At 46.3% G+C, this 113201-nt stretch overlaps 1 protein-coding gene across 5 annotated transcripts; it reads right to left on the bottom strand.

Annotated features, from left to right (window-relative positions):
• Positions 1–10325: 10325 nt before the first annotated feature.
• Positions 10326–112775, bottom strand: C2CD2 (C2 calcium dependent domain containing 2). 5 transcript variants are annotated; one of them, XM_075593691.1, is made up of 16 exons: positions 99127–99263; positions 94593–95527; positions 77708–77806; positions 60898–61017; positions 56427–56534; positions 54809–54925; positions 54115–54238; positions 52361–52469; positions 42631–42695; positions 41798–41919; positions 30611–30782; positions 26684–26785; positions 24980–25107; positions 23397–23715; positions 18165–18201; positions 14631–14755 (listed from the first exon to the last, which is right to left on the bottom strand). In XM_075593691.1, exons 2-15 carry the CDS (start codon positions 94842–94844, stop codon positions 18176–18178), a joined length of 1863 nt encoding a protein of 620 aa, XP_075449806.1. In that variant the 5' UTR covers positions 94845–95527; positions 99127–99263; the 3' UTR covers positions 14631–14755; positions 18165–18175. The 5 variants fall into 5 exon arrangements, with proteins under 5 accessions (XP_075449802.1, XP_075449801.1, XP_075449804.1 ...); XM_075593687.1 differs by lacking the exons at positions 18165–18201; positions 99127–99263 and adding an exon at positions 112679–112775 and having other exon boundaries at positions 10326–14755; XM_075593686.1 differs by lacking the exon at positions 18165–18201 and having other exon boundaries at positions 10326–14755.
• Positions 112776–113201: the final 426 nt, after the last annotated feature.

Here is a 113201-nt window from a genome sequence, read left to right as displayed (position 1 = left end):
CCATTAGAAAACTAGCTTTTAATTTGAGGAGAATCGATATCATAGAAAGGATCAAGCCACGTACAGTATAATCTCTAAACTATCATTCAGAAAGTTTTGTTTGTCCGGCTATACAAATCCCACACGCTTATTCCTAGATCCACCAAATTTGGCATGCTATCTAATAGGATCAAAAGGAAGAGCGTAGGTGGGCTTGTGGAAAACCGCCGCCCCTAGGCATTAACGTGTGGCAACCGCACACGTCACATGGCGTCTCGTTGCCATGCTAACGCTACGTCATGACATCACGCAACGAGACGCCGTGCACGTCACGTTGGTGACGAATGATGCCCCGATTCGGAAGGAGGAGGGTGCAGTAAGGAGGCAGCCGCCACTTGTAAGTGCCTTCCCATCAAGCCAGAAAGCGCAGCAAATGTATATGGGGGCGGACATTTTTGCCGCCCTCAAATTGTGCCGCCTAAGCCCCGGGCCTAATGGGAAATCCACCTCTGGTTGTGGTATGTTTGGCCCACAGCTTCGCATATTATTTCTACAGTGGTGGATTTAAAAATTCACCACCCATAGGCACTTACATTGGGTCCGCCCCCTCCTTCGTGCCGCCCTCCTTCAGCGTAGTGGCTTTAAATGACGTTGTGATGCTGTGTTTTCGATGACAACGTGACGCCACGTTGCTATTTGACACCGCGGCATGAAGGAGTTAATAACTTTACAGAGGCCCCTAAGCTCTGTATATGGTCTTGGACGTTTGGCCACAACCAAAATGCCACCAGGATGTTCCGCCCCAGGTGTCTGCCCTGCGCGCGACATTTAAACATGCACTTATCAGACCTGGCTTGTCGTAGCAGTCGAGCGCGGAAGACCTGGCTTGTCGTAGCAGTCGGGCACGGAAGACCTGGCTTGTCGTAGCAGTCGGGCGTGGAAGACCTGGCTTGTCGTAGCAGTCGGGCGCGGAGGACCTGGCTTGTCGTAGCAGTCGGGCGCGGAAGACCTGGCTTGTCGTAGCAGTCGGGCGCGGAAGACCTGGCTTGTCCATTGGAATGGGAAAAAAAAGAAAAGGCACCGGGCGCTTCTATATAATAAAGTGAAACAATGTGAATATAAATAATGATTTAACACCTAATAATAGTGAAATAATAAATAATCTTCATATAAGTGATGAGATATATAATAAAAAAAACCTTCACCCAATAGTTGTGTAAAAAGTGCTAATATTAAAATGAAGAAAAAGCTGCTCAACACCCTTAAAATGAACTGTTCGAAGGTCCAAAGTTGTAGAATTTCTTTCTCCTGTAAAGGGGAGGAGCGTTGGTTGCTCACATGGAGTGGTATATGTGAAAAGAAAATATATATATATAATAGTATAGCCAATTTAAATAAAGGCCCTATCTGTTATATAGCGATGGTCTCACTCGCAGACTAGATGAAGTATAAAGCGTGAATCAGAGATTCTTCTCTCTCTGATAGGAGCCCTTTATGAATCCTCCCACGTGGCGTTCTGCATGTAGGTCAGTGTTCTTATATCCCTCAGGTGGTGATCCCCCGGAAATAAAAGGCAGAGAGAACCCCAATAGTATAATATTGGTACAATAGCAGATGTATTTAGAAGATATATAAATATAGCACTCACATTTGTAAAGAAATAGGGTACATGTGAGAGAACCAACTAGGAGATGCTGCTCGTGTATCGGGTCACAGCGCCGCTTCACTTCCTCATACGTCACTACCGGTGACGTCTCGGGCGGAAGTGTCCTCCGTGGTTACTGCGGTGCCCTCAGTTCCCAGCTCTTTGCGTCTCACGTCTTGTGTCTCGCATCTCAATCTCCAGTCTCCCTGGTCCCCCCAGAAACCCAACGGATCCGATTCAACGCGTTTCACACTTGCTTCATCAGGAGTCGTCCATTGGCAAGCTGCCCTGCAGTGCCGTGTCTGTTGGCGGCCAAACATTCTCTGTATATAGTGATAAAAAAAAATATTAAAAAGGGAAATTGTGGCGCGCCAAAGATGTTTGCAACTCATTATGATGTCACCAGTATGATGTGACCTGCCAGATATATAGCCTACTAGGTACAACTCAGTGCCTGACTTGCTTAAAGAAATTGTTGATGGTGGATTGGAGGCGGCAGAGGAGACGGGCGTCCCAAAATAGCAAGGAAGGAGAGGGTGGTTGTTATAGGGGTGGGGGGTGGGGGAGGCCAAGAGAAGGGTCCAGACAGGTTGGGGGAAGGGGGTAGGTATATAGTGGTCAGGCAGTTGTGTTGCCAGAACTTCAAGAATTACCTTGAACTCTCCCTTGTTTGGACAACGCCAGGTAATTCCGGTAGTGTATTTAATATGGATTTTGTAACGATGGACATAGTGAGTGACAGACTGCGCCACCCAAGAATAAATGCAAATGTGTAACGGTACAAGGAGGACAAAAAGGGATCCCTGTAAATCCCGAAGAACTATAATGTGTATAAATCTGTAGTTCCCTGCACTCAAATCATAAAAAATGGTAGCGACAAAAAGCGTATAAAAAAATAATGGATTTATATTACTGAGGTGTGCTATAATATACATGGATGCCCAGATACAAGGTGTCAAAGTGAGGGCTCTCTCATAATGTCCATAAATACTTCCCAAAAGCCTCATCAAGATGGGGTTCTGGAAAATCAAGCCAAATAAGTCCCCAGAGATGTAAATATGTACAATGTTAGATGGGTAACCGGGGAAAAAATAAAAAAATGACATGGCCTGGTATCCGGGTACCAGGCCGGGTAGGTTTGGGTGGCGGAGGAAGAGGACGACAGCAGCCAGCGGTGGAGGAAGAGAAGGAGGACGTCAGTCGGCAGAGGACGACCGCCGGCGGTGGAGGGAGAGAAGGACAGACAGAATGGTTATTTGCAGTGTTCGACAAACCCAGGCGCCCGCAGGCCCCGGGCGAGTGGATTTGACCTCGTGGCAACCTCCTCATGGCCGCCCAAGCAGCGCACGCGTTTTTTTTTTAAATTTTCCCTGCTCGTGCTGAAAAATGTTTTGTTTTTTTTAAATCCAGCAGTCTGATTGGCTGACAGGACTTGGCGGGCTGTCAAGATTTTTTTTTCCATCCAGGCTCAGGCCACGCAGGCGCATCCTCTTCCTTCTGCTTGGAGAGGTTAGTACTCCATTGCATCCCCCCCTCCCGGTCCCCGCTTTCCCTCCCTGTTCACGTGTCTGCCCGTGGGGTGGGTGATGGTAGCGGGGTGTTCCCCCCTACCCCCCTCCAGTCCTCGCTTCCCCCCCTGCCCCCAAGTCCTCGCTTTCCCCCCCCGCCCCCAAGTCCTCGCTTCCCCCCCCCTCCCCCCCAGTCCCCGCTTCCCCCCCTGGTCCCCGTGGCTGCCCATGCGGGGCGGGAGATGGGCGCGGGGGGGGGGGAGCATGGTGCTGGTCGCTGCCTTTCCTCCCTTTCTACCCCCCCCCCCTCGAATCCCAGGGATTCCACTGGCCGGCCGCTCTCACTGGTGCCCCTGGCTCTCCCCCCTCTGCTCTCCTCCCTCCTAGGAGCGCGCGTTCAGTCCTCGCTGCCTCCTGCCTGTGAGCTGAGAGGGGGGTCATCTGTGGTGTCGGCTTCTTCTGTAAACTTTCTTGTGAGCTACGGGAGGTGTGTGGGGGGAGATGCTGGTTCTTCTGCTCAACGTTGTGCGTGTGTGTGTGCGAGTGTGTGTGACAGACAGTGTGTGTGTGTGTCAGACAGTGTGTGTGATAGACAGTGTGTGTGTGTGTGTGGGACACCAGAGGTACCCCCCGATCAGTCACCCCCTCCCCATCCAGTAACCCAGTCAATCACCTCCCCACCCAGTCACCCCCCAAGTCAGTCAGTCACCACCCCAGTCAGTCATCCCCCCCAGTCTCTCTGTCACCCCATCTCTCTCTGTCTCCCCATCTCTCTCTGTCTCCCCTCCCTCCTCTCTCTCTCTGTCTCCCCTCCCTCCTCTCTCTGTCTGTCTCCCCTCCCTCCTCTCTCTGTCGTCTCCCCTCCCTCCTCTCTGTCTGTCTCCCCTCCCTCCTCTCTCTGTCGTCTCCCCTCCCTCCTCTCTGTCTGTCTCCCCTCCCTCCTCTGTCTGTCTGCCCTCCTTCCTCTCTCTGTCTGTCTCCCCTCTCTCTCCCCTCCCTCCTCTCTGTCTGTCTCTCCCCTCTCTGTATCTGGATATCTTATTTACCCTGTATTTCTTAACTGCCCTATACCTACACCGAAAAAACCTATACTGCTTTCTTCCAGATCTGACTCGAGCTTCACACGGGAGACATCGGAATCCCCCCTAACCCAGAAGACAGGTAGTGAACACCTCCCCTCCAACTTATAACATTGCGGGAATGAGGTACCTGGACATTGAGGGACTGCGGATCAGGTAAGATCCCAGGTGGGATTGCTGCTTTAAGATATTGTGAAGCAGGGCATCCAGACATTGGATAAAGGGTGCAGGAAACTATTCATTCACATCTGGCTTCTTTTTTTTGTAAATCCGACATTTACACACATACACGTAACCAGGACTAATTGTAGTATAATGTAATACAATAAATAAACTTATGTCAAAAATGAATGTTGTTCTTACAAGGAATTTATTACATTTATTTTCTTATTTTTTTAAAGCGGAGCTGGAGGCGAGGCTGGGGGCGGGACTAGGTGGCGAGTAGATTTTTTTTGTTCGGCGAGTAGATTTTTGGGTGATTTGTCGACCACTGGTTATTTGCCTTAAATCGATATTTTGGACGTGAGGCGTACAATTACTTAAAAGGGAAGTACTGTGTTTTTTATGCTACATTACGTGGGAATGGGTCAGAAAGGTCCTTACCCCGACTTTTTGTCTATTGATTTTTCACCTGCTTTTACTTTTCTTTTTTTGGCTCTTTCCTTGACTCATTTTGCTTATTTTTAACTTTGATGTCTTTTATCTGGTTCGTTTTGTCCATATTTCTTTCATATTCCTCACTTGTTACCCATCTAACAGTGTAGATATTTACGTATCTGTGGACTTATTTGGCTTGATTTTCCAGAACACCATCTTGATCGACTTTTTGTAGAGCAAATTAGTGATTCATGCGCTCCAGCGCTGGATTCTTATCCTTCGTGCAATTGACATAATAATATAGACACAAACACTGAACACTGGGGCTAGTGAGGTGTAACAGCATTAATCTTGATAGAAGTGGAGTCAGTAGAAGGACATGTTGATCCCAGAAGGTCAAGGCTGGGGGTAATGAACCCAGTCAAGAACCTCATTGGGATAGTCCTAGGCTCACAACTTAAGATAAGTAGAATTAGATAGTTGTACTCGTATTGATGTACCCCAGTCCAGTGTGTCTTGGTGGGCGTGCAACCAGAAGTAGTAGTGGATGTCCAAAATAGAAATGATTCAGCACACAGCCAATGGAGTGGGTCCCAAACAAAATGAGTAAAAAAATAATGATCTTTATTGGTCCATATTTAAAAAACGGAGGTAGGTACCCTCCTACGCGTTTCGTACCTAAATGGCACTTTATAAGGAGTCTTTGATCAAGGAGTCTCCTTGATAAAGTGCCATTTAAGTACGAAACGCGTAGGAGGGTACCTACCTCCATTTTTTAAACATGGACCAATAAAGATCATTATTTTTTTACTCATTTTGTTTGGGACCCACTCCATTGGCTGTGCGCTGAATCATTTCTATTTTGATAGACTTTTTGCAAGTATTATGCACACTGTGAGAGAGCCCTCACTTTGACACTGTGTTTCTGGGCATCCCTGTATATTATAGCACACTTGAATGTGAGGTTTATCACTACCCCTGTTTGTATGGGGTTTTTCACCTAAGTAATATAAATCCATTATTTTTCATATTCCTTTTGTTGCTTCCCTTTTTTTTTATGATTTGAGTGCAGGGAACTACAGATTTATATGTATTCACAGTCCAGGGGGAGCATAAAGGGAAACAAGACAAAAACACAACAATAAGATTAAAGGGTATAACGGGCAACAAAAGACAGCTTGGATTGCAGAAAATCTTCTGTCTTTGAAGTGGTGTTATTCTCCAATCGCAGCCAGATGAGGAGGTATGGATAAGAGATAGATCCATAGTGCAGATTAATGGTAAAACATAATCTTTATATTGGTACCCAAAAATGCACACTTACAATAAAAAACCGTTAAAAAACGCATATATCACCAATGTGATCAAGGAGAGTTGATGTATGCCGTGGCTCACCCCCCGCCTCCGTTCAGCTTGGTGGTAAGACGCTTCCACGGTCAGCTCTCTGCTTCCCGGTGACTTTCTGGGGATTACTTCCGTCTCTACCTCCAGAGCGTCGCGTCACTTCCGGTTTGGGCTTCTGGGTGAACAGTCAATGGCAACTCGTCTCTCCTCCTCTGGGCGGCTTCCACTCAACGCGTTTCGCCAATCAGATGTGTGGCTTCGTCTGATTGGCGAAATGCGTTGAGTTATTTATTATCACTGTATTAAGAGTGGTCACTTTTAGTTTTAGCGCCTGTTTGTCACTGTCACTTAGCAACTACAGATTTATATACATTATTCTGTAAACTAGTACGATAAAGGACAGATTGAGAAAGGCAACATGGCTCTAATATAAGTTCCTGTCAAGTAAATGATATACAGTAAGGCCCCGCTTCTTCTCGGCGCCCCGCTTTTCGGTGATCCGCCGATATGGCGGTACCGAGAAGGGGGCCGCCATGTCGGCGCATTACGGGCCAGTCCGGGGTTGCGCATGCGCAGAACGGGCCGGTCCGGGGTCGCGCATGCGCCGAATGTTTTTTTTGCAGATGTTGCACATGCGTAGAACGGCACATTGCCGGTCTGCGTGCGCACATAACGAAAATCGCCGGTTCCGCTTCGCGGCGGGTCCTTAGAACGGAACCCGCCCCATGACTAGGGCCCTCCTGTATCTGAATTTGCAAAGTCTCATCCTTCTAGTTAAGTGTAAATAACTCCCCCTCATCCCCATCTATTTCCTAGCTAGGAGTCGGTTATTAATGGCGATATTGGAACGTGTTGGTGAAAGACAGATGAGGATAAAATACAGTTATGCCTCTTTTAACATTAACGTAACATAAAACTGATACCTGAAGCCCTTTGCTGCCAAATGTCACAAGCCCTTTGGGGAATGAAGGGGGCAAAACAAGCCCATTGCCCAAAATGTGGTGCTGTCCACTTCCAACCGTAACAGGCTTATAGCAGTTGTACCAATTCTCTGCAACGTCCAATACTACAGACTAATCATTACGTTTTGCTATTTAATGCAGTGTCTTGTTTACATACTGTAGTGCCGATGGTTATTCTAAAACAAACCAGTGGCAATCACCAACAAGACCCAGGTACATGCTGGGTACATGCTGAAACATTTCAGTGACATTTCTGCAGAGACTAATGGCCCTTCGGATTAACAGCAGGGGTCCCTGGCAATCCCATTCAAATTTAATGGGACTGCCAGGGACCCCTGCTGTGTTAATCCGATGGGCCATTAGCCTCTGCAGAAATGTCACCGAAATGTTTCAGCATGTACCTGGCTAGTTTAAGGCAAGTTTTAGAATACTCGTTGTCTCGTCTGTAGGTTTTCCTTTACTGTAATAAACTAAATGACAACAATAAAAAGCTTGTATAGTGAAGGTGAGACAAAGCAACAGGTTAATAAAACTTTTATTAAAATCTTACATTTCATTAAAAACAAAGTCAATGATACATCTTTTTCAGAGCATTGCACAGAACACATCTCTTAGAGTGTAAGCTCTGCAGTCAGGCGTTGCTAACGTGAGCTATATATTTGGTGCACTTCTCGTATTACAATTCCCTGTATTTTAGTGTCAGTTCTGTGAAGCGCTGCTCACATCGCTGGCACCGTATCAATATGTACAATACACAATCGGAAAGGAGTGTGGCGATAAATGCAGTCGATTTGTAATGGGTGAAAATACAGTCAAATTCATCCAAGTTATTTTCAACAAAAAGGATATGAAAACAGCCAGCTGCAGTATTAAGCAGCACGGACACATTCTTGACAGTGTAGAGACCTGCAGATGTTAATTGTCAATAATTTAAATCGCTTGTCTTGCTGTCACATTTTACTATCAGAAAAGACCTGTGATGCAATGCTGTGGTGTAGTGGTTGTGTGTTCATTTTGGATACAAAAAGTCATACATGGATATCCTGCTTTGACCACCACACTTTGATAGCGTACAGTTACCCCCCTGTATATTATTACTGGCATGCATGGGAATCCTATTCAAGTAAAGGAACACACGTGGAATCTGTTCTATGCGTTTAGCCTGATAAACTGTGTATTTTGGGGGGTTTAATTCTAGAACTGATCAGTGATCTGTGTGTTTTTTTTTAATGAATACATTTGATGTGATCTATGGTTTTAGGAGTTGCTTTTTATATCACTTAATAAAGACAATGAACCCATAAGCTCATCTGCCACAGGTCTGACCAGTGACTTGCAGCGGTTAAACTAAATTCTGACAGGTTTAAAATTAATGGGAAGCTAAAAAGTATGTGTCAATTTACAAGCCATTACCCAGAATCCTCGTCTGCAGTTTAACTACTGAATGACGTGACAATGGGATAAATTGATCTGGTTTGGTGGCCTAAACCATACAGTTGCATTCATGGGTTCTTTTGTCTTTGCTGTACAGTACCTATTATACAAAGGGTTTAATCACTTTGCCCAACATAAACGTATTTTGTCTGGTTTATTTTTATTCAGACTAGCTGTGATCTTGATGTATGAGGTTTTCATAACCATTTTTTAGAAGTGACCTGTAATTTGAGGTTTTTCCTGACAAACTCACTCTGTTTTAACAGCTTACAATGGACAGTTTTTAACGATCAACTTTGTCAAGTTTTTTATTTTGTCCTTCAAACTTGACCCGCTAAGATTTTGCTCTGAACCTGCCCATCTCCTTTCAGAGAGTTTAGCATTAGCAAGCGTCCAAAAACCAAAGTGAGCTGCTGAGCGTGGCTCAGCTCTCCCCAATAACCTTTTTTTTCCCCCCTTTTACTAGTAATTTGTTTGAAAAATAGCTGAAATGTATTGATCACTAGGAAGCATTTAAATCTGCATTCAATGTACACACAGATGTATTAACATGCCTCAATCCAGAACAGTGACAATGATCCATGATGTTTGATATAATAAAGTAAGATCTGAAGAACTAAGTCGTGAACAGACCAGCAAATGGGAATTTAAACCCGGGGCGGCATCAGTCTAACACTGTGGACCCGGAGTAATTAGGCCGTCGGAAAGGCTAAATTCCAGAATTGCGTTTGAACAATATAAGCTGAACTTAAATAACACCCCCTAGTGTAACTAGAATTTTTCTTCACATTTAATATGACTTAATGATCCACCAGTTGCCATATTCACAGCATCTTATGACTAAGGCAGGGGATGGCCAACTCCAGTCCTCAAGGGCCACCAACAGGTCAGGTTTTCGGGATATCCCTGCTTCAGCATAGGCGGCTCAATCAGTGGCTCAGTTGAAGACTGAGCCACCTGTGCTGAAGCTGAAGCCGCAGTCACTGATTGAGCCGCCTATGCTGAAGCAGGGATATCCTGAAAGCCTGACCTGTTGGTAGCTCTTGAGGACTGGAGTTGGCCAGCCCCCGGTGTACACACACACATGCGAATGATGCATCGGTTCGGGAGGATACCCGGATGTCCTCCCAATTAGTGTTACGAATGCCGTACACAGATCTCTATGGATTGTATACGGCAAGAACCGGGTGTGCAACGTATGTGTATATAGATATGGCCAGGGCTGATACTCGCTGCGCTTATAGTGCCGGCGACAGCGAAGCGATGTCGCGTCGAGACAAATGCATTGCCGCCGTCGCGTGCGCTTATAGTAAGCGCGACGGAGCGATGGCTGGAAGTCACCCCAATTTGATTTTTCCAGCGACCGCAGCCTGCCGTCGCCGGCACTATAATCGCAGCCTTACAGGGGTGGGAACAGCTGGCATCACTTTCAAGGTGGCTTTTGAAGAACAGAGTTGCTCTTATTCTCATTTTGAAGGGAGGCTGGTTTAAAAAAAAAAGAAATACAATAAAGTTAACACCACTGCTAGTGCCAGGCGGGATTTGTCTCCAACCACCAAATATTGAGGCTCGGAGTAACACGTCCCCCAAGACCACGTGCTGCTCCTACTGCCCGGCACCATTACCAGAGATAGTATAAAGAGCAGGTGTCTCAAACTCAGTCCTCAAGGGAACCAACAGGCCAGGTTTTATGGATATCCCTGCTTCAGCACAGGTGGCTGAATCAGTGGCTCAGTCGAAGACTGAGCCACTGATTCAGCCACCTGTGCTGAAGCAGGGATATCCATAAAACCTGGCCTGCTGGTGGCCCTTGAGGACTGTTTGAGACCCCTGATATAGAGCACATGTTGTTTGTATCCATATTCAGTGACTGTGGTGTGAAATCTGGTAATGATATCCAGTGTATTATACCATGAACCTGCCAGCGCACACAGAGGCTCGTACTGAATATGCTGTAACACAGCCCCCGTGCTGAAGAAGAGATGGGCTCTATTCAAATGAATGGGAATACAATAGTCCCCAGCGTCGAGGGAAGTTGCTTCACAGGATGCCGAGTAAAGGCCATTACCGGTTAACCTTTACAGTGCCGCCGCCCATCCGGCACGTACGCGTCACCGCTCCTGGAGCGATCACACGACGCGCTCAGGTCTGGGATGGCGGAGACGGTGGACGCCCCCAATTCGGTTTGCAGTGGGGGTTGTTGGAAAGGTCACCAGATCTGCCGTTAGAATCACGGCAAGTACTCGTAACGGGACTAAAACCCCCGGGGCGGCCAACTCCAGTCCTCAAGAGCTACCAACAGGTCAGGTTTTCAGGATATCCCTGCTTCTGCACAGGGGACTCAATCAGTGGCTCCGTTTTCGACCAGCTTCAGCACAGGTGGTCAGTCTTTGACTGAGCCACTGATTGTGCCACCTTTGCCGAAGCAGGGGTATCCTTAAAACCTGACCTGTGGGTGGCCCTTGAAGACTCAAGTTGGCCACCCCTGGGTTAAGGCAAATAAGGAATAGCTTGTATTTCATCACCGTGACGGTCACATTTTTGGTTCTCAAAGGGGCCCTTTATCATTTGGAGACTGAAACACGACTCATTACTAAGGCTGAGTCCCAGCTGGCGCTGAGCGCGCTCATGCTTAGAGCATGAGCGCCGGGTGTCCTGCAACTTGCACGAGCGCGCGGGGGGGGTGGGGGGATGGGGCGCGCATTGCGGGCTATCGAGCAAGCGCGAAAGTATAAAAAATGTATTTACTAAAGCGCCGAGTGTGTGCAACATGTATATATATATATATGTATATATATATATATATATACATGTAACCGCGCCAAGCTCAGCGGGGACGCAGCCTAAGGGATAAGATGAGCTGCGGGTTTTTGTTTTTTTTAACCCTTTGTGCTGTCATTTACCAGAAAGCGTGCGAGTAGATGACACTGCAACCTCAGCACAGACTGTGAGTCTACAATTCCAAATGATCTTTATAAACCAAAACAAAAACTAAGGATAATGCATTTTTTTTTTTTTTTTTACAGTTGCACCTTTAGCATAAGAATTAGTCTGGGAAACCGCATGTAATTATCGCCTTTGCCAGCAGTTCAAATGTAAACTTGAGAAGAAAAAAATAAAATTAATATTCCTATTCACCTTATATTTATACTGCATTAAATAGTATATAAAGTACATCATTTGCATAATTAATCATTTCTTATGGCTATTAATGCTACTTCCGCAACAAATTTATACAGCAGGATACTTAAGCCCCGCCGGGCCGGCAATGCTTTGCAATACACGGCAGGCCCATCAGGTAGCTCAAGGGTTAATCAGTGTTGAGTGCCTGTTACCAGAAGACAAATGATACCTGCTTTTCGGAACACGTAACGCGCCCCCATTTACACTCTTCTCACACTACATTCAATACTAATTCCGAGCAGCAGCCCATCCGAAACTCGCGCCCGCGTTCTAGACACTCGTTGCCGAAAATAATTATTTAAAAAAAAAAAAAAATACTTAAAAACAAAACCGCACGAATCTTCACTCAACGCGGCCGATAAGCTCTCCCCGCGATGTAAAGCAAAGTGCCGCAGAGCGCGGGCCGGGTAGGTTTCGCGTTGCCGCCCTTCTGGCGGAGAAAGTGTTCGGCAATCAAGGATCGGTTTCATTTTTGGAGCATTTGGAAATATTTTCATCTAGGGCAGGGGCGGGCAACTCCAGTCCTCAAGGGCCAACCCCGCAGGTCACGTTTTCAGGATTTTCCTGCTTCAGCACAGGGGGTTCAATCAGTGGCTCAGATTGAGCCACCTGTGCTGAAGCAGGGAGACTTGTTGGTGGCCCTTGATGCCTGGAGTTGCCCACTACTGCCCATGGGGCTATATAGAACTTTTTTATTTTGCATTTAAAATTCCCCAGAGCCCAGGGTAGTGTAAAGGTGCATAGAGATTAAAAGCAGGATACGCTCAGAGGGAAAACATACAAACACTACTCGTTACTCTTATAGGCTTCGGGGTGGATTTCTGCTTTTAAAAAGTGACGGTGCTGCTTGGCTCTTCGCTTGCAAGTTTTACATTGTAGGTGCAATTAGTGGTGAGGCTTAAGATTGTGGATTTGTTAGATAGCAAAGGCACAGCCCTAGCTAACCACCTCTAAGCCAGAATATGCCGCCATGCAGGCTATCCGTGTCGGATATGTTAAAAAGCGGGTCACCCGCCGGCCTGAAAGCCCACGCCTGAAGAGTAACATACAACAAGTGACATGTCACCGAACACAGAGCACGTGGTTCATTAGACGGCAGTGAGGAGTGACGTTACAAAGCTATACTGAGCCCATTCTCGCCACGGATCAGCTTCAGTGGAAAGATGACTGGACATGGTTTTGCTTTGCAGAGCTTTGTCAGCGGGTCATGTAGATGCCGAACACGTATATTTAGTGCATATATATATATAGTGCATATATAGTGTACGCTTTTATTCCTGACGTTTGGGAGATTTGCTGCACAGTATGTAAGATATGTGAATTAATTTCCTGATGATCAGTGTATATTACATGCCAGAGGGGAGCAAAGTCTGCTAGCAAACATGTTAAAGGTTGACTGCATGTACTAATCATACATACAACAAATATGTTATCAAATGGATGCATATGCTACATGTCATCAATACACAGCTTGTTTTACAAAGCTTAAGGCTCTAAGCTTTAACTAACAGCTTTCTTATCTAATGGCTCTGCGTTGTGTATCACAGTGAGAGGTATATGTGCATACACAGATGTGTTTATTATAGGTGTGTGTATCTATACAGGCATTACCCCGCATTAACGTACGCAATGTGTCCAGAGCAGGTATGTAAAGCGAAAATGTACTTAAAGTGAAGCTCTACCTTTTCCCCACTTATCGATGCATGTACCTTACTGCAATCATCATATACGTGCATAACTGATGTAAATAACACATGTGTAACAGGCTCTATAGTCTCCCCGCTTGCGCACAGCTTCGGTACAGGTAGGGAGCCGGTATTGCTGTTCAGGACGTGCTGACAGGCGCATGCGCGAGCTGCCGTTTTCCTATTGGGCGATATGTCCTTACTCGTGAGTGCACTTAAACCGGGGTATGCTTGTGTGTGTGTGTGTGTGTGTATATATATATATATATATATATATATATATATATATATATATATATATATATATACACACATACTGTATATATTTTAAAGGGGACTTGTGTTGGGTACAACTATACATGTGCGTGTCTCTATGCATGTATATATATAAAATATATATATACATACATATATTTATTTATACATATACATACACAGAGATATAACTATTTTTCTTGTACTAGCCTGGTATTTCTATGCTTCCAGTAAAAGCAGAGTATACAGAGTAACCTTGCATGGACATTACAGGTAGAGACAGACGCAAAGCTCACTTCTTTTCTTTGATCCTGCCTTTGCTGGCTTTATGCCTCCAGTGTTTATAGGATTTAGGATGGACTGCTGCTTTATATACGGCACTCATTCCATGCATAGGGAAACTTGCATAAGTGACACTGCACTCTGTTACCTGGTGATAGCTTCACTTCTCCAGAGGCCCGGGCGTGACGGGCACTTCTAGCACGGAAGCGTTAACACACGATTACTGCCAAGAAGCATATTGCTACTAAAGCCCTAAGCCTAGTCTAATGAACGAGACAGTCTACCTTCCGGCAGCTTGCAGAGTTACAGGCAAGACTTCAGAAGTCTTTAAACACCTTCGCTGCTAAGAGGTAAACAGCTGTCTTATGGTTTTATGGGTTTCTACAACCTCACAGTGTTCAGCTAAAAGGAAGAAAGAAAAAAAAACATTTTCCTAAGTTCACTTAATTCACAGGAGATGACAGATACACCTTCACATGGTCTGCTGAGATATCCTGACGTAAGTCTGAGTGCAGAGCCTTTCCACGCACAGATCCTGATCCTGATATGCGTCTGGCACCGTGCCGGGCGTAGGTTTAATGCTCTGTCTCCGTGGGATAGTTCGGCGCTCTGCTCTTGCTTTTATTCTTTGGGAGTAGCTTCCGGGTTAGGATTCGGGACAGCGTTGCGCCTTTCTTGCGGTGCTCCTCGGATCCCGGCTGTTGCAGGTAAACCAGGTCGTTGTGGGACTGGCTCATGCCGGGGTCTTTCTGCTGGTGCCTCCGGCGGAAAAAAAGCTTGGCCCCTTTCTGGAAAAATCCACCTGCAGGAAAACGGAAATTAATATCCGGGAACCGTGGAATTCGTGCCACTATGGCAGCTGGAAGAATAGGTTCTACGGCCTGTTACCTGCAGCTTTTCAACCGCTAGACTTGGTTTCAAATAAAACATTTGCTGTAACATTCTTCAGATATATACAAATATATTTGAGGAATTGGGATTTTTATGTGGATGCTTTTAAAAATGGCCACCTTTTGTGATTCTGCGTAAACTACGGTGTATGTAACTTAGCTCTGCACCCTCTGCAGCGGATTGGAGCCCCCCGTCTAACCCTTAGCAGACGGTATTTTATATTTGGTGATATTTGTTATTTTGCTTTCCTACTTGTGGTCCCCAATTCTTTGAGAGTTACGTTCAATGATGAAATAGTGGCTACATTTCGGAATTCTCTGAATCTATTACGACTAAAACATGTGTTTCTAGTGAGAGGGCTGCATATTAAAATGCACACGGGCTTAATATAGAAAATGGTACATTTACACCTCAATCTGTTTTATACCACAGAGCTTCTCGTTTAAATTCTGACTAGATTTTTAAAAATAAAAACGTATACCATTTATTAAAAAAAAGAAAAATCACACAAATTCTCAGCGTGAATTTTTTATCAGATCCGATCGTTACTTTGGGAAGTAAAACTTTACAAATTGGCCGGTGACTACAGATAAAATGAAAACGAGACATTGACTACTTCTGGTTTGGAACCGAAAGGATATTCTCCGTCGGTGTAATTATTGGTCAAACGAGAAGTGTCCTCATTTGTATTTAACAACGGCCAAGTTGGTTTAAACTATTTTTACAACTTAGGGAACACCATGTATAAAGAAGACCACATTTTAGCCCATATTCAATGCTGTGAAGACATTTTCCCCATGCTGGATGGAACAAAAATGGTCTCCAACACAGAAGACAGCTGTACAGTATATTAATTAGGGGCCTTTCATGTAGGGCAGGGGAGGCCAACTGCAGTCATCAAGGGCCACCAACAGGTCAGGTTTTCAGGATATCCCTGCTTCAGTACAGATTGCTCAATCAGTACCTCAGTCGTTGACTGTGCTGAAGCAGGTATATCCTTACAACCTGACCTGTTGGTGGCCTGTGAGGACTGGCATTGGTCACCCCTGGTTTAGGGTGTTTCCCATTAAATCGTAATATGAAGATGGGGGGGGGGGGGGGAAGGGTGAGGGGGGAGGAAATGAAAAGGAAGAAAAAAGGGAAAAATAAGAAAAGGAAGAAAACACGCTATAGACAAGATTACACCTTTAAAGATATATTACTGAAAAAGTTCCAAGTAAAGTTAACCTTTGTACTGCAAGTCTCATGATCAATTCCAAATCTAAATGGTACCAAGGATAACTGAATCCACTTAAGTATTTTGACCCTGTGTCTAGATCGCCCTGTAAATACTGACTTATAAAGGCAGTCAGCAGAGTTAGCATAAGCCAAGGGGTTCCATAACCCTTCCATCCTACTACAGTATGAAAGCAGTGCTTGTCACTCTGGGGTCTCTGTACCATTGATGGGCATCAAAGACCTTCGTTGTGTCTTCTGAAGACTAAGATTCACCTCAGGCAGCTCTCTCTGGTGCAGTCTGAATTTCCCATCTCTGCTAGAAGCCCGTTTTAGATACATGGGATATGGAAGAGGAAATCCGCCCTAAGTCTTATGTCGTTGTAAACTAATAGTAAAAACATGTTGGTTTAAAGAGAATGTGAGTGCCATGTAATGTTTAGCAATAAACATTAAAAAAATAGATGTGAAAGATTATGTATAAGTGGAAAAAAAAGGGGCGAAAACAGAGTTATACAAAAATGACCATGATGAAAATCCAAAAAAGGTAATAAAATAACCAATATAGTGTCCGATGGATATGTGATAATAAAGTATATAAGATGGAATCACAAAGAGTTTGAAACACATCCAGTATGTCCAGGTGTAGAATGGGGCAAAGTCGGGTTGTAGCAGGACAGGAAGCACAGTGCAGACAGTATGTTTCCATGGCTGCACAAGAGAGAGTTTGGGATCTTTTTGTGTGTAAGAGAGTCACAATGTTCCGTACTGATCACGGATACGCTCATGGCAGCGGGCTACGCTGTGTACCAAGATTACAAGAGGCTGGTGCGTGTGCGTGTACAATACGCGGAGTGATGAACTAACCCAGGGGTTCTCAGCTCCAGTCCTCAAGACCCCCCCCAACAGCTCATGTTTGAAGGACAGCCCTGCATCGGCACCGGCGGCTCAATCAGTCCCTGCTTCAGCACAGGTCGCTCAGTCTTCATCCTGTGCTGAAGCACGGATATCCCGAAAACCTGACCTGTTAGGGTGTCTTAGGACTGCAGGTGAGAACCCCTGGTGTAACGCAATGCAGAGTAACAGAGTATACTGTGTGGTGATCCATCAGAGAATTACATGGGAAACTGAAAGACTGTGTGGTGTGCGGTTGTACAAAATAATCATGGCCTGGCACATTTTGCACTTGCACACGCTTTTTCCCGGCTATGACGGAGAGCTTGTGATATTGGGACCTTTTGACATTGATGCTGCTTCTCATCTCGACCGCTGCCTGCAGGAGAGAAATGTGCTTATACTTCCTAGAAGCCAACTGCACCATTCTCCCCGATGACCTGTATTTGCACACGCAATGACTAATCTCACAATGTGCATCTCCTTTCTGTTTGCACGGCGGAGGAGTTAAAATCGGCCTCGAACAAGGAAATAGGACAATCAAAATGTCAGAATTATTAGATAAGAACAAGAAGTATATAAAAAGGTACAGGGAGTCCTCGTTATCCAACGTTTCACTTTACAACGAATGGCATATCCAACCCTTTACAATGCAACCCTAAGGGCCGTTTTTCGACTCCGGAATGCGTTATCCGACGCTCCCCGCCACCGATTAACATGGGACTCGCTTTACAACGGTGTCACTATCCAACGCTGCTTCCAGAACGGATTCCGTTGGATAACCGAGGTCTACCTGTATCTGCACTTGTATATACTGAGCTTCTGTAAATGGTATGGAAAAGTATGAGAGCCCATGCAATAGAGCTTGATAAGTGCCGAGTGCATTACTAACCTGGCACAGACACTGCAACAACCTTTGCAGACATTAAGGCCTGTATCTTCTAAGCAGTGCTATTCCATAAGAAGCCAGAAACCTTCAGGTACCATAAGACACAATATACAGTCCATTCAAGCAAATGGGCCAATCTATGTCTTCTTGCACTGAAAGGTTCTTATAGAATAGCACTGCTTAATAAATATGGGCCGTGATCGTCACTGGGAACCTCACCCACAAGGTTCCTCAAGGACATCGGCTTTAAAAGACACTCGGTCTAAATATTTTAAAAATAAATTGGGGAAAAAAATAAAGAAATAAAAAGAAATCAACTTACTGTGTAAGCAATTAATTCGTGTTGGTAAAAAGGTCCTCTTAAGTGTACAGAAGGAATGGTAAGACAGATGAAAGTCATGAAAAACGAGAGATAAAAGGAAAAAAAAACTGAAATGGTGAATAAGGAAAGAATGACAATGTGCGTTTCGCAGTACGGACAAAATGAAACATTACACCACTCGCGTTTTGCTTTTTCTCCCCAACGCTGCTTTTTCATTTATAAAAATCCAACCTCGACTTTTTGCTTTCTTTATAGGTGTTACCACAAGTCTTTGATCTAAGTAATTGGATTAGTCTTTGGGGGAGGGGGGTTGTACTTGTTTAAAGGGGAAAAACAAACAATAAACATGCAGTTTTCAATCCTATTTTTTCCTCCAGCATTTCCCGCAGCATCCTGCAGTCAGAAAAAGAAATATAGAGAGATACTATTGCCGGCATGTTCTTTGTCCCCCAAAAGCCATTTGCCCGTTGACTGAACATAAATTATTTGTATACATCGATGTAAATGTGTTATTTTTAAAAGGTGAATTGACGCCTACAAACATGATAAATATTAATGCTATAATTCACTTTCCTGGAATCACCCAAATTTCTGTGTGTTTAACCCTTAAAGCAGCAATCTGTTCTGCTCCATTTTTGGGGGGGGTATTTTCAGGGACCTTAACAGCCAAATTAACCTCAAAATCTCCCAGACAAGAATATTTGTCCGGGAGGACAATATGGCTGCCAGGTCAGCCGAGGCAAATAAAATACAAAACTGACACTGGATCACCAACAGAACCCGAGTTGTCGGAGGTCTTTCTGCTGATGATCCTGGCAATTATACTTATAGGTTTTTTGTAGGAAGCTAAATGTTACCATCAACTGGGGTGTCCCTAGTGCTGGGAGCATCACGGTTGAGATTCGTGGGTTCTACCGAATCGTTTAAAGTAAAAAAATAAATATACATTGGGGGGGGGGGGGGGGGGGTAGCTGCACTGAAGCTGCCGGCTGTCCTTAATTGAGCATGACTGTCACCAATTACTACATAATCTCCCATCTCAAGATGGTTCGGATGGCAAAATAAGTTACAAATTCAGGCTGCCTTTGGAGATTCAACCGAGTAAAAAAACAACAAAATCAAATGCAGCCCGAGATGCGCAAAAGGAAGGAATGAGGGGAAGGAATGAGGAGAGAAAGGAAGGAATGAGGAGAGAAAGGAAGGCGTGAGGAGAGAAAGGAAGGAAAGAGGAGAGAAAAGGAGAGGAGAGAAAGGATGGAATGAGGAGAGAAAGGAAGGAATGAGGAGAGAAAGGAAGGAAAGAGGAGAGAAAGGAAGGAAAGAGGAGAGAAAGGAAGGAAAGAGGAGAGAAAGGAAGGAAAGAGGAGAGACGGGAAGGACAGAGGAGGGAAGGGAAGGAATGAGGAGGGAAAGGAAGGAATGAGGAGAGAAAGGAAGGAATGAGGAGAGGAAAGAGGAGAGACGGGAAGGAATGAGGAGGGAAAGGAAGGAATGAGGAGAGAAAGGAAGGAATGAGGAGAGAGGAAAGAATGAGGAAAGGAAGGAAGAAAAGAGGAGAGAAAGTAAGGAATGAGGAGAGAAAGGAAGGAGTGAGGAGAGAAAGGAAGGAGTGAGGAGAGAAAAGGAGAGGAGAGAAAGGATGGAATGAGGAGAGAAAGGAAGGAATGAGGAGAGAAAGGAAGGAATGAGGAGAGAAAGGAAGGAAAGAGGAGAGAAAGGAAGGAAAGAGGAGAGAAAGGAAGGAAAGAGGAGAGAAAGGAAGGAAAGAGGAGAGAAAGGAAGGAATGAGGAGAGAAAGGAAGGAAAGAGGAGAGAAAGGAAGGAAAGAGGAGAGAAAGGAAGGAAAGAGGAGAGAAAGGAAGGAAAGAGGAGAGACGGGAAGGACAGAGGAGGGAAGGGAAGGAATGAGGAGGGAAAGGAAGGAATGAGGAGGGAAAGGAAGGAATGAGGAGAGAAAGGAAGGAATGAGGAGAGGAAAGAGGAGAGACGGGAAGGAATGAGGAGGGAAAGGAAGGAATGAGGAGAGAAAGGAAGGAATGAGGAGAGAGGAAAGAATGAGGAAAGGAAGGAAGAAAAGAGGAGAGAAAGTAAGGAATGAGGAGAGAAAGGAAGACAAGATTTCTGGTCTCTATTCTATTAAGAGATTGTAGTGATGGCAGGAAAATGGTGCCCTAACCATTTACTACAGCAGGGGAGGGCAACTCCACTCGACAAAGGCCACCAACAGGTCAGGTTTTGAGGACATCCCTGCTTCAGCACAGGTGGCTCAATAAGTAGCTTAGTTGTTGACTGGCCAACTTCAGTCGTCAATGGCCACTGACAGATCAGTTATTAGCGATATCCCTGCTTCAGCACAGTTGGCTCAATCAGTGGTTCAGTCTTTGTAGCAGGAATATCCTGAAAACCTGACCTGTTGGTGGCCCTCGAGGACTGGAGTTGCCCGCCCTTGTACTACGGCCAAAGGCTGCTGTTCTTCTATGGACATCCTCTCGGTGTCCGTACTTATGTAAAACACTGGTAGCCCGAGGCTGTAAGCCTGTTTAAAAGTTAGCCACGACAGGTTTAAATATGCATATTAAAAGTGCTGCACACAATGAAGTTTTTATTAACATGATAAGAGACGTTGTGGATTTTTCCCTCTCTGGAAGCGTTTAACTCTCTAACCCGGCATAGCTCCTTCTTCTTAGAGAGAATACAAAGAAGAAAGCCAACACTGGCACACCACCCCTCTGTGTGAAAGGTGCTCGTGTAAGCGTTACGAAGCCTCTTGGTTTGATGCACAAAACTGGAAACGTACACAAGATGTGGCAAACACACGAGCATAGATCTGTATTAAAGATTCTCAGTGGGACCCAGTAGGGCAAACCAGAGACATTACGTCCAGATGGCAGAGATCAGGTGTTGGGTTATTATCCCTACAGTACATAGTCATCCTTTGTGGTGTCTCAGCTACTACTTCCATCCTGTGATATTTTGACCATGTTACCACCTTACCTCTCACGGCTTCTCTTTACCTCTCTGTCAGTGAGTAACACCAGTAACACCAGTAACATTCTGCTTCCTACTTTGCAATTGTGGCACCAGAATTCTATTCCAGACATGACTGGCGTTTGGCCTCAATCCTATATCGGAGTCAGTCCCGGGGGAGCCGTTTGATAGTTTTGTTGTCTTAACACATTGTTTTATTGGGCTTAACATTAAAACAACTGGTAGAAGTCAGAGGCCACATTATACTGATATCACAATCTATACAGAATCCACAGCATCAGATTCCACGTAAAGACCAATGACAGGTTTGATGCACGTTGCAAATAAATGATGTTCAGCCTTGACAAGAAACAATGTTTCGCTATGCGAATACCGGGCTTAAGTCATTCGTTAGCATATCAGCCTAGCCAAGCCACGCCAGGCCAGGCCAAGCTATGCCAAGCCAAGCCAAGCCATGCCAAGCTGATGACCACAGAGTGCTATAGCATGCAGCGCTGGTTCACAAATTAAAGGATCAGTCCCACTTTGCTCACAAACTAAACTGTAACTAGATTAACAATGGAATTGGCTTCCTCAATCTGATCATGCAATGGTTCACATTCGCGGTGATCTTGTTTTTGAATTGAGCAAAGTTGTTCTTTCCGGCAGCTGTGCTGAACCCGTAATACGTATCTTTTCTGTGTTTGGTATCAGCGCGGAAGTATTGACCCACTAAAAATGTACTGCGCGGTTGGCTCATTTTGGTGCTAGAAGGGACTTCACCTTTAAGCCACGTTACTACAGCAAACACAAGCAGATCAAACCGCCGCCCCCCCCCCCCCCCCCGTGACATGGCAGACAGGACGCGGGGTGCAAAGCTGGGACTTTGAATAACTGACAGCCTAGCTCAGGTGGTGGACAACTCCAGTCCTCAAGGGCCACCAACAGGTCAGGTCTTCAGGATATCCCTGCTTCAGCGCAGGTGGCTCAATCAGTCCCTGCACACGTGGCTCAGTCTTTGACTGAAGCAGGAATTTCCAGAAAACCGGACCTGTTGGCCGTTGAGGACTGGAGTTGCCCACCACCCGAGTTAACCCCTTCACACCTAATTCAGAAAGCTGGCTACCATGTCCTTCGGACGCCATAGATTTTACGCGCCGAAGTCTCCCAGCTGCAAACGCTGGTGTGTGAAATAACCGCATTTATCACCGCCGCCGTGGTTACCGCGAAGATTTTGCCGTTGGTCACCTGGTGGCGGGGTTTATTTGCCTCACTTTGCGATGCAAGGTTATGAAGCGGTTGGATTTTGATACAGAAGCCTTGAAATCGTTCAGAGAGGTGTTACACAAACTGCTCACTAAAGGAGTTAACTTATCCCACGAGTAGCTTTTTTGGGGGGTATGCTACTTTTAACCCAGACTTTTATGCTTTCTACAGTGATCTGCACCTTTCCTGTTCACCACCCGCAGTACAAAAGAGATCTACTTCAATATGATTTTATCATTATTCATCTGAGAGGTTTACCGTCTATTGGAGCAATTCATTACACAGCGATAGTGCCGATCAGGACACTGTCACACGGAAACGCTCCGTGACATAAATGGAACTCCCCGTGCGATAACGCCCAGAGCGGCACTATCAGTTTAAGAAATAACGCTTAACGTATAATACTTTTTATATGATTTCTAATCAGAATAGGAAGAGACTGAATATTTTTTTATTTTTTTTCTGCTTTGTATTAGCGGGATTTTTTTTTAACCCCGGTCTTTTTTGGAAGGGTTTACTGTCCGCAAATAACAAAAACACTCTTATTACAATTTGAAATCGCCCCATTTTAAAAATGCCCTTTCATCAATAAGCCAAACGGAAGGTAAGGACCCAAATAAGCAGCATGAAACAGCTTGGGAAAAGGCCATAAACTATGAATGGTGCTCCTAAACTGGCAAGGAATGAGTTAAAACAACTACAGTCCTCAACCCTCCCCCTCCTTAACAGGACAGGTGTTCAGGATATTCCAGCTCCAGCAGAGGTGGTTCAATCAGTACCTGCTACAGCACAGGTGGCTCAATTAGTCCCTGCTTCAGCACAGTTGACTCAGTCTTGGACAAAGCCACTGATTGACCCACCTGTGCTGAAGCTGGGATATCCTGAAAACCTGACCTGTTGGGGGGAGGGGGAATCTTGAGGAGTTTAGTTGAGCCCCCCGCAGGGCAGTACCACGTCCCGGATCAGCGCCACGCAGGAGACGCAGTAACAAGCACAGACCTTTGGATTTCTTCACGCTTCCCGTCTCGGAGACGCTCGTGTTGCTCACGGACATCTCTTCACAGTCTTGGTCCTCCTCCAGGCCGTTGCTGGGCCACTCCTCCGGCTGGCTGCCCTGTTCCCAGGCATCGTGAAGCTCCTCCTCCGAGCTGAGAGCCGGCAGCGCCGGCGCCGACCCCTCGGGGAAGAGGTGTAGGTCCGCGGCGGCCCCAGCGGTGGCGCGGTCACCGGTGGGATGCAGATGGTTCCTAGTGGTGTTGTCCATGGCTGCCGCATAGTCGAACATCAGAGTCGCCTCATCATCCTGACACAGTGCGGTCTGGGGCAACATGACAACAGTTATTAACAAGGACTTTCAACACCTACTTTTCTCAATGAAATACTATTCCGATGAATACGCCGTTTTGTTCTACGACAGTCTGTTCTCAGCTACGTGCTGCCCGTTCATGGCGTGTGTTTGTTTATCACTCGGCGTGTCTTTGCATCAAACATGTTAACCCAGGCTGTGCTGAAAAGCTGTGTAATGCGGCAGGCATTCGCTTATAGGGGCCCATGTTAAAATGGATAAGAAGTAAAGAGTGACTCACTGTGGGCACATTTGCATGTCATTACCCAGAATCCCTGGCTGCAATGGAAGCATTGTATGCCAGCAGATAATGGGGAAAGACAGGGTTGCAGACCTGTCTGAAACATGCAAAAGCACCACAAGTGATATTTTTATTTACTGTACAAACAAACAATAACTTATGGTCTTCTTTGATTTCTTTCTCCATATAGCTAATGTAGTTTATTTGCAGTTGGTACCTTTCATGGGCTCACTAAGAAAAGGAGTCCTACAGATGTGGGACTCAGGAGAAAGGGAAACGGAGGAGCAGTCCTGCCGGATGAAGGGAGACTGCCATGGGTGCTAGCCAGCACTGACAAAGTCCGGCTGAAAGTCCAGGTAAGGAGATGCAACACTCACACGGTCTCCCAACTCAAGTGTTTATTCACAGATCGACGTTTCGTTCCTCAAAGATGGACCTCTCTCTCTCTCGAGACACCGTGCGAGTGCTGCATCTTCTCTTATCTGGTTTTACGATGAGCACTGAACGATCTGCAGATGTCACTTATTACTTCAAGTTGTATAGGAATTTTCAGGAGCGCACACAGCTTTCTCTTACAGAGCCATTCCCAGACATTGTAGACGAGAACATCCTGTTACATTTGACACGTCTGGAACTTTGTACACCAGGGTTAGCCAACTCCAGTCCTTAAGGGCCACCAACAGGTCAGGATTTAAGGATATCCCTGCTTCAGCACAGATGGCTCAATCAGTGACTCAGTTTTCAACTTCAGCACAGGTGGCTCTTAGCTACTTGTGCTGAAGCAGGAATATCCTTAAAACCTGACCTGTTGGTGGCCCTTGAGGACTGGCTTTGCCCACCCTTGCTGTCCAGTATGATGTAAACTCCTGGAACCCTACACTGCAAATAGACACGTATTCAACTTATCCATGTTCTGACCATACATGGTACACGTGTCTCATACAAGTACAATAAAGAGGACACCAACATCACACCAACAGTGGCCTGCGCGCCTACCTTGGAAACCCCCGATATAATAATGGTGCTCTTCTTTCGTGGTGACTTCAGCGATTGTCTCGAAGACTCCCGGAGCTGTCGGATAGCAACTTCTGCCACAGGGTCCGAGCCGTTCAGCATCAAGAGCTCTGATTCCATGAAAAAAAAACAACATATACCTCAAGATCAGCGGCAGCCGGTATAATACGCGGCGGATGCAGAGGACGTAGCAGCCGGACCGGGGGAAAGAAAAACACGCCAACAAAGCAATCTTCCAAATCTCATCTCTTTATTGGACTTCACCATAGTGTCGGAAACATAGGGAACACAATATTTTGGGGGGCCACGTCTCCCTTCGTCAGGTGTCCCCCAAAACACTATATTTCCCATATTTTCCAGTTGCGGCTGCTCTACTGTTCTCTGCATGAACTACATGATTTTTATACATGACGGCCACATCTACAGCATCTATAAGTATGAGTCCATCCTGCTACTGTGCCAAGCATAAGGTCATGTCTATCTCCGAGTCATACCTTATATAACTGCCCCAGGCACCCACTCTGCCTTTATCCGCATTTACATTGTAAGGGAGAGGGAGTGGCTCAGTGAGTAAAGACACTGACTGGCACTGAGAGTTTGAAGCAGGGGAACCTGGTTCAATTCCCGGTGTCGACTTCTTGTGACCTTGGGCAAGTCACTTTATCTCAGGAACCAAAAACATAGATTGTAAGCTCCATGGGGCAGGGACCTGTGCCTGCAAAATGTCTCTGTAAAGCGCTATGTAAAACTAGCAGCGCTATACAAGAACATGCTATTATTATTATTATTAATGTAACATATTATAAAAGGACCGTGCTTCAGACTGTTATAAGCATTTACAACTTCTGCACCATATGCCGTATCTCCATCGATTCTAAGACGCACGTTTTTTCACATTTGAACGTTTCTGAAATCGGGATGCGTCTTAAGAAACTTGCCAGCTGCCAGGCAGAGGAGTAAGTTGTGACGGAGTTGTCATTGCCTGCGCATGCGCGAACTTAGCCATGCGTAGAAGGTATCTGTTCAAGAAAGTACCCCGAAACAACAGTAAAGCACTCGTTTAAGAAATGCTGCCCCACAAATGCACGTGATGGCTCAGAGGATGACATTTTGTGGGAAAACACTGACCTCAACGACTCTAAAAGCGATTCAGAAGCGTCTTTAGACTCTGAATGTGAAGAATGCTTCGACTCAAACTTTGATTGTGATACTGAAGGAGAAAGTGGTATGTAATTGTATGAATAAATGTATGCTATTGTCGGTTAGTAAAAGAAAATTGTGTACATTTAATGTAGGGTGTCTTTTTCCCGAAATCTGTCATTAAATCGATGGTGCGTCTTACAATCGATGGCGCCTTGGAATCGAGGAAATACGGTATTTGTTTTACAGTGAGATTGAGTGACAAAATTGCACTTAGATGCCTGATCAACGGCAATAACATCAGCAGGGGCACAGTTAAAAGGTCACTCCAAGGTCACTCCAAGGTCATTCAGGGGCTGCAAGTTAAAGAGCCCAGTCACATAAAGGCTTAAATGCTGATCATTAGGGGAGTTTTACGTTTTAAGCTCCTTCCTACGGAATGAAGATCCCATCAGCGAAGGTTTCCAAATGAACACAATTGTTAGGAGAGCTAACAACAAAAGAAATAAAGTAAAAGAAAGACTACACATAATTGCTGCCGTTTACCTGTATCGGAGGATGAGAGGGCTTTGCTGACCACAGCAGCTTGGGAAGGAATTGCTTGCACAGAAAAGTCCCGCTCTAGAACCCTCACCTTAGCAGGAGAATCTGTGGGGTAAATGCATAGAGAACAGGAGTCGGACACACAGCACTAAATCCTTCCTGCTAAAGTGGAGCCATACGATCGATTTCAAAGTATCTCCGACAGCAGAAAATGCAACTATTGTGTTGGTCACTCCTGTGGGGCGTCCCCAGCAGTGACCGTCCCCACACAGTGACCGTCCCCCCACAGTGCTGGCAAGGTTCTGTGTGTTAGATGCACCGAAGTGACCGGTGATCATCACTGCATCAATATGAACAGGAGCATGAACGTAAGGCAAAGGCACACGCTGTGTACTCATCCCTGGCTTTTACCTGCATGTATTTAATAACATAAGAAGAGGGCGCTGAGCCCATATTTGTTATTGTTTCCCTTTTAAATAAAGCATCAGGGATCACACGTGTATAACAGCCGCCTACCCGGCCTCCAACATCGTGCTGGTTCATGGAAAGCTGCCCTGGTTGAGCCTTCCAAAAATGTGGTATCTGTTTGTCACATTCCCCCAATCCCAATAATAAATAATGACAATGATCATTTGAACAAGCTATCGTCACGATAGGCTAATTTCCTGCTCCTGGTATGTGTGTGTGTGTGTGGGGGGGGAGTGTATGTATGTGTGTGTGGGTGTGTGCCAGGTACAGGTGTAGCAGATAGAACTGCAGTCATTGATGCAGGGGTGGACAACTCCAGTCCTCAAGGGCCACCAACAGGTCAGGTTTTCAGGATCCTGAAAACCTGACCTGTTGGTGGCCCTTGAGGACTGGAGTTGCCCACCCCTGACTTAGTCACAGAATCAGTGGCTCAATCCTCTGTATTGCTGCAAAGCTAATCTTCAGGCTTCCGTTCACATCTGTCCAGAGTAGCTACACACAGAGAAAGGGGAGCCCCCGCACAGCTAACGGTATAGGGGTGAGGTGCTCTCTAGGTAAGGTACATTCACAATAAACCAAAAGAGAAAGAAAACCTAGTGAGTGAGCACTCAGTCACAGAAAACGTAATATGGTTGTATTAAAATTATTTTATTGTCATCAATGAATATAAAATATAGGGGTTTAAAATAGAATAGCATTAAACGTAACTGTAGTCAGAATAACATGGCTATAAAAGCTATGTTGATATTACATATGGGAGATCAGTGACAGATAGTCAAAATCTCATGCTGTAAATGACAGCCTAATTATAATTAGAGTGAAGGGGCTAATATTAATCACCGCTGTATAATAACTGCCCTGATGGCCAGTGGTATAGGTAGCTGGAGGCTAGAATATCAGAAACCAGCCTACTCATACCCTGACTGAAAGTGAGTGCAGGTATACCTCAAAATATGTGAAGAGGAAACCGGCAGAACAAACCTTGCAGAAGAAATCCTTTAATGGGGGTATGTAGCCACTATTCCATCATTAGGGATTAGGCAGTGTGAACCGCTGCAGGGGATAAGTATCAAAAGGGCAGTTAATGTATATATCACATAGGGATCCATTGAGAGCCTACAATGCTAAGGCTGCTCGCAGGATCGTGGTGGTGATGTAATGAACGCTGGGACTCCGCAAATGAATTGAGCATCACTGTATTTTGCGGTCACAATGATAGCGTCCCGCGTGTGTGGGGTTGTGGCCACAGTATGTTGCAGTCACAATGATAGCGTCCCGCGTGTGTGGGGGAGTGTAGCCACTGTATGTTGCGGTCACAATGATAGCGTCCCGCGTGTGTGGGGGAGTGTAGCCACTGTATGTTGCGGTCACAATGATAGCGTCCCGCGTGTGTGGGGGAGTGTAGCCACTGTATGTTGCGGTCACAATGATAGCGTCCTGCGTGTGTGGGGGAGTGTAGCCACTGTATGTTGCGGTCACAATGATAGCGTCCTGCGTGTGTGGGGGAGTGTGGCCACTGTATGTTGCAGTCACAATGATGGCGTCCCGCGTGTGTGGGGGTGTGGCCACTGTATGTTGCGGTCACAATGATAGCGTCCTGCGTGTGTGGGGGAGTGTGGCCACAGTATGTTGCAGTCACAATGATAGCGTCCCGCGTGTGTGGGGTTGTGGCCACTGTATGTTGCGGTCACAATGATAGCGTCCTGCGTGTGTGGGGGAGTGTAGCCACTGTATGTTGCGGTCACAATGATAGCGTCCCGCGTGTGTGGGGGAGTGTAGCCACTGTATGTTGCGGTCACAATGATAGCGTCCTGCGTGTGGGGGGGAGTGTAGCCACTGTATGTTGCAGTCACAATGATGGCGTCCCGCGTGTGTGGGGGAGTGTAGCCACTGTATGTTGCAGTCACAATGATGGCGTCCCGCGTGTGTGGGGGTGTGGCCACTGTATGTTGCGGTCACAATGATGGCGTCCCGCGTGTGTGGGGGAGTGTGGCCACATACAGTGATACTCAATTCAGTTGCGGAGTCCCAGCGTTCATTACATCACCACCACGATCCTGCGAGCAGCCTTAGCATTGCAGGCTCTCTCCTATAAACAAGGGTCTCTATTTTTCATTGCTGTTTAGAATTAGGCATGTCCTCGAGCACATCAGCATTGATATCCAATGATCAGGGCTGATGTAGGGGACAATGCATGCTTAAGGCCCGGGCCATAGAGGGGTGGGGAGAGCGGAAAAACAGCTTGGCGCTCGGCTGAAACCTCCAACTCCTCAGCACGCCTGCGGACGCTCGCGTGAGCCCCCTCTCAAGGCATCCTCATTGAGGATGCAGGGGCTCAGCACGAATCGTCCACACGGCTCAGCGCGGCCAGTCCTTCTATGGACACAGCCTAAGTCAGTGTCCTTTGTTGGCTCCGGTTGCGCACGATACACAGTTACTATTTTGTTACTGTGTGTATTGTCTGTGTCACTCTCCCGAGCGGTCTCTGCAGGAAGCTGCTGAGTCATCCTACTCACGGCAGTATTTGCTTGCTGTGGATCCGCAGTCAGCTGTGATCGATCGGGCGATCGGACTATACCCACCTTACAACACAGCAGTCTACCTACAGCGGGTTACTGTGCTTCGGTAACAGGTCGGGTGATTGACAAACAATCACCGTTATACAGTAGAGCACAGCAGCCTATGTACATCAGGCTGCTGTATTTCCTGTGATCGGTGAGGTGACGGGATTCAAATCCCCCTTCATAACACAGGCGCGCACACCGGCTCCCGTGCCTTTGGAGCTGACACTTCACATAATTCCTACCTAGGGACACTACTTTATGCAAGACATCCTTTGCTCTCTTCACTGGTGATCTCGACGGATCCCTATGTGATATATACATTAACTGCCCTTTTGACACTTATCCCCTGCAGCGGTTCACACTGCCTAATCCCTGATGATGGAATAGTGGCTACATACCCCCATCAAGGGATTTCTTCTGCAAGGTTTGTTCTGCCGGTTTCCTCTTCACATATTTTGAGGTATACCTGCACTCACTTTCAGTCAGGGTATGAGTAGGCTGGTTTCTGATATTCTAGCCTCCAGCTACCTATACCACTGGCCATCAGGGCAGTTATTATACAGCGGTGATTAATATTAGCCCCTTCACTCTAATTATAATTAGGCTGTCATTTACAGCATGAGATTTTGACTGTCACTGATCTCCCATATGTAATATCAACATAGCTTTTATAGCCATGTTATTCTGACTACAGTTGTGTTTAATGCTGTTCTATTTTAAACCCCTATATTTTATATTCATTGATGACAATAAAATAATTTTAATACAACCGTATTACGTTTTCTGTGACTGAGTGCTCACTCACTAGGTTTTCTCTCTCTTTTGGTTTATTATCACATCTGTCCAGAGACTGCTTTAGAAGTTAAATGTGGCCCCATGGCAGGTTTGTTTTCCTCACCATAGCTCAGAACAGGTGTTTTCCCTTCCACGCGAGGTTTGGAGATCACGGAAGTAACGGTGGTGACCACAGTCCCGCAAGGCATCACCGTCCGGTCCTTCTCCACCTTCTTCGCAGGGACTGGGGCCGGGATCGGCCAGCATTTTAACTCGCTCGGTTCCACGAATAAGAACTTTAAAAAGAAAAAATCAAATGAGACCGAAACGTCCCTCCTATTTTACCGCACAAAGCATCGTAGGAATAGATTACTACCGAAACCGTAAAGAATAAGAGAAGCGCAATCCCTTGGCTGCCAGAGAGGGCCAGTGACGCGTGACGTCAGTGATGGAAGTACCACTCGGTAGGGACACTTTGGTTACCTGTCAGGTGCTGATTTTGGTATGGGGATCCATGATAAAATGGACACGACACAAAAGGTGACTGTGTGTTCATTTGCATGTCATTACCCAGAATCCCTAGCTGCAGTGGAAGCGCTGTATGCCAAGAGATAATAGTGAAAAGCGGCAGACCTGTCTGAGACATGGGAATGTGCTCACAAGCGGTATTTTTATTTGCTGTAAACAAAAATGGAATATTCTTTTTCCCCCCCAAAAAGTGTCTTTTGTTTTGCTCTAAAGAATATAATATATGAAAATTGGCGCAAACTGACAACATCACTAGGATATGTGCGCTTTAGTGATTTTTTTAAAATCAATTCAAATGTAACTTTTGCACTTTTTTCCCCTAAAAAACTGTTTTTTTATTTTTTTACAAATGTTTGCTTTGCTCTAAACAAGTGTTGCAGATGGTGCCATGTTGAAAGGAGTAAAACCCTTACCGCATCAATCCTGTCGCCATACACTATAACACACGTGAAAGGTTTCATGTTTCCTCAAAGAATAATACAGCAAGTCACAATATCACTTGTGAGCACTTTCACGCCTCAAGACAGGTCTGCAACCCAGCGTTTCCCCATTATTTCCTAGGATACGGCCCTTACACTGCAACAAGGGATTCTGGGAAACCTGCTCACAGACAGCCGTTTTGACCTTTTGGGTCTCGACAGTGTGAGGCTGGTTATACTGGCTTTGCAATGTGAAGCTGTGATAGGTTTCTACCACACCTTAAATAAGTTATGGTGGGTAAAAAAAAATGACAAAAACCCTCCACTGTTTGGCAACCAGCAAATGAAAATATCACTTGTGAGCACATTCACGTCTCTGACAGGCCTGCCACCCTGCCTTCCCACATTATCTCTTAGCGTACAATGCTTACACTGCAGCCAGGGATTCTGGGAAAAGATGTGCAAATGAGCACAGTGTGTCATGGAAGAGTGTGCTACCATCTCTATGGGAATTTGTGGACTTGTCCTAGGACCAATAGGTATTTATTTAGCACTGCGGACGAGATCTGCGCAGGGGCTTACTCTGCACTGCCCAGCTTGTGCTCATCATTAAACCACAATCTGCTACCATTATGTTATATTCAGATAGTTTATTTGTAGCTAGTGACGATTCGTGACTATTACATGCGAATGACCATTTACAATTATTGTTATAACTTTGTGAATAAACCCCAAACGTTTTAAAACATACAGATGTCCATTATCCCAAGGCTCAGAAAGAGGCGCTTTTAATGTGCTGATGAACACAAGAGGGATTATGGATCCCTGGCTCAAAACTCTGCATTGCGGAATATTTGTCCCATTTTCATTGAGGCCAATAAAAACCAGCTTACAATACATGTCATCTTAGTTGGAAATATATAGAGAGTGCGGAGTATTGGCGGCAAGGATCAGGTGTGGGTGTCTCTGAACACTAATGAACGGTTTGTGAGCACAGGAGCCACAACCCAAAACCTTCCGCCTTCATCCCACCAAAAATAGCATCCCACTGTAACTCACGGAACCTCAACAAGAAGTATGGAATGTCACATAGTGAGCGTCAGCCACTATTCCCACAGATTGCATTGTAAATTACATGATAAACTACGGTTATGATAGAGAATAGGAGAACGAAGGCTGCACAGTAGTACCTAGTGACCCTTTAGTGCCTTGTAAATGAATTTTTTTTTTTTTTAGAGACATGAAAAGGAAAAACAACTAGAAGAAGAATACAAGATGAAGAATATTCGACATTGGTTATGCAGTATTCAGAATTTAAGCCCCGACATGGGACCACATTCTCATGGAATACTGAGCAGTGATTCATTGCGATGTTTACGCGTACTGCTGATGAGTGACTATATTGTCTGAGGGGGAAAAAAAACTCGGACAAATGTAAAGTCTGATTAACATAACTTGGACATCAATCAAAGCGATCATAGTGTAGGTCTCGCTTGGTAAAAGAAAATAATAAGTTTGTTCTTTAAAAAAAATGTTGACAGTAATTAATATAAAACTGTTACATAGTTCTTAAAAGGGAAGAAATAAGCAAGAACTTTACCTTGAGGTGGGATATTGTGAGAGCTCATCTGGTTCTCAGAATGTACTATATATTTTGGAAAGGTGTTATGTTCGCTAGGCCTTTGGACAAATCTCAAGATATTGTAACCAAATGTTGCATGATGGTTCCTGAGATCAAGGAACAGGCTTGTGTCTATGTTTGGAAACAAGTCACTGATAACATCACCAAAGACGTCTCAAATGACCTGATCCCATCACACAACCCTCAAGCTTCCGCCTAATCTTGGTCACTCTGAAAATCCAATTGGCAACATTAGCAAAAATACCGGAGCAGCCAAAGTTCTTCAAGAGTGTGAGATCATTGTTTGGGACGAGAGCACAATGTCCTACAAACGCACATTAGAGGCTCTCGATCGAACACTTCAGGACCTCAGAGGCAATAAAACTATTATGGGTTATACCCATTTAAAATTCTCCGTGTTGGGGACTTCCGGTGACGTCACCCGGTATGGACGGCTGCTAGAGGAGCTCCTGAAACCCGCGGGTTATACAACGACAAAACCCCCACTTAAACTTCAAATTTATGGACGAAAATAGTCCTATCAGATAGACAAACAGAAGGGGAATGTCAAAAACAAAAAAAACGAATAACCAGGCTGTTACCAAATTTTTCTCACCGTCTCAGCGAGGGAAAGCAAGCGCTATGAATCCCCAAGATGGCGGCGGACCGCATGGCGCTACCTCCCAACCGGGGAAAAAGACCCAGCCGAGAGAGAGCCCCCCTACAAGCCCAGAACAGGCAATAACCAGGGCATATTTGGAAGATCTGATGGCGGGAATGGCTGCCACCCTCAAAACCTCCTTCCAAACGGAATTGCGGTCTGCGGTGAGCGACATAAGGAAGGAAATCTCAGGGCTAACGGAAAAGACCACTACCCTAGAGAACAAGCTCTCCGAATCCCTACAAAGACAGGGAGAAGCGGAAGAAGAGATCAGCCGCCTGGGTGAAGAGATCTCCCTCCTCAAAGAAGGCATGGAAGAACAAGAAAACCGTGACCGAAGACAAAACATCCGTGTGAGAAATGTTCCAGAGTCAATCACACAAGAACAGATTAGGCCTTACCTTCTGGAGTTCTTCAATCTGGTCTGCGGGGAGATGGAGGAAAAGGAGATGGAAATGGACAGAGCCCATCGTGCGCTAGGACCCAAGTCTGACGATCCAAAACGCAGAAGGGACATCATAATAAAAATGCATAAATATACCTCAAAAGAAAGAATTATTTCAGCATGCCGGGACATGGGAGAAATAACTTTTCAAAATGAGACACTACAAGTGTTCAACGACTTGTCAAAAGCAAGAAGAGACCGCAGACGGGAGCTAAAGCCACTGACTAACCTGCTCCGGGAGAAGGGAATACAGTACAGATGGGGCTTTCCGTTCAAAATCTCGGTGAACAGAAACGGAAAGTTCCTGTCCCTGAAATACCCCGCGGACATGGCCCCATTCGCAAAGGCCTTGGGCCTAACCCCCCCTCAGGCATGGCTATCGGGCAACCTACCATCTGAAGACACCGCAGGAGACCCGCCCCGGACATCGGAGAGGATCGCGGCCCAGCACTCCAAAGACAAGTAAGTAACAGCCGCCACCGCACCCAAACAACACCCCCCTTCACGATCCCGAGAGAGAGAGGAGACCCACAACTACACTGAGGGATATCCCATCGGGCCGGAGCTGTACCTGGAGAGAAGCCGCTGACCTCCCGATCAAGACGACACTGAAGACCGCTGCCCACGTTGGAACACGTGTCATCTGTTCCCGCGATGGCACCGAGGCGAATCCCGCCAGCCGAGTCGAAATCCTGGTCCACACTCAACTCGACCGGATGGAGCGGGATCGTGGTTTCCCTGTTGCCGGTTCGCAATGAGGGTCTAGTTCCAGACCTTGTTCTGCCATGCCCCGATCCCCAGTCTTTCAGACGAGGCTGCAGGGGTGTTCGTTCCACCCCCCTCTTCAGCCGGTGGTCCCGATCCCACGGGATGTTTTTTTTTTGGCCCATGGGGGGGGAGGGGGGTGCGACCCATCAGCGGGCAATCAGCGGAACCTGAACCAGCGGAAACGCATTGGCGCAAGAGACGGAGGACAACTGCGACCCTGAGGACCCAGCTCAGCCGACTTGTTTCAAAGGACACACAAACACAAGTTAAGGTTTTGCGCCCTGGAGGCCGTGAGTAGCATAATAAAAGGTTATACCATAGAAAGTACCCCGCGGCACCCCCCTCCACCCGTAGCAACCCCAACCCAAGCACATAGCCCCCCGCCCTTCCCCCCCCCCCACCCTCCCCCCTCCACTCCACCACACGTCCCCCCCTTCCCCCCGCATCCCCCCTCTCACCCCCCCCCCACCCTGGTTTCCTTTCCCACTCCCCCCCCCCCCCAGCCCCCACCCTCCCCCCCACTCCCAAAACCCAGGTCCACAGTACATGAGAATGATACACATAAACCCACGACCCACAACCGAAAAGTATATATAATGTGTGGAATGCCCCTATGCCTCTCCTTATACTTCCCCCTCTCTAGAACGACATTCAGAGGAAGTAAAAGTACATAGAAAAGCTATGAATACCCTCGCTGATCTCTAAACAGCACATAGCATACTGATGGGACAGAGTGATACAATAGATGTAACACACAAAAATGTGAAATGCCTGTACTGCATGAAATGTTCCGTCAACCTCCCCCCCTCCCTCCCCCCTCCCTTCCCTCCCCCCCTCCCCCCTCCCTTCCCCCCCCCCCCTCGACGCTAGATAAAGTTGAAAAATATACATAATGTGTGATGTGCACCTGTGCCTCCCCTAATAGACCTGAGCTGACTCTCAGACAGTGTACAAGATTCCCATTACATAGAGTGGTATGAGAGTTACAACATATAAAAATGTGAAATGCCTGTACTGCCTGAAATGTTCCATTAACCTCCCCCCCCTCCCCTCCCTATCCCCTTCCCTTCCCTACCCCCTTCCCCTCACTACCCCCTCCTCCCCCCATTTTCCCCCTCTCTTCCCCCCCCCCTCTCTTCCCCCCCCCATTCCCCCCTCTCCTTTCCCCCCCCTCCCTCCCCTCCCATTCCCCCACCTCCTTTCCCCCCCCCCTCTCTCCCCCCCTCCCTTCCCCCCCTCCCCTCTCCCCCCCCCCCTCCCCTCTCCCCCCCCCCTCCCCTCCCCCCCACTCCCCCCCCTCCCCCCTCCCCACGGGTGCTATACAAAAGTTGGAAAATATATGCAAGAAGAGATATGTACCTATGACCTTCCTTGGAACAGAACCTAGAGGAAGCAAAGGTCCATAGGAAAACTGAATGTGCCTAGGCTGACTGCCAGATAGTGTATAGCATACTTATTGTACAGAGCGATACAACTGACGCAGCATATAAAAATGTGAAATGCCCACACTGTTGGAAAGGAACCGCAAACCCTCCCCCCACCCCCACATCCACCCTCCCACCCCTCCCGCCCCTCCCCTCACCCCTCCTGCCCCCCCCCCTAGCCCCCCACCCGCCCCCCTCCCCCCTAGCCCCTCCCCCACCCACCCCCTCCCCCCCGGTAATATATAAAAGTTGTGAATTAAACGCAATGTGGTTTATGCACCTATGCCTTTCTTTGGAATAGAACCCAGGGGACGCAAGGATTTATAAGAAAACAAAAGGTGCCTTGACTGATTCCCAGATAATATAATGCATACTAATAGCAAAAAGTGGTATAAAGGATGCAACATACAAAAATGTGAAAAGCCTATATTGTTGGAAAGGTTCTGTCAACCCCCCCCCCCCCATCCCAACCCACCCCCCCACTATCCCACCTCCCCCCCCCACCACCCCCCACCCCCCCCCCACCCGCCCACCCCATCCACTACCCCACCACCCACCACCCCCCCCCCCACCAACCGCCCCAACCCCCACCCCCCCCACCACCCCTCCACCCTCCACCCCCCCAACCCCTCCCTCACCCCCTACCCCATCCCCCCCCCCCCACCCCCTTCCCACTCAGACGAAGCAAACTGACAAAAGAAAGTTGAAACTGCTTGGGTGGAAAATCAAAATGTGCAAAGTGAGGCTGTGGTGTAATACTAAGCAACAGATGTTGTATAAAAATGCAAAATGTTTAAACTGCCTGAATCACACCCTCACCTCCCCTATCTTCCCTCACCCGTGGATTGAGAATTTACATAAAAAAAGGGGTTAAGTAATTTCTATAGAGGGTTTGGACCCCTCAGACGTCCAACGGTGGACTGACCCGGAACCACCCCAGAAGGGCTCTTATAGCCCAAATGCCGGCTGTTCTTAAAGCTGGCAAAAGTTTGTTGAGACCTTTTCAAGGCCTCGTTACAACCTATTTCTATCAGCTGACCCTGTCCCAGCTGATCTTCGCCCTACCCCCGTTGACCCTCCCCCACGCCGCCCCCCCTCAGCTTAAAATAGCTATCTTAGCCAAAAAAAACTCACAACTCCCACACCTACAGAGATATAAACTAGACTCAGACTTACTGAATCAGGGCCCCTCAGATGGGAAAGATGAGGCCTTACGACACCCTCTAAAAAAGAACCCAAATGGCTAGCCAAACCACAATTAAATTCACCTCTCTCAATGTGAAGGGCCTCCAGAATAACCGTAAAAGGAGGCTAGCACTCCAAGATATGAAAAGATCAGGGGGGGACATCATATTTCTACAGGAGACCCACTTCACATCACAAGACCCCCCAAATTTATTCAAAAAAGTGTTCCCAATGTGTTTTTTCGCATCATTTACTAGCAAAAAAAGGGGCGTAGCTGTCCTGATCAGACAGGGCACCCCATTCAATCACATCAAAACAACTGCGGACCCAGAGGGTAGATTCCTAGTGGTATATGGCTCCTTAGCGGGCTCAGCGATCGCTCTTATCAATGTATATGCCCCAAACGAGAACCAGACCGAATTCCTAAAGAACGTACTCGAGGGCATAGACCCGGGATATCTATCATCGATGATAGTGGGAGGGGACCTAAACATGGTCCTCAACCCTACCGAGGACAGATCGACCACAATGGGTCCCCCCCGCACAACCCCCTCCCAGATCACAGGGAAAAGGTTTAGGGGAATCTTGAGCGAGTTTTCACTGGTGGACATCTGGAGAACCCAACACCAGGGCCAGAGAGACTATACTTTCTACTCAGCACCTCACCAGACCTACTCTCGAATAGACCACTTTCTGGCCACAAAAAATGTGGTGGCGGCAACAACTGACTCCGACATAGGACCGATCATGTCCCAATTACCATAACCTTGACAACACCCTTTGAAAAGACAATAAATTACTCATGGAGGCTAAATGACTCACTACTCAACCATCCTGAGATAGAAAGAGAGATTAGATCTGCCATTCGAGACTACTTTTTTTTTAACTCAGGATCCGTCTCCTCTCCAGCAATCCTGTGGGAAGCCCATAAGGCAACCATTAGAGGGAAATTCATCTCCATCGCATCCCACAGGAAAAAAGCCCGCCAAAAACTAATAAAGGAGCTCACGGATGATATCAAAATAATAGAACAAACTCATAAAGCTAACCCCTCAAAAAAAATATATAAAACATTGACAACAGCTAGAGCAAAACTTAGACAAATCCAGCTGGAGGATGTTGAGAAAGCCCTTAAATGGACCAACCAACAATATTATGATAAAGGGACCAAGGCAGACAGACTCCTAGCGACTAAATTAAGAGGGGTGCATAAACGGTCCCAAATCACGGCGATCAAGAGTAGGTCTGGTGAGATACAACAGTGACAAAAAAATAGCAGCCGAATTTACAAAATTTTACACCGAACTTTATAACCTAAGATCCAAAAAGAGCCGCCCTAAATCAGCAGCATCTGAATTAATAGCACAATACTTAGATAAGTGTCAACTCCCCACACTAACGGAGGAGGAAAACACAGTCCTCAATGCTGAGATTTCAAAAGAGGAACTGGAAGAGGCGGTCAAATCATTAAAAATCACTAAGTCTCCTGGCCCAGATGGCTTCACTAATGTTTACTATAAGAGATTCTTGCCAGTATTATCCACGCATCTCCTAAGAATATTTAACGATTTTATGGAAGGAAATCAAATCCCTACGTCAATGTCCCTGGCCACCCTGGCCATAATACACAAAGAAGGCAGGGACCCGATGCAATGTGGAAGCTACCGTCCAATCTCCCTGCTTAACTGTGATCTCAAACTATATAGCAAAATACTCGCAAATAGATTGAATCCCATTTTACCAAGATTAATAGATAAAGACCAAGTGGGATTCGTAGCAGGCAGACAGGCCTCGGACAATACCCGAAAGATAATTGACATTATTGAACATGTCCATCTCACAGGGACCAAAGCATTACTCCTTAGCTTGGACGCAGAGAAGGCGTTTGATAGAATAGACTGGCTATTCATGGACCATGTTATGCGCAAATTCGGCTTCAAAGACGCATATCTAGAAGGAGTCCGTAGATTATATCAAAATCCATCTGCAACAGTAAAACTACCAGGGGGCAGTAACCAGAGATTTGAGATTACTAATGGAACTCGACAGGGATGCCCCCTATCTCCTCTCCTCTTTGCATTAACCATAGAACCCCTAGCAGCGGCAATAAGAACAAATAGAGACATCAAAGGAATAGAAATTGGACACAGGCAGCACAAAATATCACTATTCGCAGATGATGTCATTTTAACCCTGACGCAACCCCAAACATCCCTACCTAACCTCCAAAAAGAACTCCGAGATTTTGGAGATATATCAGGCTATAAAATCAATAACGATAAATCGGAAGCATTAAATCTAAGCCTGCCAGAGCCAGAGGTGAAACTCCTCAAATTAAACTTTAACTATCATTGGAGCTCCTCGAGTATCAAATATCTGGGAGTAAAGATAGCGAGGAACTACCAATCCCTATATCAACAAAATTACCCGACCTTATTCCAGAAAATTAAACAAGACCTAGCGAAATGGGGAGGATATCAAATATCATGGATCGGGAGAATGATCTCGGTTAAAATGAACATACTCCCCAGATTATTATATTATTTCCAGACGCTCCCGGTCCACATCCCTGGCTCAGAATTAAAGAATATACAAAAACTAATCTTCCACTTCATTTGGCAGGGTAAGAAACCCAGAACCGCTAGGACAGTTCTCATGGCATCAAGGGGAAGAGGAGGACTTGGGGTCCCAGACATCACAAAATACTACCTAGCCGCACAATTGCGACAGGTGGTAGTCTGGAATGCCAACCCAAACCAATACTGTTGGCTAGACATAGAATCATACTACGCCGGAACGCCTTCACTACCAGCTTGCCTTTGGTCCCTGAGCAGGGAAGACATGCAGAATAGTAAACTCAAATTAGGTCCAATGAGACACACATGGGAGATCTGGACGAGATGCAAATATAAATTTAAGCTCACTTCGCCCCAATCCCAACTCATACCAATTCACAAAAATCCGAAATTTCCTCCTGGTTGTGAGCCCAGACAGCTGGATCAATTCAAAGTAAAAAATATTAGAACGATCGCTGACCTCGTGAGCATTGGAGAATTCCTGAGCTATCAAAATCTACAAACCAAATATGAAATAGCAAGGTTGGACGTATTTAAGTATCTACAAATTCAGCACTTTGTTCGAACCTTATCCCCAACGTTGAAATTTCCCCCTCTCACAGTTTTTGAGCGGCTTTGTCGAGAAACAGGCCACCAGAAAGGTCTTATAACACAAATTTACGCAGTATTAGAAAGGGCTATAGAAGCCCCCACCCATGACTATATGCTGCATTGGGCAGCAGAATTGGGCATAGTTATAGACCGAGAGGACTGGGAAAGAATTTGGGAGAATGCCTCAGGAACTTCCATATGTACCACAATCAAAGAAAATATATATAAAATACTGTTCCGCTGGTATCTTACCCCAGTTAGAATAAACCAAATCTACCCCCAGGCGTCCGATCTATGCTGGAGAGGTTGCGGTCAAAAGGGGGACATGGCACACATTTGGTGGACATGTCCGGAAATTCAAAAATACTGGGGAACCACTCAAAAATTAATAGAAGAGGTCACCGGCCTCAAAATCCCTGTCGACCCGCTGACCTACCTGTTGGCCAGGCCCCTAGAAAATGTGGACCGACCAACAGGTAAATTAATCTCCTTCATCCTAACAGCGGCTAGATGTGCAGTGGCTGCCGCCTGGAAGAAAGTGTCTCCCCCCTCAAAACAAACGATAAAAAATAGGATACAAGAGTTAATGAACATGGAGAAACTATCGGCTTTTCTGAAAAGATCCACGGACTCCTTTAATAAAACATGGGACCCGTGGCTAACCCATATGGCACCCCCACGTCCCTAACCCAAAGATGAAAAGTAAAAAGAACGAGTCTAGAAACTCCAGTAGAAATACTCTGAGGACGTAATAAGCAACAAGTATCCCCCCCCCTCCCCCCTCCCCACCTTCCCTTCCCCCCCTTTTCATACTCTTACTCTCTGTTTCCATACTCGCGCCCCCCTCACAACCCCAGGAGGGCCAGGAGGGCGATGAGCTTTCCTCTTTCTCTCTGGTTTCTTTAACCAAAAAATGGAGAAAACTTGTATTAGGCTGTATTAACATATATGACATGTACATTGTGAAATAAGTATTTGCCTAATAAAAAATTTTGGGAAAAAAAAAAATTCTCCGTGTTGTTTGGTTACGTTGAATTCCCGAGCAGCGCCAGGTACTTCCAGCTAGTGAAGAATAAAAAGCGGATCTACTCACCTGTGCAGCGATCGATCCGGACCCAGCAGCACCAGACTCGCAGCTAAGTGCATAACTCTGCCGCCCCGACGGCTGTTTTCTGAAAAGGTCCAAGGGCACCGCTGCCCAAGCCCGCGGAGGACCTGCAATGTCAACAACTCATCTGTTATTCCACTTCCTACGAGAGACCTTCCATCTACTTCTGCTGGAATGGACATATGAAGACGTGGTGTGCAGTGGCGGATTTCCCATTAGGTTCGGGTCCAAGACAGCAACATTTGTGGGCGGCATGCGCGGTTGGAGCATGCGTGATCGATGCATGCCGGCCGCGCATGCTCAGTCACCGATTTCCACCCGTGCATGCGTGAGCGGCACTTGCCGGTCGCATGTGCGGGTGCGCTCCCACAGCCAGCAACGTGACGTCACATGGCGTTGTGTTGCCATGCCAACGGGACGTGCGGCGTCAAAGGGCGCTGGAGGAGGAGGACGGCACCAGGTAAGTGCCTAAGGGCGGCATATTGTTATATCCGCTACTGGTGGTGTGCAGACAACCACTGCGGCACAGTCTCGGCAAATCCCACATCTTATAAGAGGGGTCGTGGTAAAGTATATTAAATTATAAGCATATTAAAAAGAAAGCAAAAACAACTTAAGTAAAAAAAAAAAGCTATAAAGACAAACTGAATTTACCTTTTAACACACAGACGGGGGTTACAGGAATCAAAATTGTTCAAAATGACCTGGTTTTACGAGGGGCCAGCAATGCTTTGATCTGTAAAGTCCCTTATGTTGCTCTGTACCAGGTGCAAAGTATACTGAAATGACATACAATTATATACGATGGTTACACTTACTGCCTGAGGATTTCCCAGCTTCTCCAACCTGTAGCAGAAGCTCCTTGGACTTTGCATTCAGCTCACTGCCGAAGATAAAAGAAAACCCAGCTGAGGAAAAGCATTTCTGCAGACGTGGAAACCCGATTGCTCCTCAATCCCAACAAGGGCCACAGCCTGACCCTATACCCAAAATTAGGAATCATACAACGGTGCAGCCTGTCTAATATCACTGTGGCCGAGCACGGTTACCTGTGTATCTTGTTTGCAGCCTAATCGCCCCAATTCAATGTTACCCAGCCACTTTCCAGAGCCCGAGAAGAGTCGTCTCCATTCAAATGAATGGAACTTAAAACTTCTCCAGTATGGGGTTTGAGGCTGCACAACGTTTACAATAAGGCCCATACACAATTGGGATGAATGAAAGCACAAATAAGTAAAACCAGTTACTTGAACCCTTTGAGTGCCCTGTGACGTACCCTGCACGTCATAGGTGCCAAAACTCTAGGTGCGCTGTCCCGTACAGGGTATATCATGTGACGTTATGCAGTAGACCAGGGGTGGGCAACTTCAGCCCTCAAGGGTCACCAACAGGTCAGGTTTGAAGGATATCCCTGCTTCAGCACAGGTGGCTTAATCAGTGGCTCAGTCTTCGACTGCACCACCTGTGCTGGAGCAGGGATATCTTTCAAACCTGACCTGCTGGTGACCCTCGATGACAGGAGTTGCCCACCCCTGCATTAGATACTCATTTTCTAGGGGGAGATCACGTTCACCAATTCAATGGGGCCCTGCCCCGGGCGCCAGTCTTTATTGATCAAAGTCTCCCGTATGCAAAACTGGGCCAAAAAAAACTGCACCAAATTAAAAAAACATTCCTATTTAAAAATCAGTTGGACTTTTCTTCTTTGGTAAAAATCGGCGGCAATAGTTTTGCAGCCAAAAAAACTTTGACAGATGACCCACCCACATAACCGTGTAATTATGTTCCTTCATTTACCGATCCTTAGACATTTTTTCTTTTTGCAGATGAATAAAAACTTTCCATTTTTTTGTAGGAGCACCAAATAGAAAAACGCACGTCGGTTACACCCTTACTCCACCCCCAGCTCCCGGTCAGAAGAAGCGAGAAAACAAAAAGCACTTTCCTGTGGAGCCCATTTAAGCTGATGTATCGCCGGTCACACAGCTTTTAAGCACAGCATGGGACTAGCAAAGCAAGTACAGACCACTCACAGACATGTTTCAACCTTGATGGGTATCATCAGTGCGAGGTTGGTCTATACTCGCTTTGAAATATTTCTAGGCTGGACCAGTGCTTTGCGTGACAGTCACGCGCCCTCCCTGCCCAGCACCTGAGCGGGCTCCATGTGTGCGCAATCTCCGCACTGCCCATCCCATGCGCTGCCAAACCTGCCTCTGGTACCTTGCAGCCGCCTCCGTGCCCTCCACAGCGCGAGCCAACCCTTGCACAGACCGTCCTGCCTCTGCTGCCTCCCAGCAGGTGTAATAGCCGAGAGGGTTATGGGGGCAGATGGGTGCATCATAAGCGGGTTATGGGGTTGCAGAGGTGAAGCAACATGTGGGGGGGTGGGGGGGGACTGGGTAATGGGGGCAGATGGGTGCATCATAAGCGAGTTATGGGGTTGCAGAGGTGAAGCAACATGTGGGGGGGTGGGGGGGGACTGGGTAATGGGGGCAGATGGGTGCATCATAAGCGAGTTATGGGGTTGCAGAGGTGAAGCAACATGTGGGGGGGTGGGGGGGGACTGGGTAATGGGGGCAGATGGGTGCATCATAAGCGAGTTATGGGGTTGCAGAGGTGAAGCAGCATGTGGGGGGGGGGAGCGGACAATGGGGGCAGATAGGTGCAGCATGGGTAGGGTTGTAGGATTGGGGAGGTGCCGCATATGTTGAGGACGTTATGAGGCGCAGCAGCATTCCATGGATTTGGGTGCAGTTTGGGGGATTACAAAGAACTGGTATTTACTGGGAAAGGTGAGTTGTGTGTGTAGTAGAGTGCACCAACTGTTTCCGAAGTCCTCTTTCCTCCCTTCCTGCAGCATGCGGTGCCGCTCCCCTCCCTGTTATAGGGGTCCATGGAACAAATATTTTCTAGCAGGGGGTTCCCAATTTAAAAAAAAAAAAAAGTCGGGGACCCCTGCTCTATAACTTTATGTTCAAGCACAAAGAAGGAATAGCCGACTTTAAAATATACATTTTATGTTGCTATCCCCATTCATCATCATTTCTAACGCTTTCTATGTCAGATCTTTGTCTGCGGCTTCCTTTGTCTCTGCGAGTATCTGTTTCCCAGGGGGGCGGGCAGTGCATGCCAATCGCCATTTGCTCCTGTAGCAAATAAATATTTGCCGTTTACTGATTAAATGCTCTTTGCAGGAGAAATGAAAAGAAATAAAACCAGATCGTTCAATAGGCATAACAGTACAATCCAATGGTCCCTGTGAAACATTTTGCACTGATTGCCTCAGTAAGACTCCCTGAGTTTATCAGCAATTCCTCATAAAAGCAGTGTCACTCTTTTACCACAATGCAACACTGGTCCCCTCTGGCAGCAAAAGTATTACTATGAACAAGTACCACTGACAAATGGGAATCAGATGAGGAGCAAAAGTGGACATTTTACTGTTAATTTCTTTTTTTTCTAGTCCATATAAATGAAGGGGAATTAAGCCCCACTCATTTGGGGGAGGACAAAAGGCTCAATGACTCGAGCAACATCTGACCCAACAAGGCTCCCTGCCCTCACAGCAGGTATCCGTCTAGGCGAGCAACAGAAAGAGCAGCACGAATAAGCACTGGGGAGGGAAGGTTGGACTGGCATGGAGGGACGTGAAGAAAAGGAATTAACGGCAAGAATAATTCCACTTTCCTCTCGTTGTCTCTCCTATGCTAGTACAGGTGAATAGGGACATACTGTATCAGAGCAGCCCCTTACTGAGGGTGGGAAAAAAGACCACCAATCATAGTAACAAAAGTCCCTCAACAGAAAAACCCGCCTCAGAGCAGACAGAAGAACGTATTCTCAGATGTACACAAAAGGCAAAAAAAAAAGGCAATTTAATTCCGCAGACTGTTTCCTTTATTGCAGGTCTTATAAACCCAAGTGATTCAGAACGGCGCTAGACATCAAAAATAATCAATAAATATGTAGTGAACAAATACATTTCACTGCTTCATCACATCTTTGTGATTTTACTGCACCGTCATTGTTTATTTTTCTTTTGGGGTGTTCCTGTATCATCGCTCCCTTCATACCCTGGATGTCTATTTCCTTATATTGCAGGTGACAACGTGTTGGGGGGGGTCAGGTGAAGAGTGACTTCTGATGACCATTTCATGAAGCACGTGTCAAGACCCAGACCCACAAGACATCCACCTTCACCACAAGACATATACTGTGCTACCCAAGGCCCGTAATATAGTGCATGCGCTTGCTCCGCCGTGCGCGCGCGGCCCTTCTAATTGGCCGTGTTAAAGACCTGGCTTTATATACTTCGGCCGTGCACGCGCGCACGGGAGTGAGCGCTGAGCCGGCAGATCGGAGGAAAGACTCTGAATAGAGTCTTTCTGCGCTGCTGCCGCTTGACATCACATTCTATTGCCCAAATCAGAGCGAGGCTGCAATTTCATTACAAGTCCGGCTCCTCCTCCGGGTAAATGCCATGGTTTTCTGGGACTGTACCAGCTGGCGCATTTAAGAGCTTGTGACCAGCTTGAAAACGGCTGTCATTGCTACTCACACAAGTAACTAAATGCCCTAACGACCCTAATTACTGCAACTTTGGAATCGCTGTCGCATCCTTTTCCCCCCGCCCCCGAGCCCCTAATTACCCCTAATGAAAATCAGCACGTGTTGTATTTTTACTTTTCTTCGTGCTACTTGTAGTTATGGTCTCCACAAAGGGTGTTCACTTGTGTGGCTGAGCGCCCCCCCCCCCCCCTTTGCGACACACATCATGGCCACGCCTAACACTTTGCGTCATGGACACGCCCATCTGTCGCTCACAGCACCGGACTCTATACACACTAAACGTGTGTTTCACGTGCACGAGCTGTAGCACACGCGTGCATGCACACGCGGCTACTATAAAACAAGCCTAATAAGTGTCAGGTTTCCAGGGATGAAGATGCAGGTTTCTCTGTCTTTTTGGTCTAGTTTTTACCAGCTGGAAGTAGAAGACCTTGTGTCAACAATCCAGGGGTTGCATCCCCACTACCTGTGAATTGAGAGTCCCAACATGCCTTCTCTTAGGCTCTGTCGATCTAATTGGCCCAGTGTTTTCCAAAATAGTCCTGTGCTCTTTGCAGACGGGGATCTTTCCCGAACCGCTGAAGGAAGCGGTCATCAGACCTCTTATAAAAAAAGTGTTCATTACACCCATATTGCATGGCGAATTACAGGCATGTATCGAACCTTCCTTTCCTAGGGAAGGTTATTGAGAAAATGGTTGCAACCCAACTGGAAAACAGTCTATCAAGCCATGAAATATATGACCCATTCCAGGCATGATTCAGAAGATGGCATAGTACTAAAACAGCTCTGGTTCGTATGCTAAATGATCTCCTGATGGCGAGAGACAGAGGTGACTGTTCGATCTTAGTACTCTTTGACCTCTCTGCAGCATTTGATACCATGGTCCATGGGATCTTAATGGAGCTCCTGAAGGATTTCTGTCTGTAGACTGGGTGGCACAGTTCTCAGCTCATTCAGATCTTTTCTCACTGGCAGGTCACAGAGAGCGTTTTCAGGAGTGTAATCCTCGGCACCAATGCCCCTGGAATGTGGAGTGCCACAGGGTTCTATGCTATCTCCTATGTTATTCGCAATGTACACGCTGCCACTAGGTGACATAATCAGATGGCATTGCCTGGGTTATCACTGCTATGCAGATGACGCTCAACTCTACTTGTACTTTGCACCAGGCACTAAGGACGCATTACCAGTCTTCAATAGATGTTTATCTGAGCTCCTAGAGTGGATGAGTGCCAGTTGGTTGAGGTTGAATCCTGATAAGACAGAAGTGCTCGTGGTGGATGCTCCCCGTCGAAAGACAACAAGACTGGAGGTCAACACACTGGCCTCATGTGTGGGGTCTCCAAGCTGCTAAACTCTGTCCATGTGCAGAATCTTGGTTTTGCCCTTGACTGTAATTTGACCCTTAAACATAAGGTGTCAGCCATGGTCAAATCTTCATTCTTCCACCTAAGGAACATAGCCAGAATTAAGCACTTGATCCCCCCCAGAGGATCTTACTATGCTTGTCCAGGCCTTTGTATCCTCAAGCATGGGCTACTGCAATGAGTCTACCTGGGTGTTCCGAAAAAAGAGCTGCGCCTCCTAAAACTGGTGCAGAATGCTGCGGCCAGGTTGTTAACTAACCAGATCCGTTCATGCCACGACACTTGTTCTCCGTTTCTGTACTGGCTGCCTGTAAAATGGTGAATTTATTTCAAGATTGGCTAGTTGACATTCAAAGCATTACATGACCAGGATCCCAGCGATCTGAGACAGCTTCTAGTGCCCTACACTCCCATTCACTCACTTCCATCTACAGATGAAGGACTCCCAACAGTTCCCAGAATCTCCTTGACTACCTTCGGCGTCCAAGCTTTCAGCCACGCTGCTCCCACTCTCTGGAACATTCTGCCTTGTACAATTCAAGAGAACCCCTCCCTGGCAATCTATAAAAACAGGCTCAAGACCTAAATGTTTACCCAGGCATTTAAGTAACGAATCACAACCTGACCGGCATTTAAGAACTACAGCACCATCCTATGCTGTTTTGTATCTTTTCTTGTGTTTGGTCTCGCATATAAATCTTAAATATTTTCTTCTTTTTCTGTAACTGTGAAGTGTTTTGAGTCCCATTGGAAGAAAAGTGCAATATAAATAAAGTTATTATTATACCTTCAAAACAAGACATAGCACTTCACCGCAAGACTAGCAAGTTGGTGTTTATGACTAGATCTTTATACTAATCTTTATTACAGCTGTCTATTTCAGATACCTGAATTTTCTTGCATTTTTGTTCAATCTTATTAAAACTCAAATAGATTGAAAAAATAGTAAAACATACTGAACCTCCTTCCTAATTGAAGCTCACCCCCTCCCACATTTAAATGGTTAGGGGCTCACTCCATAGCATCTTCCACTCAGGGGAACTTGCCTGCTTGCAGTTTGGCTGTGACATCTCTAATACAGAGTGCTTTTCCTGGTAATGTACAGGTTAATAAAAGCTTCAGTCAGACTTAGAACTTTGCAACTAATATTGACAGATTTACTATAAATCATTCTTCCTGTTATTACACAGGTTATTAAGAATTTATATTAGCGTTAGGGACCCCTGATATGTGGTCTGCCGTGCCGTTGGCTCAGGGGCTTACAACAATTTTGGCCAAAAATGTCAAACTAAAAGACCATTTTACTTATTAGATATTTATACATATATATTTAGGCACTGTACCATGTATGAGTATCACTGGATGTGATAAAACTGAGCTTTGTCTGTGTTTTATGTTCTGTCTCTGATTTTAAAGATTGAAAAAATAGACTGAAAAAAATATTATGTTGACCATCTATTTAACCATATTAAATTCTTAATGCAGAACAAATACAATTAAGATAACACATCACTGCATACAAAATGAAATTACTCACAAACAGCGTGACATGTAGGACGCATTGTAGACATCTCAATCATATGACTAGGGGAGGGTTGTTCTACGTATGCTAAAGAAACACAAGGGTCCCTATTTATCAGGACAGTGAAGCCCTCTCTCCTGTCCTGGAGAAGCTTAAAGTTTCATTCTATTTAATGGAGCTAAACGCTTCTTGAACACCGAGTAGACATCTTTACGGCATATTGAACAGGAGCCAGACTGCAGGTCCTTTTAATGACGACTGGGTAACAGTACAAGTTACTCAGAATTTCTTTTAAAGAGTTAGAACAGACACATTTGCTGGGTCTAAATCCATGTCATGATATCATCACGTCGGAAAACAAGCAATCTTTCTTCCCCTGAATGCAAAGTAGCTGCAGTGACTGGGCTGTAATCCTCTCCCTGTTTAACACCCTCTATAATCCCAATGTTATGCTTTCTGTTCCCATGACAGTTTTGGGGGGTTGTCTTGCTCCCTGGATCGAATGCAGTCATACACACATTATTATGAATAGGGGCTTGTGTGCCTTTTAAAATCCCGTGTACTTCACTTATGAATAATATATCAATATTGATATAGAAACCAGTGTTCCCCGGGGGGGGGGGGCACACAGATGCTACAATTCCATAGCACACACGCGCACACGCACACGCACACACACACACACACACACGGAGGTTGAGAGATAAAACTAACAGAGAAGAGCATGAATCCGTTCAGATAATATAATAAGTGCCAGTTTAATTTACTTGGCTAAACTTTCCTTCTTGCATCCTACTGTAACTGCATCGTTTATATTAAAAATCCTCGGATAGTTCCCAGAATTCTTAATATTTTTGTTTGCGGAGACTAATTAAGTAATGATCTCGAATACAGGGCGTTTCCTGCCCGTTAATGCCCAGGGCGATGGGGTTGAAATCACAATTGTAAGCGGGATATTAATGGCCAGGTAATGCCCCTTGGGGAGCCCCTTAGAGGTTTGAATTTGATGACCTTTAAGAAAATTAGCAAGTTGGGCATTTCTGATTTAAATTTCACTTTACTCTGTGGATGAAGCGACAATGAAAGTATCATAATACTATCAGTGTCATTAATATTTACTACAGCCGGGGAGAAGAATATTATCCTTTACATAATACATGTAACACCATATCAACGCTGCACTCGAAAAGTTATTAAACAGTTCTAAAAGATTTTGTTAGGTGGTAGTTGAAATCCACATAAATTTCTTCACCCACTGAAACATTTGCAAAATTTGGGGGGCCCCTACAGTTGCCCGGTTTGCCCTTACACAAGGCCACGATTGGGCCCACGGACTGCTCCTGTGCCCCTCCCCACTCCCCTGCAGGTCACCTCGGGTCTCACAGGCGGGACATGGCGTGCGGGGCTGGGCCGCTGGTTCTCAGCATGGCGTATGAATGAAGGCAGCCTGAGGCCCTGATTTCCTCCAGCCCTTGCCTGATTTAGGACATGGAGGCCAGTGGTATATTACATTGTGAAGCTCCGTTGTGGGTGGGGTGACCTGGCGGGTGTGTAGACGTCGGGTGAAGTCCACCTGCAGCAGCTGGACAAGTTTGTCCTGAAGGGGCCGGGTCACAGCGCGAAGGGCTGAGCCAACATTTTAACCTTTTTAGCCTATCATTTAAAGTAACTAAATTATATTTTTTCTAAGAACGTTTTTTTATTGGTTTTATAATTTTTTTTATCTGTCACTGTATTATTTAACCAATTGTATTTATTTACAAACATTCCTAGAAAAAGTATTATAGATGGTGTATTCTGTAGTATTCGAGATATTGCTATTCCGTGTATGGCTTTGTGGTGTGTAATTGAAAGCTTTTAAACATATCTCCAGTTAGCAAACAAATGTTAAACACAGTAGACCAAATTCCACGCTAAGGCCCCCTAACGCTAACACCCCAACCCTTAATGAGCAGCTGTGCGGCTGGACCAATCTCCATCCTGAGACATACGCTGTCCCACTATGAGCAGCCACTTTACCTTTTGTTTCAACATTGCCCCTTATTCCCTAGAGTGTGAGCTCTTGGGATCAGGACCCTCATTACCTTCTGTATCTGTTTGCACTCGTTTGTCATTCTGTTAATGCAATTGTCACTCTACTCACCCCCACTGTACATAGCTGCGGATATGTTGGCTCTCTACAAACAGACGATAATAAAAAAAAAGTTGTCTGTGCTGAGCACGCGCATTGTAAGTGAAACGTCTTTGTCACTGTTTTGTCAGAGAAATTGTATTTGTGATGGTGATGTTTTTAATTCAATGACAGATTTGAGAGTATAATTTATTTTATTTTTGTGTTGAAATTTCCATACTAATAACTTGGAATACATGATATAATTGACTTATGATAACTAAAGTAAGATACATATATTTTAGACTGTAAAGTATCTAAATGCCGTTGCTCTCAAAAGCCTTTCTAATGTAAATCATAAAAATCAAAACACAATTTCAGTGACAAAACCAAAAGAAGTTTGACTTAGAACGCGCGAGCTGGGCACACACCCCGAGGTACATTTTTAAAAATGTTGCTATTTGCACTTCTATATTTATACTCACTGGGAATTCCTCTAATAACAGTGGTGTGTGGCCGTGTGTGTGGTGTGGCCGCGTCTGTGCATGCGCAGCACCCGGCAGCCGCCTCTGTGCATGCGCGGAACCTAGCAGCCGCCTCTGCGCATGCGCGGAACCTAGCAGCCGCCTCTGCGCATGCGTGGAACCTAGCAGCCGGTTCTGCGCATGCGCGGAACCTAGCAGCCGCCTCCGTGCATGCGCGGAACCTAGCAGCTGCCTCTGCGCATGCGCACCCATCAGTTGCCCATGACGTAACTTCCGTTACACATTTTCGTTACCAGCAAAGAGATTTTTCCCATCAAAACTCTATAAGTGCCCCCCACAGAGGTTTCACTTCAGTAATATGCAAACTATTTTGGAGGGTGCATTCATTGCTTGCAGCTCCAATAAACCTTGCAACGTAAAACAGATTCTGAGGCTCCCATAGAACAGGTAAGGAACATTGTGCCAACAACCATCGTACGCTGAACTTACAAAGTGAACTCTTCCTCCCAAGAGGGGGCAGTAGTGTTTTTTACGACCGCAGTAGTGAATTTCTGTGCAGGGTCGTCTAGTTGTGCTGTACACACGGCACTGGAGATCCCTGGGAGAAGATACAGCAAATATGCAACTGAGAAACCAAGTTGTATGATCAACATCCCTTAAAAACAATGGAACTGGATTACAAAACCATTCATCTCCGTTATTCTATTCCACCAGTTAGGTATATGGGCCCATTTTAGAAGGGCACTAATAAGTAGAAAAAAAATAATATAACCGCATTTATTTCCTAAGCCCTCCAGTTGCCCTGCAGAGCTCGGTCCAATGGCACCAAACATGAATGTTTATTTATACCATCATCATCATGTGTTTTCAGCAAATAGTTGGTCAAATTTTATTATGGAGCCTAATAGCCCGTAAACTATTCTGCCACCCTCCAGCTTTAGAGCATGACCTCTTGTTTGAACACTTCTTTCCCTTATGCTTTTCTGTTAAAACACATAATATATTTTACAATTTTTTTTAACACTATCCCCTCTCCCCCTTCTCTGGTTATTTATGGTGAGTCTTTCCTGAGAAGTTTTATGATGAAGTATGCACAATGGCGGGAGTACTGTCTGTTCAGCCGCACCAGAGCCCACGAGTGTTAGCGGTCCATCTTCCCACACGCCGGAACATCGTACTGCCACTTATTTTAGTAGCGCTGAACAGTGTTCCCAGCCATTCTGCCTCCCCTCCTTAGGCTCTATCTGGGGAACATTGTCCGTCCGTGTAGGTAGCCATCCCCAGCGCTCCTAACAAAATTTAGGCCGCAACGGTAATCGGGGGCCAACTTCAGCAAACGGCTGCCTGTATGGGGCCTCTCCATCGCCGGGTAAGGCCCCGCTCAACAGGTAGGGGCTGGGGGAGAAGGGGCCCTACTTCATATATCTGCACTGCAGCCCACACTTCACTTGTTCCGCCATGGAGTACGCACAACCTCCATTTTATGTACTGAATATGGTACTCTAGGTGAAGCCTTACCAATGGTCTATATAGTGGCAACACTACCTCTCTCTCGCTTTCTGCTATAACCTGCATCCTGCTGGGTTTCTCCATTACATCCCTGAAAGAATGACTTTTAAGCTCCTTTTCTCTGGTGGCTGACATTATATAGTGCCTATTATCCTGTACTCTACCTTTTCATTTCTGTGGCCTGAAAAGCATGAATTTGCACTTCTTGACATTAAATTCATTCCTTTAATCTCAACATATATAATTAATCCCCTTCTGGAGTGTCAACCCTGTTCTGCCTCTAAAATGGAATATCTGACTCACTAACTCTTTCAAATTGTGTTCCTAGTCAGCAGGTTAAAACGATGCCAACTGGAAATGTTCTTGTTAAAGTCATCTTCATCGTGTCCCTGTGTAACTATGGAAATCACTGGTGAGAGTAGCCGTTGGGTCTCATTTGATAAAGTTGGACACAAACGTTCAAGACCTCCCAAGTCTCTTGTATTATAAGTGAGGGGTCACTTCGTTAAACCCTTTGGCCAAAGCATTTGTAAGATTGCAGAGTTAGGACTTGCAGAAAGAGGACACACCTTAACAAAGGAAATGAATGGATCCAAAACACTTTTCACATCATAGCCTGACTTTGTGGTCACCTGAAAACTAGTGGAAATATTTTTTTCCCGGACATCAACATGTGTTGCACTTTTGCCATCAGCAACAAAAGAGACAGATTGCCTTAAATCATCGTATTGTACCTGAAGGATCAGCAGCTCCTGAAAATGTTGCTCTGATGTTCCTCACTTGGAGCTTTAGCTCATGAGCTCTTGGAGGCTTGGGTGGGCAGATTACCTGAGAATTAGCCCCCACACCACGTACATTCTGAAAGGGCAAAGAGCACGCTCTATTGCAAAACACACGGCAAAACAGTAACTAAATATGGCAGATAACAGGCAATAACCTCTTTGAAATATCAAGCAAAGGGGTGTAAGGAATGCTCCGGAGATACTTTGTGACATTACTGTGAAAGATGGTCAAGAAGATATCAAAGCCATTACTTTTTAACTAGCACCGTCCCATTATACACAGAGCCCAGGTTATACACATTCTACTTATCGCTACTCTCCTAACACACACTTTTGATTTAAGGTTGGACTGCAGGTCCTAAATCTAAACCCCCAATACTTGGCTGTACCTACTGATGCTCTTCTAGAGAGACCACATAGCCCCATAACCAGACTATGGAAGCCCCTTCACTGCCAAAAAGACATCTCTGGCAGCAGAGAAGTCATCAATTAATCCCAAAGGGAAGTGGTTCTGTAGAACTGGATTGGAAATGGCATCAGAATGCGTGTTTATCTAGTTATGTGCATGTGAAAATGGCTGGTTTCCAACTGAAAGTTCGGAACATACTGAAGACCAGTGGCAGACACAGAACATGTCCACACTTACCTGGAATTCCTTTGCATCTGTAGGTCTGGTGTTTAAAGCTACAGATGGTCGGACACAGCTCATGAGGTTTTTCAATATATCTTCAAGCGTTTCCGTTATTGCGCTTGTCACTGGAGTCTGCCCACAATACAAGGAAGAGATGCCTGATAAATGACATTTCTAACCAGCAATGCATGCTGCTCGGGTGTCAGACATTGTGGGAGACTTCTATTGTTTGATTACTGCAGTCTCCAGTGAACTGAACTATCACTGGCTTTATACGCAAAAGGTTACACACTCTGCCTTAGGGGCCAACACATTTTTGTAAGAAAATCAATTTCATGGTGATGTTATGTACAAATATTTTTTTTTCTGGGCTAAGCGGCGGTTCCCCATAACGCTCATAATAAAAATACCTGAAAAGACACAACAGACAGTGTCTCCGGGCAGCAGAACTGGGTCACACCTGCACCATGTTTATCAAAGCAGAAAAAAGGAATAATTGTATCCTACGACAGGGATCTCAACTCCAGTCCTCAAGAGTCCCCAACAGGTCAGGTTTTCAGGATGTCCTAGCTTCGGCACAGGTTGCTCAATCAGCGGCTCACACTGAGCCTCTGATTGAGCAACCTGTGCTGAAGCAGGGACTAATTGAGCCACCTGTGCTGAAGCAGGGACTGATTGAGCCACCTGTGCTGAAGCAGGGATTTCCTGAAAACCTGACCTATTGGTAGCCCTGTCCTATGATAAATCTGGCACATCGCTGTAGTTCTGCGCCAGTACGGCAGCGGGAAGGGGAATACACAAACCCCACAACTTACTCTAAAGATATATTCGTTACATAGAATTTTCTTCCTTTTTTATCAATTAAAACACAAACTGTCATTAACCAATAGTCCTACGCTGATGTAAAACGTTACGATCTGGGACTCTGACTGAATGAAGAAGTTGGAAATGTATAAAAATCCCTTAATGGGAGAGTTGTAAACACAAACATTTGAGGTGCATCCGCATGTCTCAGACCAGTGGCGTAGCCAAAACATGGGGGGCCACCGGGGAAATTTTTGCGCATGCGCAAATTGGCATGCCGGCTGCTAATGCGCATGCGTGACAGGCATTTGCAGAGCGGGCCCCCAATGATTTCTGACGAACTGAAGCTTCAAGACATGAAATAGGAGCCATCATCCCCGTCGATAACTAATCAATCCAGTTATTTAAAGGGGCAATTAAGGTTACTCGCTTTTAAACACATCTGTTTTAGCATATAAGAGAAGAATTGTACAAAATCTACAAAGTGATATTCTCTCTTTCAGAGTTTGTAGGGATGACATTACCCAGAATTCCTGGCTGCAGTGGAAGCGATGTATGCTGAGCGATTATGGGGAAAAGGCGCGTAGTAAACCTGTCTGTGCTCACAAGTGTATTTTTATATTTGCTGTAGGAATGACAGGATATTACAGCTGGCTGTTTTCCAAGCAGAAGAATGTTTTTTTTTATTGCACTCCGCTTGTACCGCTGCTCAGCAACAACTCTGACCCCCAAGCCCTCTCCCAAGAACCAAAACGGCGTGTATTTAGATGCTTAAATCAAATAAACAAGACAACAATAAGAGTACAAGCAACACAACTTACTCACTAACCTCCTGCTTTGTTTTTGCTTGAACTTGAAGATTCAGATCTGCTAAATTCCCCATGGACCACACCACCTGGATATTTCCATCTTCTCCCTCTTTCATGTGAAGTTCCAGCTGTGGACATGCAGAAATAAGTCGCAAGTACGTCTGGTCACATTTAGCTTGAATGTGGGGGCGTGGGTATTTTTAGAAGCTGCTGCCCTACTTTCTCATAATTAAACCATCTATTTTGCATACAAGAAGATATTTTGGACGATTGACGTAAGCGGTTCACAATTAGTAGGTGGGCTCCACTTACCATAATGCTTGCAAAGTTTCTGTAGACGTGGCCGGTCTCACTCACTCAGAGTAAGATGCACTCACTGGCGAAACGTTCGCAGTTACCGTCATCATGGCCTTTAAGCCTACGCTAGTTATATTTAGCGCACTTATAATCTAGATCAGTTGTGCTCAACTTCAGTCCTCGGACCTCCAACAGGCCAGGTTGAGGATATCCCAGCTCAGTCTCTGGCTGAGCCACTGAATGAGCCACCTGTGCTGAATCTGGGATATCCTTAAAACCTGACCTGTTCTGTTAGGGGGTCTTGAGGACTGAAGATGAGAACCCCTGATCTAGATCAGCGGTTTTCAACCTTAGTATGGCGATTCTGCGAAAACCCAACTAATTTCTCCTGTGTATTTAATAATACTAATCGCTGTGGTAGGGCTTCTAATTAGTAAATAAGTCCGACAGCTTTTTATATTATATATAATTTATATGACAATGTTTGATAAAAGTTTTGAATTACGAAATAAAAAAATGAAAGTAAAAATAAATAAATAGAAGATTGTTTTTAAAGTAGCAATCCTGTAAAAAAAACTTGTGTGAAACAATTTGAATTGATCGGTCCTCCAGGATATCACTATTTCTCCGGGACCCCCGGTTACAGAAGAGACACTTACTGATTTAGTCGCCGGTGTAATTTCCTGGACCCAAACAGTTATCCAATAGGAATCTGCAACATCATCCCCTTGATGACATTGTGGCTTACTACTGGCCCGCTGGATCCGCAGATTTGACGCCCATTTTAATTTCCCAAACAGAGGGGGGGGAGGAACCACAGGCAACTATGCCAGTAATTAGATTTGGTCTCTCGGGACTCCTGGTAACGAAACTGGCACTAACACTTTCTCTAACATTTTTGAATGGTTGTTACATTTAAAGCAGCATCCTGCCTGTGAACTTCTTTTTTTAAATGTATTAATTTTTTTAACGTACTGCACCGGTGGTCCCCTGGCATCCCGAGACCCCCAGTTTCCTAGATATTGGGGGGGTTTTGTGCTGGTTTTGATACAAAGGAACTACAAATATGGCGCCCGACTGCAAACATGGCCACAGGATCACCAACAGAAACTCGCTACATAATCTCCCCGATGACTTTGGCATTTTCAATTGGCCGTGGGAGAGAGCCCTGTCCCGGCAGCCATTTTGTCTCTTCCAGTTTGCTCGGTGTACTCCAGGTTTGCCACATCGGTTAAGGCCCTATAGCTGATTGATGATGCTCTGACACCTGGGGATCCCTCAGTTCAGGCAAGATTTAAAAATTAAAAAAAATTGTCGGTGGTATTGCTTGTTTAAGAAATGTTTAATAACTTTGCAAATGTTGGACCCAAAGTCTAAGGGGGATATGTAGCAAGGCAATTTTGGAGACTGTGTGTTTTGATGCGCTGAGCAATGGTTTCCCCAGTGGCATCAAATGTAAGAAACCGTTTTATACATCTGGTGCAGGTTGATAGGATGCAGAAAATTATCCCAAAGGGAAAAAGACCCTCCAAATGTATGCACTCTATGATTGTTTAGGGCTGTTAAGGTAAATATTTAGACATTACAGTAGCTCCCATGGAGATATCAGGGTCTTAATAAAAACAAAAATAATAACATTTTATTACATCAATATATGTGACAATGTGAGTTAATCTATTAAAAAACAATGTTTAAAAATCCCCGTAGAGGAGTGGTAATATTGCTTTTCTTTAATGCCCAAAATTTCTAGGCAGTTATTTATTTTGTTTATTTTACCTCAACGGTAAATGTCAATATTACTGCGACATCAGCAGCGTTTCCAGAAAGATCATAAATAATTTCTGGCACTGTATATATATTGCATCCAAGTGATTTCAACGTAGCACATGAGTTCATCAACTTTGTTTTCTCTTGGCAAATCACCATGTTGCAAGTTATATAGGAATTATATCGCCCAATATTAACACATGAATTACTTATGCATTGATTATATCATATATACTCCTTATTTCCACATTGGATATGGCATATAAATAGTTCTATTTTGACACATAATGTTACTTGCATGTAGGTATATTTTGTCCTTTAATGGCATTATTGCCAGTTTTGCATATGGAATGTATACAAGTGTGTCTGAACTATAAGTGACTATAGGTGGTTTCTACCTTCACCAAAATTTCCTATCTAATCCAAATCCAATAGTAAAGATAGATTAGGAGCCTGCTATAAGTAATGATATATACATCCTTCCCTATATTATATGCAAATCCACAGGATAACTTAGCCTCTATTGTCTATGTGGCTAAAGCTTCTAAGGCCTCGGCCATGCTCCCTGCTGGCGTGCTGAGGCGTGCTGAGGCGCAGGGAAAGCGGGTGCTTTCCCTGGCCTTGCGGTTGCTTACCGCACGCGCTGTCAGTAGCCATCAGGGGGCGGGCCGGGGGCGGGCGTGTCACTGGCCGGGGGCGGGCCAGTGACGTCACGGAGCTGGTTCGCCCTCATTGGGCGAACCGCTCACGTGACCGGCCTGTCGCGCCAGCAAGCGGGGGAATTTTAAATTCCCCTAAGACCTGCGCTTCCGCAAGCGTGCGGAAGCGCAGGTTAGCCCCTACTAAAGCCGCTCTAATTGCGGCTGTAGGGGCTCAGTGGCAAGCATCAGCAAGCGAGAGCACGCTTAAGCAAGCAAGCACTAACCATAGCCTGGGCCTAAAACACAAAATAACCTGTATTAGCAGATAACACTATCAATCTCTTTGGGGGTAGCTGAGATAATAAACCGTCAGTTGGTAAGTGTCTGCAAAGGGTGTGTTGAAGCTAGTTAGAAGAGACAGCTGGTTTGCATAGGGGAACAGTGTATGTATCATGTGTATAAGTACAACCACTCTGCCACGGTGGGCCAGAGGTGGAGGGAGCGCAAATACAGGCCGTGTTCTGGTAGCTGTGTCGGACTCCGATGACGTCACCAAACGTGACGCTCTACTTCATGACGCGCGTTTCGCGAGGCAACTCGCTTCTTCTTCAGATGGGGAGGAGTCTAAAGGAGAGCCCTATGCGTGTAATATTTATACTACAAATGAGGCATGACCTGGGTCTTCTACACCTATCACAGTGAACAACGTCAGAGCCAATCGGCTGCTCTGAAAAACGGACCATATTCAAAGTAAACAAACTGCAAATCAGCTTCAGTGCAAGCACTCCGCTTTTAATAGGATATTATACTTGTTGCTTACTTATTTTCTTTATATTCTGTTATCAAGGCTGGATTAGGGATATAAAGGTATGGATCATAATAGATCCCCCAAATCGTTTAGCAGGTTGATAGGAGCCAAAAAGTTACGCCAACGTAATATTAATACGTTTCCTGGCGCCAAATTGAAGGGAGAAAAAGGGGGCGCACAGGAGACACGGAGGCGCACAGTTTCATACGCCATTACAATATGGGCGGCATGCAACAACTCCCCAACTCCTCCTTCTGTCACTCCCCTAATCACCAGCTCACCCATATGGGACAGAAAGGAAATCCCTTCCCAGAAGAGCTCACAATCTAAGTGGAATGTTGGGAGACTTACAGAGACAGCAGGTGAGGAAATAAATGCAGTGGATGGCAATGCTTGGCCACAATGGGTGGTAGGAGTGACTGTGGGTGTGGGACAATAGCCATGAGTGCAGGCTGTTGGGATGCTTGATTTGTGAGGCGAGATTTGAAGTCAGTATTAACACAACAAGCAGGGGAAGAGTGGCAGGGAGGCGTGGGTGAGAGCAGGTGTGTATATGGCTGGGTGCAGGTCAAGAACTAAAAAGGGAAAGCAAAGGACATTTGTACAAAATGTTATTGGGACTTGGCCTTCAAAAGCAGGTGTTCTGCAGGTTCCAATGATGCTACGCCTATCCTGCAGCCTAACCGTGGACAAGTAGGCCACTCAGAAGAAGGCGACCAAGCACACTTCAACACTGGGGAACTCCCCCAAGGTATATTTATACTAAAACAGAAGGTTGTTTGATGGTGGATTAGAATGATAATTACTGCCATCATTTATTTATAAGGCTACAACATAGTCTGCAGTGCAATGGAGGGGCGAAGATAATAACATGACAACATTCACATACACTGCTCCAATGGGCTTCCAATATAAGGAGGAGAGAGTGCAGCCAAAGTATATTGGGAGATAAGAGGTTGGTGCGCTGATAAGACTTACGTTCAGATGAAGCGGAGCGACTCTGACACTGTACATCTGGCATCCAGAGTTGGCAGGGGGTGTGCGGGTCACACGGACAGCAAACTGAATGGAATCCCCCATCACACTGCATGATACAACCTGGCAGCACAGGAGAACTAGGTTACGGTCACACCTCCGCTGTCAACTAGCAGCAACGTTTGTCATATTTGTAAGAAAAGAGGAAAGTCCCCCCCCCCCCGTGCTATGAAAATCCAAACCAGGATTAATAGCAACAGAAGGTAAATACAGGAAAAGAGCACACTGGGAAACATTAATGGCAATTCATTCAAACAGAACAGTGATCAAAGCGTGAGAGCAAAGTGTTCGAGGACTACCTACACCATGAATCATTTGGATGGATAGAATAAAATAGAATGCAAAGGCTTGCTCTCTTTCTATCCTCAGAGTGCTATAAATATAGACTAAATGAACACACACGCGCGCGCACACACACACACACACACACACACAACCTATCCATCGCTTTTATATCTAGGATCTGAAAGAGACACACGCAGGCACTCACACCTATCCATCTCTTATATTTAGTATCTGAAAGAGAGACACACGCAGGCACGCACGTGCACACACACACACACACACACACACCCTACCATTTCTATCTAATGGCCATTGGACAAAAAAAAAGTGAGCTCTTGGTAGACAAAGATAAGGCAGAGGGGAAGAGGCTGGGTTTTGCCCGTGTAAACTCTTAATTAACAGACTGTGACATAAGCCGGGTGGGAGTAGCCAGAGGGAAGCAAACTCCTCCCAAGTCTCCGCTCACCATATTAACATACAAACGTAAAATATATATATATATATTTAAAAAGACATAGCTGGCAGACTTTATTAAATAAATCCATCACCCGTTTCTAACCCGTTACACTTGGCCCTGCCATTAGTACGCCACGGTCTTAGGAAGGTCTGCCCCTTTAACTCCCCTGAACATCATTGAGCAGCAAGACATCATCATCATGGAACTTTTACTTCCAGCAAACACACGCACCAGCATTATTTTACTCAACTCTGCGTCCCTATGTAAACACCCTTCTTGTGTTTAAAAGGGCAGCCCCTCCTAGCACCGAAGAGACCCGTCTGCAGGGACCTGCCTAGCAGGTTCAGTCTTGGTTACAGATATATCCCCTTACAGATAACTATAAGCATTCAAATCTAATCAATGTTAGCCTGTACACGTGGCAACCTGAAACCCTGCAGGGGTTAAACAGAGATCGTTCCCAGCGACAGGGACCTGCATATTTACAATGATCTCATCTTCGGGGAAGGGGCCAAAATAACCAAAGTAGCAGGAAGCAGCTGACGGCAAAGTGTTCGACATTCCAGGGATCTTGTTGCCAAGAAAAAAAAACGTACCAATATTTAAGAGAAACTAAAATAGTGACTTGACGAGAAAGATCACATTTGTTTATGTCAATTCCATTAGAACATTGTTTTAAACCGGTTTTTCTTCTGCGTCCATTTAAATTGGCACATCAGTAAAGATTTAAATTGGCACATCAGTGTGTTCACAACATGATGCGTGTGCAGGAGAATCACATAATTATCAGGGTGCAGCATCGAGGAAGAAATGAAATGAACGCCATCTTTAATAAGCCCGCAAAATAAACCTTGGACATGGATTTTTCACCAAAACCCATAAATATAACATTAAAATCAATGGGATTAAAAAAAGTTCATAAAACACAGATTGTTTTTGCAACTAACTTGATTTATGGACCAAGCAGTCAGGCCGAATGGTGATTCTTTGCAGACCACTACGGACCCTAAAAACCATTATCCACTCAAAGGGGTCACATTTTTCAGCAAACGGTGGGTAATTAGCGGGGTGAGAAAAAACCCTTCTGGAAAATTGGGAATGGTGGGCACTCAGCTACTAAGGAACAAGACGATGTAAAGTCCGTGCCCACGCGGGTTGGAGGGTAATTGTGGGCCTGTCCCAATATACTAAGGAAAAAAGCAACCTGCAGCACTCAAAAAGAAAAAATGAGAAACTGCTTACTGGTCAATAAAACAAAGATTTCTTATGCAGAGGGATGTTAACAGAAAACAGAAGCACAAGGTTTCGAGGTTAGCGACGGCCGGATCACGTGAGCGGTTCGCTCAAAGAGGGCAAATCGGCTCAGTGACGCCCCTATACACGCCCCCCCCCACGGCACGTCTAGCATGGCCAAAAACCGCTCCCGCTAAACGCGGGTGACATCACGCGAGCGCACGCCTCTCGCGGTCTTCGGCAGCATGGACGCAGCCTTACAGGGTGGAAACATTGCAAGTGACTCTGCCAGCAGCGGCAGCTAATTCATCAGTTTAACACAAAGAGCCAACGAGCGTCCCACCTCTAGGTTACCGGTCTCCAAAACAGGACCTGTTAAACTCACTGAGATCTATCATCTGCTATCAGCGAGGTATAGACGTGGACAAAGAGTAACGGGCTAAGCAGTTCCTAAGAAACACACACAATCCCAGCAAGCTTAAGAAACCCCAAAAACCACCACACACACACACACACACACACACACACACACACACACACACACACACACACACACACAGTGGCCATATGTATATAACAAAAGACAGAAAAGCCCAATGCTACATCCAATGTGACAAAAATACACAGTGAAATACTTATATATTCTCTTGAAAAAGGATCATTTAGTTAAACCCTTTTGCCAAAGCATTGTAAGCCACAGCATTAAGCATTATAAGCCTGCGAGCCACATCAAGGCATGACGAGCGAGCAGTTCCTAGCAGCGTAAATACGTGGTTGTCAAGCCCACGCCGAATGTCGATATTAACCCCCAGTCTCGTCCACTAAACAGGGCTGCCTCAACCGCTCCCGGTTGAATGTCTCTCCATTCGTCGGAGTGAAGTAGTGGAAACCAAATGCGATGATACCTGGGGTCCCCTGCATCAGGCAATATTAGAGCCTCTCTCTACCATAGTAATAATATACAGGGGCACTGAACATATCATGTCAGTAACAGCTAAAATCATTCATCATACGGATCAAAGGAGAACCAACTGATAAATAAGCAAATCAGACTGAATACAGAACGCTAGTGAGGTTTTGTTATGTTGATTTAAGAGTACCCAGAGAGATGAGGGAAAATATATGCCCTGCGGGGCATTAGAGCTTACATGTCCGTTTCTGAAACTTGTGTGTGTGGGGGGGAGTGGGGACAGCAAAAATCCTCTATGGAAGACACTTAGATATGGGCAAGGTCCAGCCTGCGGGCTTCCCTTAAAGCAGGGGCCCAATACAACCAATAAAATTGACCGGGTGGCACTGCGATATGGAACAATCAGAGGGAGACCCTCACCCTGATGGTTTCCCTAGTAAAAAGGGACCTACAGCTGCCAATCAGTAGCTTGGGTTAAAGGGTGAACTCCCATAGTGGTTTAAGGGCGACATACTTGTCTCCCATACTTGGTGCCAACACTTAAAAGCACATACCAGCTGGATCAGTTGGTCAGGCCCACAGTTACATGTTCCTACTACAGAAAGGAGTGCAAATTGTTCTCATTCAGGCCCTTGGGATGTAAGGTGTCAAGCATCTAAATCCAGAATGATTATCTTCCCAAAAGCGCTCTTATCCTATCCCCACCGCTGGATGATCTTATTACATGTTCCATAATAAAGAACTTCAATTGTGAAATGCGATTCAATTCATTGAAATGACGCGCTACTGGAGATTCCACTTTTCCTGCCCGAATGTCACTTTTGTGGTCATTGAGATGCACTTTCATGGGGCGTGAAGTCTGGCCAATGTGTACTTTGCCACATGGGCACTTGCGATGTGTCGCAGGTAATGAAGTCACGTAATGTAATCACTCTCCCTGTTAATGGATGGTTGAGGCCGTCACCCTTTTATTACACTGCTACAGTGGCCGCAGTGTACACAAGGGAAAGAGCCCGCTTTAAGCCGAGATAAAATACCTATTGATTTTGGTGAATTAACCTTTGTTTTAACCAATTTGTCACATAGATTTTCTGCACATTTGTATGAAAATAAAGACCGTTCCTTAAACAAAACCCTGATGTGGTGTCTTTTTGTATTATGTTCCAATGTTCATTTACAATGTGCTGAATCTCTCTTGACTTAGTATGGTACGTGGAAACAAAAGGAGATGCGTGTAAGTTTCTTTTTTTATAGGAGCTTATATCAATAAAGAATATCTGGGTATTTGTTTAGCTGCAACCAATTTATTGGTTGAATAGCCCCCATGTCTGAAATCTGAAACCATACTCGCTGCATTTTTTTTCATATAAGGCTTCAGTATTCTAAATCCTTGTCCCGGTAAAGATGCAGAAGATATCATCGATGTATCCTCCATAGCTCTTAATGTAAGTGTTCTATTCTTTATTGTCCAGTAAGAAGCATTTTTCTATTTCGAACATAAAAAAATATTAATATAGGAGAGTATATACCCATTGCTGTACCCTGCTTTTGCCATGTAAAACTTAATAACGCTGCTGCCAGAATCACTCTACTCTTTCCTAAATCTGTCTCCGCGTCTCCCCTCCTGAAATCCCTCTCCTGGCTTCTGATCAAATCCCGTATCACACACTCAATTCTCCTCCTCACTTTTAAAGCTACCCACCGTCTTTAGGGAGAGAGGGAGATTGCGACGGGAGGGGGCGTGGGAGGGGTTTTGTGGGGGCGTGGTCATGACCTCATGCGGCTGGTTCGCCCTCATTGGGTGAACTGCCGGCGGGGGCGTGGCCACGCCTCCATCGCCAGTTCTGAACTCAATTCCATTGAGTTAAAACAAACTGCGAGTACAGCGCGGCTGCACCTTCAGCGGGAAGGTGAGTACTGGGCCCAGCCCCATTGAGGGGCGGTGCTTACACGCACAGCACACGCCGAGGTGTGCGCTGTAGCAGTGACTGGGACCGCAGCCTTAGGCCTGGGACATAGTGCCTTTAACCAGTGTAGAGGCGTGCTGAGGCTCAGCGAAAGCAGTGCTTTCCCTGGCCTTACACAGCGCGCCATCAGGGGGAGGGCCGGGGGTGGGCCAGTGACGTCACGGTGCTGGTTCGCCTTCATTGGGCGAACCGCTCACGTGACCGGCCCTGCGCTCCGGCAAGCGGGGAAATTTCAAAACGCCGTCAGACACACGCTTCCCCAAGCGTGCTGACGCGTGCGCGAGCCCCTGCTAAAGCCGCTCTCATTGCGGCTGCACGGGCTCTGTGCCGAGCAGCAGCACGGCTCAGCGCATAAGCGCTGACCATGTCCCAGGCCTTACACTCTACTGCTCCTCCTTACATCTCAGCCCTATTTCTCGTTATGCACCATCCCGACTCTTGCGTTCCTCTCAAGGATGTCTTCTTTCTACCCCCTTTGTATCTAAAGCCCTCTCCCGCCTTAAACCTTTCTCACTTACTGCCCACACCTCTGGAATGCCCTTTCCCTCAATACCCGACTAGCACCCTCTCTATCCACCTTTAAGACCCACCTTAAGACACACTTGCTTAAAGAAGCATATGAATAGCACTGTGGATTATACTGGACACATGATACATAAAGCTTGGCCCCCTGCAGACGCACTTACCAAAATTCCCTCTTACTGTCTCTGTACGTTCTCCCTACCTACCAATTAGACTGTAAGCTCCTCGGAGCAGGGACTCCTTTTCCTTAATGTTACTTTTATGTCTGATGCACTTATTCCCATGACCTGTTTATATTATCTGTTATTTATATGATTACCACATGTATTACTACTGTGAAGCGCTATGTACATTAAAGGCGCTATATAAATAAAGACATACAATACAATAACCCAGGTGGGTTATTAAAGGCTTTATGGATTTTTGGGGGCAGGTACAGAACAGGTGTACAGGGGGCTTTTTCTTATCAGAATGTCAAGTATTTATTTATCAAATAGTCCTGTGATGTTAACAAGGTTGGATTATGTCCATTATGTCTTATGTCGGGTATCTATCCAAGAGGTCATATTATTTTCTCCAGTTGTCTATTCACTTTGTTAACATACTTTGTTTAATCCCAGATGACCACTGCCCCACCTTCATCTGCACCCTTGATAACAATTTCCTTTTTCTTTTGTAACCTTGTTGTAGCCCTAGTTATTTTTTTGAGGTTATTCCTTGTTTTGTCACCCCATTTATGTCTACATATATCGTGTTGTACAAGGCTCATGAAGGTCTTCAGTGAATAGTAAAGAATAGGAGGCTTGAAAGTACTCAGACTCCTACGAGATATAACAAATGTTCCCCTATCATCTCTTCTAGTGTCCCCAAAGGTTTTATCATAACACATCATCATTTTTACATTAATAGTCCTGAAAAATGAAAATAGTTCAGTTCGTAACAAACCCTAAAAAGGTGACACTTTCCTGTTACAAACTGAAGGGTTTACATTTTACAGGGGAAAGTGATTCAAATTACACGCCTTCTGTACCTGCGACACAACACATGTTGTCTATGCTCTCAAGCGCCCTGTATATGTTTTCTAGAGTAGAGAGGCACTAATATAAATTACAATTGAAGGAGGGCGTGGAGGCGTATATGTGCTAGTAGTCCAGCCTTGTAATGGTGTGCACAAGAGTTATAGTATATTTAAGTAATAATCCCTGAAGAACAGGGCATTACTGGCCAATAATGCCCTGGCTGGAAGAGTTGAAGGCCCGAGGCCTTCAACTCTTCCAGCCAGGGCATTATTGGCCAGTAATGCCCTGTTCTTCAGGGATTATTACTTAAATAGCACCCTCAGCTGAGTTAACTGCACAGGAAGTACCTGTAGAGCACAGCAACATGAAGTCTGACTTGTGTTTATCTTTTCACTTAGTCAGTGATAGAATTCTATATATTTCAGCTAGGTAAGTGTGTACACTTTTCTATCTAGTGCACAACTCTTGTGCACACCATTACAAGGCTGGACTACTAGCACATATACGCCGCTCCACGCCCTCCTTCCATTTTAATTGATTTTATTTCGCTTGTTTTATCTGAGCTTTGTTATCACCTCCAAACAATATTTTTTAATTATTTACTGTTAAAAATTATGTTTTATGAGACGCATCTTAGGGAACCAGTGTCACTTCTCCACTTTTTTATTTTGTATTGTTTTGTGTCATTTATTTCCAGTACTGGAAGTGTTAATAACACTGTACTTTTTGGTACCTTTTTGGAATATAATGTATTGTAAGGTATTTTACATGTGTTCTGATTCACCATAACATGGGTATTGAAGCTATCCTAGCTTTTGAAATAAAAACAAACGGAGTAGTCAAAAAGTATGTTTCCAATTAAATACAGGGTGTTCTCTAGTGCCACACTATAGGGATTATCTCTCTTAGTTATTACATTTCCTTCCCTGTGACCACCTCCAACAACTCTGTTTGGAAATCTCTGCTGTTCTAATCATCCCTCTCTACGTTGTGCAGAGTTATAATAAACTCTCAACAAGCGTATTTTTGTTTGCACAGGGGCACGAATATCGCCTGACGTAGGGGATCCCGGATATCAATGGCATTTGGTTTCCACTACTTGACTCCGACAAATGGAAAGACATTCAACTGGGAGCGGTTGAGCCAGACCTGTTCAGTGGACGCGACTGGAGGGGGTCAATAATGACATTCATGGTGATCTTGCCAAAAAAAAACAATTTATGTGGCTAGGAACTGCTTACCCGTTACTCTGTCCACTACTATACCTCGCTCATAGCAGATGATAGGTCGCAATGGGTTTAACAGGTCCTGTTTTGGCGAACGGTAACTTACAGGAGGTGGGGCGTTCGCCGTCAACCTCATCTCTGTGTTAAATGAATGAATTAGCTGCCGCTGCTGGGAGACTCGCTGGCAACGTTTCTCCCCTGTAAGTATCAGCACTATTTTGTAGTTAATATGTATAGAAGGTAACAATGCTGTGTTTGTTACATTGTTTTTATTCCTGTTACCATGTTTATGCACGGACTCCCTCCTCCTCTCACAAACACCCACGGGTATGCTGTATATGTCTAACAATGACGTCATTAATACGCCAATCCCCCAGTGACATCATGAACACATTTGTTTGCCGCGCTGTGCATACAGTAGACAGAGGGAATTTCACTAGTAGGTGGAGGGTATTTAACGCAGCAAAACATGTGCAATATTATATGTTTTTTATATAATTAGATAATACATTCTGCATTATTTTATTATTATTATTCAGCTCTTAATGCCATTTTTTATGAGTTTTAAACCATCTTTTTATTTCTATCGCAGTTTTTAAACCCACATCCCCAGCAGTACAAGATGTTTGCAACACTTTCCAGTTTGTGTTCATTTAATGACAATATTCCCTTCAGTTACAGCAGCAAACTGTAATTGATAATGTTACCGTGATAATATCAGGATACATTGAAGCTGCTGATTTACACTGACTGAAGGATTGACTGAAACTGAAAAGGCGGCCATTCTGTTATACACACAATCAGTATTCTGACAGATTAAGAACAGGAGCACCAAACAATTGCCAGTTTAGGTAAGAATGTAGAATTATACATTGTCACGTGCTTTACAAATAAAGAGAACAAAGGTGAAACAATGGGGGGGGGGGGTGGATGTAGTATTACGGCTTTAATGACACGGGTTGTTCATATTTTCTACTTTATTCACCCGACGAAGGCTAACCCCAAAGCTTCTGTTTACACCCCTCTGCATAATAAATCCTTATTTTATTGGTCAGTAAGGAGTTTCTGCTTTTTTCTTCTTGTGTGGGGTAGTTTCCTTTTTTCTTTGGGAAAAGGCCCCGTCACAATTCATACTTCCTATCTAACGGTGAGGAACACGGCAAGATTCCAGGCTATCTGCCCGATAGAACTCATAACAAATTAGATTGTAAGCTCTTCGGAGCAGGGACTCCTCTTTCGAAATGTTACTTTTATGTCTGAAGCGCTTATTCCCATGATCTGTTATTTGTATTATTTGTTATTTATATGATTGTCACGTGTATTACTGCTGGGAAGCGCTATGTACACTAATGGCGCTATATAAATAAAGATACATACTTACAAATACAAAAAAAAAAAAACCCACTCCACATCCAGACTAATTAAAACATCAAAATGGACTCATTACGAACGGAAACGTTTAATTCAGGGAATTGAATGGAAGTGATGAATAAACCTGCCTCTCGGCACTTCTAAGCGTGGCTCTTGCCAAGAATGTGCTGCGCCAGTTGTACACACAGATCCCTATTTAATATGCAATGAAGACAGCCGTCTCTCGCTCGGGCACATTTCTGTTCCCCCGATGTTAAAATAATCAATCTTCTCACGATCCGGTCCGACCAACATTTTGTTTTCATTTTCACACATATTGATAGGAGGATATTACCCTGAGGTTTTTAGATTGATTTAGTGATAATAAACTACTAAATATTTCCCCCATTTATAGACAAAATGGCCTACGTTTAACAGCGTACCAATGCATTCTGATAGGGAAACGTATTTTTCTGTGCTTTTATACAACAGTTCTGGATCGGGAGTGAATATCACACGTCTCCGGCCCTCAGATGCTCACTCACTGCCTCAGCGTTTGGGTGCAAGTCTAGCTGTTAAAATACAGATTTTGAGATCGCTCGGGGCCCCACTAGGTGTCTCTTTGATAAAAGTTAAAGCTCATCATCTCTCGAAAGGGTCTCTAAAGAAGACGACAACTTGGGACAAAACAGATGGCTGCAGGACATGGTCACATACACACACACACACACACACACACACACACACACACACACACACACACACACACACACACACACACACACACACACACACACACGGAAAATAAAGAACATTAAACCAATATCTCCAAGTACTGCATGGTGTGGAATGTATAACTTCTTATAAGCACTACTTAGAAATAATTATTACACTTATTTAAATTAGCTTTATCGTTACTATAATATTTTATTAATTACAGCTGCTTCCAGAAAAACCTGCAAAAAAAATAAAAATACACTGGGCACACAGACTGATGCTCAAAATGAAACGCTTCATACAAAATAATTTCCACCTAAGATTCCCCCCCCCCCCTACGCCCTTAAAAAAAACAAAAAAACTAATCTATTAGGTGGGAATGCTGCATGATCCTATCTAAGCCAAGATCCCGCTGAGAGAGACCTCTGCAGTATCAGGAGTCAGTGTCTGGCGAAGTGTCGGTAACCACAAAATAGCCACGAATGAGGTGAATGTGAAGTGGCAAAGGATATATATATAAAAAAAATAATTGTGGTCCAGTACCCGATTTCAAGAGGTTTCACGTGTATTAAACATTGTAGCCCAGGGAGGCAACGGAAGAATGATACTAATAAATAAATATATATATATATATATATATTGTGACAGAAACCAGGGGATGGTAATAAATTCCGTATATAGGGCTCCCAGGATACTAGACAGTTTCTATCCTGTTTGGCCTGGGAGTGCAGCCTTATAATACATACACTCCATCCCACAGTTTGGCAAGCGCTGGAACTGAGGGATGAGAGATCCAGACCAGAGTTTGTCTGCTGCCTGATTTCTGTCACCTGTCATGCTAATTAGGAATCAGGTATGAAAGACTGATTTCCTGTTTGCTCTGGTCTCCCCACAAGAGCCAGGAGGCTGGAAGGCTGCTGAACTACAGAGGGGAGAAGCCTCTTCCCCAAACAGGTTCAATCTTTCTGTTCATTTATGTAAGACTGCAAAAGTACCGTGTTTTGATGTTGGAAGTGGAAAAGCCACTTCCAACCCTGAGTCAGGGATATCTAAGTTAAGTTATCGCTCAGGTGAGCAGCTTTTGTTTTGATCTGTTTTCTGTTGTATGCACTGTGGCAGTCTCAGTGCCTGGGACTGAATAAACCAGGCATAGCCTGTTTAAAGGAACAGTACGTGACGCCTCATCATTTAACCTACCCTAAAAGACCGTGTTCTAAACAGTCCCGGACAAACGACGGAGCCCCGGAGTAAGCCGTTTGTCACATATGGTGGAGAATGCGGGCAGAGCACTAGGGGGTCTGCGGGTTGAAGAACTTTGAAAAAAAAAAAAAAAAAAGTTTTTTTCATCCTCTGCAAACAAGATGGAAGACGTGGTGGGTGCGCTGGTACGCAATGTCGCTGCCCAGAAAGACGCGAATGAAACCCAGCAACAGCTGTTAATAGCCCAGCAAGAAACTAATGCAAACCAGCAGCAGACGAATGCAGCCCATCAACAGCTGCTAATAGCCCAGCAAGAGATTAATGCCAACCAGCAACAGGCGAATGCCAACCAGCAACAGGCGAATGCAAACCAGCAACAGACGAATGAAGCCCTGCAAAACGCGAATGCAAACCAGCAAGAGACAAACCGCTTGCTGAGAGAGGAGCAACAGCGGTTCGCTCAGGGCTTACAGCAGGAACTCGAGATCCTGAGGGGGACTATCAGTAACCTTCCACTGGCAGCGGCAGCCCCAGTTCCGAAAATGACCAGGGCAAGCCACTACCTTCAGAAGATGGGACCCTCGGATGATGTGGAAGCCTATCTTCTCACGTTTGAACGCACGGCACAGAGAGAGGGATGGCCAGAAGCTGAGTGGGCTGGTCTAATCGCACCCTTCCTAAGCGGCGAACCCCAGAAGGCTTACTTTGATCTAGAGCCAGCCGAAGCTAACGTCTATGCAAAATTGAAGTTCGAGATCCTCGCCCGCCTCGGCGTAACCACGGCTGTTCGCGCCCAAAGGTTTCACGCATGGTCCTTCACGATGGATAAAGCCACCCGAAGCCAGATGTATGACCTCATCCACCTCGCCCGGAAGTGGCTACAACCCGAGATCAACTCAGCCAGCCACATCGTGGAACGGTTGGTCATGGACCAGTTCTTGAGGAAACTTCCCTCTGCCTTATGCCGTTGGGTCAGTCGGAGTGACCCCCACAATGCGGATGAGCTTGTGGCCCTCGTAGAAAGGTACAATGCAGCAGAAGAGCACCCGCAACCCACAGTCGTGGAGCAACCCCACTACCCGAGGTTCCAGGACTCTTCCAGAGACGGTAAAAGGGTACCGGGGTTAAGGGGCGCTGAAGAGCGGCGACCACCTTCACGCAGCACCAGCAACAGTGGTTCGCACACTAAGGGCAATAGCCAACATGGGGAGCCGGGAAAAGGCTCTAAGTGGGACACAGACTATGTACCTAAATGTGTAAATTGTCATGAGAGGGGCCACACAGCAAAAATCTGCCCACTAAATTATGAGCCCATGCAATGCAACAGCGTGGAACCTTATTCGCTGTTGTCCCAATGTATGGGCCCTAGCCCAGAGGACCCCTTGAATAACCATCTGTGGGCATTTGTAAAGGTTAATGGTAAGAGGGTTCGGGCACTTCTTGACTCTGGGAGCATGGTCACACTAGTGTCCGAATACCTCTTGCCCATTAAGAAGAAACAGGGAAACAGTTCACAAAGAGTGGCAATTTGTTGTATACATGGGGATAATCATGAATATTCCACTGTTGATGTTTTTTTTGAAACAGAGTTTGGTTCTTTAGATTTCAAGGTGGGTATTGTACCCAAACTGGCACATGATGTGTTAATAGGGACCGACTTTCCCCATTTTCTAAAAATGTGGTCCCCCGCTCAGAATAGCGCCCAGAGTTCAATAGCGGACCATAACGAAGTATTAGAAGAAACAAATCCTTTCCCTTTTTCAGAAATGGAGGTTGACGAGGGCCCAAATAAGAAGGGGGAAAAGGAGGAGTGCTGTAAAATTCCCTTCCCCATCACTACTTTGGTAGGGAATACCCCAAATCAAGGTGTTGAGCAGACACTTACCACCCCAGAACCGGATAAGACCCTCGCTGACCTAGAGGTCAGTCCTGGGAGTTTTAAGAAGGCCCAGTGGGAGGACCCCACATTAGCGGTAGCAAGGGGAAATATACGGGACCAGAATAGTACTCCTGGCCAACCAGATAGGTCACTTGCTTACCCCTACTTCGAGGTAGAGAACGACCTAGTATATCGGGTTGATAAAAGGAAATCAGTTACAACGAAACAATTGTTGGTACCACGGACATTCCGTAACGTAGTATTACACCTCGCACATAGTCATCCATTGGGGGGACACCTAGGGGTGGAAAAGACAAAAGAAAAGGTTCTCCGAAGCTTCTATTGGCCTGGGGTTCTGGCAGAAATTACGAATTATTGTTCCTCATGCCCAGAATGTCAGATCACCGCCCCGTTCAAGGCGTACCGCAGCCCATTGGTACCCCTTCCCATAATAGAGGTACCATTTGACCGGATTGCTATGGATCTAGTAGGACCCCTAATAAAGTCTGCTAGGGGACATCAGCATATATTGGTAATATTAGATTATGCCACCCGATATCCGGAGGCAGTTCCCCTACGTAGCACCTCAGCTAAAAACATAGCAAAAGAGTTAGTAGTTCTGTTTTCCCGGGTCGGGATTCCTAAAGAGATTCTATCTGACCAGGGAACACCATTTATGTCCCAAGTAACGAAAGAGCTATGTAAACTCCTAAAAATCAAGCATCTCAGAACCTCAGTCTATCATCCACAAACAGATGGTTTAGTGGAAAGGTTCAATAAAACCTTAAAGAGCATGTTACGGCGGGCGGTTGATAAAGATGGGAAAAACTGGGATTGTTTGTTACCGTACCTGTTATTTGCCATTAGGGAAGTTCCCCAATCATCCACAGGCTTCTCCCCGTTTGAACTATTGTATGGCCGACACCCAAGGGGCTTACTGGATATAGCCAAAGAGACTTGGGAACACGAGGTTACCCCTTACAGAAGTGTAATAGAGCATGTTGCCCAGATGCAGGACCGCATTGCTGCAGTCCTACCCATAGTGAGGGAACACATGGAGAAAGCTCAAGAAGCACAGAGGAATACATATAATAAGGGTGCTAGGGTCAGAATTTTTTCTCCAGGTGATAGGGTACTAGTTCTGGTTCCCACCGTGGAGAGTAAATTCCTTGCTAAATGGCATGGGCCATATGAGGTCTTGGAAAGAGTGGGAGAAGTAAATTATAAGGTAAGACAGCCAGGTAGGAGGAAACCTGAGCAAATTTACCATATAAACCTACTCAAGCCCTGGAAAGATAGAGAGGTCTTGTTAACCCTAGTACCCCCAGGTCCGTCAGAGAATCAAGAAACTGACCCAGAGGTTAGCATAGCTGAAACCCTGTCTGTTCATCAGAAACGAGAGGTTCAGAATTTAGTGAAAAGAAACAAAGAAATCTTCTCTATACGGCCAGGTAGAACTAGCGTAATTGAACATGACCTAGTCTCTGAACCGGGGGTCCGAGTTAACCTTAAACCGTACCGAATCCCAGAGGCCAAAAGAAAGGCTATAAGTTTAGAGGTTAAAAAAATGCTAAAACTAGGTGTAATTGAGGAATCCCAAAGTGGGTGGAACAGCCCTATAGTCTTAGTCCCAAAGCCAGATGGTACAACAAGGTTTTGTAATGACTACCGGAAACTAAACGCGGTGTCAAAATTTGATACTTATCCTATGCCCAGGGTAGATGAACTTGTAGAGAGACTGGGCAAAGCCCGATATCTCACAACCCTAGACCTAACAAAAGGGTACTGGCAGGTTCCCCTCACAGAAAGGGCAAAAGAAAAGACAGCCTTCTCAACCCCAGACGGCCTCTTTCAGTATAAGGTGTTGCCTTTTGGCTTACATGGAGCTCCCGCCACATTCCAAAGAATGATGGATAAAATTTTAAAACCACATGCTCGGTATGCTGCCGCCTACCTGGATGATGTGGTAATCCATAGTGAAGATTGGCAATCCCACCTTCCAAAGGTCCAAGCTGTGCTTGACGCAGTCCGGTCTGCTGGACTAACTGCTAACCCCGCTAAATGCACTATTGGTCTGGAGGAGGCCAAGTATCTGGGATATTCTATTGGCAGAGGTTTACTCAAACCCCAAACACTCAAAGTGGAGGCGATACAAAATTGGCCAAGGCCAGTTACAAAAAAACAAGTAAGGACCTTTTTGGGCTTAATTGGGTACTATAGAAGGTTTATTCCCAATTTTGCAACTAAGGCAACCCCACTAACTGACCTCACAAAAGCAAGAGGACCGCTAATGGTAAAGTGGTCCCCCGAAACCGAACAGGCCTTTAGAAGCCTGAAAGAAGCTCTCTGTGCCCAACCAGTGTTGGTCACACCTGACTTCTCCAAAGAGTTCGTAGTCCAAACCGACGCATCTGAGGTAGGGCTGGGGGCGGTACTCTCCCAGGAGTCTCAAGGTGAGGAGCACCCCATCCTTTATTTAAGTAGGAAACTAAATCCCCAGGAGAAAAATTACTCCATAGTAGAGAAAGAGTGTCTCGCAATAAAGTGGGCTGTAGAGACACTCAAATACTACCTGTTGGGGAGAAAATTCCGGTTGGTCACAGATCATGCACCCCTTACCTGGATGTGTCAAAACAGGGAAAAGAATGCTAGAGTGACCAGGTGGTTCCTAAGCCTACAACCCTTTAAATTTTCTGTGGAACACAGGTCAGGGCACAAACATGGCAATGCTGACGGGTTGTCAAGGATGCACTCCCTAATATCCATGGTCGCTCATCCCTCGAGGTCTGAGCTGGGGGGGAGGATATGTGACAGAAACCAGGGGATGGTAATAAATTCCGTATATAGGGCTCCCAGGATACTAGACAGTTTCTATCCTGTTTGGCCTGGGAGTGCAGCCTTATAATACATACACTCCATCCCACAGTTTGGCAAGCGCTGGAACTGAGGGATGAGAGATCCAGACCAGAGTTTGTCTGCTGCCTGATTTCTGTCACCTGTCATGCTAATTAGGAATCAGGTATGAAAGACTGATTTCCTGTTTGCTCTGGTCTCCCCACAAGAGCCAGGAGGCTGGAAGGCTGCTGAACTACAGAGGGGAGAAGCCTCTTCCCCAAACAGGTTCAATCTTTCTGTTCATTTGTGTAAGACTGCAAAAGTACCGTGTTTTGATGTTGGAAGTGGAAAAGCCACTTCCAACCCTGAGTCAGGGATATCTAAGTTAAGTTATCGCTCAGGTGAGCAGCTTTTGTTTTGATCTGTTTTCTGTTGTATGCACTGTGGCAGTCTCAGTGCCTGGGACTGAATAAACCAGGCATAGCCTGTTTAAAGGAACAGTACGTGACGCCTCATCATTTAACCTACCCTAAAAGACCGTGTTCTAAACAGTCCCGGACAAACGACGGAGCCCCGGAGTAAGCCGTTTGTCACAATATATATATATACACACACACAGAAAAGGAGAGCATCTTTCTAAAACAAATCCCCTTTTCTTTGTAAGAAAGTAAAAAGTTTGGGTTTGTAAGTAAAAGAAGTGCTACTCTATTCACTAGTGCTGGCGCGGGCTACGATGTGGTCAGCTGCCATTGGGAATTTGCCACTGTACATCTCCTAAACCAAAGGGTAAGGGAAGACTGGCGTGTCTGTTACAGATAAAGCAAAGACGGGTGGGGAGCCGTGTTGGTCCATTCTTCCATGTAGTAACACAGGAGGGAGAGGGAGTAGGGTTTATGATACCTTTTATTGGACCAACAAGTAGTTGATATATTACAAGTGTTCGCACCTCTCAGGGTCCTTCATCGGGTCCTACCCTGCTGAGTGGTGCGAAAGCTTGTAACATATCAACTACTTGTTGGTCCAATAAAGCTATCATACCCCCTACTCCCTCTCCCTCTCCCTCCTTTGTTACTACTGTGTCAGATAAACAAATACATCTAAACACCTCTCAGATCAAGTTCCTCAAACCATTCACATGACACAGAGAACTTACCTTCACGTTCTCGGATCTCACAATACTCGCTGCGGGTTTCAGAGACAGCTCCAGAGGTTGGTGACCGCTGTCCTCCTCAAATGCCAGCCTCAAAGAACCCTAAAAAAAGACAAAGAATAAAACACTGGGGACATGTGGCCAGGTGTAGATTTAAAGCTCACTTTCAGTTTGGCTGGCGATGCGATCAATGCAATGAGTAGTTGGTGAGTGCTACACTGCTTGGATGGTTTAGCGCAGTGATACCCAACAGCAAGTTCGGGAACCGCTAGGGGTTCGGGAAATAATGGCGGGTCACAGGCAGTATAGTGGCTTCCTGAGCGGATGGGACATTTGGTCGCAACTGTTTCGCCACCAAATCACTGCCGGCGTTCGGCCGCAGACAGACCCTCCGTCGATTCGCCGCTTCTAAGCTCAATTGTATTATGGTTTAGGGTAGGGGTGAGTTGTGGCGAAGCGTCGGCAGTCATTTGGTCACGGCGCAGCGGCCACAGCCAAATGTCCTAGATTGTTCCTCATCCCGTGTGGGGACTGCACACTTAGTAAGGCCCTAAACTGCACCTTGGCGTGACTGGTATAGCTATCAATTAAAGCAGGCGCTTCCCACAATGCTTTGCATCCACAGCAGCCAGGCATTGGGGGGGCGTGACTTTAGAAGCTCTGGTAGTGATAGACAGCTATACCACCCATGCTTTGTACACACACTAAAAGGTGCCATTTGGGACCTAAAGCATGCGTTCCCCCCACAAGCTCAGGACACTATACTGCCTGGGATTGGTCACACTGTTTTGTTAGCGATAGTCTAAGTAGGCAACAAGATTAATTAGGGGTTCGCGGAACAAATATTTTCTAGCAGGGGTGCACAATGTAAAAAGGTTGGGAATCCCTAGTTTAGTGTATCTGCAGGACAGTGTTAACCAACACAAAACAGTGACTTCAGAGCACATCCCCTACCGAATAGCAGTTCAGTCCATTACACGTAGATTCAGTGTGAGATAACATAATCCCACACAAGAACTAAGCAAGTGGCCGTGCTGCATTAGCCAGGGTAACCCGAATTCTACAATGTATAGAGTACTTTGGGGGCGCCTTGTACACCATTGTGTAATACTGGTGCCAACTGCCTGCCGTCTTTTTATTCCGGTCTCCTGTAACATCATTATAAAGACCTCAGATATGTTATTACATACTTCTGTGTTTAAAGAACGTAACTCCAGGTTATTACAAATCCTGAGGAAAGGGGCACTGAAGTTTGTCAAACATCAGAGATGACTAAATGTCTCAATTTACCGGAGACAAATTTTAACGAATACAATGGTCTATAAAATGTTTCTAGAACTACTTCACATGCAATAACTAGGTGTCGTAACCTTTAGAGTGCCCTTCGAGCGCCCTTATGATTTACCAAGCATGTCTGGGGCACTTGCTTGGCAAGTCTGATCGAAGCGGAAGTTGAACCCCTGTCCACCTCTGTTTCCGGCGTCAACAAAATAAGAACCGCCCCAACAAAAAGAGAAAGCTATATATGTGGACACGAAAACAAGTGAAATGGGAATAGTCTGCATAATATATTTTGGATTGCATATATATTTTCAGTGTGAAATGTCAGGTATACCATATACAACTCCTGATTTTCCCTGCGGCCTTAAGGCGATAATGCTCCTGCCATGAGCATTGTGACAGTGTAAAAAGAAAGGCATTTCAATGGCGCAAAAAAAGAATAGTGCAATATGTCTAAAATCATGATTTCACACGAAATAATGCGTGATTGCACTCACAAACGTATGTCTTGCGTATCAATAATCCCAATGTGTTCTGTGATCGCTCCTGATCAATCCTCCTACGCCACCTCTTTCTACTTCTCTCCCAATTTGCTCAAAAGGGAAAAAAATAAATAAAAAAAAAAATCGCATTTAGGCCTATAACAGGGGTGGCCGAAAATATTAAATACTTTGGAGCCAGCGATTTGTTAGGCGCGGGGTGGTGGGGGGAGGAAGAACAGAGGGGCCCAGTGTGCATTGAGAGCAGGGTCGTGCAGAATATAGGAGGGATTCAACTAACTCCACCCCCTCCAACTAACTCCACCCCCTGCCTCCAGCCCTCCAGTGAGGATTCCCCTCCCCTCCCCCACCCAATCTCCTCACTGACAGGCGACAACCTGTCAATCACTGCTGCTGCCAGTCACAGCGCACCTTTTCCAGCTTTGATGTCTCTGGGAAGGACAGCAGTCACAAGGGGGTATATTTTAGGCGCCCAGGATTTATATAAACACAGGCACAATTTTCACTTGTATTTATATTATATATAGTAGCCTCCTATATTTCAATTACAATTAACATAAATGTTATATTTGGCTTTATACATCTTATTACGTGTGTGTGTGTGTGTGTGTGTGTGTGTGTGTGTGTGTGTGTGTGTGTGTGTGTGTGTGTGTGTGTGTGTGTGTGTGTGTGTGTGTGTGTGTGTGTGTGTGTGTGTGTGTGTGTAAAATACACATTTAGAAAGTGTATGTATTTGGTATTTATGTTGTCTTCATTCATTCACATTCTGTGGTATTTATGGATGTACTTTTTTACAAATTAGTCGTTTTTATATTCAATGTATTCTCTGTGGCTATTCTTGTAGTTTGCATATAAACACACTTATAGTTTGCATATAAAACCGAAACAAAAAATACAGTCAATTTGGACAATGTATTTATGTAGGGATCATAAATTAGTGTTATGTAGTATTTATGCATTTAACTCCATTGTTTCTAATCACCGCCCTCGTCTTACCTTTTTCCCATTCGTAGCATTATGTCCGATTGTGGGGACTGCTGTTCTGTAAACACAAAACTACTGTACACTGATCCTACAAAGGGTTCAAATGTAAACGGTTAATAAGGGCTAGCACAATACCAGCCTCAATCGCCCCTGACGAAGCCCAGGCAGAAGGCGTAGGGTGTCATTGTGAAGGCCGACCGCGGACGGAGCTCAGCCAAGATCCCACGGGTCGCTCGCGTGACCAGGAAGTATTCTGAACCATGTACTACAGAGGCGAGAGCGGTTGTAATCTGCTGGGGAATAGGAGACGTGCTCATGTTTTTAACTCAATTGTGAGTGCGATAGCTGGATTTTAATGTAGATTTACAACAAAAAACACAACATGATATACTATATGTGCTACTCTTTCCTTGTGAGCAAATTGATAGAGGAGAATGGAGGAGAATGGAGGAGAAAGAGGAGGTGGCGAAGGAGAATGGAGGAGAAAGAGGAGGTGGCGAAGGAGAATGGAGGAGAAAGAGGAGGTGGCGAAGGAGAATGGAGGAGAAAGAGGAGGTGGCGAAGGAGAATGGAGGAGAAAGAGGAGGTGGCGAAGGAGAATGGAGGAGAAAGAGGAGGTGGCGAAGGAGAATGGAGGAGAAAGAGGAGGTGGCGAAGGAGAATGGAGGAGAAAGAGGAGGTGGCGAAGGAGAATGGAGGAGAAAGAGGAGGTGGCGAAGGAGAATGGACCTGGAGCGACTACAGAACACACTGGGTTTATCGATACGCAAGACACCAAAATACATTTGGGAGTGCAACTACGCTTTATCTAGTGTGAAAACGATCGGAGAAATAATGCACTCTTTTCTTTTCTTTTTTTTTTTTGCGCCATGGGAATCACTTTCTTTTTGGTCTTGGTCAAATCATGAGATTGCCGTAGAAGCGATCACACGGCATGAGAGGGCCGGAGTTATGCTGGTGCCATTGGGCCCCTGGCACTGTGGGAGGTCGAAGAGGCAATTTCTCCAAGGACCAAGGTGGAATATTGCCAGTGACATGTTTAAGGGGTCACATATAAGGGGGGGGAAATTTTTTTATTTTTATTTTATTTAACCCAAATCTGGTATTTTAAAATAATTTTTACACTCGGTATATAAAAATCCTGAGTGGAGACGTGGGAGGGGTTGATTTCTTCTGGCCGTTCCCTATTGTCTGATGTTATGGTGTTCAACAAGTAAGGCCTTGCCCCGCTGCACGGACGAGAGCCCTCCCCTCAATGGCGCCGGGCCCGCTGCGAGGGGGGGCCGCAGCGCTCGGGCGAGAGTTGCTCCTGCTCTCAATAGAATTGAGAGCAGGACTCGCGTCAAGCGATTAGGCACGCCCCCCGGCGGTTCAGCCAATGAGGGCGAATCTGCCGGGTGATGTCATGGCCGCGCCCCGCCCGGTCTCTCTGCCTGCAGTGAGCTGCAGACCGGGGAATCGGCTGAACGCGCCGCCAATCTCGCGGGCGCGCGTTACAGCGGCGTTACCGGGGCCTTAGCCTAAGCCTGGAGGATGCTTCCTCTCTCCCCTTATCTTTGCTCTCTGATAAGGACAGGCTGGGCCCAAAGGTAAATAAAATACTTCATTAACAAAACACTTCTCCATTCAGATGCCAAGAAATTCAACTTGAAACTTAATTCCACCCCAAAATACGAAAGCAGCCAAATCTCTGCTTTCAGGACGGTACGACTTGTTTAGGGAAGCCAACGAGACTGTTAAATTATTTACAACAGGATGTATTCTAGCCGGCAAGGTACGATTACACCTTTAGGCACCAGATCCATGGAAGTACGGAGGTATAACCCACATGACTGACAGCCTATTGTGCAACAGTTAACCTCAATAAATTATAAATCAGGGACCCTGTAAGGAACTCCAAAGTAGGATTGTCTGCAAAAAGGAGTTTAAATAGTGGATGGAATAAACTTTCTAAGCCTCAATTCAGAACTGAACTTCCTACATTTTTAAATGATTGTAGCAGTACAGATGGAGAAGCGTGACTGCCACAGATACGCCCTTTCCTCTGTTGCTCGACTGCAAAAACTCTGACTCAGGCCCTCATTCTCTCTTGTCTCAATTACTGTAACCTCCACCGGCCTTCCTGCCTCTCACCTGTCACCCCTACAATCTATCCTTAACGCTGCTGCCAGAATCACTCTACTCTTTCCTAAATCTGTCTCAGCGTCTCCCCTGCTGAAATCCCTCTCCTGGCTTCCTACCAAATCCCGCATCTCTCACTCAATTCTCCTACTCACTTTTAAAGCTTTACACTCTTCTGCCCCTCCTTACATCTCAGCCCTAATTTTTCGCTATGCACCATCCCGACTCTTGTGTTCTGCTAAAGGATGTTGTGTTTTGATAAAGGATGTCTTCTCTCTACCCCCTTTGTATCTAAAGCCCTCTCCCGTCTTAAAACTCTCACTGACTGCCCCACACCTCTGGAATGCCCTTCCCCCTTAATATCCAACCAGCACCCTCTCTATCCACCTTTAAGACCCACCTTAAAAACACACCTGCTTAACGAAGCATATGAGTAGCTCCGTGGCGAATACTATACACCTCATACATAAAGCTTGGCCCCTTGCAGATGCACTTACCAGAACACCCTCCTACTGTCTGTATGTTCTTCCTATCTACCAATTAGATTGTAAGCTCTTCAGAGCAGGGACTCCTTTTCCTAAATGTTACTTTTATGTCTGAAGCACTTCTTCCAATTGTGTTATTTCTATGGGATTGTCACGTGTATTACTGCTGTGAAGCGCTACGTACATTAATGGCACTATATAAATAAAGACATACATAAACAGAACGTATCAGTAACAGGGACTTATCCCTGTTTAAATAAAGCAGCCTCAGAGCTCTGAGGATCCAGCTTTGAGATAGTTAATTACAGCCACTCAATGATCCAGTCTCCACCTGGATTAATGAGAGCTCTGTAAAAAGCCTCATGTGAGAAAGAGGAGAGATTCCTTGGCTCACATTTGAGCTGACATAAGGAGAAGGAATACTGACCAGAGTTTTTCCTGCGCATACAGCTATGCTGACAGAGGAAAGACCAGACTGTTACTCCTGGGAGCGATTGGACTGTAAAAGCTTACAGCTACAACAACAGAAACAGACTTTCTTGTTGGACCAGCTTAGCTATCCACTCATTTAGAAAGGGCTGGAGTAAAGGTTTAACTAGTCTCCAAAGTGGAGTAGACCTTTGTTTCTTTTTGTATATTTTGCCTTGTTAAAGGAACAGGCGCAATAAAGCCGGGATTTAATTTCACCCTAATCGGTCTCCATTAAATATAGTTCTGCACACATCTCTTACAGTATCATAACAGAATATCATAACGTTTCAATGGGATTCAATGGCAGTGTTTGTCATGGAACAAGAATCACATCCCTGTTTCACCCCCCTCTTTCCTTTGCAGCTTCTGCCTGTCAGTTCTTATTTTCAGCTGCATGGAGTTTGCACACACACACTGTGCCTGTGTGATATGTAACAATGTTGCATTTCTTGCCTCTTGGCATGTAATCAGTGAGTTGCTACTGCAGCCTCTGAGATCCTTACCAGAATGGGCTAGTCTGCCCTCCCCCCTGTTTTGTTCACAGATAGTCTGTCCCTAGACTATTCCTTTACCCACATTGCTCCTCACTTCCTTTTCCACCCTGCAGACTGTGAGTACAGCACGTATCCCTGTTACTCTCCTATGGAAAGGCCATTTCTTTCTACCTGCTTCTAACTACAAATCACTACTACACACCATTCACAAGAACCTGTATTCTGCCGCTTTTTCCAATAAAGTGAAGGAAATATTATAGGACTTGGAGTGATTTGGAAAGGGGGCTGAGTTAATGCTATCGGGGGCCATTCACACATCAATCGTGACACTGGCTTCAGAATAGTGTTGGTTCAGAATATCACAACTTCGGGGTGAATAAAGCCAGCAGTACATAGGGTGGCTATTATCGCCGATTAAGATATCCCCCCAGTTTGAAAATGTGAAACACGTATATGTACAATAAAGGGCAATAAACACAAGACGTGTGAGAGACTCCCATTTCCAGGAGTCAGTGATTGGTCATGTAGATTGCATGTAAATATCAGGCTGATGTACTGGCTTCCTTATGAATATTCCCCCGTACAGAAAACGATTAAATGTTTTATGTGATCTAGGGAAAATCAAGTCTATCAAATTATAGATCAATAAATGCATCCGTTTGGCCAATAATAGTATCTTATGAATTTAAACAGTGAAGACTAAAAGAAAAAAATACCTTTATATATTAGGCACTTTACCAAACTTATGACACTAGAAATTAGGTAAAAATGGTAAAAACCATCCAAACTATTTGATTACCATGGAAACAAAGGCTAAAGATAATTTTTTTAATCCTTTCCTGATATAATATGCAAATTCCACCAGTTGAGTTAGGAATAGGCGTATTAACCAATACAGCCTCATTTTGGACCAATGAGGCGTATCACATTTTATTTTAATATAGAGCATTAGGAACTTTGAATATGTGGGTGAATAATTAAGAAATGTTGTTGTTTGGCTAATGATGCATCATAATTACTTTACAAACAGACCAGTGGGAAAAACAAAAAAACAAAAAAAAAAAAAACACATTACAAATTAATTTTACAAAGGACAAGCAAATATTTCACATTAAGGATGAAGCCAACTACATATATAAGTGGTCTTCTGTTTGATAACCCCTACAAGAAGCTGCCCCTTTAAAATAACAGAAAATGTTCTAATATTTAGCCACTACAAAATCAGACGGATGGATTTCTCTGAGATTTGAGCTCTGCCTGATAGAAATCTAAACCATTACTGCTTTGGTGGAAAAACAGGATAAGCCTTTTGATAAAGTCTCTGTACAGCACTGGATTTGGGGGACCTGTCATTTTAGCTGCCCAGATTCTGATGTCCACGAATGCATGAGAAAAGCATGCTCATAATACAACCGCATAGATTTTCAAGGGTCTTTTATAGCCGCCTAAAGGACAGGCGGAAGAAGATATGCAGCATCCTCGCAATGAGTCAAAGTCACTTAGGTGTGAAAGCAATGACAGATATGGTTCGGTATATCTTCAGTACTTAGTGACGTTATGAGCCCTTGTGCAGAGTAAGCCTGGGAGACGCTTGACCTAATTGAGATGAAACGTGCTGTTGGTTTGCGATCCCCGGAGCTAGAATTCCAATCTGCAGACATTCTCCATTCCCAGGTCACAACATACTATTCTGCATGATATGATTATGTAAAATAGGACGAATACAACCCACTCCACGAGAACTAAAGAACTTGGTGAACAGGGGTCTCATGATTAGAAATAATGACATGGTCTCGGCATCTCATCTAACTATTGGTCATGGAGAAAAGCAGGATTGCCCACTAAAAAAGGTATCAAAAACCAACAACCAAACAGTATCGTTCTTCAGAGATGAAATTATGTTGCACAGAGCTCTGGAGACCTCATAGGTCTCTTTCTTCTGGTGTACACGATATGCGCAACGGTTTTCATAAAATATAAATAACCACACAGAAATTGCACGTTGTTTAACATGTCCCAAAAACCGGTTACATCCCATTGTCATGTCAGAGGAAAATAACCTTTAGATAAGGACTTTGGAAAATGGCACGCAAATATCACGGCTTAGAGGGCTTGCTATGTATTTTGACCATTGACATTTCCCTAGAGATTTTACCAGCTGTCCCACATGGCTTTGTAGCATTGGCTTCAATAAGACGTAGAATAAGAAAACCCACTGAAAACACCGGACAAGGCGGCTTATAGACTCGTCAGTTTCAGCGCGGTTACAGATCCTGCAATGAAAAGCTGTAGAATACATGCAAATTGGTCTGCTTTTTTGTTCACATAAAGCTGGTTTTGGTCACACAAGGCATGGATTTAAGTCAATGATCTGCCAAAAAGCAGTCTCACGTCACAGATTTGAAAAAAAAAACAAAAAAAAACATATCTGTGGCCCAAATACATTTATTGTTCCCCAAAAGCTTGGAGAAATGTTAAGTCATTGTTTTGTCAAAATGAATACTATTTTGAAAGAGAATTGCCAGAGGGGCCTGCAGCACAAGAATTGGGCGTCTTCTGTCTCTGAATAGATACTGTAAATACAAACTTCCTTACACTGCGGCAACATTCATTTCCAGCATGATGCCCTTTATAGTGGTTTTAGCTCATGGCAAAGCCCTTTGCCTTTGTTAGAACAGGCTACTGGGTATGGTGATCCCAAAAGTTGAAATCAATTAAATGACACAAATAAATAAATAAATAAATATATATATATATATATATGTAGAGGTATCGGTACCGTGTTAGCCGAGCTTCAATAATCAAAAAATAAATAGATGATACCGTTCTGTGGCTAACGAAATGCTTTTATTTGTGCGAGCTTTCGAGATACACTGATCTCTTCTTCCGGCGATGTTACATTCATTCATTGTAACATCGCCGGAAAAAGAGATCAGTGTATCTCGAAAGCTCGCACAAATAAAAGCATTTCGTTAGCCACAGAACGGTATCATCTATTTTTTTTTTATTTTATATATATATATATATATATATATATATATATATATATATATATATTTCTCACTACTCTTCTCACCAAGTGATTGAATAAAGACAGTTCCTGGGACAGTGTTACACACCCGAGGTCGGAATCTCACTCATTTTCTGTTGTGTTTAAAGGAATTCTATTGTGAGAAAGATTCTTGTTCTTTAAAAAAAAAAAAAAAAAAAAAACCATCACAGGACAACCCCACTGAACCGATTTCTTCCCAACGCATGAAAGGAATGTCCCGAAAACAAGAAATAACCAGACAACTCTAATTATTATGGACATGCCAGCTCCGTAATGAACTTCTTTCTCCCTTCTGTCACATGGAAAGAGTCAAACGAAGGCTGCGCTTATAGTGCCGGCGACATCACGCTGCGGTCGCTGGAAAAATCAAATTGACTTGACGTCCAGCGATCGCGACCAAGCTGTCGCTTCTACTATAAGCGCACGCGACGGCGGAAATACATTTGTTTTGCCGCGACGTCGGCACTATAAGCGCTTATAGTGCCTGGCGACAGCGACGCGCCAAAACAAATACATTGATTCCGTCGCATGCGCTTATAGTAGGCGCGACATAGTGACCAAAAATATTGAAGTTAGTAGAATTTGATTTTGGGAGAGACAGTCACCACATGTGACTGTCTCTAAACCAATCACAGAGCGCCAATTGCACTCTGCCCTCCCCCTTGGTGACGTCACTGGCCTTGTCGCCAGCGACGTCGCTCAAACTTAAAGTTCAACTTTCGCCAATGGCAACGGGTGACGTCATCGTTCGCGTCGCTGGCACTGTAAACACGGCCTTTTTCAACCACAGCAGTCTATTCACCAGCACAATCTTCATCCATATGAATTCACATTGTTTATTGCTTTCCTATCATGAAATGGCCCTGACTGAAGACCTAGGTCAGACCGAAGTCCCTGATATTACATGTGAAAATCCTATTTATATTGTGATGGTGCAGAGAACACAGAGTATACAGGAAAAATACCACGTTTTACAAACACTGCATTTACTAAAGAAATGTATATAGGATTATAGATGCATGTAGCAGGACATAACACAGACACTACCAAACCCATGAGATAAAAAGTCCATTAAATCAGGTTTGTAGTTGCAATAATGAGCTATATGTAGTGTTTATTGGTCAGATAAGGACCTGCTAGACTGGAGATGGATGTAAGAACCGGTTTCTAAATAGCTGAAACATTACCAAACAGGCGCCATTCCTGAATTATTACAGGCCTTTCCTTACTAGGTACAATATGCATGTATATTCACTACAGCGCAATAGCAATTAGTTTGTTAACGCCCATTTATTTGAATGGCCACTAACCAGTGCTCATTGCAACTGCAATGTATACTGTATACTGTATACTCCGTGGCGTTTTCCACGCAGACTTCCTAATTCTTTCACCAGCCTTGCAGTCTGCTTCCTTCCTCCGACCTCAGCCACATCTCTGTACACAAAGCTTTCCCCTCACCGCTCATTATCTGCCCTCAAAACCCCCAACTGGGACGAACATCTCAACCTTCTGCCCAGGGTAACACAGCGCACGCACAGCCTGCTACACCCCATCATGTCACTGCAGGGGGTAATCACTTGCAATCAGTTTGAGCCGGAATCACTACTCACAGCAAAGTGTTCCCAATATCCCACCAGACGGGCAAGACGCACAGTATTTCCATACAAGTCAAAACAGAAATCCATGCAAAGATTTTGCATTTTTTTTTTTTGTTGCAAATCCCATCACAGATTATCCTGTTTGCTTTGGCCAGAAATTCAGAAGAAGTTGATCTATTTTCACTAGAAAAGCCTAAAAAAAAAAAAAAAATCATCAGTGTTTTGTCTCATAATCACATAAGGACATGAAATGGCTGTCATTCCCAATCAGTTCATATGAAAGGTAGACTTAAGCTATATAGCTAATTTCCATTTCCATAGGGATCTCCACGTGTGCCAAAATAAAACAGCATTAATGTACTATATCACTTTAGGTGGTAAGCTTTCTTTGGCCCTCCCAGTAAATGTTAGTGTGTGTGTGACACGGTGTGACTCCCCATATCCTTCAGTCTGGAAATATGGTTATATCTCTCCGTATTTATTACAATAAGCTTCATTGGAAACCGTGTAGATTCCCAAAACGCTATGCAGCCAGTCTCTTCATAATGCCACCCATATCAATGTAAAGATGTCCCACCATCTGCCACACCCCCCACTCCTGTTCCTTCTCCATGTCCACAAATATTGATAGGATCCCCCCCCAAAAAGCCAAAAATCTGTGGATAATTTCTAGCATAATTAGGTATGGACATATGAAACGGGTAGCATAAATAAGGTACTCGGGATCCGTTCAGAGGAAAGGTGCTTGTATAGCTGGGTCAGCATTTCTTTTTTTAAAGCTGTTGGCTTCTCGATTCCCAAGGATTTCCATATATGCTGAATCAAAACTGCATTACTGCAGCATTGCTCATTCATGCAAAGAATATGCGCTCTGGGCTGAGTGCAAGGCGAACGTAGCTAAACACGACCCAACGACCCAGCACCGCGTCTCTAAAAAAGCAGCAGAACTGAAACATGAAGCATATTTTAGTACGTGTTTCAATAAATGGCACTTATTCCTTTCAATTGTTATTCCACGGGTTTCAAACGGTGCTGTATACATTTGGAAATAGTCAGTGAAATGCCAAGCCTTGTCAAACACCTTTAAGTGCAGAGTGGCGATGGGTCAGAAATCGCGATTCACACAGGTGTACAATTAGGCCTGGGACATAGTACAACAGGCCGTGCTGAGCCGCTCTAAGCAGATGCACTTACCCCCTGCATCTGTCATCAGCGCGGCTTTAGCAGCTGCTTCTGCACGCGTCCGCATGCGTGCGGAGGCTGAGAAATTTTGAGCAGACAGGCAAATTTAAAATTTGCCGCTCAGGGAAGCGGAGGAGCGGTCACGTGACCGCTCACATCCAATGGGAGCGAGGGACTAGCCCCGCCCCCAAAGCGCGCTCACTGCCTCGCCTGCCAGGACACAAAAAAGCTCCAGTTTGAGCAGGAGCGCTGATCAGCGCGGCCCGAGGCACCATGCCCGAGGCCTTAGAACGATCTCGCTACAGGAATACCCCGGTTTAATTACACTCACTTTAAGGACACTCGCGAGTAAGGACATATCGCCCAATAAGCAAACGCCAGCTCACGCATGCGCCTGTCAGCACGTCCTGAACAGCAATACCGGCTCCCTACCTGTACCGAAGCTGTGCGCAAGCAGTGAGACTATAGATCCTGTTACACATGCGTTATTTACATCAGTTATGCACGTATATTATAATTGCAGTACAGTACATGCATCGATAAGTGGGGAAAGGGTTCTGCTTCACTTTAAGTACATTTTCGCTTTACATACATGCTCCGGTCCCATTGCGTACGTTAATGCGGGGTATGCCTGTATATGAGCATTATATAACCAATAATTATTACTGCACTTTAACGAACAGCACCTGCAAACTCATTTGGAAGAGACTGCTTATTTAGAATTGTATGGAAGCCAGAACATGATGTATAGATATATAGTGGGGGGGTTTTGGTCACTTTTTTTTACCCACCATAACTTAACTAGTGTGTGGTGGAAACCTATCCAAGCTTCAAATTGCACAGCCAGTATAACCAGCCTCACACTGATAAGACCCAAAAAGGTCAAAACAGCTGTCAGTGGGCAGGTTTACTGGCTATGCATTTTAACCCAGGCTGTGCTGAAAAGCTGTGCAATGCAGCAAGCATAAGCTTATAGGAGGTCCATGTCAAAATGAATTTGTAGCAAAAGGTGACACTGTGTGCTCATTTGCATGTAATTTCCCAGAATCCCTTGCTGCAGTGGAAGCACTGGATGCTGGGTGATAATGGTGAAAGGCAGGGTTGCAGACCTGTCTAAGACAGGGGGGCGCAAACTTTTTTCCCTGCGCCCCCCTGACGGCTGTCCCCTCACTCCCGCGCCCCCCCCAACCCCAACTTACCTTCGCACCGGCGTAATGACGTCACGTTGCCATAGCAACGTGACGTCACATGACCTCGCAGCGTCATTTTGACGCCGCGTTGCCATGGCGACGCCGGGAGGAAGCCGCCGGAGCCACGGGTAAGTATGGTTTACAGAGGCCCTGCAGCTCCCCCGGCACTTAATTTAAGTGCCTTCGGGAAGCGCGCGGGGCCTCTGTAAACCCCGCGCCCCCCGTCGGCAGTCTCGCGCCCCCCCTGGGGGTCGCGCCCCACAGATTGCGCACCGCTGGTCTAAGACATGTGAATGAGCACACAGTAATATTTCCATACCACTGCAGTTGGAGACACACACACACACACACGGGTGGCACAGAGTACACTTGCTTTTTAATTGCAAACCAACATTTCCAGTAAGATATTGTATATCAAAAAGTTTCCATTAAAAAAAATAAATAAAAAAAAAACACACCACATCTCCTTTATTATATAAATATACAACAAATGGTATCTAAAGTGTACAAATGGGCTCTGCTCTAAAAGCACAATCTAATTAATTTAACCCTTTCAGACATGCACATTACTTTGTATTTGGATATATAGATTAAGAGATTATGTATCTCTTAGGTCTGCAAGGGTTAACATTTAGTCCAGGGCTCGTTAACCGATTCTTCAAAGGGGCCAGATCAGCAAACATTAAAAGGCTGAGACTATAGTAGGGTCGAGTGATGGGTGCTTTTAGGATTGAGGCGACGGGGAGGCGTGGCGGACGCGTGACCAGGCTGGCTCGCCCTCATTGGCTGAATCGCCCACGTGACGCGGCCGTCGCGCGAAAAAACCCAAAATCATTTGTATCTTTAAAAATCTGCTGCGTGGTCGCTCTTCTATGGCCGGCCCGATAGAGCTGCTGCACTTAGTTCGCGCAGCGCACAAAATCGCACGCGCAGTCGCGCTCACTATAAATCGCGGCCTAAGAGTAGAGAGGCCCCTATCTTATTGTAATGTCATTAATGCATTTACATACTTAAAAAATGATTATGTTTCAACATTTTGTGAGCGTTAACTGTATAACATCTGTACCAGGCACATTTACATTACCTTAAAGCACTAGAGAGCTTCGGTGTGAAAATTCGCTGTTTAAGCAGCTAGTATGAAATTAGCACAGGAAGGCCCCCCAAGAGCCACAGCAAGGCCCCCAGTTTAAGAGCCCCGATGTAGGCCATTGGCTGATTAGCTATTAAAACTGCTGTTCATTTAACTGTACAAAAAAGGCTTTCGACTTCTCTGGCAGTCAAGGGATTAACTGAACCTCCAAACGAATGCAAATCTTTATAAAGCGAAAGGCCCGTAATCCCAGGCGGCATGTTATACAATCTCTGGTAACTTCCCACACACGGGGCAGTGACATGGGACCTGGAAACAAAGCCCCGCACAGCTGCTTCTACCAAATGGGTTAACAGCTGCGGGATGAAACAGCAGCCACAGAAACCCTCTCCTCGCTGAAATAACAATAGCACAGCCAGCGAACAAGACGACTCTCCCCCCCCCCCCCCCCAAGCCACAAACAGAGACTGGTATTTTTAAAACGGCTGTTTAAAAAAAAATTAATGCAAAAAAAAAAACTTCAGAGAAGTTGATGTAAAATTATTCAGGAGCAGATGCCACCACTGTCAGATTTTTTTTTTTTAAACCCTCTATATATCCGAGGTGGCCAACTCCAGTCCTCAAAGGCCACCAACAGGTCAGGTTTTCAGGAAATCCCTGCTTCAGCACAGGTAGCTCAACCAACGACTGAGCCACCTGTGCTGAAGCAGGGATATCCCTAATAACTGGCCTGTTGGTGGCGCTTCGAGGACTGGAGTTGGCCATCCCATGCTCTGCATCGTCCCATGCCCCTCCCCCTCTCCCGATGACATGGACGGAAGTGGAACGTGTTTCCACGCGATCTCCCCCTATATAAACAAAGGCTTAATACAGTAGGGCCCCGCTTCTCGGCGCCCCGCTGATACGGCAGTACCGAGAAGGGGGCCGCCATGTCTGCGCATGCGCAGAACGGGGAAGTCAGAGGTCGCGCATGTGCAGAACGGGCGGTTGTCAAGTTTGTGCATGCGCAGAACGGGGGTTGCGCATGCGCAGAAGGGGGGGGGGGTGGAATTGCCGGTTTGCGCGCACGCCGAAAATCGCTGGTTCCGATTTCCGGTGATTTTCGCTTTGTGGCGGGCCCTTAGAACGGAACCCGCCGCAGGCCCAGGGCCCTTCTGTACCTGAAAGAGATACCCTCTCTGAGCTAACCATATAATAGTTTGCCACAAGATCATATAATAAACTAACTAAGGGCAAGTCACAAAAGAGAGAGAAAGACCCCACAAGAAGCACTCCGGCATACAATATATAAATCTAATTTATTAAACACAATTAATCAAAGTAAAAAAACCCCAAAAAAACAACATTAAATAAAGAACACATGATCCATTCCTCGGTTCGCAAGATGAGCAACACAAACTGCAAATGTGGTGCAAGCTGCAAAGGGGCATCAAGGGCACAATCTCCAAGGTATCCCAACCATAGAAATCCTATGCATACCATGACCGACATATACAGGACGTCACGACGTTCAGGATATGTCATGAAACCCCAGAAGGGTTAACCTGTCATTTAACAAAATAAAAATAAAAAATACGGTCCCCGTTCTAATCCCTATTGTGTTTCTGAACCCTCATATTTAACGGTGTATTGTAGATCAATACTTGACTCCCATGACTGCCTTGTAAACCCTTTGGGTGTCCCAGGATGTAGTGACGAGGTCACGCTCGAAGGGCTTGTTTTTTTTCCCCGGGTTAGATGGCGTCCTGTATTCCCATGGAGCACGGAGGATCCCTCCTGTTCCATTGCTGCGGTCGTTTGACCGCCGCGGTCACGTGATTGCACTGTGCCGGAGGGGTCGAGGCACTCTCACACTGCGACCCCTCTGGCGCTCAAAAGGGTTAAAGCAGAACCCCCTCTAAAAGCCTGTACGAGTCTAATGTTAGTATCTTGCCCACCTGAGCATATCCTGTTCTTTAATTAAAAAAAAAACATGGTTTTATTAATCTCCATCTTCTAACGTTACCATGGTAACATCTAGGAGGTGCGCGGCGGCTACAGAGGTCCCACACTCTCCCCCCAAGGCACTTAAATTAAGTGCCGGGGGAACCGCGTGAGGCCTCTGCAGCTTGTCCTACCCGATCTTCGACGACGCCTCACCATGGTAACCAGCGTCAAATGACGTCGTGGGGCCGCTACATCATTTGACGCCGGAGCCTTGCAGGAGAGGGGGGGGGGGCGGGGGTTACGAGCCGGGAGGTGAGAAGGCAGGGGGGCAGCAGGGTCAAAACTTTGCGCCCCCCTGGTCTAGACTACACCAGGCTCTGGGGAGCACTCCATTTTAACCTCCCGGACACACAATATTTCAAAACATCACACCGGAACAAAAACATCAGATATAAAAACAGCTTTGGAAAGGGAAAAGCTATTGCCGGTTTTGTTTGTTTTGCAGGATACTTACGCCTCTTTTTCCAGCTTCCTCGTTGAGGGCAGATATCCAGGCTTTAATCCATTGGCTCCTCCAGCTACTCAGAGACAGAATCCAGGACAGGAGAGAATTGGCTTCACTATGCCCATCAGTAGACAGGGACTTCCTTCTACGTAGCCAGAAGTTGCCCAGAGCATACTGGACCAGATACACCGCAAGCGTGACCACGGCAGCAATAAACAGGGACACCAGGATGAACCACTGGGCTTCTCCAACCCACGACATGACTTAACATTCAGTCACCTTGTCCGTCAAACAAAGCTTAAAAAAAACAACAGAGCGTCTAAAAAAAACGTGGACTCCTAATTATTTTCCTGCAGAAGTCTCCAAAACTAGAAACGGGCATCTAAGAAAAGGTATAAATAAAAGGAGTAGGACCCGGGACGTTTCATGTCTAGCAACCATGTAATGGAGTGGACGTTACAATGCAATCACCATCTTAGATTAGTAGGACGTCAGGCTATACGATGTGGATCCATTGCAAAGGCAAAAAAAGAACGACATACGATCTTAAACTTGGATATGTTGAGAAAAAAAAAATCCCCTGATTGAACAGGAGAGTGAATTCCGGAGAAGGGCATGAGAAAAGTGACTGGTTGTCACCATCACTGGTCCTCAGAGGTCCAAGGAGGTTACCAGAGAAGCTGGCAGGGGATCCTCAGAAAGTCCCTGGCTTCAGCTCTGCTGGGTGGCTGATCATCCCGTCTCCTTTCTGAAGGTGGAAAGCATTCAACAGAGCAGAAAACCCCTCCTCTCTTGCAGCATCCTCCAAGTGTTAGTAGCTTGGGGACATTTACGATATCCGGAAAAAATGCATTCTTCCTGGAACACCGGGAGATTCCCACCGTCCCCAGTACCCGAGAGCAGTGCAAGGGCCTTAAAGGAACAGCACCGTGAAGAAGGAGACGCTGCAAAAAAATGTTACACGAGTATTAAAATATATAGATCACAGCACAAGCGAGTCTTATTTGTTGATATGCTGGCATACAAATAAATAAATTCACAACAGAAAAGTAGAGTTCATATATAGAGGTCATCGGATTCTGTTAATTGAAATTCAACTTAATACACTTGCTTCCATTGTCCCCATTTACACAGGTTTGAACAATGCCAACTGATGCGAAAACGCAGCGGCCATTTTAACTTCCCCGGGAGGAACATTTTCAGCAACCGCTATCTTCAGAATGCAACTTCAGGAACTGCTGAACACAAACGTGGAAACGATTCATACAAAACATTGATATTCTGGGGGTGAGTGGGGGAGAGTGGGGGTTACATTGCTGCTCTAACCCAGCACCGTAGAGGTTAAAGTAACCCCGGTTGAGCAGTTTCTCGCTATACCAGGAGCGCTCAACTCCAGTCCTCAAGGGCCACAAACAGGTCAGGTTTTAACGATATCCCTGCTTCAGCACAGGTGGATTAATCAGCGGCTCAGTTAGAATGACCAAGCCACCTGTGCCGAAGCAGGGATATCCTTAAACCCTGACCTGTTTGTGGCCCTTGAGGACTGGAGTTGGCTGCCCGTGCTCTACACCAGGGGTGCCCAACTCAAGTCCTCAAGACAACCCAACCGGTCAGGTTTTAAAGGATACCCCAGCTTCAGCACATGTGGCTCAGTTGAAGACAATGCCACCTGTGCTGAAGCAGGGATATCCTGAAACTCTGTCCTGTTGGGGGGATGGGGGGGTCCTTGAGGACTGGGAGTTGAGCTCCCCTGCTCTACAACATAGTAATGATGATAGCTAAAACTGTTGGAATGGTCATAAAATCAGTACTACTTTATATTGTAGCATGTGGTCATTATTTAAACCTCCTGCTGGAATGCGCTTGCTTTCATAAGCAAATATAGACTGAGAGATGTTTACCGGTGATATTACCTTTGCATGCACGCTTCTGGGCCATACAAAACATTGCACTGTACTGTAATTACATGAAAGTGGAACATCAATAAGCATCTTCCTCATGCAAGATCTACAATTTAAAATTACGGTGATATATCTCCATGCCTGGCTTGGCTACTAATCTACCCTGCCTGACATACAAGGCCTCGTCCAGAGTGACGCTGAGCGGGCACTCACGCTGGCCGCGATGATAAACACATTGTTGCAATGTGTGGCCAGCGTGAGCCTGCGCATGCGCGCTGCTTTCTGAAGTAAGCAAATTTGATTATACCGCTCGCTGGCGCGTCACGTGAGCGGTTCGTCCAATGAGGGCGAACCAGCAAAGTGACATCATGGCCACGCCCCCCGACATGCCCCTCCCGGCGCACGTACCTAGCTGGCCACAAATCGCCAGGCCGAGCTCGTGACATCACCGCGCACGAGCGCCCTGCTTGGCCGCAGCCTAAATCCTGGTACAGTGCAGGCAGTGTTAGGCCCAATCCAGGTTTTTCCCCATCAGCAAGTAGCTCCCTTTAGTGATAAGGGGGAGGCGGGACAAGGCCTGTGTTCTGCCCAATAAGTGGCTCAGAACTTGGACCCTCCCCCAGGGTACTTAAGGGGCTGCACACCCAAATTGTTTCAGTGTTGTCTCTCCCCTTTGAGAGAGACTGGTCTCTCATAAGAGGTGTCAGGGCTCTGTCACCTTCTATCCCCTCCCTTAGGTGAGTGGGAGTGAGAACCATACCCCCTGCTCCATCAGGGAGTAGGGGAAGAGTTAGGACCGAACTCTGGGGCCCGTGACTGGGGGTTGAGTCCAGGGACCATGCTGAGGCTGCAGACCAGTGCTATAGTATGCAGTGCTGCCTGTATGCTGTACTCTATAATGGAGAAGAATAAAGATGTTCCTGTTATCAAATATACTCCTGCCTCGGCTTGCAGCCTGGTCAGGGGGAGTGTGAGAGAGTTCTTCCTCAGGGACTGCTTCCAGCACTCCTGGAGCCTGCGGCAGGTGGAGGCGCTGACACCAGAATGCAGGGGAACCAGCTATCACCCCTAAAGCCTGTTCTGTTTCCCCAACAACATCATCAGCGGGATCTCAGCCTGCGAGCCACAGGTATGCAGCATCAACCACACCTGGTAGCCGGGGGATCTCCCCGAGGGTGGGGGAAACACACACACACACCATTTCTAAATAGAATTTTTTTTTTAAATGTGGTCTAAATAAGAATATAAATGGGACACATTTCTAAAAGTATAATAGCAATCTGTAGGTGGCCTAATTATCTTCAGGAAATACACAGCGGAAATTATCTGCACAAACTCATCAGTAGAAGTCCTTGCAGGCAGCTAGTTTTCATTGGATATAGGAAATAATACTCCGGCAGGTACTTGCTAAGGTAATGGCCTTGTGGTACCAAAATATCAAAAAAAAAGTACAGAAGACAGAAAAATAGAAACGAAGCACCTAGAATACCTATTATGCCGATTATATGTTTGCATATATTAGGAGCCCAGTAAATAACCAAATATTTTTTCTTGCAAACCATGGAAACAAAGCACGGTTATTTTGCATAGTTTGACAGCATATGGAAAGTGGCTTTTAAACTTGGGTGTGCAGATAATCAGTAATCAAAAGTGAAAACGCTTTATACAGAGCACAGTAGGGAGCCCATTGAAATGTAAACTTCTGTATAATTGTTACTTCCTGGTGGAACAAACAGAAACCAAATCCCTATTGTAAGGACATGGGGATCCCAGAGGGCAGAAATGGTGCCAGATACATTGAATTATAAGCAAAAGCTTCTTCCTCATCGTCCAGCAAACTGGACACTGGAGTTGCCCACCCCGGCTAACGCAATCCCCTAAACATCTGCTAACCCAGATCCCAAACAGACCGCAATAGTTGCACCAGTTTCTTCCCTGTATGGACAAGTTGTATATAATATATACCCCCTGTGCGTTGTCCTTGCTTAGTATCTCTCATACATAGTGTGCAGGTCAGTGGGAATCTGAGATATATATAGATATATATATCTCAAAAACGAATAGACGATACCGTTCTGTGGCAAACTAAATGCTTTTATTTGTGCGAGCTTTCGGGATACACTGATCTCTTCTACCGGCGATGTTACAATGAATAAAGCAAGCAAAGGGTTTACTTAAAAAACAGTGCATCTAGGAATATATATATCTATCTATATATAGATATAGATATATATATCTATATCTCATGTAAAGTTTGTGTCCCACCAACAACCAGATACAAAGTAAATTATGGGGAGTAAAAAAAGTGACAAAACCCTCCACCGTACAGCAAATAAAAATACTACTTGTGAGCAGATTCCCGTCTCAGACAGCTCCTCAAAGCTATTCCTAATGTTCTTCCAAAGCTGTCCCAAGACCTATCCCATAATGCGGTTTCCAGTGTCACCCTAATTCAGGATCCGACCAGCATGCCCTCTGCTGTCACCCACTGCTTTACTACAGCTCCCCCTTAGTCACTTCCCAAAGGCTGCTGCTGCTATGCCAAGGAAAACTGCCACAATGTCCCCGTCACGCAACACAAAACCCCTGCCCCCGGACGCCTGCAGCCGCCCCGGGCACGGGGGGTGTAAGAGGCTCCCTACCTGTGCATGTGACTCAGCAAGGCCTTGTGATCCCACACTGCAGGAACCCAGCGGCAGCAGCCGGCAGCCCTGTGCTTTGCATAATCCCAGCCCCCCTCACACTGCTAGTGGAGGAGGCTGCAGGGGGTGTGCTCACTGCTGCATATTCATGGCATGCTGTGGGTGGAGAGGTGCGCTGCTTAACCCCTTGGCTGCTGGACGGGTTATGCTTAATGGTGTAACATTAAAGCAGCAGTGCAAGCAATATCCTACATGTGTGTTTTTGTAATAAATCAGTTCTGCACTGTGAGAAAATACTTGTAGCATTTAAAAAAAAAAAAAAATGTTTTAAAGACATTTTTAATGTTTCTAATGTAGGAAGCATTTCCAAAGTGACAGCCCCGTCCCCTTCTGATAGGCTCTGGCTCCTGAGCCCCGCCCTCTGTCTAGCAGTGCACCAATTGTACCTAGTAACTGCCCTGTCAATCATATTCCAGGAACTACATTGCCCAAAATGCTGTGTAAGGACTGAATTAAATAACCTGGAGCAAGCGATCGATTACAGGAGAACAGATCGATCTGCAGCTTAGCTAATTACTTGTCAGTGTGCAGATTGTATTGATGCACTTACTGAATGGGAAAAATATATATATATATTTTTGAACGGCAGCTTTAATAAGGGAGGGGGAGGAGGAGGGGGAAGAGGAGGGGGAGGAGGGGCCACAGTAGCACCTTGCACAGCCCCTCAGATACTTTGTAGCAGTGAATGGGTTTGAGGTTGCCATGTAAAGGACAGGACACAGCAATCAGTGTTTGCAAACCTGCTTCCAGTCATCAGAAGGCAGAGATCTGTTTCTGGGTCTCCAAGTCCCTTCTCTTATTTATCTTCAAAGGACTACAAGGACCAGAATGCACCAGGGCCTAATAGAGGAAATATACAAAGAGGGGCTGCCTTTGGTGTGAATGGCAGGCAATGGATGATGAGACACTCACTGTCACTAGTGTAGGCTCAATGCATTCTTATAAACATAGTAACAAATATATATATATATATATATATGTAGCCTGGAGCTCCCGTGGCTCCTGGAGACCCCCCTCCCCTTGAGCAGCTCGGTCGCGGGTGCCGACAGACCCGACGGCTGCTTCCAAGGGTGGGGGCTGGAGCAGGGAGCAGCGCGGCTTCTCCTGCCTGCGGCCGGTTGCCGGGGACGCGATCGGGCGGTTGCTAAGGCCGCGATCGCGTCTCTAAGGTCCCGGCGGCCGGACAAGCAGGGCGCCGCCATTGAGGACACTGTTGCGCATGCGCAGGGACGCGTAGGCGCAGGGACAGCCCCCGAGACAGGGATAGCTCGCGCGAGAGCAGGGAGAGCTGAGGGAAGGTCGAGGCAGCCCGGGAAAGCTTGCGCAAGCGCAGTGAAGGTAGGGAAAAGCCCGCGAACCCCTAGCCTACCAGGGAAGGCTCTGAGCTGGGACTACATATCCCCAGAGCCTTTGCGAGCCCCATGTGACCCCAGGGAGCCAATAGGGCTTAGGAGACCCCTGGGAAAAGAGATACATTTGGCGGGCTTGCAGCACGTTAGATTAGTCAGAGACCGGAGCAGCCCAGGGAAGGAGGTAGGGTACAGGAGTCAGGGACTCCCTGTACTAGGCCAGCACCCCCAGGGCTCGAGATAGCTCAGCTCCCCAGTAAGGTGAGTGTTGCCAGGGGCATCCCTCGGGTTAGGGACCCTGCCACTTACAGTAGTGGGAGCTGGGAAAGGAAGGTTACAGAGAGTTGGAGTCAGGGAGCTGTAGGGAAGTAGGGTGCGGGGAGCGAGTGCAGCTTCTGCCCCATATAGGTACCTACACCCCAGGTAGGCCCCAACTCCCCACTAGGTTAGTGGGTAATTGCTGAGGGAGGCCCAAGATAGGGACGCTGCCCTTAGTGTAGTGCTGCATTGTCAGAGTCACGGCTGTCAGTGCCGTGAGGTCTGACAGGCAGGCACCTTGTTGCGCAGCACGTTGACTGCCAACCTTCAGTGAGCTACAGCTTGCTGCTGTAGGCGCTGGGACTAGTCAGAGAGTAGTGGGTCTGGAGAAGGGCTATAGCTGTTCTAGTCACCTTGAGGTAGCGCTAGGGGTAGGATGCCTGAAGGGATAAACTGGTAACTGAGAGCAGGAATTCTGGAGAGGATCTGCACTAGGCTAGCCAACAGTAGGTAGACGCCCAAGTACTGCATGGAAGAGTACTCTAGTCCATTCCAGATCACTTACCGAAGGGACTTGGGTAGTTGGGGGAGTGGGACAGGTCATTACCCCTGCAGGCCCTAGGAGTTCCCCAAGCCACTACAGGTTGCTGTACTACAGGGACAGGCCCTAGGTTAGGGTTCCTGTCACGTTAGTACCATTTAGATTAGACAGGGACACAGCAGACGCTGCGGTTCCTGTGAAGCGGTTCGCACGTGCAAGGAGTTCGGTTGGATCAGACGGATTTATCACACGTCTGACCCTTTGAGAAGTTTGTTGCTGACCCGAGCACCGGAGTGCTCGGCAGGTATTATACCATCACATGTGCACCAACAGGCCTAGAGGTTCTTAGTGACTGCGCAGTCACCCATTGACTATCTCTGTAGGAGTACGGGACATTGGGTGGGGTTCTTGGGACACTGGGTGGGATCACCTAGTGTTTGGGAATCGTCCTGCGAGACGTCACTGTTAGTGTCTCACCGTGAGAGAGACACAGGTTATCATTATTAGTCGTTAGTAAAGTCCTTCGTTATATAAAGCACTGTGTATGGTATTATTGATTGTCCTGCGAGGAACCACTCCCCCTCTGGTGGGAGCCATCGCAGGTGGAGGCGCTGTACCGAGAAGATGTTGTAAGTGATCACCCCTAGTATAATTACCCCAGGTTCCCCGTGGCGGAAGCTCAGCCCTCCTGTGAGCCAACAGGTAATGCACCACACCTGAGTAACAATATATGTTTCCTGCACTCACACAGTAGAATCTGCGATTGGGTGGGGGAATACCCGTTACATTTGGAGGCGCTGCTGAGATAATGACCTGGGGTGCCCGGTATATTTTTTTTCTAAATTGTGCTATTTTTGTTCGCCATGAAGAAGTCACGTGCTGATTTCCCGCCCGCGCGGGAAAATGTTGCAGACTGTCCGGGACTGGCGGGAAAACCAGAGCTCCGCCCCCGCAATGTGAGTGACTCAGTGATAGAGCGAGCCCCTCCTTCAGATTCCACCAGGGGGAGCAAGTACTGTAAGCCTTCACCCCTGACTGCTGTCTCCATCAAAGAAAGTACTGGGGGCAAAGAAAATTGCTCACCGTTATATGGACTCTGGCCGACTAAAGCCGGGTGCGTATCCTTTTTGGTGTGCCCGTGTATGACAGAAGCGTTGAGTCCGTTGGGTAGTATGAACTTTGATGTTTTGACGTGCCTGATAAAGGGGCGGTTGGACGACGCGAACGAGGATGGGTGCCTGGAATGTTTCTGTAACCAGGGTGACTGCCCATGTTGTAAGTTGGCCTGGGGACGCTTATGTGTCTGCTGCAGGGCGCCGACCCTGCAACCCGTGCTGCTACAGTCCACCAGGGGGAGCAAGCTCAGTGAACAGCGATCAGCAACCGCTGTTCCCACTAAAGACAGTACAGATTGTAGAGAAACACACCCGCAGTTGTATGGGGCATGGCGGACAAAAGGAGGAAAAATACCCTTTCTTCTGTGCCCGTGCCTACAAAAGGATTTGAATCTATCTGGTGGTATGGACTTTAACCCCTTTAGGCTACCAATAGAATGGCGGGTGGCAGTGGTGGAGGATGACGGGTGCATAAGATGTGTTTGTGACCAGTGTGACTTCCCAGGTGGCAAACCGACCTGGGGTCCCAAGTGTGCTTGTTGCGGAGCACAGTTTCTAAAGCCTGTGCTGCTGCAGTCTACAGTCCCAGATCCCAAGCAGGAATCTCAGATGGCAGAACACAGAGATGAAGATGCTGTTACTTGCTCTACCTCAACCACGGAGGTGGAGGAGCTGACAGACAAGGCTGCCCTGGTTCCCTGTTGCAACCAAGCGGGAAGAACTGAGGCCCAGCCAGCTACGGAAAAGGACGAACCATCGGTGGCGATGCGCCTACCGGCGAACCACCCCAGCAGTGAGACAGAGGAATCACAGGGGGAGGTGTTCCCCCTAGAAGAAAGCTGTTCCGCCATGCGAGTGGACCAGTATCTACCACCTACCGTTCAGTTGAAGAGAACAGTCAGCTCTGTCGTGGTGTCAGGTGAAGCACCGCAGATACCTGACAGTGTTCCACAAGAAGAGAAAACCATTGCAAGCCAGCAGAGTGGTAAGGAACCCCCTTGCCCCCCACAGGCTCCGATGGAGGTGGCCGTGAAAAAGGTCAGAGTTACGGCTCCTGAACCGAGTGTGAGCCCGTGCGCTCCGACTCAAATGGTCCCAGGACCGGGATCCAACGCTCCCGAGTTTCAAGCCAGTAAGTGGACTGTCCCAGAAGTGCCGGGGACAGGTCCCGATACAGCCGAGGTGGGAACTGACAGCGTCCCCGAGGACCTGTTGGCTACCGTGAATCACCACAGTGGTAAGGTATCTACCCTTTACCCCCTGCCAGGTGAAACAGAGACTTTGAGGAAAGAGACATTGTCCATTGCTCGCTTCCCAGCGGAAGCCTCGCAAGTACGTAGGGACAAGGACTGTGTGGCGAGGGATTTAGTAAAAATTGCCTCCCTTAAGCCCAAAAGGGAGCGTGCCATTCGCCAAGTAGTGGACCGCGGAAAAGGTCCTGGCCGCCTGGTCTACCGCATCCATGCCGCGGGTGACCGGGTAAAGGTCTGCTTCAGAGACATGGTACTACTCCTTCCACCAGGGGGAGGAAGTAGCGAGGAACCAGTGACTGTTGCCCTCCGGTGTGCTCTTCAAGAAATTTTTCTGGGGGAGGCTCACGGACGCAAAAGTGAGGTACCCCCACTTGATCAGTTAGGGGCACCCCACGAATGGTCTCAGCAAACAGCTGACGCTCAGCTGGCCTCGGGTATGGTATGTGAACTGTATTGTAACCTGATGTCTAAAGTCACCAGTGATAGGTTGTACATATGCCCTGCATTTTCATTGTATAACTGTGTACCAGGTTATGTCTGCCATCCAAGCGAGGTCGTTGGAGTTTCACCAGGGGGAGAGTGTAGCCTGGAGCTCCCGTGGCTCCTGGAGACCCCCCTCCCCTTGAGCAGCTCGGTCGCGGGTGCCGACAGACCCGACGGCTGCTTCCAAGGGTGGGGGCTGGAGCAGGGAGCAGCGCGGCTTCTCCTGCCTGCGGCCGGTTGCCGGGGACGCGATCGGGCGGTTGCTAAGGCCGCGATCGCGTCTCTAAGGTCCCGGCGGCCGGACAAGCAGGGCGCCGCCATTGAGGACACTGTTGCGCATGCGCAGGGACGCGTAGGCGCAGGGACAGCCCCCGAGACAGGGATAGCTCGCGCGAGAGCAGGGAGAGCTGAGGGAAGGTCGAGGCAGCCCGGGAAAGCTTGCGCAAGCGCAGTGAAGGTAGGGAAAAGCCCGCGAACCCCTAGCCTACCAGGGAAGGCTCTGAGCTGGGACTACATATCCCCAGAGCCTTTGCGAGCCCCATGTGACCCCAGGGAGCCAATAGGGCTTAGGAGACCCCTGGGAAAAGAGATACATTTGGCGGGCTTGCAGCACGTTAGATTAGTCAGAGACCGGAGCAGCCCAGGGAAGGAGGTAGGGTACAGGAGTCAGGGACTCCCTGTACTAGGCCAGCACCCCCAGGGCTCGAGATAGCTCAGCTCCCCAGTAAGGTGAGTGTTGCCAGGGGCATCCCTCGGGTTAGGGACCCTGCCACTTACAGTAGTGGGAGCTGGGAAAGGAAGGTTACAGAGAGTTGGAGTCAGGGAGCTGTAGGGAAGTAGGGTGCGGGGAGCGAGTGCAGCTTCTGCCCCATATAGGTACCTACACCCCAGGTAGGCCCCAACTCCCCACTAGGTTAGTGGGTAATTGCTGAGGGAGGCCCAAGATAGGGACGCTGCCCTTAGTGTAGTGCTGCATTGTCAGAGTCACGGCTGTCAGTGCCGTGAGGTCTGACAGGCAGGCACCTTGTTGCGCAGCACGTTGACTGCCAACCTTCAGTGAGCTACAGCTTGCTGCTGTAGGCGCTGGGACTAGTCAGAGAGTAGTGGGTCTGGAGAAGGGCTATAGCTGTTCTAGTCACCTTGAGGTAGCGCTAGGGGTAGGATGCCTGAAGGGATAAACTGGTAACTGAGAGCAGGAATTCTGGAGAGGATCTGCACTAGGCTAGCCAACAGTAGGTAGACGCCCAAGTACTGCATGGAAGAGTACTCTAGTCCATTCCAGATCACTTACCGAAGGGACTTGGGTAGTTGGGGGAGTGGGACAGGTCATTACCCCTGCAGGCCCTAGGAGTTCCCCAAGCCACTACAGGTTGCTGTACTACAGGGACAGGCCCTAGGTTAGGGTTCCTGTCACGTTAGTACCATTTAGATTAGACAGGGACACAGCAGACGCTGCGGTTCCTGTGAAGCGGTTCGCACGTGCAAGGAGTTCGGTTGGATCAGACGGATTTATCACACGTCTGACCCTTTGAGAAGTTTGTTGCTGACCCGAGCACCGGAGTGCTCGGCAGGTATTATACCATCACATGTGCACCAACAGGCCTAGAGGTTCTTAGTGACTGCGCAGTCACCCATTGACTATCTCTGTAGGAGTACGGGACATTGGGTGGGGTTCTTGGGACACTGGGTGGGATCACCTAGTGTTTGGGAATCGTCCTGCGAGACGTCACTGTTAGTGTCTCACCGTGAGAGAGACACAGGTTATCATTATTAGTCGTTAGTAAAGTCCTTCGTTATATAAAGCACTGTGTATGGTATTATTGATTGTCCTGCGAGGAACCACTCCCCCTCTGGTGGGAGCCATCGCAGGTGGAGGCGCTGTACCGAGAAGATGTTGTAAGTGATCACCCCTAGTATAATTACCCCAGGTTCCCCGTGGCGGAAGCTCAGCCCTCCTGTGAGCCAACAGGTAATGCACCACACCTGAGTAACAATATATGTTTCCTGCACTCACACAGTAGAATCTGCGATTGGGTGGGGGAATACCCGTTACATATATATATATATATATATATATATATATATATATATATATATATATATATATATATATATTGCATATTAGAAGTTAGAACTGGATGTAGAATAGGGGGAATTGTTTACTTTACACATTGGGGGAAATATGAATGAATTAGGAATACGCAACGAAAAGGCGGTAGGGGGAAAACTAATCTGGACATGGTGCAAACGGGATATAAAAAAGGGGGATATGCACGTACAAGATATCATTGGCAAATTAAAGATCACGGGATATAATGGGAGAAAAATATTGCATTTAGAATAAAAAAAAAATTTTAAAAGCCAAATGGGATTTGATGGGAAAAATTAACGTAAAGTGGAAACCGCTTGCGATTTAAAATTTGTGCGTTTGTAATGTAATAGGGGTATGGAATGAGTAGCAAATATATTTTAGAAAGTGAAATTATTCGTGAAATAATAGGGATGGGGAATCGGAGCCTTGTAATGGGACGGGCTTGTCATTCTGTGGAAAGAATATGTCTTCATTAAAGAATCCCCATTTTTGGCTGAGAAGTATGAAATACCTGCAGCAGAGTTTCCCCCCCACCGTCCAGGAGATTCCCCGGCGGCTACCGGTTGTATAGTGGTGCTAAGTACCTGTTGGCTCACAGAGGGTCTGAGATCCCGCTGATGTTGTTGGGGAAACAGGACAGGCTTTAGGGTTGATAGCTGGTTCCCCTTCATTCTTATGCCAGCGCCTCCATCTGTCGCAGGTTCCAGGAGCTCTGAAAACCGTCCCTGCGGAAGAACTCTCTCACACTCCCCCTGATAGACTGCACGGGCAGGAGTATATTTTGTAACAGGAACAGTCTTTATTCTCTGCACCCAGAATACAGCATCACAGTCAGCAACTGCATACACTAAGGCCACGTCCATAGGACAGGCCGCGCTGAGCCGTGCGGACGCTCTGCGCTGAGCCCCGGCATCCTCAATGAGGATGTCTTTAGACGTGGGCTCACACGAGCGTCCGCAGGCGTGCTGAGGAGTTGGATTTTTCAGCCGACAGCCAAGCTGTTTTTCAGCGCGCTGTCGGCTGAAAACATCCAATCAGCGCGATGCAGCGCCAATGTCACGGCGCCGTGACGTTGATGTCGGTGCGTCGCGGGCGATTGGCCCAGCGACGTCACTGCCCCGCCTCCCTCAGCCTCCCCCCGCCTCCCGATCGCGCCCGCTGGCTCGCCTGCATGTGCATGAAATCGCGCAGATTTCAGCAGGCGAGCCTCAGCGTCAGCGCGGTTCAGCACTGCTCCGATCTCTATGGACGCAGCCTAACACTGGTCTCCGGCTTTAGGCTGAGCTCAGACAGGCTACTACACGTCCGCGCCCCTGCCTGCCGGGCGATGCGTGCTCATGTCCAGCAGACAGAATGTACCGACTTGGAAGCGGGACTACGCCTTTTAATTAAAACAAAGTGTGCGTGTTTGTGATTGGCTGGCGAAGTACACGTGACGCAGCTGCCACTTGAAATCACAACTTCAGTTGTCTCCTTCAAGTGCAGCCGCGTCAACGCTGTACTTCGCCGCCGGGGGTTGTTTTTTGTTTGAAAACTCGCACACACCAAAGCGCAAGATTGGCGACCGTGCGCGCGCCCATCGCATTCTATTTGAACGCAGCCGAAGGATGGTCCCTGGACTCAACCACAGTCATGGGCCCCAGAGGTCGGTCCTAGCTCTACCCTACTTCCTTATGGAACAGGGGGTATGGTTCTCACTCCACTCCCCTGAGGGAGGGGATAGAAGGTGCCAGAGCCCTGCACACCTCTTCCGTGGGACCAGTCTCTCAGGGGAGAGACAACTCACTCAATTTAGGAAGTGCAGCCTCTTAAGTACTATGGGGGAAGGTCCAAGGTCTGAGCCCAGGATTGGGCAGAACACAGGCCTTGTCCCGCCTCCCACTGTCACTTAAGGGAGCTGCATGCTGATGGGGAATACCTAGATTGGGCCTAACACTGCCTGCACTGATACCAGGACTTGCATGTCAGGCAGGGTATATTAGTAGCCAAACCAGGCATAGCTACATACCTAATGCTAGTGAGTTGCAGGATTGATGCTGCATGTTAAATAGAATTGAGAAATAATAAATAACGAATTAAACTATGCTGCAAGTGCTTATGCAGATCGAAATGAAAAACAAAACAAGGATGTAAAGCAATGTTTCTTTCGCTTGTTACTATTTGCAGCTCTTCATGCGCAAATTTACATGTACAAATAGGTAAATGACTGTGCTGCTCTGAGCTGCCTATTTAATACGCTCCGAACTGGGATCAGAGCTTTTATTCTAAGTTCCACAAGCCAACACTAGGATTCAAACCAGCATCACTCACTTCAAATGTTGTTCCTCTGCCACTAAGATTCTCCTTCAGCCCATTAATGAGTTTATTTGTCAGTGTGGATTTGAAAGGAGCGCTGCTAGGTACATATTTAGAGTTTACTGCTTTTCCAGCACGTTTTTAAATCTTACAGTATGTTATATCAGGAGAGATGTCATTTCTAGACGGTACTGTTGTCTTTTATTAATCCTTAGATTGTGTTGAGTACGTAGTTTGCGTCATTGTATGTCATAAAGCTTCTCAAGGTACTCATTCAGGATGAGGCGCAGGGAGAAAAAAAATAAACTTATTTAAATATTACATAGTCCTCATTCAGGATTTCAAAACGTATTCTTCCACTTCAGAGACTAGTAACTTAAAGAAGCTTTTTGTGTTTGTTTGTTTTTTTATGGGTGGGAGGCAGGGGGTCCCCGAAGCGGAACCATGTTAATTTCAACTGCGGCGAACCCTTTGGTTTCTGAAACATACCGGGAAAGATACTTCCTTGTGTTTAAATTATCTATCAATAATATACGGTACAACAATGTACATCTTTCAACATTACATTTCTAAAAAGACATTATATTTTCACATCAATTATTTATATATTGTTCACTTTATTCTATTTTATGGCAATTCAACTATTTATAGTATGTAGCCCTCTTTCCCCCACCCTCTGGGAAATGTGCTGCTCCTTCTATGTTCTGTGGCTGCTGTATCATATCTGGAGGTAAACAGGAGGCAGGAGATCTCTGCGATGTTGTGGGGAGGACATCAGGACAAGCTCACGGTGGTTCTTTAGTGGTCAACGCCTCCAATCCAAGAGGATCCTGAGGCTTCAGGACGCACCTCATGGACACTTCTTCTTTTCTCTATGTCATGCTTCAAGAACTACACCAGTTGTTGATACGGCTGAGGTTTACTGGCAGTAAAGTACATACACTGGATCACATCTCTTCAGTACCTTATCCCTTAAGGCAGGGACAAGCAACGCTTTTTACAATATTAGAAACAAAGATACACTCACGAACTTGTGTCTTTGTGTAGTGCACGTAAATTGATTTCGTCAGTCCTTAGCCGGAAGCGTCAGGGTGACAATTCGTCCACAGCGAAGGAGAGGTGCCTAGTCGCCCCAAAACTTCCTGGTGACATGAAACTACGTTCCGAATGGCAGCTACGGAAGCTCGACTGGCTCAAATACTCTCTACGTTTCGCTGCAATGCCTCCTCAGGGGTTTCCTTGGATATGAAACATGCGGGGGGGGGGGTTTGTGCCCCCTTTTAATGGCTTATCAGTAAACTGAATCTGCATTTTAGCCCTGGAGTTTTTTGCAGTGCATCGTCATTTTCAACTTTATTCTTTTGTAAAACGTGCATTAGCCATTCTAAAAGTGTGGGGTTTTTTTTTTCCATTCGTGGCCCTCTTGGTACTATTTGGCAGTCAATGTTTATTCTTCTAGTGTTTTATGCCACCAGAATTAGATTTCTTTGTTCAGAAAATAGGGTTTCTTATGCTCAATCAGTGGAATTGTGCTCAGAAAATTCTCTTGAGCACAATTTCATAACTCTGGAAAATCTTATGCTTAAAAAAAGCATACTCTGGTGGGATAAAGCAACTCTAGAAAAATACATTGACTTCGAGTATGTGAGACTCGGGGAGCCACGCCATTGTCGACATGCTCCCCACTCACCTTCACCACCGCGGGCTCCTCCGCTTGCTCCCGTCTCCCCCCATGCCGCCCAACTGCCGCCGCACTAACGCACGACTGCGCCACCTACATAGTAACGACCAATGGCACGCATAGTGCGCACGCGGTCACGTGCACGGAGGCGCGCTCCAACACCTAAGTCCTGCCTCCCTGCTCCTATAGGTGCTCCTTGCATCTGCACTCCACCTACCACAGTCTCTGCTGGACACACACCCTCCACTGCTCTTCTCTCATTGGATGCTCTCGCCTACATATGCTCAGCTGTGCCACTGGCACTTTGGCTGAGCATAGTTCTAGTTGCGTTGAACTCACCTCTTCTCTGGCTCCACAGTCTTGTCCAGTCTTGCCTTGCTGCTTCCTCCTGTGTACCGACCCGGCTTTCCACGACCATCCACTCTTCTCCAGACCCGACCTCGGCATCCGGACCAACGACCATTCTACTCTCTTCCATCCCCACCTCGGCAAATGGATCACGACGACGCTGCTTTCCCCAATCCCGGACCCGGCTAATAGTACCTGCAACGCTCCACATCTCTCCCGGCAACTATAACGACGACCCGTACCTCTCCAACCCAAACCCGGCTATTGTGACTTACTCTACACTCCAGATGCGCCCCCGTGGCTGTGGGTAGCGTAATATCCATTCCCACCTCAGCACCGTCGTCCCGCCTTGTTTGTGGTGAGCGCAGCGTGACAGAGTAATAGGTATGCTAACAATGAAAAAAAAAACAACACTTTTGCAAAGGATAATGCATATTGTACAAAGGAATGGTATACAATTGTAGATGAATGTTCGTTCAAATTGATTAGACTAATTTACCAAAGTGTCAGGAGACGCCAGGTGCAGGATGGATCTCAGTGGCCAGAACAGCAGGGAGTGAGTGAAGGCGTAGGGAGTCACAGGCAGGGGTCCAGGGCAAGCATCACGGTATCGTTTTCGGGTCACGGCAGAGGTCAGAAGCAGGCAGCAAGGTAGCATTGACAGGTCAGAGGCAGGTTACAAGGTAGCATTGTCAGGCCATGGCAGTGAGGAGGCAGGGACAGGACTGGGACGTAGGAACAGGGCTAGAATAAGGAACAGGACGGACAAGCCGTATACAGACAAGGACCTTTAATTATAACTGGAACTCAAAAATAGGATACACCGAGAGATCACATGGTGTCGGGGAGGTGAATGGCAGCTTAGTGGCAGAGCTCCTTTCCCACCGGTGCCTTTAGCTCAAAATATAGCAGCAGCAGCGGGCGATCACTGCTTATTCCCCCACGAGTGTGTTCCTAAATACACAGAGATGGCAACGGGCAAAGCTCTCAGGAAAAAGAACCAACCTGTCACCACTTACTTTAAAAGTAAAGAACCAGCAAAGACAGGCAAAGCAGGGATCCAGGCCCCGCCACCTTGCCCAGACCCAGAGATGGAGACTGCGGACGAGGAGCCTGAACCAGAGGATCACGACATCATGCGGCACAAAGACATGAAGGAATTTTGTTCCAGTATGAAAAAATTCTTTAAATCTGAGCTGTGGGCTCTGAGAAAAGACGTGGATGCGCTGGGCAAGAGGACTGTGACCCTGGAGTCCAGGTCGGACGAGACAGCAGGGGCTCTAACACAGACCCAAACACAAGTTCATACACTAATGGATCAGGTCAGAACCCTTGAGGACAAAATAGAGGATGGCGAGAACAGGGATCGGAGGTGCAATATCAGATTGCGGGGGGTACCTGAATCTTTCACTGACCCTGAAGCTTTCGCAACGAGCTGGCTTGAACACCTTTTCCCGGACAAGACTGCAGGGGATCTGATTTTAGACAGATGCCACCGGGCGCTACGAGGGTGACCCCAAAAAGGAGACCCCCCCAGGGACATAGTGATGCGCTTTCACCATTACCGGGTCAAAGAGGAGACCTGCAGAATTTCCAGGGAAAGCAAAGTCATGGAATTTCAGCAGATCAAATTCCAAGTCTTCCAGGACCTGTCCCCAGCTACCCTAGCTAAAAGGCGCACCCTAGCCCATGTCACTAGAGCTCTTAGGGACCAGGACATACGCTACCGGTGGCTGTTCCCCTGTGCACGGCTGATGCTAAAAAATGGGGTAGCACACACCCTCAAGAACGCAGACAGCGGTGCAGAGTTCCTCAAGCGTGTGGGTGCTTCGGAGCCCTCCCTGAGCCCCCCTAGGCTTATGGCAGCTAGAGATGGCCTCCCAGCCCCCACGTGGAACGGAGCTAGCACCGCTCACACAGAGGTTCGAGCTACAACGTCAGCTGCCAGCTCCCCCTGAAAGGATTGTATTGGGCATCACTACCTCACAGACCTGGACTATACCCCCTAAAATGCGGTGATGAGAACTGCCTGGCCGAAATAAATCTCCCCCCTTGAGCCCTGGCAACGGACAAATACCTTGGTGACCCCCTCCACGACATGCACGCAAATCCGGAACGGCGGCCATCTTATCTCCCTCCTTCCTCGCGGAGCGCGAGACTGCCTCTGCCCTTCGCGGGCTTCCACGATGACGTCAGCGAGAGGCCCCGTCTCCTCGCGAGAGTTGGACTCATGTCCCAGGAACAGCGGCACTCACGGCTGACGTCACTGCGCCGGAAGGCACCAGGAAGAGGAGGCGCAGGGTGCCTGGTGGCCAGGGAGCGAAGCGTACAGTGCTGGGGGCAGCGCGGCGGCGGGACAACAGAGGCTACCCAGCTGGAGGCATAAATATCAGCTGGCCCGGGGGGGGGGGGACGACTCTGCCCCCGTGGAGTCCCCGGTACCCCCTGATAACCTCCAGATAAGGAGGAGTGTGGAGGGGGGATGAAGAGGGGGGGGAGGTTGAAGTGGGGGAGGGGGGCAGGGGGGATGAAGAGAGGGGGGAGGACAGAGGGGATGAAGGGGGGGGAGGATGAAGTGGGGGGGAGGACATGGGGAATGA

This window comes from Ascaphus truei, chromosome 3 (assembly GCF_040206685.1).
Source record: "Ascaphus truei isolate aAscTru1 chromosome 3, aAscTru1.hap1, whole genome shotgun sequence".
NCBI classification, from domain to species: domain Eukaryota; kingdom Metazoa; phylum Chordata; class Amphibia; order Anura; family Ascaphidae; genus Ascaphus; species Ascaphus truei.
This window is presented reverse-complemented; position numbering and strand designations above follow the sequence as displayed.

Excerpts from the sequence above, each read along its gene's own strand:
- C2CD2 (XM_075593687.1), bottom strand. The coding sequence starts at position 94,844 with ATGTCGTGGGTTGGAGAAGCCCAGTGGTTCATCCTGGTGTCCCTGTTT. Across the intron at positions 54,926-56,426 it reads AAGCAAAAACAAAGCAGGAG|ACTCCAGTGACAAGCGCAAT; the intron begins GTTAGTGAGTAA and ends TATTGTGGGCAG. Across the intron at positions 23,716-24,979 it reads TTATATCGGGGGTTTCCAAG|ACCGCACTGTGTCAGGATGA; the intron begins GTAGGCGCGCAG and ends ATGTTGCCCCAG.